This window comes from Anabrus simplex, chromosome 2 (assembly GCF_040414725.1).
Source record: "Anabrus simplex isolate iqAnaSimp1 chromosome 2, ASM4041472v1, whole genome shotgun sequence".
NCBI classification, from domain to species: domain Eukaryota; kingdom Metazoa; phylum Arthropoda; class Insecta; order Orthoptera; family Tettigoniidae; genus Anabrus; species Anabrus simplex.
The window spans coordinates 1,023,289,032-1,023,433,210 of record NC_090266.1 but is presented as its reverse complement, the minus strand read 5'-3'; the positions used below and the strand labels follow the sequence as shown (position 1 = coordinate 1,023,433,210).

The 144,179-nt window shown below is 39.1% G+C and overlaps 2 protein-coding genes across 4 annotated transcripts; both read left to right on the top strand.

Moving 5' to 3' along the window:
- Positions 1-33,000: 33,000 nt before the first annotated feature.
- Positions 33,001-132,113, top strand: LOC136864646 (tRNA pseudouridine synthase-like 1). Of its 3 annotated transcripts, none has more exons than XM_067141914.2 (6): positions 33,001-33,173; positions 33,298-33,423; positions 44,961-45,095; positions 66,137-66,313; positions 66,393-66,636; positions 131,865-132,113. In XM_067141914.2, exons 1-6 carry the CDS (start codon positions 33,127-33,129, stop codon positions 132,111-132,113), a joined length of 978 nt encoding a protein of 325 aa, XP_066998015.1. In that variant the 5' UTR covers positions 33,001-33,126. The 3 variants fall into 3 exon arrangements, with proteins under 3 accessions (XP_066998015.1, XP_066998017.1, XP_066998016.1); XM_067141916.2 differs by having other exon boundaries at positions 33,006-33,163; positions 44,966-45,095; XM_067141915.2 differs by having other exon boundaries at positions 33,017-33,173; positions 44,966-45,095.
- A 60-nt stretch (positions 132,114-132,173) lies between these two features.
- LOC136864647 (dual specificity protein phosphatase 19-like) lies at positions 132,174-133,909 on the top strand. The gene has a single exon (XM_067141917.2). The coding sequence runs from the start codon at positions 132,174-132,176 to the stop codon at positions 132,783-132,785; it is 612 nt and encodes a 203-aa protein (XP_066998018.2). The 3' UTR covers positions 132,786-133,909.
- The last annotated feature ends 10,270 nt before the right edge of the window (positions 133,910-144,179 follow it).

Genomic DNA, 144,179 nt, shown 5'->3' with positions numbered 1-144,179 from the left:
ATACAGCGATTTAAAATCTTAGTTCCTGCACTAAGAAGAGCATCTAGCTGTAAAATCCCGATTCTCGTGTTAGAAAGGGCAACTAGTTGTAAAACAGATTCTTAATCCCAGTTCTTTGACGTTAGGAAGGGCAACCGGTCGAAAACAATAGTGTTTGATGTAAGAGGCTAGATACTGCTAGTTTTGTGTCAGGAAGGGCAACCAGTCGTAAAACAGATTCTTGTGATTTAAAATCTCGCGTCACGAAGGGCAGCCGACCGTAAAACAACAGTGTATGATGTAAGAGGCTAGATACTGCTTTTTAAAATCCTAGAATTACATCCAGTTGTAAAACAGATTCTTGTGATTTAAAATATCGCGTCAGGAAGGGCAATCGGCTGTAAAACAAATTCTTGTGATTTAAATTCTCGCGTCAGGAAGGGCAACCGGCCGTAAAACAGATACTTGCGATTTAAAATCTCATGTTATGGAAGGGGGTACTCAGCTGTAAAACATATTTTTAATCCCGGTCCTGTTACGTTAGGAACTACATCTAGCTGTAAAACAGGAGCTGCAAACATTTACAGTGTTAAGCTTTAGTAGCATGCTATGGTTTACATTTTTGTTCTACCGCATAGAACACTATCTTTGAAGTTGTATCGGTGCAGTCATTCAAAGCGAGGTGCGGAATGCATGTGTTGGCTGAAATTGTACACGCATCTTCCGGCTGCACTAACCTTGAACGGGGACACTGCGTGCTGATAAGTCACTTGTAACTCACGGAACGTCTTCTTAGCTGTGTGCAGCATTCAGCTGGTGTAAGCTCCTAACATAAAATATTATGGTTGTACGGAGAGGTTAAAACACAGTACCAGCATATAGCCTACCCCTATCGAAAGAGCCTGCATGGTGCAGGCATATAGGCTACTCCTGTTGAAGGAGCCTGTACAAGGTTTAACACCCGCCATCAACAACCCTTACTTAATGCTGGCTTTTTTGCACGCCCTCGAAACTGCCTAAGAATGTAATATACTACCGTAGGGAGAGGGTAAAACCCAGTGCCAGCACATAGCCTACTCCTACCGAAGAAGCCTGCACACAGCTTAACGCCTCCATCCCACAGATGAATCACCCTCAACATCTTGTACTCACAATCAGTTTCGGGGAAGCATGCACAAGGTTTAACACCCCCATCAACAGCCCTTACTTAATGCTGGCTTTTCGCACACCCCGCCTCTTAGATCATACACCATAGTTTTACGACCGGTTACCTTTCCTGACTAGGATTTTAAATCCCAGTATACGCGATAAATTTGTTATAGCGGGTTTTATAACTAGATATCCCAGTGCCGGCACATAGCCTACTCCTACCGAAGAAGCCTGCACACAGCTTAACGCCTCCATCCGACAGATGAATCACCCTCAACATCTTGTACTCACAATCATTCTCGAAGGAGTCTGCACAAGGTTTAACCCCCCATCAACAGCCCTTACTTAATGCTGGCTTTTTGCACACCCCGTCTCTTAGATCATACACCATAGTTTTACGACCGGTTACCTTTCCTGACTAGGATTTTAAATCCCAGTATACGCGATAAATTTGTTATAGCGGGTTTTATAACTAGATATCCCGGTACCGGCACATAGCCTACTCCTACCGAAGAAGCCTGCACACAGCTGACCGCCTCCATCCGACAGATGAATCACCATCAACGTCTTGTACTCACAATCATTTTCGAAGGAGTCTGCACAAGGTTCAACACCCCCTATCAACAGCCCTTACGTAATGCTGGCTTTTTTGCACACCGCGCCTCTTAGATCATACACCATAGTTTTACGACCGGTTACCCTTCCTGACTAGGATTTTAAATCGCAGTATACGCGACAAATCAGTTGTAGCGGGTTTTATAACTAGATGTCCCGGTACCGGCACATAGCCTACTCCTACCGAAGAAGCCTGCACAAGGCTTATCATCCCCATCCGACAAATGAATCACCCTCAACACTCTTGTACCCGCAATCATTCTCGCTACTTCGGAAGATAGCGGGTTCGAACTCCTACTGTTGGAAGCCGTAAAAAGTAGCAAATGCTAGGCGAGGGACCTGCGCGATCGTCATAACATGATCTAGCCGCATGTTCTTCCTGACGGCATAAGTTGCCAGGATTTGAATCGCGGTATCCATCATTGTGTCTGACTTGCGTGTATGCAAGCTCACGCGTATTTTTTTTGCTGAGATATCATGCTACTTCCGTTCGCCAGCTATAGCGGAAACTCGCAGTACTGCGTCTATTTCGTCTTACAACTTGGAGGAGACAACATGTGCACATATAATTTATGATCTTTCACCCCCTATTTTTTTTAAAAAAAACATGTAAGTATGTAGTATCTCGCAACATTCCTATCCGTGTGTGTGTGTTTCGAGAAAAAAAGAGTAACGTGTATCAGTGTTCTAGTCGTGTTGCAATTACTAAGCGAGTGACCGAGCGAGTTGGCCACGCAGTGTGCTTTCTTGATTTTCGTATGAGATATATCAGTGTATTCGCAATTACTAAGCGTCTTAGCAGTGCGATGAACGAGTTAGCTACGCTGTATAGATTTTTATTTTTTATTTTCGTACTAAGCAAATCATTTGAAGTGTTGCCGAGTTAGCTATGCGATATGTGCACAGTGTGTTTTTGATTTTCATACTAGCCAAGTGATAGGCGAGATAGCTATGCGATTTGTGCACAGTGTGTGTTTTTGATTTTTACACTAGGTAAATCATTGAAGTTGTACTTTTGCTCTGAACACATCAAACAATGTTCTTACAGTGTTCGATTCTAGTCTTGCTATGTTTCAATCTAATTTTCTTAGAACAAAGGTATCCCCTAACATATTGTATCGGATCACATGTTAAGGTGAACGACATCGAGTGTAGTGTTCGATTCTAGTCTTGTTATGTTTCAATCTAATTTTCTTAGAACAAAGGTATCCCCTAACATGTTGTACAGTGTTCGGTTCTACTTGTTTAGTGATCTGAACACATCAATCAATGTTCTGATCACATGTTAAGGTTAACGACATCGAGTGCAGTGTTCAATTAAAGTCTTGTTATGTTTCAATCTAATTTTCTTAGAACATAGGTATCCCCTAACATGTTGTATCGAGTACAGTGTTCGGTTCTAGTCTTGTTATGTTTCAATCTAATTTTCTTAGAACAAAGGTATCCCCTAACATGTTGTATCGGATCACATGTTAAGGTTAACGACATCGAGTGTAGTGTTCGATTCTAGTCTTGTTATGTTTCAATCTAAATTTCTTAGAACAAAGGTATCCCCTAACATGTTGTACAGTGTTCGGTTCTACTTGTTTAGTGATCTGAACACATCAATCAATGTTCTGATTACATGTTAAGGTTAACGACATCGAGTGCAGTGTTCGATTCTAGTCTTGTTATGTTTCAATCTAATTTTCTTAGAACAAAGGTATCCCCTAACATGTTGTATCGAGTACAGTGTTCGGTTCTACTTGTTTAGCGATCTGAACACATCATTCAATGTTCTGATCACATGTTAAGGTTAACGACATCGAGTGCAGTGTTCAATTCTAGTCTTGTTATGTTTCAATCTGATCTTCTTAGAACAAAGATATCCCCTAACATGTTGTATTAAGTACAGCGTTCGATTCTACTTATGTAGTGTTTGAACACACCAAACAATGTTTCAATCACATGTTGAAGTTAACGACATCGAGTACAGTGTTCGATTCTAGTCTCGATCACTTATTTTGTGTTCTGAACACATCAATCAATGTTCTGATCACATGTTGTATCGAGTACAGCGTTTGATTCTACTCTTCTTATGTTTCGCAAGTCTAAACATGTACAATAATGTTATCGCTGCACACGCTTGCCTTCGCGATGCAGGTTTAAACTTGTTCGATATAAAGCTATGCCTTGACATAAGAGGCGGAGGTAGAGAAGGAGGAGGAGGAGGAGAATGATAAGGTCTTAACAGCCTATGTATAGTCGTCATTGTTTAAAGATGACACCTGTCAAAAGAATTTTTCAAATTATCCACCACCACATTTCAGCTAAAGAGGGTAGCAGTTTGCTCTGTTGATTAAGCACATAGAATTTCAATTTGCTCTCCACCGCATGCATAACAGCAACCGTTATCTTGCGCAGTAGCCTCTAAGCTAGCTTTCTTCATAAGAGTAGCCGCCATCTTGTGCGAGCACCCCCTATGCTGTCTCATAAGGAGCTATGTATAGCCGCCATCTTGCACAAGCATCCTTAGGGGGGCGTCTCTAGCCATCTTGTGCAAGGATCCTTAAGCCGCCTCATAAGAGCAACCACCATCTTGCGCAAGCATCCCTAGGGTGTCTCATAAGGAGCCTTGTATAACCGCCATCTTGCGCAAGCATCCCAAGGACGTCTCATAAGAAACTATGTATAGCGATCATCTTGCATAAGCACCTTTAAGGAGTCATGTATAGCCACCATCTTGTGCAATTAGCGTCGAGAGATGGCTGCTGTAGAATTTTTCTTTTTAAATTATCCGCCACCATTTTTCAACTAAAGAGTGTAGCACTGAGGTTTGCGATGTAAGATGGCGGATGACAGCTGACAAAAAGCGCGTGAGTTTGTTTACTAAACAAGAGCACGTGGAATTTTTCAATTTGCCGCCACCACATTTCAAAGGTATCTAGCTAAAGATGGCAGCACGGTGCTCTCTTGATTAAAGATGGCGGATGACAGCTAACAGAACTTTTCAAATTGCCCGCTACTACAGAGAGCAGCACCGTGTTCTGTAGATTAAAGATGGCGGATGACAGCTGACGAAATTACCCGCATGATAGCAGCACAGTGCTCTATTGATTAAAGATGGCGGACGACAGCTGTCAAAAAAGCACGTGGATTGTTTGCAAACAAGAGCACATAGAATTTGCCGCCACCACATTTCAGAGGTATCTAGCTAAAGAGTACAGCACTGAGGTTTGTGATGCAAGATGGCGGATGACAGCTGTCAAAAAGCACGTGGAATTTGCCACCGGCACAAGGAGGGCAGCACGGTGCTCTCTGGCGGTTGACAGCTGTCAGAAAAGCACATGGGTTTGTTTCCAAACAAGAGCGCGTAGAATTTACCACCCCCACATAGAGGGCAGCACGGTGCTCTCTGGATTAAAGATGGCGGATGATAGCTGTCAAAAACAAAGCGCATAGGTTTGTTTCCAAACAAGAGCATAAAGAATTTTTTCAAATTGCCGCCACTACATTTCAAAGGTATCTAGCTAAAGAGTGCACCAATGAGGTTTGCGATGCAAGATGGCGGATGACAGCTGTGACGTACCACATTTCAAAGGTAAGTAGCTAAAGAGGGCAGCACGGTGCTCTCTGGATTAAAGATGGCGGATGACAGCTGCACGTGGCTTTGTTTCCAAACAAGAGCATAAAGAATTTCTCAAATTGCCGCCACTACATTTCAAAGGTATCTAGCTAAAGAGTGCAGCACTGAGGTTTGCGATGCAAGATGGCGGATAACAGCTGTGACGTACCACATTTCAAAGGTAAGTAGCTAAAGAGGGCAGCACTGTGCTCTGTAGTTTAAAGATGGCGGGTGACAGCTGCGCGTGGCTTTGTTTATCTCACGCTAGTGAGGTTAAGTTGATAGCACTAAGGTTTAGGCCCGCCAAGATAGCAGCACTGCTGATGACAGGTGACGAATTTACATCTACTACGATAAAGAGGGCCTCACAGTGCTTTCTGGATTAAAGATGGCGGATGACAACTGTCAAAAAAGCACGTGGCTGTCAAAAAGCACGTGGCTTTGTTTACCACGCGCTAGTTAGGTTAAGTTGGTACTACTGAGGTTTAGGCCCGTCAAGATGGCAGTACTGAGGTTAGCGATGCGTTGTTGTCTGTCAAAAAGCACGTGGCTGTCAAAAAACATGTGGCTTTGTTTACCTCGCGCTAGTTAGGTTGAGTTGGTACTACTGAGGTTTAGGCCCGTCAAGATGGCAGTACTGAGGTTAGCGATGCGTTGTTGTCGATGACAGCTGTCAAAAAGCACGTGGCTTTGTTTACAAATTCAAATTTCCCGCGGGTGGTGGAGGAGACCTCTGGGAGGCCTCTGGCTGTGGTGGTGGTGGAGGAGGCATCTGGGAGGCCTCTGGCTGTGGTGGTGGTGGAGGTGGCCTCTGGGAGCCTGCGGTGCGGTGGCCGCAGAATCCCTGTATTATACTACTCATTCAACTTCTGGCAAGTTTAGATCTCCCCCAATTATTACCACATCATTATTATTGCTTTTATGAGTATAATCTATTAGTTTCTCAAATATTTCCATGTCTCTTTCCTCTCTTCCAGGCCTGTATTGTGCCCTTTTAAGGCACCCCATGCGATATTCTTCTTACTCGTTTGATGCGCTGACTGCTCCTGAAAAGAATGACATCAAAATAATACCTACCGCTCGCGTAGACTCTTCTCTCCTCAGGGATGGTTACGTCCTTCAGCTCTCCTCAGGGTTGACAGGCCACACAACATCGGGGTTGAGGAAATGGAAGACGGGGGTCAGATAACTAGTAAATGACGGTACCCATAGACTGAATTAAGTGTAAATTATAAAATAGTTTATAAACAAAAATTGTCAAAATGATTTTTTTTGCTAGGGGCTTTACGTCGCACCGACACATATAGGTCTTATGGCGACGATGGGATAGGAAAGGCCTAGGAGTTGGAAGGAAGCGGCCGTGGCCTTAATTACGGTACAGCCCCAGCATTCGCCTGGTGTGAAAATGGGAAACCACGGAAAACCATCTTCAGGGCTGATGATAGTGGGATTCGAAACTACTATCTCCCGGATGCAAGCTCACAGCCGCGCGCCTCTACGCGACGGCCAACTCGCCCGGTCAAAATGAAATTTAAACGGATTGAAATCAAATAAAAGGAATAGAATTATTGAAAATAAAACAATTAAAAATGTTCATTACAACAATTAATCATCCGCCTTAATGATTTCCACTGAAGGTCGATAAAATTTAATAATGATGATCACCATCGAACCAAAGTCTCTCATGTACATGACATGACCACCACAGACTGCTGGTCTAACAAATATACAGCCTCATTTGAATAACGCCTCTTAAAACACACTTGAATCGTTCTTTCAGTCAACTGAATTTGTATAAATTGTTAAATGATCAACTAATTAATCACACTGACCTTTTAATTTATGGGCTTCCTAAGTTTGTTAAATCCAAGTTCATATCAAATTGGCAACCACATTACTATCAAGTAATACTGGTGTACAGTAACCATGTGTAAATAAAGGCAGTTCCATGAACACGGCATCCCTTACCGTTTTATATAACTTTGCCACACATTTAATATTTCGTGGCTGAATCAAGAAAATTATCATACCAAACACTGAGTACTAACAATCACTTATTTAGTTGATTTATATCTTATTAGCTGTGATAGTCTGGACGCTTAAATAAATAAAATAAATTAGGCTAAGTGCCAAAAATTTATGTTATTAAATGAGTTCGACCCTTTTACAAATTAGTCTTTCATCTAGTCTGCCGCTACCTGTATTTCCATTGAGAATGAATAAACTGTGATCTCAACTTTGATGGAGGCGGATTCCATCTTGTTTAATTAATTAATTTACGGCACTTACGACAGAACTTATCATTAAAGGTCGATTCATTTAACTAACTGAATTTTGTAGTGGAGTCAAAAGCTTGGTAGGTACAATTGTCTTACTGCTTGAGCATACCTACTACATTGATTGTTGACTACGAACCATCAGTGATCTATAGAGACGGGAATTTGCCTATTTGCCTATTTTATTCCTGTGTTCAGAAACGTAGGCTTTTGAGATATAAATCCGTTTTGGGGTCCTTTAAGCTAGATTTCGTTGGTTTCATTGTGCCTATAAATGCCTATTTCAGGGGTTTGTGCCTATTCTGAGTATATTTGCCTATTCGATGCCTTTTTAATCTATTTTAAAGAAGCCGATTTTCTTCCAGTAACTTATGTGCTCGACATTTCCTTCATTTCTCAAGATCTGTTTACACCACGAACAAAAATGGAAATTCTCGGAAGTCACCAGAAAAAGTTCTTGGGAAATTTGCGTCAGGAGAAACAAGGAACAATTTGACAACGTCGAACTACGTTGCACAACCCGTACCCCTTATACCTCCTTCTCGATGTGAACTGTTGTACGCGTACGCTTTAACTTCAGAACGTATTGTGATTTATTGTGAAGAAGTAGTGTGTCTGTGGAAATGCCCAAAGAAAAATCACCAGGCGAGTCGGCTGTGCGCTTAGGGGCGCGCAGCTGTGAGCTTGCATCCGCGAGATAGTGGGTTCGAGCCCCACAGCCCTGACGAGGATTTTCCGTGGTCTCCCATTTTCACACCAGGCAAATGCTGGGGGTGTACCTTAATTAATGCCACGGTCGCTTCCTTCCCACTCCTACGTCTTTCCCATCACATTGCTACTATAAGACTTATCTGTGTCGGCGTGACGCAAAGAAAATTGTAACTTTATTGCAAAGAAAATTCGTCGAAGTCCTACTGGCTGAAGCGGTGGATCACAGGTGATCCCAATTTAACTATTGATGGAAGGGTAGTCTTCTGCCAAGCTCGCTGTAAGGAGGAAAGTTCGTTTGTTCCTTTTATCCTTTTTTTGTGACTGAACTACGATCACATTGCATTGTTGCATTTATAGGCCTATTAAATTACGTATTGTGGAAAGTTGTTTTGTTGCAATGCTGTATTAGTCGTGAACTTTCAATAACTTGTATTGCTAAAATTTAAATAATCATTTAATTACTGAACGAGGAGTTAGAACGCCCCGTGGTCTCTTGTCACAGAGTGGATGAAAATAAAAAATCGGTATTTTGAACTCTGATTCATTTCCTGTGAAAACAGAGATTCACAACTGAAATGTTTTCTTTCTTTCTTTCTTTCTTTCTTTCTTTCTTTCTTTCTTTCTTTCGTAATCTATTTACACTCTAGCGTAGGTTTTTCCTTCAGGCTCAGCGAAGGATCCCACATCTACTGTCTCAAGGGCAGTGTCCTGGAGCGTGGGACTTTGGTTGGGGGATACAACTTGGGAGGAGAACTTCTATCTCGCCCAAACCTTCTGTGCTAAACAGGGGCCTTGTGAAGGCATGGGAAGATTGGAAGGGACAGGCAAAGAAGAGGGAAGAAATTGGCCGCGTTCTTAAGTTATCGTAGATAACATCCCGGGATTCCTCTGGAGGAGAAGTGGGAAACCACGGAAAACCATTTCGAATATGGCTGAGGTGGGAATCGAACTAATCTCTACTCAGTTGACCTCCCAAAGCCGAGTGGACCGCATTCCAACCCACGTGCCACTTTTCGAATTTCGCAGCAGAGCCGGGAATCGAACCCGGGCCTCCGTGGGAGGCGGCTAATCACGCTAACTACTACACCATAGACGCGGACTAGAACTGAAATTTAATTGTTTAAAAATCGTGAGTAACTTTCACCAGCGCTATGTATAGGCTCTAACGAACTCTATTACGCTTCCACTAAGCCTTCGCGAAACATAGGATGGATATCGAATGTGGTGCCGTTACGACGATGTTACAGAGGTTAGACACACAGGATAGGACAGCTTGGACGATGTCACAGAGTGTTTTACAAGGCTGCAAAGACTATCTTCACAAGATCAGGCCAGTGAAAAGACCGTTTGTCTGGATTGGTGAGGTCCGGTTAGTAACCGTTGTGCTGGCGGGGAGGGGCAAGCAAAAAGAGTCTGGGGTGGGTAAGCTCTAGCATCCCATCTAGAGTCTTGCTAAATTGTGACAAAAAGTAAGTTTATGGGCGCATGCCACGAGAGTTTCAAATCACGCGGCTTTCTAATTTTCAACGAGGGTGGTAGCCTTGTGGGCACACATATGCAGGATCTATTGCAGGCAACAGAAAATAGTCTTCATGGCAGCTGACCCGGCTGATGAAAGCAGGTGAATAGCAACATATAAAATGTTCACAAATCTGAGATTTTTAGTGCCTCCATTTTAATTCTCCTATACAAGTAAGAATACTGCTAGGGACAGCTTGATGAGTCCCTGGCAAGAATATAGTTAGGGTCTCTCCTCTACACTACTCCGGTATCGTTTCACGTCATTTTCTTTATTTTTCACCCGGTAAACCCGACAGGAAACTGCCAGATTATAACTGAACATTTTTGAGGACATATTTCCATGTAAATTACGAATTCTCTTGTTCCTACTTTAAAGTCTTGTACTTCTAGAAACATCACCTCTAATAGCCTTTTTCTTTTTTTATGAAACAAATGCATGATTATACTAAGCATTATTGCCAATTAGCGCACCTGTAGAAATTTAAGATGCTGGGGCTGTACCTTAATTAAGGTCACGGCCGCTTCCTTCCCATTCCTACGCCTTTCCCATCCTATCGTCGCCAAAAGACCTATCTGTGTCGGTGCGACGTAAAGCAAATAGCAAATAGCAAAACAAAAATTTAAGATTTAGGAACATTGTAATTTAAGTCAATTTTATTATTTTAAGATCAAGTGTACCATATAGATCAACATAGAAATACTGCCATGCATTTGACACTAGTACAGAAAGTGGTGTCATCGCAGCTTTACTACCTGTCCACTGTAAACAGCGACCAACAGCAAATCTATAGACCTGTGCACTGCAATGGTGAGAGCTAATATCCCCCTGCACAAAATGGAGCACCTTCAAACTTCAACAAGCTGCCGGGAGCAGTCACCGAGTTGGAGAATAGTGGCTTTCCCCTGGTGGTGTCATTTAGGGTTGTGGAAGAAGTCAGGAAAAGTTTTGACCGAACCTGCGGGAAGGTAGCCGCTGTCAGCAAAACGTTCCATAAGATTCCTGAAGCAGAATCCATGATGGAAAGCGACGGTAAAAGAAGTCAGGGTGCCACGAGGGGAGGTAGATGAAGCAGTTGAACTAAAACCAGATGAAGTGGCTTCATTGAAGTTTTGTTCAATCACTTCCTGTGATGTTGAGAGATTCTTCTCTCAGGACAAAACAGTCTGCCTGACAGAAGAATAAGATTGTAACTGGAAAACATTGGAAAGTTGCTTGTTGTAAATTCGTTTTATAGTAATTGAGTGTGTTATTAAATTATAAGTATTTTCATGCCTATTTTGTTGACTATTTTACACGTTAGTGCCTATTTACATGCCTATTTTGGCTAATTTAAGAACCTGTATGCCTGCCTATTTTAACTGTTTTTAGTGCCTATAATTCTCGTCTCTAGTGATCTATTAGCCTAACACATGAAATATTTATGTACAAAATAAACATGACAAATGGAGAAACGACTGCTCCAGAAGAAACAACTAAATTCAAAAAAACCTGACTACTCTACCTATTTACATCATTAAACCATCACAATATTCACGTATCATCAGACGCTATAAAAATTACGGTGACAAAATATCCACCAAGGAAAAGAAAACAGAACAAAAATCTCACAATACACGTGATCACTGCCTATCAAATTTGAAATACAACACGCAAAATCGTGATGTGGAAATAACTCCCAAATGATTCAAATAACAACTAAGTGAATTTGACGGCAACCTCTTAATATCAGGCGTAACTGGGCATGACATTACTCAACCTTTTACGGATAATAACTCTGAATATTATGTCATGAATGACCACCATGACCATCAAAACTACCCATTGTTCGTTCGCTCTGTTCATGACTTGACTCGGACTCTCATTTGTCTGTTTCCGAGCACCATGTTGTCCCTGGAAAATATTTGAAATGCACAGGCTTTCCGCCTACAACTATCACACATGTCGTCGAAATTTTAACTTTGACAGTTAAATTGTTTACCTCTCAATTCTATTTATTCATCACATTATTCTTATCGTAGCGCTTCTCAACATAGCCTCGCTCATATCAAGCGGGCGAAATAACTTCAGTAACACGCTGTGTCGTTCACATATTCGTTATTACGACACTATTATACGACATGTTCTTCAAATCTCACATTATTCATTTCACAATTATCGTCATTAGGGACATTACTATCTCTTTATCTATTGTTTTGGTCTCATTTCACTCTCACATGTCTTGAATTATCAGAGCTGACTGTCAATGGTTTCCCTGTCTTTATTTATCGACTGTAATAACAAGATTGCCTGCCAAATACACAGCTATCAAAAATATGAATCCAATGTACTCGTAAAGAAAAGCAAATTTCGGGTTAAACGTTACATCACAGAAATAAAAGGTATGACACATACCGCAAACGGTCCTCTAACACGTGATCACGCAAACATGAAATACTAAATTGGATGCGCAACAATTACAGCTAATTAAACATCAAAATAACACGGCAGCATCCATAAAATCAAATGTCATCAAATAACATTCCCAATTATTATTTTTATTATTATTATTATGTTAAAATCTGCAATTACACTAGACATGAATTATATAATAAATATTAGGATTCCCATATGTCAAAACAATAGCACGCGCTAGAAAATGACTCAAAAATATATTCTAAGAAACTCCTGAGAAAAATACGAAGATTTATCTGACTATCATATTTATTATATTATTATTTATATAACCGTGACACCATGGTATTTATATCCCGAATCGTTAGATATAACTGTCTTGGTCTCACTCCTAACTCTAACTGCAAATTATATCAAAAATCTAATTATATCATCCGGTACGTGACATTATTATTTACAAGCCTACCTAAATTGCTAACCTACATTTGATCACTGATTGTTCATAGTCCTCAATTATTTTACATTTTCAAATAATGCTCATTGCTTTACCTTTTGTGCTGGGAGGCAGGCTGGGTCATCTGCCGGCCTCTGTTACATGGATTTAGTGCGCCTTCTCCATCTTGATGAGGATATCCAACACTTTATGCACACGCACTGGATCCATTTTTATACTTGCGTTGCACACGATAAATTTTTATACAAACACACGCATTTTATACACTCATGTGAAGAAAATACAAATTTCAGCGTGTAGCACCTGACGTGTGGACGTTGAATGTCTGGAACAAGTTACCTGGCCTACTCTCCTTGTCTCTGCTGTCTGCTCGCCCCTCACAGTTTGTTTGTATAAGGGATTACTGGTCGTTCACCCTACTCTGACAATAACACTGGACCCCAGTCCTTGTACCGTTGCATTCCACTAGTAAACAAGGTCACCCTCGCGTAATTAGCTCAACTAATATTCTGCTCCCAAGGTCTCAATTTAAATGGCAGTTCTATGAGACTGTGGAAATTAAATACAACGTTCCCAGTGAAATATGGAGAAATCTTGTAAAAAATACTGTCCTCCAAAACTATAACTTCTCCACTAGATTATTAGCGTACCGGTACAAGTTACATGTAACGAAAGGGAATGTTCTACAGCTACATGTTATTAAAATTTCCAATGTTCGTCTCCGCTTTGCGCCGGTCACATGACGTTATGAGTTCTTTTATAAAAGTGTTTAAAAAATAACTATCATTGTCATTTTAACTGAAATGATTGTCTGATTATCTTCCTATACTCCGATGTTGAATAAAAGTTCTGCCTAAATGTTCATCTTCTGACTAAAGACTTTACTCACTTAACTAAAGACTTTACTCACTCGACTGCCAAAACCGTCTCTCAGCGCCATCTGAAGAGTCACCTCTGTACACTGAAATTTCAAGTGAGACTGAACACTCAGCACCCTGCTGCTGTTGGTTTTGTAAACACTCACACCCCCACCTCAAAAATAGTTCCACTGGAAGGGATGTGGCGGATTACTACGGCTCCTTGGATCGTTTACCACTTATCCGTATGTCAAATGTTCAGGAGATGTATTCTAAATATTCCAAATTTCGGTCCGAATGACGTGTTGAACTGCGCTGTCATAAATGATCGTAGGTTATTTAATAAAATGAAATGCGTCATCCGACCTATTTACTGTTGGTGTATGGCGCTTTCCCGCCATGACAGTTTGCTTCCTGGACGAAACCACTCTTGTACACAAAGTTGAAACTCAATATTTAAGAGATAAATAACCGCGCATTTGCTTGAATAATTCCTCAAATATTATTCTCTGATCAGGACACCGTATTTCACTGCTATTTCCTCACCAAATCGCGAAATACTGAATACTAATTACCGCTAGGATAAGGCGGTAAATTTTGTAATTTTCTGATTGGTTGAGATCTTCCCGCGCCTCACGGCTTGGGCACAACCACTTGGCTATTGAGGGGTGACAGGTATTATTGATTTCTCCGTTCCACACTAGGGTTGGGCACATTCCAACGTGCCGGTTCCCGTGAGAAATCCAGATAGAAAGTCTGCATTCTTCGGTGTAATAAAACTTTATTTGAGAGATCACTTAGCCAGCTACTTCCTGTACGTGGCTTAAAGCGTACTCCAGGGATATATTTCCAGCCAGTACGTCTCCTTGGGTGGCGCTTTGTAATATTACAGGCTTTTCCTTGCCTTCTGTAGTCTTCACATATGCGAATTTCAATCATTTAATTTATGCATCTATTATGCCCATTCGATTATGGGTGCAGTATGTTCCTATAATTCCCACCTCCTTCATATTATCACAAATTAATTTTATCCCTAATATTTCATCCCTTTCATCGGTAAACCATTCATGTGAACAAGAAGTTTCCTTCACCAGAATAAACACCCCCCTCCCTTTTTATCATCTCCGTCTCTACGATAGATTGTGTACCCTTCTGGAAACACTTCTCTATTACACACCCCTTCTCTCAACCACGATTCCACTCCTATCACCACATCAGTCTCATAAGATTCCATCAATGTACCGAATTTTAATTGTTTATTTACTACGCTCTGACAGTTTACCAAGAGCAATCTCAGACCCCCTTCCGCCCTAAAACTTGACTGTTGCAATTGGGTAACTTGAAATTCTTTACTTTTCTGAGTGTCGTTTTCTAGTTGGCTGAGCCAGCTTGAAGTACAGCTGGTTCTTTCTACTAGTTTTCCTGGTCAGTACTATAACTCAAGGGAGTTGCCTTTTTTACAGTACATATCCTGAGATTAATAAAATCTAGAACAATATTTGCTATCTTTCGTTTACCTGAATTGTTTAGATGAAGTCCATGCTTTGTGTAACAGTGTCTCTCGAAACTGCTGCTATCAGTTACTTGTGTATTACGAAAATGTTTACAAATTTTAACCATATCTGTATTAACTTTGTCCACTTCAATGTTCACACACGAGTCTCTAATCAAATCATGCCTGTGGGGTACGTTCACTACAAAGGTGATAGTGTGAGTCAGCTTACCTAGTGTATATTTAAGTTCAGAAATGACATTCTTAGCGTCGTTGTGAGCTATGTCGTTCGTCCTGCCGATGATCACTACTGCATCACGACTTCCGAGATTTCCTGCCGCCTTCTCCGTGTTTTCCAATACCTTCTTCATTGGGGTCCCAGGATAGACGACAGCCGATGCTGCAATATCTTTATTGTTCATTTTCTTCGCAATTCCCCTCGCCTGGCTATCACCAAATATAAGAATGTTCGACACTTTCGCCGGTGCACTGTGTAGGATTTTAGGCCTAACTTTGCCGCTTCTCGTAACGGATTTTGCGCTATACGTTTGACTGCTTCCCGTACGGATACCTTGCGTATCGCTTACTTCCCTCAGGGCTGAAAATCTATTTTTGGTGTCAATTACAAAATTGTCCTTATTTAAGTGCACACTTTTCCTCCTAGAATCTGAAGCAACTTGACACCACGCGCTAGAATTCACAGAACCACCTGTGTTCTGAGTATTTACTGCTACCGGTACTTTCGATTCCAGTAAACGTACCTTCTCTTTTAAAATCTCATTCTCCGCTTTTAATGCTTGTAAATCATGTTGTAATAAAGAGAGAATTACAAGTACATTATCATTACCTCCATCCTCTAAGGAATGAGACGCCAGCGATTCGTTGTTCGTTGTAGGCCTAGGTTTGTTACTGCTATTCAAATTGCTCTCGCCACAGCTAACACAGGTCCAAGTATCTTCATTTTTAGCAAAACCAGCACTACATATACACTCAAAATGGTACGAAATTAAACACTTTTCACACTGGATACCATTCTTCACTCGCTTCTTGTTTACACCACACTTATTCCCGATTATTTCGCAAGAGAACCGGGAGCTATCTTCACTTATATCCTTCGCTGACGCCATTTTACAAGTTTTTTCTAATTTATAAATTTCTAACCAGCACAGAAACTTCCTTTTTGTTACTGATTTTTAGCAACATTTTTACCTTCACTGATATCCTTTTCAACATCCTTCAATCCAAGCATTTAGACATCCTATATTGCTCCCAGGAAGTTCAGGAAATCAAAAGAGAGATACTAAACCTCAGGAATAAGTGCGACGTAATTTGGGCTGCGACTCCGGTCTATCATGGTGTCGAAGACTCTCTACCAACTAAACGACAATGTCGGAAGAAGATCCAGTAATGTCAAGGAAATGCCTTTACCACTCTATTTTTGACAACATTATTGTACAATTAGACGAACGATTTGGGTCATTAAACCAATTACAGTTTACCTCCTTGTTGGATCCTCTGAAGTATGAAGCGTACAAAGCTACTTTTTCCTCATTCCGCTTTTGAAAATCTTAAACTGTCCTATAAAGACTTGTTTGATTTTATCCGATTGAAGAATGAACTTACCGTGCTGTATTCGTTTGATGAATTTTATGGTCAACATCCTCATCAGTTAGTGTGTTCCCTGAAAAGCAAACGATTAGATACAGGCCTGCCTGAAGTGTACAAGTTGGGTTTACTTATAGTAACTGTTCCAAGCACAACAGCGTCAGTTGAAAGATAATTTTCAGCTCTAAGGAGGATTAAGACTTATCAGAGGTCAACACAGAGTCAGGAGTGGCTTTCAGACTTGGCAGTTCTGTCCATAGAAAAGGAATTTCTGCACCAACTGAAAAGCACAGACACATTTTATGATAATGTCATCACAACATTCACAAAACGAGAGTGACGACTAGATTTCACCTTCAAGTAAACTCAAAGCAATCAAAAATTTTGTGGAGGGACTTAATGCATAGTTTTGTTAGTAGTAGAGCATACAGTAGACAATAGAAGCATTTCTCACAAAAACGTAGCAAATAAGTTACTATCATTTTTGATAGGCCTATGTGTACAATGTAATATGAATGATATTGTTGCAATAGTGTCAGAGGTGTTTCAAGTTAGCTTCTATGCTGAAGGGTGAAAAGCGTAACAGGACAGAGAGTTTTCTGATACACACATACGAGATCAAACAGTTTTTTAACTGAATAGTGACGGGTGATACATGAAAAAGACGTGATTTCTACTAATCTATGCACTTTGATGTAGGAAACTGATTAAAATAACAATTTTTAGACAGAAACGCAACATTGACACGTTTGTCTTCCTTTTTACGGATTATGCACTGTCATTTGGAATAAATAAACTATTTCTAAATATCTCAATAAGTTAATTGCAGCTTTAAAAATTATATCGATTTTTAAATCTATAGATGTGAAATCACTACCGGTAGTTATTTTGTGTTTCCTGAAAAGCCAAGGATTTGACATGATACCGTACGATCTGGTTAGAAGTCCTTCAATTTACATGAGATTACACATAGGCAAGTCTATATGGTTACAGCTTGGTTACATTCCTTTATATAATGATGTACGTTACCTTATACTTCCTACGTCCGGTAATCAGTACGTCCTACTTTGGACAGCATACTGCACCGCTCCCGCGTCCAGGTGGGGATACACGAGTTCCAGACTAGCTCTTAATAACGATTCCATCTACCTAATATTGCTGGGTTGTGAGTTCCGCGTGAGAAAGTACACCGATGGCCTATGGTAAATCCCAACCTACGTAGAAGGACGTCACCAACACGCTATCAGTCGGATACCATACTTGCATGTTGCCGAAATTTTTATCTCAAAATCCAGGTTATTACAGCTTGTCAAGAAATTCGTATATGTCATCATCAAAATCGCAATCAGAAGTAGTCATTATAGGCTTATATCTAGCACTTATTCTAAGTAGGCATTAAAAGAATTTTAATATTTCACTACTCAGCTTTTATTAACAAATCAGTCTAAGTATGATTTGAAAATCACGTAGAGTATCTTGAGAAAATATTTTATACAATGTGGCTGGTTTCATACGCAATCAGCATCTCTAAGTGCCGTAGCTATGTTGCATTGAAAGAAAATAGGTTTGGAAAACCTTTAACAAATAAATGGAAATCAGGCCTCATTCATCAATATGCTAATCCTGGCCTGTCGAAGAATTGTATCGTAATTAAGTAGTATCCATGAAAATTAAATGAAAAGGGGAAATTAAATTATATATATATCAAGTAAAATTATTCAATATAATTGTAATAATCAGATGCATCCAATTGGTTTAAGTAAAACAAAACTATACTCCCTACTATATACAATATTTCAAATTGGGGTTTCAATTGAAAATGTGAAAACGCAAAGAAGGTAGCCAATAATTAATCAATCAATTAATTAATTAAGATCTGGAATCTTTCCTTATTGAGGTGGATTGCTCCTCAAAAATTACCAAAAAAATTCAATCATTTGAACCTAAATTCACATGTAACTAGAGAAATGCATATCACTTGGCTGAAAACTTCACATCAATGTCCATGCACAGTAGGAAAATCGTGTGAGAAAATAATGTTTGTTCTTAAGGATTTTCACTAGTTGAGGTTTCAAGTTTTCATAATGTTTCATATTTCATATTAACTGACCTCCATATAAGCAAATCTAAGTCCACTTTAAGTCGTAAGTAATCTCAAATTAATTCTATCATAAGGCTTATGTGTCTAAAATCATTCAATTATTATTTTAATCCATGGTTGAAAATCAGTTAAAGTGCGTATATGGCTTAATATAGCATTACCAAGTGTATTTAACTAACCTTCCAAACGAATAATACCATAGGTGGAAAAATTGACACATTAGAAGACTCTATCTCCATCTAAAATCCATATATGGAAGACTAAGTTACCAGTGATGTGTCAAACTGCTCCCATAAAACCATAAATTAAGTTGCCGTATGTGAGAATACATGAAAACGATCGTAGATATGTCAGTGAAGGCCTAAATATTGACGTTAGTGGCCTCTCGGCTCCTCTGATGACCCTACATACTCAATTAGTTCTATACTGATGGCATCGAGATCGTATCCTAATCTATATTATATTAGGGAATAAAAAATAGCAATTGAAAACAGTACGTTTCAACATATATCTTAGCATGTGCAATTTACACATACTACCATCTCTCGAAGAATACTATGACCAACTTCCTAAATAACAATAACTATCACCATCATAATCTACTATCAACTCATATGATTATTTCATTCACCATTTATCACTTCAATTATCGCGTAGCATTCATATTAGTGCGTCTCAAAGCACTCGTTTCATCAAATACGCAACATATGTGCCATAACCTACACATATAAAACCATTATCATTACTGTCATAGTATCAAAGATCAGCACATCACAACGTTAAACTGTGCAACTATATTTTGTCGTAAACATCCCCTAAATACGATCTTTATGCTTGTTATTTTGTTAAAGCCATCACGCATGTATATTAGCTTCCACTTAATACTCTAACACTTCACTGACATCGATTTAAAAAAAAATCAATCACTTCTCCAACACCATATTGATAAACTTGCGAACGGCATTCACTGGTATTTTACACCTATGTATGGGATTTACGGTAACTTCAGATGAATACCTATTTCCTTGTAACTACACTTGTATATTAATTACGCACACACAATGCCATAATGCACATCACATATTAACCAAAAGAATAAAGGTTTCTACTTACGACACGACTCATAGGGGACTTAACTTTGCTTATTGGGTAGTGACTTCCATCTCGCTGTTGTTCGTCGGGAATGGTAGGCCTCGCACCATGGTTCGGCTTAGGTAATCGGGTCCATCTCGTCCTCTCAGCTGATTACCGCCCTCCTGGGTCATCAATCTCGTGAAGCGCCACCATAGCCGGAGTAGTCTCTGCCTCAGCTTCTTAGAACATCATAGTGGTCTTCATTGCGTCAGGGACAGAATAACACAAGGCATTAGTTGATTTATACATGTTGTAACCTGTTTCGTAGTGCTAATGAGAAAAGAATATATGTATTCTGGTCCGTCTAATTTGCTTATAACAGCTCTAAATGTCCTCTTATTTTCAACTGCCTTGCTCGCCGAACAGATGTAAATTTTATGTGCTTTTAGAATTGCACTTTATATCCCGTTTAATTCTGCTCTCTTCACGTTGTGCAGTATCGGGCAAATATAATGTTCCGAGCCCAACCGTGACGTAGTACAGAACCAACTTGACGTTTTCTTACAGCTGGTCTATAATCTCACGTATATATGTCAACCTACAGCTGACGTTAAGCGGGCTATCGCGGATTTGATCTCTTCTTCGATAATTGATTATAGAATCCGATAAGTAACTGGTTTCTTTACACGATCCTGTCCTTTCTTCACTGCAGTGCTGGATTGATATTTTGTTCTAATGGAAGTCTTTTTTCAATAATCGATTTAAATAATCCGCTCTCGTCATTCTTTCGCACCGCCTTCTAAGAGTGGTTCTTTTCGTGATTGCCGGTTGAATTTATTGTCTTTTCGGCTCGTACCGCTGCTAATTGCTTTTATATTGATACATTAATAGCTGGAACGCCATTTTTGTTCCTAATACTGCAACTATAGAACGGTGAAATGGCACATTTACTCCTCCCACGTTGATTTAAATATATGGCTTGCTATATATTTATCTCATCTATTTCTAATATCATAATGGGACTTTTCACTGTTCTTAGTCAGAAATTTGAGCGCGTTATTGTAAATTCTTACAGATCAATTGGTTCGTTCTTGTCGTAGTCCATTTCAGTTCCCATTCCTTGTTTAACTGCGATGTTTGGTAGACTCTAATCCCTTTGTTCCTTGAAGTATAACTTAATATTTGCCGCGGTGTGTATTCCTTTACTTTTACCATTCAAGTCGTGAACTTCGTATGCGTTGTTCCCAAATGATCGATGTATAACAAATGGTCCATCGAATAAATGTACGAACTTTGCAAATACTTTAGTGGATACATTCGAGATTGCTGGTTTCTTTACTAATATTAGGTCGCCTTTCTTCAATTCGGGATGGAATTTCTTGTGTTGTATCCTCCTCAGTCTCCTCTGGGATTGTTTATACATCCTCTCTCGAACTAGTTGGTTCAGCTTATCTTGGTCTAAGCTTGGTTCGGTAGGTAGCTGAATTATTTTGTCCCATGGTCTCTCAGGTCTAATATTGTAGTGAATAACTTTTGGAATTTGGTCGCTGGATTCGTGTATAGTGTTATTAATGCTTTCTTCAATTTTCTCAAGTACATCTATCCACTTCCAGTGTTGCTTGGAACAGTATATCCGGCAAAATTTAGCTATTTCTTTCATATATCTTTCGACTGGGTTGGATGCTGGATGTCTTATTGAATATAGAACATGTTTAATTCCCATCTCTTCCATAGCCTCTTTAAATTGAAGTGATGTAAACTGGGTTCCTCTGTCGGACAACAATATTTCGGGTTTTCCCATGCTAGGCAATATGTGTTTAACTAGACGTCGTATTACTTGCTTTGAATTAGCACGCTGTATCGGTTGAAGTGATACGTACTTCGAGAAAACGTCCATAACTACCACGATGAATTTATTTCCCTTTTTAGCCGTCGGAAGCTTACCAAATATATCAATAGCATATAGTTCTCTGGCTTTGTGTGGTAATATGGCCCTTGGTTCGTGCCTTATTAGACAATTACCTTGTTTAACCTTCTGGAAAATATCACAAGTCCTTATTATACTCCTTATAGTCCTTCTAATTCCTTTCCAAGTGAACTTCTCTAGGATGACATGAGTCACCTTCTCCATACCGCCATGTCCTGTGATTCTATGTACGTGCCAGATTACTTCTCTATACAATACTGAAGGTAATACGATGCGTACTTTCTCTTGATCTTTGCCTGTCTTAGCCATGAGCATACCCCGTTCAATGCTGTATACCCTTGTTATTTTCGACCTTGCTTCAGAACCACAATCTCTATTTTCTAGCTTGTCTATAATATTCTTTAACTTCTCATCCTGACGTTGCAACTGTACAATATTCCGTAGTTTTTCTAGAACATCCTCATCTTCTGGAACTAGCTCTATCTTATGGGCTTCCTCCGTGTTGTCCACGGGGTTTCGACTTAGAGCATCGGCTAGGATATTTTCCTTCCCACTACAGTATTCGATCTTTATCTGGAATTGTTGGGTGAACAACATCCACCTTGTTATCCTTTCGTTAGTCATCGCTGCTTTTAGTCCGAAAGTCAATGCTTTGTGGTCTGATCTGACCGTTATCGGATATCCATAGATGGTCTTTTTCCACTGCTGTAAAGCATAGACTATCGCTAGTAATTCTTGTTCTGTAGTAGTGTAATGAATTTCATGACTCCTCAACTTTCGACTGGTGAAGGCTAAATATATTCTCTTACGTGGTGTTCCCTCTTCCTCTTGATACAAACACGCACCTATACCGACATTCGAGGCATCTGACTGGATAATAAATTCCTTTTCGTAATTAGGATAGCCTAATTTTATACTTCTGGTCAGCAAAGTTTTCAATTCTTGGAATGCCCTTTCTGCTTTTTCATCCCACTTCCATCTGTTATTTGTCTTCAACAGATCCTGTAGAGGTGCTGCAGTTTGAGTGTAGCCTTTACAGTGGTTAGAAAAGAATTGGGCCATTCCGAGGAATTGTCGTACATGTTTAATGCGTTTCGGTCGAGGAAAGTCGCATATCGCCTGGATTTTTACTGGGTTTGGTCGTACCCCTGTGCCATCTATCATGTGACCGACGAATAATACTTCTTCCTGACAAAACTTGGACTTGGCTATGTTGATCTTGAATCCAGCTGTCCTTAGATTCTGAAATAACTTCTCCAGCTTATCACAATGATCATCGAATGTCTTGGTTGCCAGAATGAGGTCGTCTACATAACAAGTTAGAAACTCCTTCACTTCTGGTGTTAAATTCCTATCCAGGGCTCTCACCAAAACGGCACAACTGTTCTTCAAACCGAAAGGCAATCGACAGTAGACATAAGTCTGACTGTCAAACATGAATCCCGTTAGCAGTCGAGATTTTTCTTCAAGGACAATATGATGATAGGAAGACGTGAAGTCCATCGTCGAAAAATACCTCATGTCTCGGAATTTTTGTACAATATCCTTAATCTTCGGTACAGTATTGTATTCAGGAATTAGGCGGGTATTTAAGCATCGCGCGTCTAGGCAAATTCTCAGTTTCCCGTTGTTTTTCACTACTATTACTAATGGGTTCAGGTATGGACTGGATGTTTTCATGATGATTCCATCATCCTCCATGCCTTTTATAATTTCTTTGACTTCTGAGAAATATTTCTCCGGTACCCCATATAGTTTCCCTTTAAAAGGTTACCAACAACTTGTACCTGAAATTAGGAATCTGTCCTGGCTTGTTCCTGAATAGATCTGAATATTCCTGCAAGACTCCGTGAAGTTTGGATTTTTCAAGAGGTGAAATCTTGGCATCTGCAACTGCCTCTGAGATGTTTGGCATATTTTCTTCCTCCACTGTAATCATGACCTTCTCAATACTTTCTAGTATATTCTCACATGACATTGACATCTCATTTCCTTCTGTCTGCAATTTGGGATTCCTTTCTGACTGTGAGTTCTCTCCTTCTTCCTCGACTTTCACACTATTAACTACACCAACGTCCCCATTGATCTTAATTCTTTCCTGTTTTTCCTCAGTATTCTCATCGCAAATAGGAAATCTTATCTCTTGTTTCTCCATGTCAATGGTCATTCCTGTGACTGTCATAAAATCTATTCCTAGTATGATGTTATATTTGATTCGGTTCATGACTACGAATGGGTGTTCAAAATTTTTGTTTCCTATATTGATCTCCAGATATGTTTGAACGTTACACTCCACTGTCTTGTCAGGTACTATACCCCGTATCTTAATTTTTGACACTGGTATTGTTAGTAGTTTCATTCTTCTATTCATGTCTTGGAAAATCTCTTTGGATAGCACACTAATACTGGCTCCAGAATCCACGAGGCAATGTACTCTAAGTTCTCCTACCCTTGCTACAATAATAGGTAAATTATATCTTTTCTTCACATGATGCTGTGTCAGGTCCTTTACCAATTCCTCAGAATCAATCTCCCACGAATCTACTTGCGTTATAAAATAACTGTTAATTTTGAAATTTCCTGCGTTTTCAACATTCTCAATTTCGCGCTCTAATCTGAAATCGGCGTTTTTTTTTGCTTGTTGGCCTTTCGCTCTCTCTCCTACACTCGAATTCCTTTGTGTTGGGATTGAGCGTCTGTTCTTCCTGTCTCCTTTTCTTAAATCTTTGTAGTTCAAGACTTTCTGCTCCTTCCACGTCAGTATTTACGTCTTGATCTCTTATAGCCTTTTCCCATTTAATTTTATCGTTTCGAGCCTCATTCAGTTCCTGAATGTACCTCCTATTGTAACCTTCCTTTTCTTGGTTATCCCTAACATTCCTTCTTTCGTATCGGGGTCTCTCTCTGAAGTTGTTTCTTCCTCTACCTTCTCGATACTGATTTCTAAGTCGCAAATTTGGCCTCTATCTACTGTTTCCCATATATGTTCTTTGACCATAGGATCCCTTTCTGCAATGGCATTTTTCTTCCTCTTTTCTTCCATTTTCTGGGTTACCCCATTGTCTTTTTCTGTTTGAGTTCCTACGCTCTTCCAAGGTATTCCTGCTTGTGTCATCATGCGTAAGTATGTTAACAGTTTCTTCAGCGTAACTGTTCTTAACTATCCTGTGGGGATGTGGTACAGTAGTCATGTCAATCTGCCTTAGCGTTGTCTCCATCTGTACTGCGGTTAACGGGTTAGCAGTAGCTAATAATCGTTGAACGTCTAGTGGAAATTGACGTTGTATGGTCTTAATTGCTTCAAGTTCGCTGGGTGGTGAGTCTAGGTCCTGAAAACGGTGAAATTGGTACGCGAAGTAGTCACTGTACCCTGTTTGACCATTTGAAGCATATTTACGGGAATAGAGTTCTAACCGTAGGTTCTGCTGAACATCTGGATTCCAAAAGCGCTGCAAGAATGCTGTTTTAAAGTCGTTGTACTCATGAAAGGTGTACTTGAATGCTTGGAACCACAAACTAGGATTTGCGTCCAAATGTTTTTCTACTACTTTCAGTCTTTTCTCCTCGGGAATACCATGCTCTTTAAAATAGTCATCCATTTCTCGAAGGAAACGTTTTGGCGAAATACTCGTGGTGTTATTAAAATGTTTAGGCCTATCGTCGAATGTCTTTATTACATTTATTATAGTGGGACTCCTACTGCTTCCATTCTCTGTATTCATTTCCACAATACTGTGATTCGAACGCGTAACCGGTATAGATGTAGCTTCTCTCTCATTCATCTGGAATTCCACGTTCTTACGACGCTCGCCGTTGGACATCGTAACGGTTCTTACCTGTTCTTCATCTCGGATCTCTCGTATTTGAGCCTGTATCTGCCGAAGTCCTTCCTCAGATTTACTCATCCTCCGATTTAGTTCTTCTTTGTTGTGCTCAATCTCGTCTCTTATTTCCGTTATTTTATTCCCGATCTGATCCGCAGCTTGTTCATATTTCTTTTCCAAATCGGTATTTGTTGTCTGTATTTCATCGCTTAACTTCCAAATCTTCTCCTCACATTGTTTCCATTTCTCTTGGGAATCTATATGCAATCTCTCCATATTGTCTGTCAGGTTCTTTATCTCATTCTCCTTTAGAGATTGAAGATAGTTATTGTTCCCTATCATCTCTTTCTTGATGTCATTTATTTCTTCTTGTATTTTCTGGTTTTTCTCTTCCATATTTCCGCTAATTTTTGCTTTCCATTCCTCCATGTGGTTCTTGATCTTGCCCATATCTGATCCTATTTTCAAGATCTCTTCTTTCATCTCCGTCATTATTATTTTGTGTCTTTCTTCTTGCTCTCGATGACCTTTCTTCATCTCCTCCTTCATTTCCTGCTTCATCTCCTCCATCATCTGCCTCTGCTTCTCTTCCTGTTTACTAATAATTTCTTCCATCATTTGCTTCTGTTTCTCTTCCTGTTTACTAGCGATTTCTTCCATCATTTGCTTCTGTTTCTCTTCCTGTTTACTAGCGATTTCCTCCATCATTTGCTTCTGTTTCTCTTCTTGCCTCTTCTCCTTTTCTTCCTGTTCTCCCTTCTGTTTCCTCTCTTTCTCTTCCTGCTTCTTCTCATTCTCTTCCTGTTTCCTATTCATTTCCTCGATCATTTGTTTTATGGCTTGCAATATTCCCTGTTGTTCTTCTTTCTGTCTCCTCTCCTTCTCTTCTTGCCTCTTCTCCTTCTCTTCTTGCTCTTTCTGATATTTCTCTTGCTTCTCTTCCTGTTCTTTCCAATATTTCTCTTGCTTCTCTTCCTGTTCTTTCCAATATTTCTCCTGCTCATTCTGGTATTTTTCTTGCTTCTCCTCCTGTACCTTCTGGTACTCTTCAAATTGTGCTTTTAATTGGCTTAAGGTCGACATCTTTACTTTTACGTATTATTTCCGAATTCTCTACTATTTCTGATAATACTTTAATTCTGCCCTAACTTCTCTATAATTCAATATTCTCAAATATTCTTATCCTTAACTCACTCAACTGTACTTGTACTATGCTTAAATATAGGCTTAACTACTCTGACTAGGCTTTGCTTACGAGGTTGACCCAATCACACCATGAAATATGAAACATTTACCTTAATAACTAAGATTCCAAACCTTAATTCTGGCATGAATAATTAAAAAGGTTCAAATAACTTAATTTCTTACCATCTACTTCCTATATCTAAGTTATTTCATAATAAATTGTAACTAACATACTAACATCATTCCTTAAATTCACTTCCAACTATTTATATTTACAATTATAAAGTCTTCATATTCTACCTCAGCTTCCTCTAAACAAAAATTCGATTATTTCCCGTCGTTCTCGGATATTTTCTTCATCTCATCCATCCGTTTCTCCTCTCTCTTACTCCTGATTATTATTATTATTATTATTATTATTATTGGGCATCTACTCGACTTCACAGTCCATTGTCCTCCTGTGTTCTCTTCAATCCCAATATAAAAATTTATCTGGTCAAACGACAACTTCTTTTCCCAGATACAACTAAGTTTTGCACGATACTCCCATTTTCATTCAATCATCTCGTCCGTACGTTCAAAATCCTCTGTCAATCAACTCCTAAAATACCTTTCCTTCTTATCAAGGTTTCCTCAGTAATTTTTCTTTTTCTCAGACTGCCACACGTTTGCGTAATTCTACAAGACTCGACAACTCTATCTCTTGACCTTAATGCCTTTCTCTTCATTATGAATATGACGTGGCATCAAATGTACATGGTCTGATGACCAACTTCTCTCTCCCACGGTGTTTTTCTCTCAAATTTCCACGGGTATGAGCGACAAAATTACACGCCTTTGAAAACCATTCCAGTATCTTTCTCCAAATTGCCACACAATTAGGCACAAAAAATTACATGTTTTTGGCAACTCTTTGCTCCCACGGTGTTTTTCTCTACTTGCCACATAGTTGGGCACGAGACCAATGGTTCTTGACCTCGGTGTCTTCCTAAATTGCCACGCGTATGGGCGACAAAAACTACTTTTGGCGACCATTCGTGTACACCTTTTCCTCATTTCGCATGGCACCTTTCTCCTTATTTTGCTCCACTGTTGGGGGCCAAAAACTACATGCACCGCTCCCGCGTCCAGGTGGGGATACACTAGTTCCAGACTAGCTCTTAATAACGATTCCATCTACCTAATATTGCTGGGTTGTGAGTTCCGCGTGAGAAAGTACACCGATGGCCTATGGTAAATCCCAACCTACGTAGAAGGACGTCTCCAACACGCTATCAGTCGGATACCATACTTGCATGTTGCCGAAATTTTTATCTCAAAATCCAGGTTATTACAGCTTGTCAAGAAATTCGTATATGTCATCATCAAAATCGCAATCAGAAGTAGTCATTATAGGCTTATATCTAGCACTTATTCTAAGTAGGCATTAAAAGAATTTTAATATTTCACTACTCAGCTTTTATTAACAAATCAGTCTAAGTAAGATTTGAAAATCACGTAGAGTATCTTGAGAAAATATTTTATACAATGTGGCTGGTTTCATACGCAATCAGCATCTCTAAGTGCCGTAGCTATGTTGCATTGAAAGAAAATAGGTTTGGAAAACCTTTAACAAATAAATGGAAATCAGGCCTCATTCATCAATATGCTAATCCTGGCCTGTCGAAGAATTGTATCGTAATTAAGTAGTATCCATGAAAATTAAATGAAAAGGGGAAATTAAATTATATATATATCAAGTAAAATTATTCAATATAATTGTAATAATCAGATGCATCCAATTGGTTTAAGTAAAACAAAACTATACTCCCTACTATATACAATATTTCAAATTGGGGTTTCAATTGAAAATGTGAAAACGCAAAGAAGGTAGCCAATAATTAATCAATCAATTAATTAATTAAGATCTGGAATCTTTCCTTATTGAGGTGGATTGCTCCTCAAAAATTACCAAAAAAATTCAATCATTTGAACCTAAATTCACATGTAACTAGAGAAATGCATATCACTTGGCTGAAAACTTCACATCAATGTCCATGCACAGTAGGAAAATCGTGTGAGAAAATAATGTTTGTTCTTAAGGATTTTCACTAGTTGAGGTTTCAAGTTTTCATAATGTTTCATATTTCATATTAACTGACCTCCATATAAGCAAATCTAAGTCCACTTTAAGTCGTAAGTAATCTCAAATTAATTCTATCATAAGGCTTATGTGTCTAAAATCATTCAATTATTATTTTAATCCATGGTTGAAAATCAGTTAAAGTGCGTATATGGCTTAATATAGCATTACCAAGTGTATTTAACTAACCTTCCAAACGAATAATACCATAGGTGGAAAAATTGACACATTAGAAGACTCTATCTCCATCTAAAATCCATATATGGAAGACTAAGTTACCAGTGATGTGTCAAACTGCTCCCATAAAACCATAAATTAAGTTGCCGTATGTGAGAATACATGAAAACGATCGTAGATATGTCAGTGAAGGCCTAAATATTGACGTTAGTGGCCTCTCGGCTCCTCTGATGACCCTACATACTCAATTAGTTCTATACTGATGGCATCGAGATCGTATCCTAATCTATATTATATTAGGGAATAAAAAATAGCAATTGAAAACAGTACGTTTCAACATATATCTTAGCATGTGCAATTTACACATACTACCATCTCTCGAAGAATACTATGACCAACTTCCTAAATAACAATAACTATCACCATCATAATCTACTATCAACTCATATGATTATTTCATTCACCATTTATCACTTCAATTATCGCGTAGCATTCATATTAGTGCGTCTCAAAGCACTCGTTTCATCAAATACGCAACATATGTGCCATAACCTACACATATAAAACCATTATCATTACTGTCATAGTATCAAAGATCAGCACATCACAACGTTAAACTGTGCAACTATATTTTGTCGTAAACATCCCCTAAATACGATCTTTATGCTTGTTATTTTGTTAAAGCCATCACGCATGTATATTAGCTTCCACTTAATACTCTAACACTTCACTGACATCGATTTAAAAAAAAATCAATCACTTCTCCAACACCATATTGATAAACTTGCGAACGGCATTCACTGGTATTTTACACCTATGTATGGGATTTACGGTAACTTCAGATGAATACCTATTTCCTTGTAACTACACTTGTATATTAATTACGCACACACAATGCCATAATGCACATCACATATTAACCAAAAGAATAAAGGTTTCTACTTACGACACGACTCATAGGGGACTTAACTTTGCTTATTGGGTAGTGACTTCCATCTCGCTGTTGTTCGTCGGGAATGGTAGGCCTCGCACCATGGTTCGGCTTAGGTAATCGGGTCCATCTCGTCCTCTCAGCTGATTACCGCCCTCCTGGGTCATCAATCTCGTGAAGCGCCACCATAGCCGGAGTAGTCTCTGCCTCAGCTTCTTAGAACATCATAGTGGTCTTCATTGCGTCAGGGACAGAATAACACAAGGCATTAGTTGATTTATACATGTTGTAACCTGTTTCGTAGTGCTAATGAGAAAAGAATATATGTATTCTGGTCCGTCTAATTTGCTTATAACAGCTCTAAATGTCCTCTTATTTTCAACTGCCTTGCTCGCCGAACAGATGTAAATTTTATGTGCTTTTAGAATTGCACTTTATATCCCGTTTAATTCTGCTCTCTTCACGTTGTGCAGTATCGGGCAAATATAATGTTCCGAGCCCAACCGTGACGTAGTACAGAACCAACTTGACGTTTTCTTACAGCTGGTCTATAATCTCACGTATATATGTCAACCTACAGCTGACGTTAAGCGGGCTATCGCGGATTTGATCTCTTCTTCGATAATTGATTATAGAATCCGATAAGTAACTGGTTTCTTTACACGATCCTGTCCTTTCTTCACTGCAGTGCTGGATTGATATTTTGTTCTAATGGAAGTCTTTTTTCAATAATCGATTTAAATAATCCGCTCTCGTCATTCTTTCGCACCGCCTTCTAAGAGTGGTTCTTTTCGTGATTGCCGGTTGAATTTATTGTCTTTTCGGCTCGTACCGCTGCTAATTGCTTTTATATTGATACATTAATAGCTGGAACGCCATTTTTGTTCCTAATACTGCAACTATAGAACGGTGAAATGGCACAATACCCACTTTTCAAAACCACCGCACGCCACTGATGCAATGCCTCCTTTGAGCCTCCCTACTGGAGATTTTTCTGCCATGACGAATGTTGAATAATGTCTACTGGTTTTCCACGCATGCGTTAAAAATATTTCCACTAGGATTATTACATCAAATTCCTGTATCATCTCTTCTAGTGTGTTTGTCATGCTCAGAAGTCCTTCAATATTCCATAATAGTAGCTTAATCTTTGATGTAGGCAAAATGTCGTCCTTATCAGGATTTGGTTGAGAGCATTGTACCCGAGCCGTTATGGGGTCGAAAATTATACCTCCTGACCATAATCCTCCCTGGCCAGAATTCTGGGTTATTTACTTTTTCTAGGTGGTCAAAACCAATACCAATTCGAAACGCCTTCTTTATACCTTTTGTGTCTAATTGGTCACAAATAATGTCATCAGATATATTGTTATCTCGAAGGAATTTAATAATATCCTCTCTTTCCGTGTTCTGATGAAGTTTGCCTATATACAACCAGGCTGTTCTATTAGCCGCTCTTAGGTTGCTAGTTTCATCAGCCTTTCTCGAACATATGATTACCTGTCTACGGTGCCGGTTTCGCTTCACAACCTCCGTCCAAGTACCCTCTTCGGAGTTATCAGATGGCGTTTCTTTGTCCTCAATTACTCTAATGTTCTGTTCGTGGCTATTTGACTCCACTTGTGGTGGTTTCGGGGCCAATCCTTTCTTGGCAGTGATTCGAGGATGCTGAACTATAACAGAAGTACTGGTTCCTTTAGAACTGTTCTTATGTTCTTCATTTTGTCTAGGCATCGCTTTATTTATCTCCTTCGCAACCGTTTGCTTGACGCTTTCCTTAAGACTTCTTATTTCTTCCCATATTGCTTTTAATTCTTCCTTTCCATGTCTTAACATAATTAAATCATCTTTGCATATCTTGCACCTCCATAGTAATGTAGTGCTAGGCTTTCTGAGAATCGCGAAGTCACCCGCATTAACTCCGGAACACTCCTTGTGAAACCACTTACGGCAGCTTCCATCACAGCCCACAGCAGCACTGGCCTCTGTTATCTGTTTTCCACATTCTCCGCACGGAGTGTTGTCTCCTGTGCTCTCGGTATCGTCCTTCCCTGGCATTAGGAACACACCTTCAAGGACGTTGCAGCACAGAGCAATATAGTTACCACACTAAAAGAATCGTGAAGTGCTCGTTTGGCTGATATTTACTCCACTACACAAAGAAACTCGAAGATAACACTTATTCAGATAGAAACTCACTCTAGAAAATAAACTTTACCGCATCTGGATACAATGAATCAGTTTTGATATCTGGTAGGCCGTGATTTCAAATATAACCGTCACTATCGATATACTTGTTTAAATCAAATCAACAATGGCTCACGCAGTCTATAATGCAAGGATATTCGACCTAAGTCGTACACACGTGTCACGAATAAATAAAATAATGCCTTAAATTAATTTATCCCCATGTCTACAAAACTGAACACTTGAATGAGGTGTAATTCTCTTGTAGTTTCCAAATGATCACTTTATCAGATGAAACACACACACTCAGATCGATGGATGATCACAAGACACATTAAATTTATTGATATATGCCCTATGTTTTTCAGGAAATTGAGTACGTCAGTATCACATACACCAATCACAATAAATAAATAAATAAATAAATACCTCATACGGTAGATACATTTTATCTAGGCGTCTCCGAAAACCGTAAAAGAGTAGTTAGTGGGACGTAAAACAAATAACATTATTATTATTACATTTTATCTAACGAACAGCTTTGCCTGAATAAGCAATTACAAAAATATCGCTTGAATTTCTATAAAACGACCTAATAGGTTATAAATAGTGATGTCCGCGAATCACTAAGATAATACCACTGCCTTCATGCACCAATAACACAGTCATTATGAAGCTTTATAGAGTGAGTGAGACACTGGGAACGAAGTCGCTCCTGAACGACATACTCAGCCAAGTGATACCTTTACGAATGTGCAACTTCTTTCCTCACAAGCGTCATCTATGGCGGAGACATATGAATGTAAACAAAGCGTAACCATCATCCTCTTTGGTAACCCACTGCCTGTGGTAATCATAACAGACGGTGGTGAGCGAATCCTACAGCTTGGCACTGCTGCATATAATACAATCTTTGGCCGGTACTAGGCTAGGGCGCGAGAGGATGAAACGTTACTTAATGTTCATTTCATATCTCGGAGGTCAGTTTAGGTTTGTATCGAACTGTGACATGCATTTTTAAGTCACTGTTTATTAGTAGCTGGACGTAATTTTCGCCAATTTTACTTGGGTAAATTGGCACTTTATATTAGTTTGTCTTGATAATGTTTTGCAGGAGTGTGCAGAGGGAAGTGAATCGTACATGTCCACATTTGGACCCGAATTCTGTCCAGGGTGTCCTTGAGATATTTCTACAGAAATTTTCCCCTATTAATGAGCCGCGAGTTGTTCTTTGCAGCAGGTATGATTTACTGTAATATTACACCTATTTACTGTATTATTAGATTGCGTTGTTGTGACTTTCAAATTATCTATTGGTCACGAAAACTTCTGATGCTGTAATATTTTTCCTTCTTTCTTTCTTAATTTATTTATTAGCTGCAGCCTCGGGAGGCCATTTTACACTAACAGTGTGACACATTTAACTGCTAAAAATGTAGGAATGAAAAGAAATGAACAGTAACATAATCATAAAACAGTAACAAGAAACAACATTAATGACAATGGCAGGAAAGAATCAAACTTGAGGAAAGTAGGTATGGACGTAGGAAGGAGAAAAGTATAGCAAGGTCAGGTACAGAAGGGAAAACCAGGGTCAAAACTAATTGACTGCTAACGTTTTGCTTGAATATGGTATAGGGTGAAGGGAGTTACTGAGGGTAGATAGTTGGTAAAGTATGGAACACTTTTGTAATTCGAGGTGTGGGCGAAATACATCATTTAAATGGTGGTTATGTGCGAGTGGGAGGGTACGTGGATTGGAAAATAGGTCAGTAACGTGTTTCACTTAGTATAGCTGTCATCATGTAGATAACACAGATTCGAGAACTGTAGCCTAAGTGGTTTTCCAGATCAAGTACATTGAGTCTGTTAAGGATGGCTAACTTGGTCAAGTGCCGTAGAGAAGGATTACTGGCTATAACAATCCTAATGAAATTTAAAATGCTGTTCAATTTAGAAATGTGTTTTCAGTATAGGGAGAGAAGGCGAGTTTACAATAATTTATAATACCTAAATCTCTTACCTGAGAAACAGTTGGTATTACTTTACCCCTGAGCCAACATATTTCTAATGTTATAAGTGGAAATTAATGCTATCTTACTTTGAGGGCATCTCAGAGGAGAGATGTGGTCATTGTGATGTCCAGGAACTCACCATCCCACCCCTAGAAGTACACTTTATAACCTAATTAAGATTATTACATGTCATTTTCATTTCTGAAGTAGCAACTTGTATTCCTACTGGCCAATGTAAAGTGGCACGTGATTCCTTCCCGTGAAGAAAGTTAATCATAATCCGTTACCAACCGTAGCACAATAACGCACAGCAAGAATCTTGTCCAGATGCTGACACGATGCGGTCCTGGAAGGACTTGCTAAGGCCATTCCCCCTAGAACTGGAACATCCGGGAAGAACCAGCAAGTCACTTTCCAGGAGCTGATCGGGTCAGGTCCAGGCGATATCCCACAAGACATCCAGCAACAATAATCACCACCACCAGGTATCAAAGGATAGTTCCTAAGTACAGAGGTTGGCAGCACTGAGCAGTTCTGGAGAACATCCTTTCCGAGATGGTCGCGAGCGAGTAAATAGCCGACAGTCGTTACGCGTGTGTGAAAGTCTTGGCCCACGGGGTACTGTAATGATAAACAGTTTTCTTGTCTTCACAGAAATATACAATTACACTGACCTCTCGATTAACCGGGATAACCACGAATCTACTACGCTGGCGTAGGAGGGGGAGGGGTAATACTCCCAGGTGGCGGATAGGGGGGTCCTAACTGGCTTGCTGGCGGACTTGAGGGAAACAAAATACCTCTCGCGGACCAAACACACAACCTCCTGTGAGTGGGGGACGCAGACGAAGAATACACCCACTGTATCCCCAGCCTGTCGTAAGAGGCGACCAAGGGATGATTGTATTAGAACCTGAAACTACTTGTGATTAGTACCACCACGCGGGGAACACCATGGGTCGCTTTTACTTGTGTGTAGTACCACTATGTTAGGTACCAAATAGGTTTGTGGTTAGTAGCAATAGAATATGTTGCCGGCTTCTACAGTACCTGTGATTTGTACCCCTATATGAGCAGCACCATGGGATGAGCGACACCATGGTTCTGCCTTGCCCGTGCTTAGTACCCACAATGTGAGGAATGCCATGTGTTTGCGTTGGCTGTAAATTGCGCCGCAGTGTGCGAAACACCATAGGTCTGTGTTACATGTACGAATTTCATTACCTGTGAGTAGTACCATAATGTGTGGAATACCGCGAGTCTACGCTACTTTTGATTAGTACCTCAGCATGACAAATAGCATGGTTCTATTTTTCTAGTGATAAGTACCATTATGAGGGGCCAATGACCTGGATTTTGGACCAGTTTCCCCTACAAGCATCATCGATTCAGTATTGTGCTTTAGACGCAGTCCCTTGGTCAGTAATACTATTATTTAACGCTAGTTTCTGGGAATGTGGGGCATTGCGGGTTGGATCCACAGATTATTTTAACTTAATATCCATCCATTCATTCTTCGTCCTCACGTTTTCGAATCTGGCCAGTGGAGGATTCTGGATTTTTAAATTGTCATAACACTCCGTCTCATTTCGTACCATTAAGGGCCGATTTCCTAGATGTTAGGCCCCTTTAAACAAGCATCATCATCTAACTGGGATAAGTAGGATTTAGACTTCCCAGAAAAGTAAAATCGCGGTTAACCCGCAAAAAATTAAAAATAGAACAGGCGTACTGAAAATACAGTTAAAATGATGATAAATTAGACTACTGTATTGTTTTTTTATTAAATTACACAATATGTTGAAGTAAAAGTAGAACTTAGCACAATCAATAAATGGAAAAATAAACTGCACTTTTCATTGAAACTAATAAGGTAAAGAAAAATAATCAGACTATCTAACTTTACTGTTTCTGTATTGTAATTCTGTATTACTGTAATTCCTAACACTCGTGCATTTTTAGTGTTTTTTGATATCACGTTTAAGCCGCAACGCGGTTGATCCAATTACGGTAAATCGAGAGTTGAGTGTATACATAACAACATAATGAACTTAAATTACTATGTAATAGTAAAATATTACAATTTCCACCTTATTATATAATATTAATTAATCTATACGATTATAACACAATGTATTGAAAAGATGGAAATTTTAATATTTTGATGTTAGATTACTACAGTCAATACAAAACCAAAAGATGAATTTTATTTTCTCAAACCCAAGTTTTTAGATAGGCCCGATGCCTTATATTCTATGTATGCTAGAGGATTGTATAAGCTATATGTAAACAGATAACTGATATGATGGACAGCTCAATGAACAGTTGCTTACAGTGTGAATTAAGACAAATGTTGGATATTAAAAGAATTGTTTTCTTTTGCTGAAGACATCATCATTATGTGAACTGTTGCTGAAAAATATGTAACTGTACTTAAAAATACTTTGAAAAATGCAAAATATACTGAATGATTAATTTTAGAGAACTGGTCGGATGAAAACCCTTGCATTTGCTGATGGTGAGGGGCTATAAAATTCAGCTTTTTGGCATGTGTCAAACAATTGAAAATTTCTGAGAGAGCACTGGGCGAGTTGGCTGTGCAGTTAGGGGCACACAGTTGTGAGCTTGCATCCGGGAGACAGTGGGTTTGAACCCCACTGTCGGCATCCCTGAAGATGGTTTTCCGTGGTTTCCCATGCTTTCCCATTTTTGCACCAGGTAAATGCTGGGGCTGTACCTTAAGGACACGGCCGCTTCCTTACTACTCCTAGCACTTTCCTATCCAATTGGCGCCGTAAGACATCTCTGTGTCGGTGCGACGTAAAGCAGATTCTAATTCTGTTAGAGGAATAGGCACTTAAGGCTGTGTCACACTAGGCTAGTTTACTAGAAGCTAGTATTGGTGGCTTGTGCTTGTGGCTAGCACTAGCACCTATAAACCTGTCAGAGAAGCCTAGTACTGGTAGATAATTACTTCCGGCTAGTTACCCAGTTGTTGAAGAAATTATGAGAGAGCAAGGCTGCGTCTTTCATTTTTCTTCATATACAACAAATCACACAAGAGATTCCACAAACATTAATGATTTCTGAATATGTTTAAGAAGTCTGTAATTTGTTTTCCATTCCACTTTAATAACTCTTCAACAATTTTGTTTCTACAGAGAAACAAACAACCCCCTATGTGTGTGTGTCCATCCCTTAACTGGGGTGTCGATCGCCAACAAAATTACAAGCCACCACTGTTTGATGAGTAATGTGGTGGAGGCAATGATAGCCCAGGTAGATTTCAGTCAGTCTATTGGCAATCACCTGAGTGAGTGGATGCGAAATACTGCAGCTTGCCGTCAGAATTGTGTTTTTTTTTGTTTTTTTTTAAAACTGGGTTTGCCAAACCCCAGCTCACCAGGAAGGTAACATTTTTTCTGACAGAGTAGTTTGATGTATTGCATATTATAAATATCGTGATTATGTATTGACAACGTACAAAGGAATAGAAAATTAGTAATATATTTGTCCACCCAGTTATTAGTTACATATATTGACAATTTTTAAACTGCGAAGTCGTTACAAATTAAAAATTTATTAATATATCCTTGACAACAGCTTCGTATATCAGTCGTTCTGGGTTCGGGGACTGGGTGAATGATATTATCTACACAGATCCGAATGGGGGACTATTTTATCTCCAGAATATTTTGTCCGGGAGTAACCCATCATCAGTACATCATCCATTCATACAGAGAGAGCTGCATGCCCTCAGCAGTTACAGATGATAGACTAAATTTTGATGTAGTTGTTTAAGTCAAGTACGTTAGCAGGAAGAGGAGGATTTTTGGTCAGACAATTACAGAATTATCAACACAAAATAAGAAATGAATAAGAATATAGGGCAGCAGGTAAGCAACTACGACCAGCATAGGAAAGGATTATTGTTAAGATAGACAGTAGCCCAGTGTCCACCACAATAGTGCAAGTTTGTATGCCTACTAATTCAGCAGGTATTGAAGAAATTGACAGAATATATATGAAGAGAGAGAAGATTTAATACAATATATGAAAGGAGACGAGAATTTAATTGTGATGGGAGATTAGAATGCAATGGTAGGCCAAGGAAGGAGAGGTAACACCATAGGAGAATTTGGACTGGGACAAAGGGGTGAAAGTGGAAGTTGGCTGGTTGAATTCTGCACTGATCATAATTTAGTCCTTGCTAATATTTGGTTCAAGCACCACAAATGACTGTTCTATACATGGACGAGACATGGAGATAACAGGAAAGTATCAAATAGACTTCATTATGGTTAGGCAGAGATTCAGAAACAAGGTGCTGGATTGCAAAACCTTCCCAGGAGGAGATGTGGACTCTGACCACATCTTGGTAGTCTTGAAATGTCATCTGAAGTTGGAGAAGTTGAAGAAAGGAAGGAATAACAGAAGATGGGATCTATATAATTTGAAATAAATCTTGTGAGGAATATGTTGCACAGGTATAAAAATGCTGAATGAAACACAATAGATGAAGAGTGGAAATTCGTGAAGAATGAGATTAACAGTGCTGCTGGTTAGGAAGAAAGGTAAGATCAAGTAAGAATCAGTGTATAACTTGGGAGATACTAGACCTGATTGATTGATGAACAGCGGAAATACAAGAACGGAAAAAATGAAGAGGACAGAAAGAATGCAGGCAATTAAGGAATGAAATAGGTAGAAAGTGCAGGACAGCTATGGAAGAATGGCTGAAAGAGAATTGCAAGGATGTTGAATGGTGTGGGGTTGGAGGAAAGGTAGTACAGAAAAATCAATGAAACCTTTCGAGGAAGGAATACTAGGTGTATGCATATTATGACCTCAGAAGGAAAAATGATTCCAGGGAATGAAAACAAAGCAGAAAGATGGCAGGAATATATTACACAATTGCATCAAGAGAAATGAGTAGATGATAAGGTTCTGGAACAAGAAGAGGCTGTTGATGCTTATGAAATAGGATGCAATTTTGAGGTCAGAATTCATCAGAGCTTTGAGAGACTTCAATAGGAACAAGGCACTTGGAATTCATGGCATACCCTCAGAACTAATGACTCCCTTAGGAGAAACCAGCATGGCAAGGTTATTCCATTTAGTGTGTAAAATAGGATAAGTACCATCTGATTTCAGACAGAATGTTGTTATGCCTCTTCCCAAGAAAGCAGGTGCTGGCAAGTGTGAGATCTACTGCAACATTAGTTTAGTATTCTCATGCTTCCAAAATTTTGACATGTGTTGTTTACAGAAGAATGGAAAAACAAGTTGAAGCTGAGTTGGGTAGGAGAAGATCAGTTTGGCTTCAGAAGTAGGAACACGTGAAACAATCCTGACTTTACGTCTGATCTTAGAGGATCAAATTAAGAATGATGATACGTGCCATTTGGATATCTAGAAAAGGCATTGTATAATGTTGATTGAACCAAGCTATTTGAGTTTCTGAAGATGATCGGGATCAAATACTCTGTACCAAAATCAGTCTGCAATAATCAGAATCGAAGTCTACGAAGAAGCAGCAGCAATCCAGAAAAGAGTGAGGCCAAGGCTGCAGTTTTCCCCCTCTCTTTATCAGTGTTTATATAGAACGGGCAGTAAAGTAAATCAAAGAGGAATTTGGAAAAAGATTTACAATCCATAGAGAGGAAATTAAAAACTTGAGATTTGCCAGTGATATTGGTATTTTATCTGAGTCTGCAGAAGATCTGGAAAAATTGCTGAATGGTATGGACACAGTCTTGGAGAAGGAGTACAAGAAGAAAATAAATAAATCCAAAATAGAAATAATGGAGTGCAATTGAACAAAATCAGGTCATGCAGAAAATATTAGATTAGGAAATGAATTCTTAAAGGAAGTGGAGGAATATTGTTACTTGGTTAATGGAATAAGTAATGATGCCAGAAGTAAGGAGGACATAAAATGCAAAATAGCACAAGCAAGAAAGGCCTTTTTTTTTAAAGGAAAGAAATTTGCACACTGGACATTGATATAGGAAGTAGACATTTTTTTTGAAGAGTTTTACCTGGAGGATTGTGTTGTATGGAAGTGAAACATTAATGATAACTAGCTCAGAAAGGAAGAGAATAGAAGCTTTTGAAAGGTAGTGTTACAGAAGAATGCTCAAGGTCAGATGGGTAGATTGTATCACGAATGAGGAGATACTGAATCAAATTGATGAGAGGAGAATGATTTGGCTATGTGTGACCAGAAGAGGAGCTAGAATGATAGGACACATCTGAAGACACCCAGGACTTGTTCAGTTAGTTTTGAGGGAAGTGTAGGCAGTAAAAACGGCCAGGATAGACCAAGGTACAAATATAACAAACAGATGAGTATAGACGTAGGACGTAGTAGTGTTACGTAGAAATGTTACATTTTTACAGCTTTTTAAACTATTCAGTTAATCCTTATCAAAATAAATTGTTTAAACCCCCCTGTAACTAATGTAAATTAAAATGTCATTTACAGTAATTTTCATCTATGCTTTCGGAGCTATCAATGGCTTTAATGGCCGGGAGCTAAGAGTCGAGTTAAGACTTCAGAGAAGAGTGGATTTGTTGCGAGTCTTCGCTGTTAATTCAATTCACTTAGCTTTTTCTGTATTCCATCAGTGAACACTTTGTTCCACAGTTTGTTGAGCTTTTCTGTGGTAATTTGATGCACCTCGGCTTTTCTTCATTCAGTCTGTGAACATTTCGTTCTGCAGGCTACTCAGTCGAGTTGATATTTGTTGGAGAGGCAGGGATGTGTTCGGAGTTTCCCTTGTAACTTGGTGCACCTCGGCTTTTTATAGTTTCATTTGTGGACCTTTCCTTACACAAGCTACACACTTGAGTTGCGATGGGACAGGGATGGTGGGGATGGGTTTGGAGTTTGGCTGTTAATTTCATGCACCTCATTTTTTTTAAATTCCATCTATGAACATTTCATTCAAATGCTACAATACAATAATTTAAAAAAAACCAATAATTAATAGTTTTCCAGTACCGTTTTGTTATCTACCGTATAATGCCGAATACCACCCTCACTTTTTTCCCCAAAATATTGGTTCTAAATCTTGGGTGCAGGTCGTATTCAAGCCGCTCATTCTCATAAATGTTTACTACATTTACGTGGAGTATTGAAATAGGTACGCGAAATGTAAGGTAATGAAATACGGTAAATCGAAGAACATGGGTAAATATGTGGTAAACATGAAAGCTGCTGCTGCTGCGGATGCTTGATCGTCATTTATTTCCCAAGTGTTACTGGCATGCTGGGTGCGCGAATAGCTGATCTAGCAGGATATTGTACTTTGTGAGAGTCGAGGCTGTTGTTTATGGAAGTCTACCTCGCTCACATTCGAGTTCCGTATCTGTCCCGTGAAAATGCTGTCTCGGTAGTAAGCGATGGATTCAAAATGGCATCTGCAGTCATTTACTGTGCATGAGAAACTTAAAGTTGTAAGCGAAGCTGAAATATACGGAAATTGCGCCGTTTGCAGACAGTATGATATTGATGAATCGTGTATTCGTGATTGGTGGAAGAAGGAAAAACTTCTAAAAAGTAACGGCGATTGCAGAGCGTTCCGTGGGCGGAGTGCAGTGTTTCCGGGAATTGAACGACTCCACAAATTTGTGATATAAAAACGTGAGTTAGGATATGGTGTTTGTAGTGAAATGTGTCAATTGAAAGCACTAGAGATCTCAAAAGAACTCAAAACACAGGGTTTTACTGCAAGCTGCAGATGGATCCGAAACTTTTATCGGAGAAGGGATTGTGCATTTGGAGATGTACGTCTATTTCATAATGACTTCCTGGGGCATATGAAGAAAAATTAACGGCCTTTCAGCTTCACATCATTCATTTGAGGAAGCAAAATTCTTATTTGTTGTCGCAAATTGGGAATGCTGACCAGACACCTGTCTATTTTGAAATGCGTTGGAAAATACAGTGGATACGAAGGGTTCTAAAAGTGTAACCATCAGAACAGGTTGTAACGAAAAGCAATGATGCATGGTAATATTGTGGGTATTAGCGGATGGAACCAAACTTCCTACATGTGTGGTTCTGAAAAGGAAAACTCTTCCAAAAGGAAACTTGCCATCCGGTGTTATTGTTAGAACACGAGTCCTGCTGGATGGACAGTGCGTTAGTTGAGGACTGGGTGAAGTGTGTTTGGCAACATCGCCCGGGAGCTTTGTTAAAAAAACTAAACATGCTTGTGTTGGACAGTTACTGAGGACATACAACTGATGCCGTAAAAGATATGACGAGGAAATGAAAACCGATCCTGCTATAATTCCTGGAGGACTCACTTCTATTCTACAGCTGTTGGATGTGTGCATGAACCGGTCTTTCAAAACTGCAATGAAACAGTTGTATACCAAATGGATGTCTGATGGTGATCACGCTTTAACACCAACCGGACGAGTGAAGAGGCCTGAAGTGGGACTAATATGCATCTGGATCAAGACCGCATGGGCATGCATTTCCAACAATCTAGTGTCCAAAAGCTTTAAGAAATGTGGAATTTCAAATTCAGTGGATGGTAGTGAGGACAACTATTTGTGGAAAGATGCCAGCGACGAAAGTTCCTATGTTTGTTGTTATAGAACAACCACCCAGACACGTAATATGAAAAAAAAGAAAGTTCCTGTGGTGAAACTTTCGATGACGAAGGTGAATTGTGAATGGTCTGAGTATTGGACTGATTTTATTTATGATTTTTGTGATGATTTTATTAATTGTAAGCTGTTTGAATTTATATTTGTGGTATATTTGAAGAAAATTAAATAGGTGTGTAAGTTATTTTATTTTTTATTTTTTTCCGTATTTTGAAGTCACAAATTTAGGGTGCGGGTCTTATTCAGTGGTGGGTGGTATTTTGAATTATACGGTATATAAAATCTGTTACAAGGCGTGTGACCTCTGGAGAGGGCTGGTGCAGGTCCTTCGAGTTGATGCCCTATAGGCGACCTTTGCGTCCGTGAGGATGGAGCCCTAACTAAAATGAATTCTAATCATGAAAATGGCACAAACACCCTGCCCCAAGGCAGAGGAATTAACCAAGGAAAGTTAAAATATCTGACATGTCTGGTAATCGAACCTGGGACCCCTTGGACCAAAGGCTAGCATGCTAATCATTTAGCCATGGACTGTAAAATCTGTGATCTGTGAACATGCCAAGACGGAAAGCAAATATAGGTTGTAGTACATTGCATTGGAGAAAAGTGCGTTCATCACGTTCAACGAAACAGACCAACAAAGAGATTCTCAATTGCTACAGGACAGAGAAAGGATGACTTCACAGAGACAATGGGAGTAATCCTTACCGGGCAATTTGGCCATGCGGTTAAGGGCGCGCAGCTGTGAGCTTGCATCCGGGAGATAGTGGGTTCGAGCCCCACTGTCAGCAGCCCCGAAGATGGCTTTTTGGTTTCCCATTTTCACACCAGTCAAATGCTGGAGCTGTACCTAATTAAGCCCACAGCTGCTTCCTTCCCACTCCTAGGCCTATCCTATTATTGCTATAAAACATATCTGTGCCAGTGCGACGTAAGGCAACTTGAAAAAAAAAAAAAGAAACCAATGCAGTGACAGTGCACTAGGGGAGGTAAATATCTCCACTTGCTGTAATTCCCTGCCTTCCTTCTCAAAGACACTGGCTGGTAGGTTGGAGGTGTTGCACTCCAACTAATGAGCTCACTGCCACACTAGGTTGAATTGCTGGTTATTATAAGATTGAGAAGCCTGAACACTATCAATTTCTTTTTAAATGTATATTTACTGAGTGAGTGGCTCCGCGGTGTGGATGACTTAGCTGTTGGCTTGCATTCGTGAGATAATGTGTTCAAACCCTGCCTCTCAGCAGCCCTGAAGATGGTTTCCTGTGATTTTCTATTTTCACACCAGGCAAATGCTGGGGCTGTACCTTAATGAAGACCACAGCCTCTTCCTTCGCAGTTGCCATAAGGCCCGTCTGTGCTGGTGTGATGTAAAAGAGGTGGTTAAAAATAATTCAATATTCTCAATTGGTGAAATCAAATTATGGTTCTAGGAACATAATTTTTGATACGTGAGGAATGGAGCCAGCTACCCATAGAGCTCTTGATCCACTTCGTAGAGAGCATGTCATGTTGTTGCGAGATGTGTGTGTGGCTGTTAGTTGTAACAGCACCTCGTAATACTAACCTCGATTTTATCTTGAAGTGATATTGAAATTTTATTATATTTATATTATCTTTGCAATAAAGAAGCAATTGTTACTTTCATGTATTCTACCATATTGTATACCATATAATATTCTGATTAATTTTTAATATATCCTATGCCACTCTGCCTCATTAATAAAATATTTTCTTGCATTTTAAATTATGTTACCGAGCTCGATAGCTGCAGTCGCTTAAGTGCGGCCAGTATCCACTATTCGGGAGATAGTAGGTTCGAACCCCACTATCGGCAGCCCTGAAGATGGTTTTCCGTGGTTTCCCATTTTCACACCAGGCGAATGCTGGGGCTGTACCTTAATTAAGGCCACGGCCGCTTCCTTCCAACTCCTAGCCCTTCCCTGTCCCATCGTCGCCATAAGACCTATCTGTGTCAGTGCGACTTAAAGCAACTAGCAAAAAAAAAAAATTAAAAAAAAAATTATGTTTAACTTTTGGTCACTAGTGAATGTAGGCCTATCTGTTTTATCAGAATTTATTTTCTGTTTTATATTTTGCGTGGTATGCTTTGATATATGGGTTTACTCCTTTTCAGGACAGACCAAGGAGTACATGCACTTAAATCTGCTGTGCATGTAGATTTAGAGGCACCCAATGGCAAAGATTATGATCCTAAGCTAATGATATACATGCTGAATCGATGTTTTGATAAGCATAAAATTGAGCTCAGGTAAGTACTTATAACTGTATTATACTAATTCTTAAGTTGCAAGGACAACAGCCTTGATTAATGAAAGAGCCTCATAATACAGGACAATCAGATTTGCTTTACTCCAGAGTGAAGTGTTTTCACTATGGGTGAGCTCACGCTCGTTTGCCAGGTGCAGGTCGAGATCAGTAGCAGGAAGCTAAACCCCACAACAGTAACACACATGCATACCTGCTAACTTTCCCGATTTAGGCAGGAGACTCCCGATTTTCGACAGTTTTTCCCGCCTCCCGATTATTCTATTATTTCTCCCGATTTTAGCTTATTTTTTGGTGAACTTCAAACATTTGTTTTCAAATCCCGCCATTTCAGTGTTTTTACGCCAGCGGCTAGAAGTCCTTCGCTCATTGGCCACTTTCAAACGAAATATCGGCATTTATTAATGCAAGAAATATGCGCGAATGTGAGATGTTTATTGAAACCTGTATATCGCGATGCGTAAAGCGATTGTCATTCTCTCGTTCTCGCGTGCTATGTTCGTCTTTGTTCACACACAGTCTAATAGGGTGTTTGTACATTGCTCTGAATTTAAAAAGAATGATATTTTTGTACCGGTCTTGACCACAGCAACAAGAAGTGCACATTTTAATTTTCCGTCATGTATGTATGAATGTATGTACGCGCATCACGAGAAAACGCTTGATGAGAATTTAATGGAAATCGGTATATTAAGTCGGGGAATAAGTCGCTACAATCTAGTCCGTAAATAATTGTATTCACGCTGAGTGAAATGGTAGTTTAGGGGAAGGCCTAAAATTTAATTCTCAAATATTTGTTATTGGCCCTATCGATAAATACTACATAATTAAAGTTAAATATTATTAAATTTCCTATCATTTTTGTCTTATATATTTTTACCGTACTGGCTATAACAGAGATATTCATGAATTTGGATTTTTGTTGCTAAGTCCATATCAGCGCCGAGGTACTAGAAAATGGGTGAACAGAATTTAATGAAAATCGGTATGTAAAGTCGGAGAATAAGGAACTGCTGTCTATGCTATAAATAATTTTAATCACTCTGTTCGGAATGGTAGTTTCGGGGAAGGTGCCAAAAATTTAATTTTTAATTAACGGTACCTATCTTATTGGTCTTATTGAAAAGTACTACATAACAAAAGTTATAGAGAGTACATTTTCTGATTGTTTGTCTTATTCAGTTTTACCTACTGACTATAATAATATCAGTGATGGTGATTAAATTGTGAAGATGATTGTAAGAATGAGAAAAAAGCCTTGAAGGTACGATAGCTTGAATAATAACACAAGAGGGAGTCATGAAAGAAAGGAGGACTCACTTTACATTAGATGCTCTAATATCACAGAGTTGGAAGAAAACTAAATGTGAAGGCCTGCAATACAAAAAGCTCATGATCAACAATAACATTACATTGACCCTTGTTTGTTGTGATGAGCTTTGTGTATGCCATTTATCTGCTGCATATCTAGTGTAACAGCCTGCCTGGATATTGGGGGGAAGTAGCTAGGGAGTTAGATCTCTCTCTTCTTTAGCATGCCGTTCCTCTAGTGCATAAATTTTCTGATACTACCGGTACGTAACACAGTGGATCATCATAGTATTCCAGCTACCGTATTTGTTCCCTACTCTGAGGCAGTGATTGGAATGAGCATTATGCACTCTTAAATGAAATAACCATGAACCTACTATGCTGGCGTAGCAGGGGGAGAGGTGATACTCCCACGTGGAGGAAAAGAGGGTTCCTAACCGGCTTGCCGGCGTACATGAGCGAAATAAAATAGCTCTCGCGGACCACACACACATCCCCACACCCATGGTATCCCCTGCCTGTCGTAAGAGGCGACTAAATGTGGCAACCAAGGGATGTTCGTATTAGAACCATGAGACTACTTGTAATTAGTACCACCACGCAGGGAACACCATGGGTCGCTTTTACTTGTGCGTAGTACCACTATGTAGGTACAAAATAGTTTTGCGATTAGTAGCGACAGTGTGTGAATCAGGGTGAGTTTTACAGTACCAGTGATTAGTACCACTCTACGAGCGACACTATGGGTCTGGCTTGCCTCCTATGATTAGTACACACGATGTTGGGAACACCACGGGATAGAACGAGTCCCTGTGAATAGTACACCTATGTGAGGAACAACATAGGTTTGTGTTGCCTGTAAATGGTACCGCAATGTGAGAAACACCCTAAGTCTGTGTTACATGTGTGCATTACATTACCTGTGAGTAGTACCATAATGTGTGGAATACCACGAGTCTACACTACTTTTGATTAGTACCACAACATGACAAATACCATGGTTCTATTTTCCTAACGATAAGTACCATTATGAGGGGCCAATGACTTGAATTTTGGACCCCTTTAGACTACAACCATTATCGATTCAGGATTGTGCTCTAGAAGCAGTCCCTTGGTCAGTAATACTATTGCTTATCGCTAGTTTGTGGGAATGTGGGGCATTGCGGGTCGGATCCATTGATTGTTTTAAATTTATATCCATCCATTCAGTCTTCATCATCATGTTTTGAATTCTGTTCAGTGGATAATTTTGGACGTATAAATTGTCATTTGTCATTACATTTTGTCTTATTTCGTACCATTAGGGGTCAACGACCTAGATGTTAGGCCCCTTTAAACAACAAGCATCATCTTAAATGGAATAATGACACAGGAGTGTTTACGACTGTCTGCGGCCTTGTCATTCTAGCTCTGGAACTTTGAACTGTTAGATCGACACCGTAGTACTTTTCTTTAAAAGTGAGAATATGTGCTGTTTTTCATTCTATCGATTATTTCAAATGACAGCATTACTTTTAATCGTGACATTCGTACTGACGTCATAATGATCTATGTGGACTTCAGTTGGAAAACTATAAGGACAGTCTTTCTGAGAATTCCGTAGCAAAGCACGGGTAAAACAGCTAGTTATTTGTTACAAATAGCATTGCGCTTCGCATAATCACATGGGCGCTTGATGCATTTGATGCTATTTTCGGAAGGCTTATCAGAGACCGATCATCTCATTCACATACTTCCGGTGAGGCAATAGAGATGTGTAATTTTTAGCCTTCTAGCCTCGTATAGCAACAGTCGGGCTTTGAGACAATAAGTGTTATACATATATCATAGTACTGTATTGTGAAAGACATGTAGAATAAGCAGTTTTGACCAATTGTATCTCCCGATTTCTCCTGATTTTTTCCTGATTTTTGTTTTTGTAAAGTTGGCAGGTATGCATATGGTTTTAAGAATTATGAAGGATGGTGTTGAAACTGTTCACTTTCTTTCTCCACACATTTTTGGCACCTCATTGGAAAAAATTTTATCACTCGCTTTAGTTCACGTTGAAAAATTCTGCCATTTTCCTGATGAATATTATATTTCAGTACTTGTGTGGTATGCAGGTTCATTTTCTGCATTACCTATTTTTTAATGTACACCTCAGTTAATAATTGCAAGCGGATAATCCAGGGAACCAAGGGGACCACAAATCCCTATTAGTAACTCTGGTCTGTGGAAACACTTTGTGAATTTCCCTCATGGAATTATTTGCAGTCTAAGCAGTAACAGTGTTGACAAAATGCAAGATCATGCTCCCTGTTTATCTAAAAAAGGTGCGTTAGTATAACATTCGCGTAGGTAACAGAATCAACTGTATTCAAAAAAATAAAAAAATGATCCTATGATTCTTTCACCACTGATGGTTCACCATACACAGATGTTTGTATCATGAAAGGCACTTCATGTATAAATATGGATTTAAAAACACACTCCAGTAATGATTGTTGTGTCTACACACAACCATGGAGAATATATTGTTTTTTCCAACTTTTTAGTACAGTCAAATTTCAATTTTATAAGCTAAAAACTGAAAATCTTTGTCATGATTGAAAACTAGAACCGTACATGTTTTGGTTCGTTTGAACATTCAACAACTACAAAATTAAAAGTGATATAATATACGCAATCATCATTTATCAACAAGATGTTCTTTTGAAAAAATCTTGATTCATATTCAAAGATTGATGTAGTATACAGACTCTCCCAATTTAAGCAGGAGACTCACGATTTTTCATCGTTCTTCCTGATCTCCCAATCGCCGGGACCGATCTCCCGATTTTCAGAGCAGTTTAAGTAATTTTCGTATTATTTTAAACTCCTGCGCGTTTCCTCGTTCTAGCGATATATGGCTGAGTATGGCTGATCAATAGTAGTTCTAATAATGACAACCAGATGGCAGTTTGGAGCACGGTGGCCAGGCATATGCTCCTCTTGTGTCTATTATACAGTCAAATACTCAAATAGCTTAATAATAGGAAGTGGAAGTTGTAAGCGAGTAACCTAACCTCAGAAGTAGCACGCCATAGACGTCTACCTGGGGCAGGACCTGCATAAGTGCTCGTGTTATGTCATGTAGTAGTGCTGTCTTAATATTTGTTTTGGCCAAAATGTCAAAAAAAGAAATATGATGCAGTGTTTAAAAGCACTTATAAGGAAGAGTTTCCGTGTTTCAGTGAATCCAGGAAGGGACCAACGTTCACATCCTGTACTATATGTAGGTATGATTTTTCAGTTGCGCATGGCGGGAAGTGCGATATATTCAAACATATGCAAACGAAAAAACATAAAGGAGAGTATCCATTGTGTAGAAAGGAACCAGAAACTGAACTTTTCATGTAAAAACCAAGATGTAAATACTGTGACGAATGCCGAGGCTTTATTTAAGTCATTTATCGTAGAAAACCTGCCTGTAAATTGTGCCGACCACGCGGGACCTTTGTTTTGCAAAATGTTTCCTGATTCGGAGATCACTAAACGATATGGGTGTGCTAGAATGAAAACTGTGGCTATCATTACAGAAATGTGCATGGAAGAATGGGCGAAAATTGTATCACATTTGCAGGTGAATGCACTTTCTGTTGCTATTGATGGTAGCAATAAAAGCGACTTGAAAATATATCCCGTTGTAACATTTTTTAGGTCTATACTCAATGAAATTCAGAGTTGTCTACTCTCTGTGCCTAATTTAGAAGTGGATGCTAATGGAGCTAATATTGCCAATCTTTTGGTCTCGACTTTTCAGGAATTCTGCATTCCATTAAAAAACTGCCTATCTCTTGGTGCTGGTAATGCTCCAGTAATGGTAGGATTAAAGAATGGTCTGGCAGGATGGTTGAAGCGGGAAAATAACATAATCATCATAGACTGCTCTTGTCACCTAATTAATCTTGCTGCAGAGAAGGGTGCGGCTTGCTTGCCCGTAAATGTAGATGAAAGTATAATTGATATATTTTATTAACTGGAAATGAGTGCAAATAGGAAAGAAAAGTTCAGAGAATTTCAGACTTTACACAACACAGACATCAGGAAAATTCTGAAGCATGTGTCTACTCAATGGTTATCACTAAGGTGTTTAGATAGGGTTTTGGTTACTTTATTCAGGAGCGAAATTGTGAATAAGGATACTCAGATAGGAACTTTGAAGACTTACAAAATTGCTAAGCACAGTCTAAGTGCAGATATGTCTTGTTTGTCTGAAAAGGTGATGCATTGTCATAACATTTCACCACACTCAGTTAAAAGGAAAACCCAGTCATTAGTTTCACTCCAAAAAGGAAATTAAACTACTGATGACACTAAGAGCCATACTTTGTCATATGAAGAACGACTGTTCATGTTCGTTTCATCAAATTTACATAAATGTTTTTCTCTTTTATCTTTGAGAATCCATATGTAGCTCTTCAGTCAAGTATGCTGCACATCCACTTATTGAGGTCAGTTTTGGAGGAACTGTTGAAGAATGTGATGGCAAGGTTTGTGAAACCACACGTTATTAAAAGCTTCTCCTCTCTCCTTGATGTAGATTATCATATTCCAGCAAATTAAAAGGATGATTGTGATCTGATGATAGGGAACTCTGCATTTGTTTTGATGAACACTTTGAAGTCTGAGGAAAAGTGCATATTCTTTAAGTCTGTTAGAAAGTGTTTCTCTTCATCATGTGACTACATGGTACACAAATTTCCGTTCAAAGACGAAGTTCTAATTAATGCAGAAGTTGCAAATATTTCTGCTACAAGTAAGGCATCATTTTCTAGCTTTAGATTTTTCATTAACAAGTTTCTGAACATTCTGACTAGTGAACTGGAACATTTAGATAAAGAAACTGATATTCTGCACTCACACTTCTGTAACTTTCATCTCGAAGAAACAGACCTGGTAAGAGGAAGAACTGATGTTCAATGGGCATTGGTAGGTCAGATGAAATCAACTGATGCTGCACTTAAATATAACAGACTCTCTAAGGTGATGCTTGCTATTTTATCAATTCCACATAGCAATGCAGAATGTTAAAGGATTTTTAGCAGAGTCACAAAGACAAAAACACAGTTCAGATCATTGCTGTCTGAACAAACTTTGGAGAAACTTTTAACCTTAAAATCAGTTCAGCAAGGCAAGTGCTTTGAGCAAAAGATTTAGTTCCGAGTTTCTGAAGAGGGCTAAGTCAGCAACGGGTGTGTTGAACAACAGTTAGTCATAATGTAATCAGCATGTTGAAGGAAGAGAAGTCACATGTCTCTAAAGTTCAGGTATGTCCAGTATTTAGTATTCATATATAAATAATGGGAAATATATATATGTAAGCCAAATAGAGTTGTTAATGTATTGAATTATAATGATTTCGTACATGTTCTGCCATCAGTGATGTGCCGTAATACATCGCAATTCGCTGCTGAATTTCTCCTGATTTTTTATTTGAAAGTTGGCATGTCTGAGTATGCATTCATAACTGAAAGCGCCGGTGGTTGCAGAGTGGGCTTCGGCCTAGAAGTGGCCATGGCTGATCTGTGGTCCAACAGCTCTGCACTCCGACTGGCCAACCAAACAGAGGAGCGGTGACCAGAGCTCTCTCACAAAATCACTATACATCCTGCACAAGCTTTGTTGCAGTTCCTGGGAGGCCTCGGCCGACTTCTTACGATTAACTGGTATCAGTTTTGTCTACTCAGCAGCGGAATACTGTGACCCAGTATGGCTGGAAAGCTGAAAGCTAAGCTGAATGATACCATGCTCTGCATGACTGGTACTGTAAAGTCAAAGCTTCGCCACTGGTTACCCGTACTTACGAGGGAACGGTACGAAGTTGGACGGCAAATTTCGATATGATTTTTACATATTCGTGAAGGTCGTTTTAAGCTGAAACAGGTAGTGGAAGTATAATTTTTTGCTGGTCCTTTTTAAGGGGGCATTTGGGATCTCAAAGTTGGTGCTGCGCGCCCTGAATTGTACAGTATGCCGGCACACATCAGCGCTCACAGCCAGCGGCTGTCTTCCCTCGCCTTCCCTCTCCACTCTTCCGGTTCTCCTCTGTTGCCAAACACATACAGCTGCCGACAGTTGTGTATATGGGACGGCGAGTCCTATTCTATTCTATTCTATTCTATTCTATTCTATTCTATTCTATACGGTCAAGTTCTCCACGACTGATGGCTACTCCACATACAGGCGATCACGTTGGATTCTCACTTTATGGCCGCTTACAACATTATTGCAGCTCTTAATAATGCCTATGGGCCGATGACCTTCGATGTTAGGCCCCTTAAAACAACAAGCATCATCACAATAATGCCTACGGTGTTAATATTCAGGAACCAGGTGAGTTAGCCGTGCGGTTAGGAGCATGCAGCTGTGAACTCGCATCCGGGAGATAGTGGGTTCGAACCCCATTGTTGGCAGCCCTGAAGATGTTTTTCTGTGGTTTCCCATTTTTACACCAGGCAAATGCTGGGGCTGTACCTTAATTAGGGCCACGGCCGCTTCCTTCCCATTCCCATTCCTAGCCCTTTTCTCTCCCATTGTCGCCATAAGACCTATGTGTCGGTGCGATGTAAAGCAACTAGCAAAAAAAAAAATATATATATATTCAGGAAGCTACAGAGCTTTCTGATAAAGAGCAAACTATGTATGTACAAATAAAGGCAACCTTTGATGCAATTTTGGAGGGAAAATGTGAAATTTTTTCAGGAGGAAGAAGCAGTTTTTATTGATTCAGAAGACTAAGATGGCATTAAGGAGGGAACAACATCACCGCAAAAACGCGAACATGGAGATGAGTTTAACAAAGATAACAAGTCTTGTGATGGCCGAAGAAGGCCCTGTAAGTCAGTGGAAGATTATGATCCCCAGAAGTATAAGAAGACCCGGAGACAAGTTTATGGAATCGTCAACCACGTTGAACACAATGGAGAAATGAGGAAATGTGCAGTGGTTCAAGAAGAGTTCACCAAGGCAACGATGCGTTTTTTGTCACAAAATCGGACATTGAGCGTTGGATTGGTGAGGGTAGAGAGTTGTATTACCCCAAACACACTCTCCAGAGCAACTCCTGCCAGATAAACCTTAAAAGGCATTCAAAAATTCGGTTCCGGGAAGTAACCAAACTAGTCAGTAAAACGCTCAAAACGGACGAAGAAGTACAATATGATGTGGCTAAAAAGTGTGCAACATTCATTAATGAATTGCACGAAGAGAAAGAGATCCCGGATGCCAATATCTGGAATTCGGACCAGTCCCGATTCGAGTACGAAATGGCAACACAGAGAAGTTATGATTTTCGTGGTGTGAAAGACGTTCTTGCTACACTTGTTTGCCGAAATAGTTTTACGCACTCCCACACAGTGCAATATCGCATTTCCAAACCGGAGAAATGGGACATTTGTTCTTGGTCATTTTCCAAGAAATTAATGGAAAGTTTGGTCCTGGGGTACAAGTACCATAGCCTACATGGATGCCTTTAAATATGTCGTCATTGATTGTTCATCTTCCAGGAAAATGGGGAAAGGGAGATAGTGGGTTCAAACCCCACTGTCGGCAGCCCTGAAGATGGTTTTCCTTGGTTTCCCATTTTCACACCAGGCAATGCTGGGGCTGTACCTTAATTAAGACCACGGCCACTTCCTTCTAATTCTTAGGCCCTTCCTATCACATCGTCGCCATAAGACATATCTGTGTCGGTGCGACGTGAAGCAAATAGCAAAAAGAAAGTTTTCCATCCGCAATTACAGGAAGATGGAAGAAATCTTCTCATAGATTCATTCAGTGGCTAGGGCAAAATGCACAACTTGAATCTCTGACGAACAAACGTACACAAATTGACTACATACCAAAAGGAACTATGTATCTTTGCCAGCCGTGTGATCTTGGACTCTTCCGACTACTAAAATGTTTAGTCCGTCGAATGGAAAACATTTGCCGAATAAGGAATATACACAGCCAGTCAAAATTAAAACCCCAAAACAGACTTTTCACTAGAACTAGTCAAATACTAGCGCATAACCAATTACAGGCTGATTGTTTTGTACCAGTCCTGAAATATGCTTGGAAAGCGAGTGGTTATTCCATTATTGACAATATACCACAATTTCGTACTGTCTTGCGAACTAATTTTCATTATTTGACTGATAAAAATTGTGCTGGAAATTATTGTACCAATTTTTCGTTGATAAGATGTGCATATTGTTTTCTTGTGTTTTGCTATTCACATTTTGTGTAGATTTTCACTATCATGCCATGAACAATGAAACAATGCCAGACTGTGTTAGAATAAAGTCATTTCTTGAACACTTTGAATGTCATGATGATGCAGATAATATTTGATTATGTATTATTTGTATGTTAAGTTGTGATTTGTAAACTACTTTTATTGTTTATTTATTCTATATTGAATTCATCTTTGTAAACAAAATGTCCCACCTAATGTCAGTCTTCACCTGCCATCCCGTGTACACAACTGTAGGTAGCCGTATGTGGTGGGGGACAGAGGAGAACCGAAAGAGTGGAGAGGGAAGGCGAGGCAAGGCAGCCGCTGGCAGCGAGCGCTGACGTGTTCCGGCATGTACTGTACAACTCAGGTTGCGCATCGCCAACTTAGAGCTCCCAAATGCCTCCTTAAAAAGGACCGGCAAAAAATTAGACTTCCACTACCTGTTTCAGCTTAAAAAGACCTTCACGAATATGTAAAAATCGTATTGAAATTCGCCGTCCGACTTCGTAATGTTCCCTCGTTAGTCATATGCCACCACCCCACCTGAGGATAAAGAAGCTCTGCTGAGAGAAGCAAAGATGATCTGGTCATCTCCCTCATTACCAGGTCACCAGGAATTTTGTTACCCATCACCACGATGACTTCAATCTAGGGAACCAGAAAGTGTACTGGCCGGCTGACTCTTGAGAGATAATTTTAATCTAAACCAGAGATGGCGGGATGAGTGATCAATTTCAACATCTGGCTAATGCTCATAAGCTAAATCAAACTCGGAAAATGAAGGGATTCGACCTCCCAAGAAAACTATGGTGTACTGGGCGGGTTGGCCGTGCGATAGATAGGAAGGTCTTAAAAGTAGGATTATTATGCAGTACCACATGGCTGATAAAACAGGCATGAGGGAGTTTTAAAAAAGTAACTATGATCGGTGGAAAACAGTAAATAAAAATGTAAACAGACCCTGGGATGGATTTGAAGCAATTGTTGGGAAATGTGAAAACAGGTTGTACCTTTAAAGGTGGTAAGGAATGGTTAAGATCTACTATATGATATCAGAGAAGTAAAGAGACTAAGGATGAGGTGCAGACTGGAAAGAAATAGAATTAGAAATGGCTGTGGAAGTAAGGAGAAATTGAAGGAACTTACTAGGAAATTGAATCTAGCAAAGAAATCAGCTAAGGTAACATGATGGCAAGCATTATTGGCAGTCGTACAAATTTTAGTGGAAAGGCAGAAAGGAGTTCTAAGAAGGTAATTCCAGGAATCATTAATGAAGAAGGGGAGTGTGTATGCAAGGATCTTCAGAATGCAGAAGTATTCAGTCAGCAGTATGTAAAGATTGTTGGTTACAGGGATAATATCCAGTTAGAGGAGGTGATTAATACTCGAGAAGTATTCAAATTTACCTATGATAACGACATTTACATTAAGATACAAAAGTTTTAAACTAGAAAAGCAGCTGGAATTGATAAGATTTTGGGGGATATACTAAAGGCAATGGGTTGGGGTATAGTACCATATCTGAAGTAGTTATTTGATTATTGTTTGCATGAAGGAGCTATACCAGAAGAATGGAGAGTTGCTATAGTAGCCCCTGTGTATAAAGGAAAGGGTGATAGACATAAAGCAGGCCAGTCAGTTGCAAAGCATAGGGAAAGCATTATCTATACTAATATTATAAAGAGGAAGAATTTGTATATTTGATTGTAACAGACAGACTCAAAAACTACTGAACAGATTTTAAAAATTACTTCACCTATAGAAAGCTACATTTGAGCGGGGGGGATATAAAAATAATACGCTAATATAGGCAAAATCGAATTTGTCGTAGAAGGATGAGACAAACCTCATTTTAAGCCCCTTGACACAAAGAACAAAACTCGATAAACCCTATGGGCCCAAAAATCGTGTTTTAAGGCCCTAAAACCAACTGTTATGGAGATATTGGTACCACACTACCCCTGCTCTAGGAATTGGATAAAGAAATGAACTGCCGTAACCATGGCAACGTCAGCTCCAAGATTCTAGAGCAGCGAGATTATCTACAATATATCACAAAAACATAACATGATAGACATGAAAACTAGTATCTAGAATCTCCTTTAAAAATAAAAGCACACATTTTTGTTTTCGTAAAATCCACTTAGGGTTGCGGCGGGGGGGGGGGGGGGGGGTGCAAAGAAGTGAGGTAAGATTTGAATTATTTATATGAGGATACATATATCTCAGAAACTGAAGATGTTACAGACATTAAAATTGGTACTTGGAATCTCCTTTAAAAATAAAGAAATGCATAATTTTTGTTTTCGGAAAATCATCTTAAGCTAGAGATCGAAAATAAGTGAAGGGGTTGAATTCTCTTTATGAGGATACTTATCTCAAAAACTAAAATGTTACAGACGTGAAAATTGGTATTTGTAATGTCCTTTAGAAATAAAGAAACCCTTTCGACTTACAAGAGGAATGTTTCTCACATGTAGAGTTCCATGTCGCATGTTCCAGATTTAGCTCTGCCAGTAGACTACAACCATCACAGGGGTGTTAGTGGCAGTTTCTACCTTCTAATGTCCTGATTGGCTTACAAACATATACCTTCAAAATGTTACCATTACGATTATTATCCAACAGGCCGAAGAGCTATCGTGTAGAGCTCTACCCTCACACCATCTTGTCTTAGCCGTCTCAGTAGATTACATTTTCAAGTGTGTTCTCAACGCAAGATTTCACTCTCCGATTTATGTAAACACAACGGTAGGCTACTAAAAGTATCTAAGAGTTCAAATCTATAAGCTTAAAAGTTAAAACCAGATATTGAGTGCTCCAGTCAGCAAAAGCTAAAAACATAAGGTCATCGTATGAAATAATCTTCAAGTTTGGTCCTTATTGATGAACAATTACAATAGGATGAAAAAGAATGTCCACCTAATTAATACAAATTTTATTTATGATAATACAAACATCACAGTGTGGTACTAGTTTCGACATGATCTAAGTCATCTTCAGCCACATATAATTAAAATTGACAAATATATTTAACTTATTGTGTCCTTGAAACTATTATAGCCGGGCTAAGTTACTCAGACGTTTGAGGTGCTGGCCTTCTGACTCCAACTTGGCAGGTTTGATCCTGGCTCAGTCCGGTGGTACGGTATTTGAAGGTGCTCAGATACGTCCGCCTCATGTTGGTAGATTTGCTGGCACGCAAAAGAACTCCTGTGGGACTAAATTCTGGCACCTCAGCATCTCCGAGAACTGTAGAAATGTAGTCAGTGGAACGTAAAACAAATAACATTATTATTATTATTATTATTATTATTATTATTATTATTATTATTATTATTATGAAACAATTATAAAACTTGTTCTTAAAATTGATTGGTACATTTATATTTAACCATTATAATAATACTATGGGGAACGTGAGTTAAATTCTATTCTTAAGTAATAAAATTACGTCCAAGTGGTATCGCATGATATATATTCAAATTTTTGACGAATGTTGTGATTCATCTCATCAGATTTTGTTTTAATTAAATCTTTATAAATGTTACTTTTATTTTTTACAATCCAGTCTTGTTCAGCAACTGAGACACCTGGAAGAGAGTTGAAAAAAAAAGATGTAATAAGACTTGTGAGCTAATGATACGAAGAAGTAGTTAAAGTTATTGCATAAGGAACATGAATTAACGTTCAATATTTCTGTATTAAAAATGTGACCATGTGACATTTCATAAAATATTGAAGTTGTTATGAGAATAGTTCATCTTATTATTGAACATTTTGGGGGGATCTTGAGAAATATATTACATTAAAGTTGTTAGTGTTCACAATTCGGCCTTGGTAAGTGAGTATGTGTCTGTAAGAAAGAAAAGGAAAAAAAAACAACAACATTGAGACTTGTGAACAGATGTTTTGAATGGTAAGAAAGTTAAAAATATGTAATTGTTTATGAGACTCGCCTCATGTAGAACACCAACACCCGCTGGACACTCTTCCAGGGACACAGTACGTTGCTGACATAACAAGATTTTGAGGAAGCTTTTTCATAACAATAATATAGCAATCAGTTTCAGAGGATTCCTTAATAAACAAAATCCAAGAGACCCATTTTCACCAAATTAAATCAAACGACAATACTCGCCTCCAAAAAGAAGAGCACCTGAAGAGAACAGTTTATTACTTATAACAGAACTTCGATGTTAAAAAATTCTGTTTCAAAAACTTCTTTTTAAAAATGAACAACTAGGAAAAACACACATCACAGATGAACAAAAGTGCTGTATACTAAAACATTTTTAACATCCGTTCAAGTTAATAGAAATAGTTTTAAGTTACGAAGGTAATCCCAAAAATAAGGTCTCTTCTTTTTTTAAAATACATAAAACCTGTTCATTTTTTACAATGGTTTATATCATTTTACAGCTTGAACGTTTAGCTATTTTTCTACATAATCACCATTTCGGTCAATGGATTTTTGTAGACGCTGTGACAGTTTTTGAATGCCCGTGTCATACCAGCTCGCCGCCATGCTGTTCAGGAAGTTGTGAGCGGCGCTTCGGGAAACCTCAGGAACCAAAGTGCAGAGATCATCCAGGGTGATCCGCTGATCTTCACACATGATTTACTCAACCTTCACGACTGTCTCGACGGAAATTGATAGTCCCCCGCTCCTTTGTTTGTTCGTCGTGAATTTCAGTATGACCTGCTACAAACTCTCTACACCACTTACGAACAATTTTTACTTCCATGCACGAATCACCATACACTTCCATCACTTGGCGATGGATTTCAATCGGTTCAGTACCTTTTGCGTTCAAAAACCAAATAAATGTGCGCACTTTGCACTTGGTGGTAACATCCAACGAGAGCTCCATTCTCAGCGGCTGCCAAGCCAAGACTGAGTGCCTCAGTGCAGCATGCGCATTTTTATATGTGAGCATGGGAAATACTCTTCACAATATTATGACCAACAGCCACACGAACAGAGTTCTATATTAAAAAAAAAAAAAAAAATAGACCTTATTTTTGGGATTACCCTCGTAGGTTAGAACATAAGTAGATCCATCTTTCCTTCCCATTTCACCACCCCACTCAACCCTCCTCACATATTCTAATTATTTTTTATCCTTTAAAAATTAATATTGTTTTAAGCATAACAAGGTACTTTTTAAGATGTTTTTTGAGAAGAAGAAAATTCTTTGTAATTTCACCTATGCAATGTAATGTAGCTGAAGATGTACCTAAGGAATGAAACGCACTACAAATAATTAATTTGCTTGAAGCAAATATATAGTATCAAACAGGTGGAAATTTACTTTTATTCATTTAAAGCACAGGAATGTCCACACTTCACAGTTCAGGTCCATGCTTAGAACATGTATTAAGTGTTCATCTGTCGCTCCAACTGTTCTCGAGTTGTGAGTGTTACTTCGGGGTATAATTCTCATAATGCCTCCATGTCTACATGGTAGGGGAAAGGGTATTTATGTACGGTAATTATGTGAAACCAGAGTCTTGTGGGGATGTCGTTAGACGATTTGTAACACAATTTCCATGTATACGCCCTCCACATAGAGAGACCATGCAGAAACTCGTAACCAAATTGAGAAGAAACTATTAAGAACACTTTATAATCTCCTACTTTTCCTCATTATCCTTTCCCGAATATTATTAGCTCCTAACTCAGAGACGCATTCTCTTTCCTGACACAGCCAGTTCCATTTTCTTTCATCCATAAGCCCCATAATATTGATAGCTCCCCAGTTTGTCAAGTTTGTTTCCAAGCAGTCCCTCGGCTGTCAAGTGGAAGTGGGACTCCGTTACTCCCATAGGTCCGAGGCTTGCTTAAAATGTTCTGAGCATACTTGTGAGAATTCTGTGAAGCAGGATGCTAGCAACTTACACATAGTCCCAGTGAGGATCTCTTCTGTAATGGGTTGGGGACCACCAGTTGATTGTACAGTCCTAGCCTCCTAAGCACATGGAGGGCCATGACTCAGAATGTGTCTGAGATGCTCACTCCCATTCCATAGCAACTGGTATCCCGATTCTCAGGACCACTTTCTTGGCTACTCAGCGGCCCAGGGTTCACAAACTAGGATGCGACTACAGTAACCCACACCACGAACCATTCTAAATTTTATTTATTCATAAATTAGTTTCGACAGACTGAAGAACCTACAGTAACTGTGCGTCTCTTTACCATGTAAGAACACATGGATAGAGTACACATAAAAGAAAGACATGGATCCACATTTATTGCCTGCAGCCTCTGTTAGTGGAGGATAAAGTAATAATGGTGGTAGTCATTGTTGAAAAGTAGGTGCTGTGTGATGAAAGGGGGTGGGGAGACAGACAAGAAAATGGAAAAAGGTGCTGTTATCTAATCTTAAGGCCAGGTACTTCCCTAGACCTGAGCACCAGTTGTTCAACTTCAGAATCTCTAGGGATAAGGTGGTGGTACGTTATGGGTACATTTTTGAGGACATACACTGTGAAACATTCAATTGATGGCACCAGGTCGAACCTGAATGACTCTGGGATTTTTGGAAGCAGATTATGGGTGTAGGGCGAGGATGTGAGAAGATTGAATGCTTGTTTTAAAATGTGACTGATTCTGTTTAGACCAAGATGTTGTGTGGTTATGAAGAGTATGGGCTTGGGTTGTTAGGGGAGTCTGGGGACAGAGTTCATGGCACAGGAGATCTGGCTGTCAAGCTATTTGGTGCGGTAACCCCTAGCAGTAAAGGCCTTCCTAAGGTTATTGTATGAGGCACGCGATTTGGAGCTTGAACAAATCTGTTTGCCCCAGATGCCAAAGCTGAATGTTAGAGATCATTTCGTGAGATATGGGTGAAAATTCTTGTAATGGAGATTTAATGCCATATATGAATTTTATTGAACAACAAATTCAAATTATCCTTAAGTGGCCAGTAACTGTATGGTTTCCGCTACTTTATCACCAGGTACCTATTGTGCTTTGCCATCTACTTATCCCACCAAAACCTATTATGTTGATGTTGGAGAGTCTGATACTAATTCAGCTCGAGGCATTATCTATATATTTATACTATTAGATGGTTTCTTGAAGTTCCTAATTCTTCGTCCACTATGGAAATTAAGTGCTAATATTAATGTTAACTTCTTCAAGACCAAATCTTTCCTCTAATCAGACTCCTGAAAGGCTTGGTCTCTGACAATGCTACGATTTTTACCTCTAAGAATTTTTGTGATTTATGCTTTTCCCTTAGGCATTAAAAAAAAAAAAAACTTCACTACTCCGTACCATCTTCAAAGTAACCTTGTTGAGCCTCAATCCTTCCAAAACCCAATCCATCCAAATCCGACCCCCCAAAAGACGCTTTTCCATCGTTTGCAATCCTGCCAACCTACGACTCGCCATCCATAAGACCCCCATCCATCCTCAGCCATCCCTCAAATACCTTGGCACTACAATAGACCAGCACTTCACATTCTGTCCCCCACTTCCTAAACCTTAAGTCCAAGTCCTCTAAAAGATCGCGATATCATCACAGTTCAAAAGTTGTATTATCGATCTTCCATTCTGAGACCAGGAAAAGATACTGGGACACAGAGTTACCATTATTTGCCCTAGCCTTTAATTCCACTGTTCGTTCTGCAACTGGGCATACCCCTGCTGAAAATCTTTCAGGTCGATCATTGCAAACCTTCTGTCTCCTACCTGCGATTTGCCCTCTTTACTTTCTAATCCTCCTGACTGTAATAACAAATAAACTTGGAAAGCGGCCTTGCAACAGTTATATCAAGCTCAGCAAACGTACAAATTTACATATTATAAGAAATGCATAGTCAAATAAAGCTAAAATTTTCTGACCATGGGTCGCATCTAGAGGAAATTATTTCCAGGAAGGGTTGCAGGGTTTTGTTGATGCTCTTGACAGACGGGAGTGGGGCGAGGATGGGGGTGTCGTCGGCGAATTGGAGGAGTTGGATAGATAGTGGCGGTTGGGGATGTCAGCGACGAAGAGGAGAAGTATTAGTGGTGATAGAGGAGAACCTTGGGGCACTCCTACTGACTTGGGAAAAGGTTGGGATAGTTGGGCCATTCGGTGATATACAGATAATGTGGTTGGTGAGATAGGCAACAAAGAACCAGATGTAGGCGTCTGGGAGGGTAAAGATGTCGAGCTTGAAAATCAGGGTACGTATGAAAGGCCTGGTTAAAACAAAAATGTTCACAAGGGAGAGATTGGCTAAGTTGAAGTTGTTGGTGATTGATTGGATGAGGCGGTGAAGCTGGTGGGAGGTGAAGAGACATGGACATGGGGATGAGGGGAGTAAGTTAAGGGAATTCAGGTAAGTTTATAATTAACGGATGAGGATTTTATCAAGGATTTTGGCAAGAATTGTGATGAGGCAGAAGGGGTGGTATGAGTTTAGTTCGGAGGGGGTCTTTCCTGGATTTAAGGGAGAGGAGCATTGTGGATCACTTCCAGGATGTGAGATAGCAACCTGAGGTAAGAATAAATGTATACAGGGATGCTCGGAGCGTATGGAGTCTCTCAAAGTCTCTCGTAGTGCATTGGCACTGCCAGTGGCTCCAAGTAGCCTACGCAGTGGCCTCCACAGTATGCACTAGCCATGCGTCTTGGTAGGTGTGCTAGGTACCAACTGATTAGCCCAACCTAGCACACGGGGGCGAAACGCTGGCAACCAGGAATGAGTTAGGTGGAAAATTTATAATGTCCAATAACAGACCATTTATATTGGTATTATTAATAAGTATGATGAAATTTACAATACTTATATACGTTTTATTAAAGTAACCTAATGGATTCATTTTCTTCCATCATTGATGGTTAACTGAACTGTGAAATAACCAAAATTAATCCTACCAGCATCCAAGGAGACAGTGTTCAATGAAATCAAGTTTGTTACATGATTACAGTGACATAGTAAACCTAAATCTATGACTATAGGCAAGGGGGGTTCGTAATTAGTTCAACTAAGAAACAATATTATCAATCTTTTAGAGAGGTACATTCTGCTGAATTTCCTTGTTTTATACAATCACAGAAAGGCGAAACATTCGCATTCTGCTCCATGTGCTCGTGTGATATTAACGTTTCTCACGGAGGTAAAACAGAATTAGTAAATCACATTAAATCTGCTAAACACGTCTCCAATACAAAATTTAAGGATGGCAGTCAGAAAATGAATTTGTTTTTTACCTCTTCTGGAGCCGACATTTATATAGTAAGAGCCGAAGGCTTGTTCATTTGACTTTTAATTGAACATAATATCCCGTTAGCTGCTGCCGATCGTGCTTGTGCTCTGTTTAGGAAAATGTTTTTAGGTTCAGCAATTGCAAAAAAAGATATGGTTGTGGTCGTACGAAAACCACACACAGTTTGAAAGAAATGGCTACGGATTCAAGAACTCGTTGGTTACATGCAGTGTGAACCATATTCTTTAGCTACGGATGGGAGCAATGATAGTAATGCTAAGCTTTACCCTATTGTTGTCACCTTTTTTGTGGCAAAGCAGGAAAAGATAGCTTAGTATTCTCTGTCCCAGCCTTGGTGGGTGATTCAGCGGGATGTAATATTGGTAATTTGGTAACTTCACAGTTAGTGTTGCAAATACTAATTCAGAATTGTGTAGCGTTCTGTTCCGACAATGCTCCAGTCATGATTGGAAAGAAGAATGGAGTTGCTGCTGTTTTAAGGGAAGCACTGTCATCTGTCTTCGTACTGGGTTGCTCATGCCGTTTATTTAACTTGGCTGCTGAGAAAGTTGCAAGCAGTTTGCCTGTTAAAGTTGATGAACTATTAGTCGACATCTTTTATTATTTAGAAAAGAGTTGTAAGATGAAGGAATGCCTTGAGAAATTCCAAGAGCTTCACAACAAAGAAACAAAGAAGATACTGATATATATTTGCCCAAGATGGCTATCGTTAGGAAGGTGTCTGCAGAGGCTGTTAGAGTAATGGGATCTACTACTTGGTTTCCTTAAAGATGAGGTGCTTTTTAATGCTCAGTGTGCATTAGCTTAACATCATTTAAGATCCCAAAAGCCAAACCTGGTGGTTCCAAAGACCATGAAAAGAGGAAAGCTACTCAGTCGTCAGAATTGGTCGCTCCCAAAAGATTTGCATATCTCTCAAAATCTGACATTCCTATGCTAAACAATATGAACATTATTCAAAATCGTGAAGATTTTTTATGGTTCTGTCATCTGGCTTAAATAAGGCATACTGTGCCTTCCTGTATGTTGTCATTCCTTTATTTGAGAATCTCAATTCTACACTTCAGAGTGCTTCACCTCACATTCATAAACTACTAGAACTAATGACGAACCTGTTAAAGCAGCTGGTTTCCAGATTTGTTAAACCAAAAGTGATCAAACGTTCTCTTTTATTAAAAGTTCCATACCATTCTATTGAGAGTAATTAGCTAGTCATTGGTGTTGAGACAATGAACTTGGTGAAGAAAGTTAATGCTAGAGATAAATCAACATTCTTTTCATCTGCCAGGGTTTACTTTTGCACAGCATGTGATTATATTATTAACAAGTTCCCTCTCAATGATGAAGTACTGAAACATGCAAAGGTTGCAGATCATTCAAAAATTGAAGATGCCCAGTTTTCTTCTGTACAATTATTTATAGAAAGATTTCCATCATTGCTGCCGAGAAAGGACAGCGAGTCGGTTGTGGATGCAATGAATGTGCTTCAGAAATTATTTGTAGCTCTTCATATTGATGACTGTGCTACTGTTAAGAGTGAGAATGTGACAGATGACACCAAATGGGCTCACTTGGTGAACATTTGTGGAGGGTTCCTAAATGATAGGATATCCAGGCTAATGCTTTCAGTTCTGACTCTACCGCACAGCAATGCTGGGGCTGTACCTTAATTAAGTCCACAACCGCTTCCTTCCCACTCCTAGGCCTCTCATATCCCACCGTCGCTATAAGACCTATCTGTGTCGGTGTGACTTAAAACACATTGTAAAAAAAAAAACTTTTTGTGTTTGATGCTGAGGTACCAGAAAATTTTGTCCCCCAAGGAGTTTTTACGTGTCAGTTAATCTACCAATGCAAGGCTGTCATATTTAAACTCCTTCAAAAGCCACCAGACTGAGTCAAGATTGAACCCACGACCTTGGGCTCAAGAAATCCATGCTCTACCATCTGAGCAACTGGGGAAATGAATTAATATTGAAAACTGACAACATTACTGTATCAAATCAGGTCTAACTTAATCACGCATTGCATCCAAGCTTCACTATATGTTTAGGATTCATTGGTAATGCTAGCTGAAGTATTATGATGGATTTAACTAGTATCAACTCAACTCTTGTTCTTTCTGTCTCATAAGAACATTACTGTTTGTTTGAAAGCCTTGGATATGAGAAATTCCGTCTATATAACGACCTTGTATCTGTTTTCAAAACAAATTAAATCTTTTTTGTTGGTATTTCAGGGTTCAGTCTTGTAAGATTGTACCAGAGACATTTCATGCAAGACACAGTGCCAAGTTACGCAGTTACTTGTACCGACTGGCTGTGAGACGATCTGATGCTCCTCTATTGGAAGGCAGAGGCAATAAATATTTGGCAAGAATTCCTTATGCAGAATGGAAGCGATGTCATTTTATTCAGTGAGTTTCTCTTCTTATTATGTTTTTCCTCTGTGTGTTGAAATAGTTTTGAACACTCTTTTAATTCTCTTCCTTTTAGGAAAACCGAGTTTGATGTTGAAAAACTCAGATCAGCTGCATCTCTATTTCCTGGTGTGAGAGATTTCCGAACCTTCATGGGCAGGAGTGGAGGAAATCCGTTTAATGTTTGCACTGTTCGAGACATGCACTCCCTGAACATTGCCCCTGGACAGCCACTTCTTGCTACTTGTTATTCTCCTTGTAATGATGACTACTGCTTTTGGGATATCACGTGTAGTGCTAAATCATTTTTATACAGACAGGTGAGAATTTATTAATTTTCTGACATATGGATAATGGTTAGGGTTGCTGTATATTATGTAACTTTGCCTAAAATTATTTCTAGGTCTCTGTGCACATGTACACTGCCTTGACTTTTGTAACAAACCATTCTTCTTTCAGACTTATCTCATTGTTGGCCATCTTGAGAGTGATTGACCCAGATTTTAAGCATATATATGTAAATTTCCTTCTTTCTATTCAACATTAATTTAGTTTTTGTTTCTTTCCACTTTGAGATTCTTACATTAGGTAGTTGTTTTGCAATGGTTGGGCACAAATAATCAGCCTGTCTTATCTCACTTGATTTGCAACCAATCCTCTCCTAAAGTAATGTAATAAAGTGAGTAATAAAGGTGTCTCTACTTCTATAAATGCTGGAAATGCCGTTCACCAGCATCCAAACACTTCTAAGGATGTCTTAACAGTTTCATATACCTGGTGGTCCACCAGCCCCTTGTGATCCAGTTTTATGTATCCCTTCACATTTACTACAGTTCTGAAAGAAATCAGTCCCTCCTTAACTGGGTAATATAACGAGATGTGTGTTTACGGGCTAGAAGACTGCGGGAATCATGAGCGCCGCTATTAATTCATTATGAGTATCTCGAATGAACCCGTAAAATGAGTACAGATACGCAGAACACGTACTTTAAAACAGGAGGTGGATACTCAGACCAGGAGCATGGTACTATATAGGCTGGGCAGTGGGCGCCGTAGGTCAAGTGTCGCAGTAGCTCACATGGCAAGCAGATATGTGATAGTGGACAGTGCTCGTGGTAGGAGGTTCAAATCCCACATAAGAAATTCTTTTAACAGCCAGTTGCCTGGGACGCGGTAAGGTTGCATACTTGATAGCGTCCAAGGACTGATTTATTTGACCCTGTAAAGGACCGTATGTATCGTGCATTGGGTATGGTTCTGGGTTGGATGAGGAGTAGATGGTCTGTGGCCAGTTAGCTATGTCGTATTTGTTCCAAGCTTCATAGACTGCAGGTAGGGTAAAGTATGCCCCATTGGAACGATAACATGCGATGGCAGTTAAGTATGCAGCTGCATGAACTCCTTCGAAGCAGTTCACAACACACAGTTTATTCACTGCTTCGAAATGTATTCCAGCAATGAGTATGTGGATATGTTACTTAGCTATGGAGAAGCTAGAAAGGATGGATACCAGGCACAAACGCCTGTACCAAGAAAGCTATCTGGATAGACGACAACCAACGGGCATGACATTTGGGAGTGTGGAAAGATTCCTGCGGGATACTGCATCTTTGGGAAGGACAGGCCTGTTCAAGATCATCCCGTGACGTCTGCTAACAATGAAGAGGTCGTGTTTGACTCTATCTGGTGTAACCCTTAAACTGGCACACAGGCCATTGCACAGGAGACGAACACAAGCCAAGCGTCTGTTATGCAAATGTTGCATAGCCACCCGTTTCACCCGTACCATCTGCACTTACACCAGGAGCTCCATGGTCATGATATTGATGCCCAGGTGGCGTTCTGTCAATGGATCCTACAGCATGTGGACACTGTTCCTGCTTTTCTAGCGACTCTCTTATTTATGGACGAAGCACAATTCCACAACAATGGAACTGTTAATTGCCGTAATATGCATTACTGGAGTGTGGATAATCCCCATTGGGTGTGACAGACAGCTTTTCAGGCACAGTGGGGTGTGAATGTATGGTGTGGAATCATGGGTGATTACCTCATCGGTTCCCATTTCTTTGAGGGCCACCTAACCAGCCAACTCTATCTGCGGTTTCTCCAAGATGTCGAACACAGTTTTTGGAACATGTGCCATTCCTTGACCGCTGCAGGATGTGGTTTCAACATGACTGAGCTCCACCGCACACAGTGGTGGTCATCCGGAACCATCTGCAACATATCCTGATAAATGGATAGGAAGGGGAGGACCTGTTCCCTGGCTTGCCAGATCGCCTGATCTTATGTCCCTGGATTTTTTTCTGTGGGGCCATGTAAAACAACTGGTATATGCACAGGAGCTGGCCAGTCCTTGTCACCTTAGAGAGCTCATCACCGAGGCATGCCGATACGTTTCACCAGAGATGTTGCAATGGGCCAGACGGTCCTTACAACATCGCGTGCAGCTCTATATCGACCACGAAAGTCGTCAGTTCAAGCAGGTGCTACGTTGAATGACGTGGATAACTGAAATCCTGTCACATGTTTCCAAGCCTCTATCAACCCAGCTCTATACCAACGGCCCTATTCTGGGCCAAATAAACAAATCAGTTTGTGAAAAATACCAGTATTAAGTATACACATCCTACCGCGCGCTAGCCATGTGAGCTACTGCGACATTTGACCTACGGCACTCACTTCCCAGCCTATACTGGCCACATCCTCGTCCAACCCAGCACCATACCCAATGCAACGATACATACGGTCTTTTGCAGGGTCAAATAAACAAATCAATCCTTGAAAGCTATCAAGTATGCAACCTTACCACATCCCGGGCAACTGGCTGTTATAAAAATTCTTATGTGGGATTGAACCTCCTATCTCGAGCACTGTCCACTATCGCATATCTCCCCGCCCGCTTGCCATGTGAGCTACTGCGACACTTGACCTACGGCGCCCACTGCCCAGCCTATACAGTACCGTGCTCCCAGTCTGTGCATCCACCTCCTGTTTTAAAGTACATGTTCTGCGTATCTGTACTCGTTTCACGGGTTCATTTGAGGTTCCCATAATGAATTAATAGTGGCACCCACTATTCCTGCTGTCTTCTAGCCCGTAAACACACATCTCGTTATATTACCCCGGTTTTGGGGCAGGGACCGATGTCTTTCAGATTAGAATAATAACAGTAAGTTACATCAGATTTGTAGTAAATGTGAAATGATGCATAAAACTGGATCGCAAGGGATTGGTGGACCACCCGGTATACACACCTGCCAACCCTTCTGATTTTCCTGGAAACATTTGGATTTACTTTTACTTCTTCCTATTTTTGACCAATATGACCTCCAGTACAATCAATACTCTTCCCCTAGGGTAAATTTTTATGTACTTCTGTAATTTATGCCCTAATTTTCAAGCGTATTTATTTGATGCTTTATTTGGTGAATGTATCGTCTGTTGCCTTCATGTATCGTGTTTCCCGCTCACTACAGCAGTGTGTGTGCTTTACAGCTGGGAATTCAAGACGGCAATCGTCCTACAAGCGAGAGAGGCTAGCTCTGTTAATCGGGACAAAAGAATGAGTTTGTTATTGTGTGATTCACTCGCTGTTAACATTTCTGTGCGTAGTTTCGTTGGAGTTTTAGGCCATGTGTTTTTTCTTGCCATTCTATGCTTTTCCTCCTGTTGAAGTCATATGTTAATAATGTATGAGGCGTATTTATCTTGCATTGTCTTGTTCTGGTCACGTAAGACTTTTCTTCAGAAAGATGTTCTCAGATTTAGACATTGCAAAGAAGTACGCGTATGCTAGTACAAAACATCTGCCATAATTAATTAACTGGCCTGTGATGCAGATAGTAAGAGGATTCAAACTTTAAAGACAGCCTTTTGTGGTCTCAACTGATGGAAGCAATGATATAGATAGTAAGATCTATCCTGTCATCGTTTTTCACCAAGAATTGAAAAAGATTGAAAATTGTTTGCTATCCATGGAAAATTTGGAAGGCAACTCAACTGGTACGGCCCTTTTCTGGACCAAATAACCAAATCAGTCTGCGAAAAATACCAGTTAGAAGTATACAACCTTCCACATCCCAGGCATATTATTATTATTATTATTATTATTATTATTATTATTATTATTATTATTATTATTATTATTATTATTATTATTATTATTTTGATTCATTTGGCTGCCATGAATGGTGCAGACTCCCTTCCTGTCAAAACTGACGAGATGCTGATTGATATATATTATTTAGACAAAAGCTCGAGGAGAAAAGATCATCTCAAAATGTATGTACAAGACTGATGTTAGAAAAATATGAAGGCATGTGTGTACACGCTGGTTATCCTTGGGGAAATGTTTGTAAAGATTGATTTCAAAGTGGGAGCCACTGCAGAGTTTCTTAAGAATAAGGTAAAATGGTCCAATGGCACAGACACATCTCTGAAGTATTTCCCAATTCTCAAGCTAAGGGCACATGAAGATACAAAAATAGAATGTTGTTCTTGTGTCAGTAGAGAATAAGGCCAAGCTTCTGTTATTTCTGGAAAAAGAAAGGCAGAGGGTAGTTCTTTATCTCCATCACTGAAGAAAATAAAGGAGCCTAGTCGCAGTGCCAACATTTCACGAGAGGAGAAACTATTTCTTTTCCTCTCTTCAAACTTGAAACATTTTGCTCGTTTCTGGCATTTATCATCCGTACATTTGAGAAAACTCAGAGTTCTTCAGTAGCAAGCACTTCACATCCATGTCCTAAGATCCGTGCTAATTGATATGTTGAAGGTCATTCTGTGTAGGTTTGTTAAGCCAGTGGTCTTAAAAAAAATTCCTCAGTTTTAGAAGTATTCTGTCACATGGGAGAGGATCAGAAAGTTGATGATAATTTAGTAATTGGCTACATAACATGTCGTCTTGTAGAAAATCTGGCACCTGAGGAGAAGGACTTTTATTTGCATATCAGGAACTATTTTATTGCAGTCCGTGACCATATTATTCATAAATTTAGTTTGAATAGTGAACTTTTTGTTAATGATCAAGTAGCACATATAAATGTTTTACTGACTTCTTCCTTCAATGCCATCAAGTATTTTGTTTGCAAGTTTTCTGTTATATTGCCAGCGAAAGATGGTGAAGATGACCAAGAAGCTATGGATGCATTACAGTGCCAGTTTTGTGCTCTCCAAGTGGAGCATTTACCATCGTCTGATTTGCAAGAAGAAAGAGTAGATTGTTCTTGGTCTGCTATAGAGGATATACGAGGTGGAAATGGGTGTTTCAAATAAGCTCACCGGACAAAAAATTAGTCACCCTAGTGCGCACGCACTGCTATGTGAGCATAAGGCAGTAGCAATCAGTGAGACATTGATGTTTCATGCGGACGGTGCCAGTCAGTATGGGTTGATGCAAGGATGTGACAGAGTGGCAAAAGTGGGCAATTGTGTTTGGCCGTGCTCATGGCAATACAGTGCATGAAGTTGCTGGATTTGTTGGTGTTTCACAGTGGACTGTTTAACGTTTCTACAAGCAGTGGTTTACTACACATGGCCACAAAACATGTCAGAATTGTGGTCGGAAAAAATCCTGACTGAGAGGGATTGCAGACGCATTTCACGGCTCGTGAAGCAAAATCGGTTCCAAACCCGACAGGAATTGCTGCAGTTAGTGAATGAAGTTCCGCCCTAACCTATTAGCGAGAGAACATTGCGACGGAAACTGCATGCAGTGAACATTTGGAGCCTGTCACCTTGCAGGAGGCCATTGCTCTCACAGGCACATATTGCTGCGTATCTTCAGTGGGCTAGAAATCATTGAACGTGGACAGTAGCTGACTGGTGGAATGTAAGGTGGTCACATTTTCGCCTGTATTCCAATGGCACACATTGTCAAATGCACCGAAGGCGAAATGAAGCATTTCACCCTGGATGTGTAGAAGGTCAGGTTCAAGCCAAAGGTGAGTCTGTGGTGTTTTGGGGGTGTTTTTCGTATCATAGGTTGGGCCCACTCACTAAGATGACGACTAACATGAACCAGCATGTTTATTATTTAAACATTCTGGATGACCAGGTGTTCAACAATAATAAAGGTGTTTTAATTTGTTCCACCTATTCAATACTTATATTTTCACTTATAGTGGTTACATAAATAGATTCTTAGTTACATGGGACATGTTTCGCCCTCAATTAAGGGCATCCTCAGCCTAAACACAATCATCAACAATACAACTGAATTAAAAGTGGAAGTTAAAAGTTTAGTCAGTTATTAAAATTCAGAACATAATAATGTGAAAAGTGATACAATATATAAAGATGCTAATGGAAAACTGTCTTATGATTAAACTATAATCTTGTCGGAGACTAAAACTTCTTCTATTAAAATTCTAATTAAAAACAGTTCATATAAAATATTAGTGGAAAACCAAAGTGGTAATAATATAAAGCCAACTACACGAGGGCGTGAACACAAGCATAAACTTGATTGTCATGAATACAATCTTTCCAAGGCCGCTGATGAAATTCGTCAGCAAGTGAGACAGAAGCATCTGTTGAAAAATTGTAAGTGGCCCTTAGCACTGGTAGGTAATAAAAATGGCTGAAACCTTGCCAGAAAATGTCAGTAGATGCAGAAATAATGTTTTCTGTAAGAGAAGGAAAATAAGAAATTGAACGTAAGGAGAGAATTCGGTTTACATAAAATTGAAACAGATGAGGACTTCCATGTAAATGGGTTGCCCGCCTGTTGGCTCTGAGTCTGGTGTTGTAACTGTGCTGCAGAGGCGGCAGTGAACTCAGAGGGGAAGGAATAGGGGAGTACGGAATGGAGGAGAGGATGGGTGGAGTCAGTTGTGACGAGGCTGACAAAGGGGCGGAGTAAACCGTATTGCTGGAAGTAGGCCTAATATCTGTGGGTATGGGAGGAGTATTAGAGTTTGAAGAATGAAATATATTAGGTATCCTAAATTTATTCGAACTGACTGACTTGAATAATTTTAATTTAATAATAATTTTAATTCAATAATAATTTTTAATACAAAAAGGGAGAATGCTGAACGAATTAGAAAGTTTATACATCTATTTAGATCAGACGTACAATAAGCAATAGAATCTTAATGAAACCACGGACAATAAAAGTGTTACATGAATTAATGCCGAAATTATTAAAGTCAAGTCTTCTCCAACTCGGTGATTGCTCCTGGCAGCTTGATGAAGTTTGAAGATGCTCCAGTTTATGCAGGGGGATATTAGCTCCCACAATTGCAGTGCACAGGTCTATAGAAAATTGTGGACTGGTAGAAAAGCTGCAATGACACAGTTTTCTGTACTCTTGTCAAAATGGAGAGAGACTAGTTGACCTGTGTAGAAACCATAATTTAATCTCAAAATCTACATTTTTTAAGAGGAAACCTCAAAAACTCAAAACATGGAAACATCCTGACTACACTAAAAGAGAAAAGACATCAGGCATGGCTATTACATCAGTCCCAAAAAACAGAAATATCCTATCAAAATCTAGTAAAACAGAGAAAAGAAACTACCCAAGTCTTAAGAATAAAAAAAATCATAAGGACACACTGCAGTTAATTGAAGAACAATTCAATAAAACTCAATTTAAATATCTTGGAGAAGTAATAGCACATAACGTAAATGAAAAAATCTCAATCCAAACAAGAACAAATAGATTAGCTAAAGCACAAAAATTAACATGGGATATCTACAAAAAGAAATGTCTATCAATAAATACAAAAATAAAACACTACAACACAGTTATAAAACCGAAAGCTACATATGCAGCAGAGACACTTTTTTACCTGAATAAACAATCAAAGACTGACAGACTTCAGAAAATTGAAAGGAGGATTGGAAGAACCTGCATCAACAAAAAATACCGGAAAGATGGACAGTGGCGGTTAATACCTAACAAAGTGGTGTACAAAGAGCTAGAACCCATTACAGATACTATGCGTAAGAGGAGACTGGGATTCTTTGGACATATCATGAGGATGCAGGATTTGAGACTTCTGAAACTAGTAGTACAACACAATCCCGTCTCAAAAAATACCACAACAGGATGTAAATGCATCAGAGAAGTAATAGAGGATCTGAAGGAAATAGGCCTTACAACAGAAGACATCACAAATAAGATCAAATTGAATACAAACCTCCGCTTTACCCATATAAGAAACAAACCAACAACACGCATATTTTCGACTGAGGAAGGCACGAAGAGCGGAACATCTGAAGTACTGGGAGGACCGCAAAGCCCAAACAATCCCTTCAAAGAGACCTGAACGACGGACTGACTAAAGTGATCCTATGTGGTCATAAAAAAAAGAAGAAGAATCACCACTAATAATAAATGTCAAGATTGGGTCAAACAAATGATTAATGGTTATGGGTGATAAATAATAATTGCTGTTCTTGTGAGATATTTAATGTGTGCTCTGTTAATGAATTATGAGCCTGGAATACAGCGATCCTGCAGGATTAATTTGCGGATTATTTCGGAGAAGCATGTGTCTTGAGTTACCATGCGTTCTGTGAATTTTGAACACGTGTTGAGTGATATTTGAAAGTTAGGGATAATAATAATTTATCCTAACTCACTGACCCTGTGTGCGGTGACATGTATATCTAACCCTACTGATGTGCGTGATGATCGGTGACCAGTTCTTCTGTATATAAAACTGTTGAATTTTTACTGATCGACGTTGTAATGCTCCTGCTATTATCTTTAAAGTGATTGCCATTATTCGATCACATGTCACAGATTGTCGAATGTGATAACTTACGAGATAGTCATCTGACTATTCCATCGATAGCATGTTATAATAAAAATCACGATATAAAATTTAAGTCTAGAATTCGTCTGTAAATAGTATAAATAAAATACGTGTGTCTTATGTGCGAATGTGGTATGAATGATGTAGTTAGAAATATTTTTCTGTGTTTAGTAAATTATATAGCATATTTAAGTATAATTCTACATTGTCATGATCTTTAAAATGAATAGGCCCGTACTATTCAACCCCGCACGAACAAGGTTATGTTAAATGAAATTAAGCAATGTAAGATTTATAAGGTGGTTTGTAACGTTAACTTGTAAACGTCGTAAAATTATTTTCAATCACACTTCGAATGATTGTCATGGAAAAATTGCTTCTTTAAGGTCGTAATAATACTTGTAAAATCTTAAATCGACATAATTATTTGTGACTACATTAATTAAAATATTCTCAAGAATGTGACTTATTCAAGCTTTCTCAGAAATTATTTCAATAGTATCAGCAAAATTTTTCAACGATTATGATGACATGTTAATGCTACAAATATTATTTGCAAGAATTTTCAAGACGTTAATTATAATTAACAAAATTTAATTAGGATGAAATTTTCATTTTTCTTTAGTTGTAAACGTGCTACAGCAATAGCCAGTTTTTGTTAATTTTATGGTTCGAATAAGTTAAGACGAGGTTCACTCTCTATGTTTTGATTTTCCTCAAGCCAGATGAAGGCTAATTTTGGTTTTTATTTATATTTCATTGTAATTCAGGCTTTGATGTGAAAGAACCAGAATGTCAGAATTTTGTAAAATAATCTTATGAGAAGAAATGAGAAGCGACGTCAAGATTTTTTTGTTTTTTTTGTTTGTTCAATGTTGTGTTTAAAAATGTGCTGTTAGCAATGAATGTCGAGCGTTTGTTTTAGAATATTTTATTTTCATTGTCGTCAGTCCTTGTCGCATTAGTTGCCTCTAAAAAATAAGCGACGCCAGTTAACGAACGGTCCACCTCTGGGGCTGTCGTTCACTGGCTGAGCCTGCCTGGGAAATAAGGGGCAATACAAAAGAATTACGATTTCACTCGAACTTAGTAAATATGTAGCACACTGTAGACACACCAATGTAAAGTAAAGAGTGGAAAACTCTTCCCCTGCACGTTCCAGAAAACACTTTCTTTCATGACGCGGAGAAATTTTGAATTTAAATTACTCTGTAAAAGACTTTTTTTTTTTAATGTCGAGGCAGTTTTGAATTAAAAGTCTGAATTTCTGTAATGGGATCAACATTGTTCTTTGAATTACGAATTATCCGTATTTCGAATTAAACAACTTAAATAATGTTAATGGCGGATAGTGTATAGTCACGAAATACGAGGCTCGTGGTTTGTGTGGCATTAGGAGGTGAATTTTAGCAGTTTGACAGTCGCAAGTGTGATACATTACTCTAACTTGTACAGATATTCACGTCAGAGTGTTTGTGAAGTTTTCAGTGAAACTTGAAGTGAAATATCTACAAAAACAACCATGCCCCCCAAAGTTAAAGAGGTGCCAAAAAAGTGAAGCAAGAAGTGCAGGAAGCGCTGAGCAGTAAGGAGATTCTCAACACTCTTGCCAACCTCATCCAAGATCAGGTGACGAAGACAGTTGTAGAGCAACTGAAAGAAACCATAAATTTCCATACAAGTGTGATCGAGGAAATAAAGCGTACTCTGGAAGAAAGAGACACGACCATAAGTGAATTAAAAAGGGAGCTGCAAATTAAAACAGACAGTTTAGAGCAGTACCAAAGAAGACAGTGCTTGCATGTGTTTGGCGTGGAAGAAACTGCAGGAGAAAACACGGACAATATTGTCATTGATATTGCCCGTAAAATTGGGGTGGAACTCTCAGTGGACGAAATAGACAGATCGCATAGGGTTGGGAAAAGTCAGACTGGCTGTCCAAGACCCATAATTGTGAAGTTTGTTTCGTACCGGAAAAGAAATACGATGTTTATAAACAAAAAGAAACTCAAGGGTACAAATAAAACAATTAGAGAGGACCTAACCCCAGAGAGACTGCGGCTTCTACAGGGCGCTTTAAGTAAGTTCAGTGTGTGGAACGTGTGGTCGAAGGATGGCATAATTTATGTTGAGCAGGGAACTTGTAAAATACCTGTGTCAAACTGAAAAAGATCTCGATCCTATTCGCTAACCATGAGCCGACATTCTGTAAACTAAATACCGCTGTATAGAACTTTAATCAGAATTTCAACTGTAGCTATAGCCTACATTTTTATCATTAATTTCAATTGTTAGTTTCTTAATTTTATCTACTGTAGTTTTTCCTTTTGTATCTACAGTTAAATTTTAAGTTGGCTGCAACAAGTAACCAGGAAACAAATGCCTCTACTTTCAGCCTCTCCAACCCACAGTCCCAAGCAGGTCACTACCTGTATCTCCCAGCCCCCACCCTAAGTACCGCTAATCAACTTCAAGACATTCTTTCGCCTTACCCTACCTCCTTACAAATAGCTCATGTAAACACTCAGAGCATTCTCCCACATTTCCCGGAATTCTCTGAAATATTCTCAACCTGCAACCTGCATGCCATACTATTCTCCGAGTCGTGGTTGCATCAGTCTATCCCTTCATTTCTTGTTAGTATGAATGGTTATTCATTAGTTAGGAATGACAGGAGCGGTAAGCTCGGTGGTGGTGTCGGTATGTATATACGGGATGATGTGATATTAAAATCCCCCAGTGAGTTCTCCAATAGCCCTGAATTCTTGTTCGTTGAGCTCAGAGTTCGCGGTACGAAGTGCTTGCTTGGTGTGGTGTATTGTCCACCGAAGACTGGTAACATCACAAATCTAGAGGAAGCCCTACTTGATCTAACACCCAGGTATGAGCATTTGATTTTAATGGGAGACTTTAATACAGACGTGACAAACAAATCTACCGAAACAAAACGATTGACTGAGATGTTTTCATCCATTAATTTGACAATACTACCCCTAAACCCTACACACCATGTTGCCAACTCACGTATGTTCCTCGATCTAATAATTACTAATAATACCAACCGAATCCTAACTCATGGGCAAATGCCCGTTCCCGGTCTCTCCCGACATGACATGGTTTACGCTGCATATTCCTTGAAGTGCCCTAAATTCAAGCCGAAATTAATTACATGTATAGATTTTAAACACTTAATGAAGACGCATTTTTTGAAGATGCTCTTAACACACCATGGCACAACATTCAGTTCATAAATGACATTGACAGAAAAGTAAATCATTTTAACGAACTACTTCTGACTCTGTGTGCCAGACATGCACCACTATGCACTGTTAGGGTAAAGAGACCTTCAAACCCATGGCTGTCCCAAGAAATACGCGACCAGATGAAAATAAGAGACGCAGCCTATAATTATTACGTGAAATATCCTACATCTGACGATTTCGGAAAGTTTAAAAAACTCCAAAACTGAACAACACAGTTAATTAGAAATGCTAAAATACGTCACTCTTATGATATTTTGAACACTCAAAATTCTAGTCAGATTTGGAAATCTCTTTGCGAAATGGGATTATGCAAAAACAAGACAAATGACAACTGTAATATACCACTAGCTGACCTAAACTCATACTTTAGCTCACGATCATCTCAGATTGACGAACAGACCAAAGCAGCAGTAATTAACAGAATATCCTCAAAAACAAGACATAATGGCGAGCAGTTCTACTTTTCTCATGTGACCCCCAGTGACGTTAGGGAAGTCTTCAGTGAAATAAAGTCAGGGTCCACTGGCCATGATGGAATCAACCTGTCTCTTTAAAAAAGAATCATAGACATCATACTTCCAACGGTCACGCATGTCATTAATAACTCACTCATGACTGGAGTATTTCCTTCGAATTGGAAACGTGCAATCATCCGACCTTTCCCTAAAAACAACCCCAACAGTCCCGAAGATTATCGTCCTGTAAGTATCCTTCCTATATTAGGAAAATTGTTGGAGAAAATAGTACATAAACAAATGACTGAGTATCTTATACAGTACAACTTACTTGACAAATATCAATCGGGATTCAGACAAAACCACAGTACTGCCACTACATTAGTTAAAGTGACAAATGACACGCAACTAGCGATAGATAAAGGACAAATGACTATACTTGTTCTCTTGGACTTAAGCAAAGCCTTCGATTGTGTAGATAGACACATATTACTAGCTAAACTTAAGGCGCTGAAATTTTCTTACAGCACTTTAACCTGGGTACACTCCTATCTTAGTGATCGTCAGCAGCGCGTATCAGTGGGAAACGATACATCTTCGTGGCAAACCACTAAGATGGGCGTGGCTCAGAGAGGAGTATTGTCACCACTTTTGTTCTCATTGTACATGAACTACTTATCTGAGACGCTGACCAATTGTAAATATCACCTGTATGCAGATGATATTCAGTTATATATTCATACAAAGCCTAATGACTTAAACAATTCAATCACTAAGTTAAATGAAGAACTAGCAAATGTTAATGACTGGACTAGCAGACATGGCCAGAAAGTGAACCCATCAAAATCACAGGCCATCATAATTGGCACGTATAAATCTCATGCTAAAATACAAAACGCGTCTATAACCCAGTGTTATGCTCAGTGGAATACCAGTAACATTTAGCGATCATGTAAAGAACCTTGGAGTAGTATTCGATAAATATTTAAGTTGGTTGGAACATGTCGCAAAAATTTGTCAAAGAGTATTCTACTCATTACATTCTGCAAAAAGGATGAGGGACTTCCTTCCAAGAAACACAAGAAAATTATTAGTACAGAGTGTAATATTTCCAATATTTGACTACGGAGATGTAGTTTATAATAGTATGAGCAAAACACTTTCATGTCGACTACAGCGAGCCTACAATGCTTGTGCTCGATTCGTATTAAATATCCCAATCCAAACTCATATTAGCCCTTTCCTCTCTCAGCTGTCATGGCTAAGATTGACTGAACGACGTAAATACCACGCTGTTTCCCTTCTCCACAGTATTCTGCAAACAAGCAAACCAGACTATCTTAGAACAGACTTTAAATACCTCTCCCCTTCCGATAGAGCTCCCTCAAGGTCATCCACACGTTCCCTCTTGTCAATTCCCAATCACCACAGTAACTCGTACAACAACTCATTCATACCTGCTACCATACGTTCCTGGAACTCAATCCCAGCTGAAATTAGAGGCATAGGCAATCCGAGGCCATTTAAAAGGAAATGTTTAATGTAGTACTCAAATATGTAAAAAGTAGATTTCACCAACGTAAACATTTAATAATTAGCTCTTAATTATCAATAAGGATACAAAATTATAGAGGTTAAGTAAATTAATTTTAGTGGTTTTTAGAAATATACTGTATGTAAAAATGATTTTATGTACATTAGTCTGTAAATTGTATAAAGCTGTTGTATAATATGGTTTGGCATAATAGCAGGCTTCATAGCTTGAGCCCCGCCATATAAGAAAGGCAGTAAACTAAACTAAACTAAACATCCAAAACCGTACCTCATGTTTCCGGGAACGAGAGCTTCTTAGAATTAGATGAGATTTTGAATTAACCGATTTCAAGTTATCAAGGTTCTACTGTATTTCTAATACAGTACTAACAGTATGAGTCAAAGTTGAATATCTGATGCGAGTTTACAGTTTCCTTTCCTTGACTTTTCACCTTCTCCTTGAACTGCAACATAATTCCACTTCTGTAGCCATAACAAAAAGTTTCTCAAAAATAAATAATTATCATTATCCACAGATGTCACCGGCAGCAGTAATTGACATTAAATGCATGATTTACGTTCATTATTTTCCACCGTTTAATTAACAAATAGTACCCTCAACATTGTAGTCACTATGCTGTAGCTGGCATTGTTTGAGAGCAGCCACATTTTTTCCATCAAAAACCCTGGCACATAAGTTCACATTCTCCCTTTCCAAGGAAGTCGGGAACAATACTCTTTTTATCAAGAGCAGATGCTAATTTAATTACACTGTGTTTCACTTAGTTTCAGCATTTTAAAATTGGACACACTGGCAGTGAGAGTGGCAATATAGTTTATAAAATCTGGGAGATAAAATATCTGTTCACTATCAGTCTCATTAAACCAATTACTTCCAATGATACACTTCAAAATGTGTACCGAATCAAACAGGAAAAAAATATTTTTAGTATTGTTGTAGGGATTAATGAACTTAGAAAATAAGTTTGTAAACATTGACCTATTAATGTGGTTATCTAAAATAAAACTAAAAACCTTACAGTCCAATTCAGTTATCACCTTCAAGACCTGAAAAGTATGTTCATATAACTGATCTGTTAAAAATCTTTGCAAGGAAATCAACCTAATACATCTTTATTGTTGAGGATACCATAAAAGTCTATAGTAGTAGCTACATTTAGTGAATGTTCATTGGAAGGTTGTACAGCTAAACCTTCAAGCTTGCTCACTTTGCATGTTACTTAAGGTCTAACATAAATTTCATCCAAAAGCAAATGACGTCTTTCATGTTCACTCAGTACAGATACTGCCTTCTCTGAATAATTTACATGAGATACATCTATTCCAAGGCTTCCACAGCCTATCATAAAGTAAATGTTTTCAATTATTGAGGATGTGGCATAGTTAACAATTTTGACTGTAATACATTTGTATGCAGCAGGGAAGGAGTAAAATATTATTGCAAACCAAATCAACGTTGTAGAATAGTATCTGATAGTTTTTGACATAGATAAGTTAATTTGTTCTTTATAGAAACTTAATTTGTCTCAGACATTCTGGTCATTAGTCTCATCCTTAATATAGTCTGTCAGGTTACTCAAAGTTGCTAACTTGTCCCTTTTCCGAACCCTTAACAGGAAGCCCTTTCGAAATATCAAGTTACGTAAGTGTTTGAACTGTGACCATTTACAAACTTTAGAAGATTTATGTATTTTAATATATGCAAGTTATCATGCATCACTAAATCATCTTTAACAATAGTGAAAGTCGGGTTAATTTTTCAAAGATATATTTTTTGTTGGAAACTGTTTTTCTGTCAAACTAACTGTAAATAAAAGCTGGTTATTGCTTACTTTCACATATACACATTTTTCCAATTCAGATGATGCACACTTTACTGCAAAATTCCTTGTTATTTATTGGAAGCCTAGTTGTCTAGTAGTTCCTCTCCTTTCTTGGAATGTGTTCTTCTATTTCCTTCTGCCCTTGGTTGGGATCTTTTCTTTCTTGAGGCAAATCTTTCGATAGATATGCCGGCAAGTTTTCGAAATTTGTGGATATGGTATCATTAGTTAATTTTAACTGATAACAGTTCACAGTTAGCACAGACCATCGGACCATGTCATTGAATCTTCCTGCACAATGTCCCTTTCATCAAAATGTTTGATGCATACCTTTGATGAATTAGTAACTTTATAATTATTTCTGTGGATAGTTCTAAGTCCAAGCCGTATTTTTACACTGACGGGATGTTTAGGATTATAGTTACTTTTATAACCTGGGACGCAACAAGTACATGGCATATTCAGTCACTATTGTGTAATTCGCACTCTAATTTAACGATATATCACATCACTAGATCTAGAAATGATTAACCATGTCAAGATCAGGATGAATTGATCGAAGGAACAACATGCAAACAGCTAAGATTGCTGACAGGAAATGAAAGGGCACTAAGCAAGGCGCTTGCTTGCACCATCCATACTGGTGATGTGGCATCTCAGGTGGTGGGAAAGCAGCATGGTCTGTACTAGTGTGGCCTATCGGCAGCCCTGAAAATGGTTTTCCGTGGTTTCCCATTTTCACACCAGGCAAATGCTGGGGCTGTACCTTAATTAAGGCCACGGCCGCTTCCTTCCAACTCCTAGGCCTTTCCTATCCCATCGTCGCCATAAGACCTATCTGTGTCGGTGCGACGTAAAGCCCCTAGCAAAAAAAAAAAAAAAAAAAAAAAAAAGTGTGGCCTCAGGTGTATACATAAGGGACTTTTAGCCAATTTAAATGAATGTCTTACCAGTTGTTGTGAGTGAATTATGTCACAAACACAAAAAAAAATGTAATGTGTTAGTCTGGAAACCATACACACAAATCACTTGGAAGTTGTCTGTGGAAATAAGTCATATAATCGCAATTTGTTTTGTACCTCTCTTCTGTAACATTTAATTTGCAACAAACATTTGTTACCAGTACTAAGTAAATTATATTATGAGTAACACTTGTATTTACTATTTTCATTGTCGTCAAGGTTTAACAGTAGGTAAGGTTGTCCCCAAATTTGTGCACGACATGGTTCTGCCACAATTAGTAACGCAATTTTATTTTGTAGAAATGTTAGTAGTAGTATTATTTGTGCTCCATATGTTTACACATCTACATCCAGGAGCTGCTCGATGACGGCACATGCCACATCGGTCCACATACTGACAGATCGTTCCAAGCGTTGCTTATCACCTGTTGCTACACGTCCTTGCTGAAACTTTCCTATCCACCATGATACTGTACGGAATGGGAGGGCATTATTACAAAGGGCTTCCACCCATTCACCGTGACATCCTCTCACATTTCTCCCCCGGAGAACGGCTATTTTGATGTATGCGCACTACTGAACACAGGTTACTTCCATCTCATACGAAGCTCACCACACAACTGATTTCACAACGCTCTCTGTGCTACCTTCCAGCAATCTCAGAGCCACCTGTTGTGAATTCACACTATGCCTGCATAGCTTCCACACGACAAATGTGATCCGCTCACATATCTGCAAGAAAGAAAATGGTTGTGAGGTGATATTACGGATGCGGAAATGTTCTCCCTGGACAGGATTGTTTATTGTAGATACAGGGTAGAATCAAAAGGAGGGGGAATATTCATACTAGTGTATGAAAAAGTTAAAAATAAGAAACATGAAATTTGTAATGGTACAGAATTACAACCCCACGTGAAGTCAATGTTTGTATTTACGGCAATATTTACACCAAGTTATAGGTTATATATTTATTAATGTATGATAAGTTATGTATTTGTACCGGGAGGTACACCTCTACGCTACACATTCAAAATGAGCGCCTAAAAGAACTCCTCTATCTACCAAATGTGAAACCAATAATATAACAAGTTAGAACTTTACTCAGAAGATGTCACCACAGAAATTTGATGTAATTTTGTTATTGTGAAGTTTCCTGTACTGTGTGAATTTCTACTTGCTTTGTTTGCCCTTCATCAAGAAGTTTGGACATTCTTCCATAGATGTCGCTGCTGAAAATCTATGATCATGCACCCTGGTGCGAAGTGAAAGAACCTTTGATTTGAAGTTTTGTATTAAGTTTTTTTTTACTAATTGATGTTCATTTATTTTTGGGTTGGCAATATTTATCTTCTCTTTCCACCAGTTTTGAATCCAGCCAATCCCAAATTTCTGTAATTAATTTTCAACCTATCACAGCCTTCTTCTTCGATTTGGAGTGTAACCTTTCAAACTGGCCAATAAATTGAGAGGGTGTGGCTGCTTTATTCGTCAAAGGTCTCGAACTTTCCCCGAGGGTTTATAAACTGCGGATTTTCTCGTCTCTTGGCCAATTGATCGTCATCTAACCTAGTGTGTGTGTGTCAAGCAGGAGGCGGGAGGCGCCTCTTTCATCAGGCAGCAGTACACCAACAAGGTAATGGCCACTTAACATCTTTATTTCTTGCTAGTTCTGCAGTTTAACCAGAGGGAGAGGTCCAAAACTTTAACTATGTAACCTACCTTTCTGAAAATTCAACTTCGGCCGGCTTACGTAATAACTTCATTAAATCTTTAACTGTAAATCGGGGATAGAGAGTGATGTACGCTCTCGAGCTCCCCTTCATATTGGTTTGAGGTGACTACGGCTTTGTAATTGGTTTTCTTCCTTTCCGTAATGTCTTAATTTATTCTTATACGAGTCACCTCCATAGTTTGGGAATAGCCCCTGTTTCATCGGCCTAGTGTCCTTTAGATTTTAAGAATTCATATCTAGGAGTGCAAGTACACACCTCCATTCAATTTGTGTTTCGGGCCATTTACGTAATCTGTTCTTTTCCGCTAAGGCCCAATAGGTTGGGTACTAGATACCCCTCTTTCAAAGTTTGTAAGTTGTGCCTTGGTGGCGAGTGATGGTAATTTTCTGATATTGCCTTGCATAGGCTTGGAAAATTGAGAGCACATCAGCTCTTTTCTAGTGTTATAAAAGTGCCTCTGGGAGGCTTGATATTGTGAGTTGGGAGCAAGCGCTCTATGTATTGAGGGATTTCTGCCCTTGTGTAAATTTGTGCTTTTGGTAAATTTGAGTTAGGAGCTCAAGTATTGTAAAGTGAGGGGCTTGAAGCCCAGTTTTTTTAAAACAGTGTCTAAATTTTGGATTTCTTGTCTTGTCTAGAATTCTTCAGTGTACCTGACATTTTATTGTTATGAAAATTTTGTTATCGGCACTTACATTCTGTACGAAAAATGCCAGGATGCCGATTCGATCGGCACCCTCTTATAAGTGCTGTAGTTATGCAGTATGGCGCTAGATTGCGCCACAAATCAAGCAGAAAAAAGGTAGAATGTTTGTAATTCCTTCTTATGTCATTAGATGGCACTGACATAGCTCCATTTTTGCTAGTTTACTCGTCGATTGTGAGTGTATGATCTGTGAGCGCCTGACGTCTATGATCCAATATGGCAGTCTCCTTGTTTGTTTATGTCCGCTTGTTGTGACTTGTTTTCAATAATTTTAAGTTCTAATTGACGCATTCGAGTTACTTATCGTAATATATAAAGTTTATTATTATTTCTACTGTAGTTTAGTTACTTAGCAATTTATTTAGGTCGTAGTAAAGTTGTAAATAGTTCATTTATCACAACAAGACATGTCGTCACGTAGGCCTAATTTGAGAGAAAAATTGAGGAACTTTTGGGTTGCTTTGAAGATGTAAGCAACTCTAAGCGAAAGTGATGATTATGATGTTTTTGGGGTCTTCAGATAGCGCACTAGGGAATGATGGAGCCGTGCCATTGGCTAATGGGCTTACAACATTTCGTGCAACGTCAAAGAGTTATAGTGACAGTACTAATGAAAATGTCAGTGACAGTGAATTAGATGATTCTTGGACTGAATGCATATTCCCTGAAAGTAATGTTGTCCATCCCCACCATTTTTATCAAATCCCAGGGCCAAAATATGTAGGCCTACCTCAACCTGATGCTCCACCCATAGAATATTTCAATCTGTTCTTTACACTTTCATTCCTGACACTATTAGTTGATTTTGTATGTTGTTCTGGTCTTCTGAACTGTTCTGTAGTAACAAATATCGCTACTAGACACAGTTCTCTCAAATGATTACTAATACTCTCCCAAAATTCATAAAATATCCAATCGTTGACAGGTTACACTGTTGGTGTCTTTCTCTCCACATGTTCAATGTTTTTGGAAATTAGTTTATAAATTGGAAAATAGACCTACATTAACAATATAAATTGGTATATATCATCCCAGATAAGAGTTAAGATGAAATATCTTCACTTAGTCACTTTGGATTTAGTGTAAAATGTGCTAATTAATTTCAAATTATGTTTTTCCTTTTTTTAAATAAAAAATAATATTTTTGTGCACAATATTCCACAAAATTTTGTGTTTTGAAATGCAAGTCACATGTTTATATTCCTTGGACTATGTCAAGCTCACATACCAAATTTTACCTCTATATCTTTTAAAATGAGACGTAAATAACAAATTTTATATAGTAATGAAAAATCCATTGAAACATGCTTGGCATTCTATGCATATGATGCCCTATTATGGGCCGGCATCCAAAGGGTTAAGAAAATATAACCTCCAGTTTGAGTTTTATATTTTTCTTGACATTGTAGTTAGACCCATTCACCCCGGCACCTTCTTTCACCTCTGCGTTCCACAGGTAACCCCGAAACAGTATTTATTAATGTATCATAAACATTATTTAGTTCATTGTAAGAACACTGTGTTAAATTGGTGGCTGTCTGTGGCACCAAAAGTAGGGAATCTTGGTTAGGCAAGAGAACTAAAAATAAAGATGTGTATGAAGTTGGTTTGCCCAACATGATGTATGTCTCCTAACAGTTTTCAAGGCGTCAGTACGCCAGTGTTGAGCGTCAAAATTTTGAATACAGCGTGCCACCTGGGACAGGAATGGAAGATGATTAGCTGGGACAGAGAAAACCATGTGACTTGAGTTTATTTTATGGTTGGTTCGCTGGAAGTGTTATCTTTTGGTCTTGACTATTTGAAATATTGTGATCGGCTGGTCCCATTTGAAGCATGCAGCGTTTTGTCGTATTGAATGCTGCTCGTATCTGTGTCTTCGAGAATTGTGTCTCTTCTCTGGACGTTCAGTTGGGACATCTGACAGGCTTAGGTGTCATTACATGTATATAGAAATCTACTATTATACTTAGCTGAATATACCGTGAGTATGTTCTTCTGTGGAAACAGAACATGAACTTGTCAGCAAAGTTATCGGCGATTTTGGTGAGGTATGAAAACCTACAACCTGTTTTCCAGTCATTGACCGGGTCAGGGATGGAATGAATGAAACATATATAGGCTGTTATTACAATGGGGTCGCCACTTCCAAGGTGATTTTTATTAATGACTGATAAATGCTATTAAATGATAATGGAGAGTGTTGCTGGAATGAAAGATGACAGGGAAAACCGGAGTACCCGGAGAAAAACCTGTCCCGCCTCCGCTTCGTCCAGCACAAATCTCGCATGGAGTGACCGGGATTTGAACCACGGTATCCAGCGGTGAGAGGCCGACCCGCTGCCGTCTGAGCCACGGAGGCTCGTTTGGTAAGGTATGTTGGCATTTAATCTCAATTTTGAGATGGTTATGGGGCCGAGGTTCGTGATCCGGCATTTTTGGCTAGTCAGGTTATATACAGTGGAGTTTAGCATGTGTCAAGGGACAGAGAAAGTCCTAATGTAATAAGCTAGGTCGTCATACCAGCTAATGTAATTCAGTAATTGTCTTGTAAATTCAGTGGTGATTGTAAATAATAAGAGAAAACAGTGTGTTCCTTTTGTTGTAATTTGTGTTGTCATATGTTATGGAGGTGGATGGTAGTGGTATGCTATAGGAATATCGATGTGGTTAATTTCAAGTGTATATTTCGTACGTTGTCGTTTTTGTTGTCATGTGTTGTGAAGGTGGATGGTAGCCTATTGGTATGCTACAGGAATAAAGAGGTGGTTAATTTTTAAGTATATTTATATATTTGAATTCACTGTGTGTCATTTCTAGCCAGTATATCCTCATACCCTTCAATTCATCAAGTCGTCAGGTTAGGTTAGCAAGTCAGGATATCGTCAGCCTATGACCCTACCCTGGAATATACATTAGTCTCGTGCTAAGTTTATATCATGTATCATCAAGTACACTGGCGCCAAATTTAGGGGAAAGCCAAACTCAATACTTCTTGGAGCATATATTACTAAATCAGAGCCTGAACTTAATCAGGGAATGATGGTGGGACACTTCTCTGAAGAAGTTCAGTTGGTAGTGGCACATGCAGGGAGTTGAAATTATTAAGGATATGGAACAACTTTAGAAATGATCGATTTCCTAAGTTCTGCTAGGAACAGTGAAAGTCATCTCAATATCTGCCAGAATGGTGGACATAGATAGTTCGGCCCAGGAGAGTACCATCGGTACCCTGACCAAAACAATCAAAGTGGCAACCACAGAGGTCATGAACCAGGGAGGAACAACCATGGTGATGGCAGAAGTTCTAAGTCCCGCAGATATGTGGAAAACGGCAACAAGGGTCGCCCGGGAATTGTAATCCAAATCGAGAAAATCAGCCACCAGGAAGAAATTTAAACGCGTAAGGGGCAGGCGAGATACGTATGTCAGACGATTTGTCCCTTAATGAAGATGCTGTTGTAACATGTGCTATGAAGTAAATTAATTATCAAATAGATGTTCAAGAGGATCTGATTTTTTTACAATTTGCTTTACGTCGCACCGACACCGATAGGTCTTATGGCGACGATGGAATAGGAAATGCTTAGGAGTGGGAAGGAAGTGGCCGTGGCCTTAATTAAGCTACAGCCTCAGCATTTGCCTGGTGTGAAAAATGGAAAACCACCAAAAACCATCTTCAGGGCTGCTGACAGTGAGGTTTGAACCCACTATCTCCCAGATGTAAGCTCTCAGCTGCGTGCCCCTAACCACATGGCCACCTCGTCCGGTGAAGATCTGATTAATGACCACATTGCTGACAAGTGTAATTTAAGTAACATGCCCATTAATCCCATCATTGAAGTCTTCATTGAAGGCGAGAAGGTGAAAGTTATATTGGATATGGGTAGCCAGAGGTCTTGTATTAATTCTACGAGGAGCTGAAGTGTAAAAGAATCAAATTTGAGAAGATTCCTGTGTCTAATGTATATGTGATTTCTGCTGTTGGCAATAAGTCGCAGAGAATCAGGAGCCAAGTCCTTGTTAAAATGAGTATTGGGGATGTAGAGCATGAAGGGATATGCTTGGTGATACCAGATTTAATTTATTCAGTTATCTTGGGTTCAGACTTCCTGAGTGAGAGTAAGTTTAAATCAGATTGTCTGCATGCTGAAATAAGTTTGACCGAGCTCGATAGCTGCAGTCGCTTAAGTACGGCCAGTATCCAGTAATCGGGAGATAGCGGGTTCGAACCCCACTGTCGGCAACCCTGAAGATGGTTTTCCGTGGTTTCCCCATTTTCACACCAGGCAAATGCTGGGGCTGTACCTTAATTAAGGCCATGGCCGTTTCCTTCCCATTCCTGGGCCTTTCCTATCCCATCATCACCATAAGACATATCTATGTTGGTGCTACATACAGCAAATTGCAAAAAAAAAAAAAAAAAAAAAAAAGTTTGCAGACAATTGGATCTGAAATCTATTAGGCTGACCTACTGTGTGACAGAGAATCAATTTGCATATGAGATGTGTCGTATTCAGGTGGTGAAAGAGAACAACTTGTCTTTGTCGATTATTGCGATAATGCGGAGAGAGAAGTTGGAAGTATCCCTGATGAAAAAGGTAACATTAAGAGTAAAGAAGAGAAGATTAGAAAAATTGTTGGCGGGGTGGATCTAGATAAAGATCAGAAGGGAACATTATTAGAGTTATTAGTAGAATGTAAGGAAGTGTTCTCTGAGAAACCTGGAATGACCAATTCATATGTACACTCTTTCAATGTTACGGACAGGTTGCATTTTGATACCTATTGGTATCCTATACCCATACATATGCTATGATGGAAGATTATTTAATTATGGAAATATTACTGGATGGAATTATTGAGAAGTTGGTATGTGTGTTGTTGTTGCCGGGCTGACTGGCTCAGACGGTTGAGGCGCTGGCCTTCTGACCCCAACTTGGCAGGTTTGATCCTGGCTCAGTCCGATGGTACGTGAAAGAACTCCTGCGGGACTAAATTCCTACACTTTGGCGTCTCCAAAAACCATAAAAGTAGTTAGTGGGATGTAAAGCCATTATTATTATTTTTTAATTATTATTGTTGAATCCAAAAAGAAGTCATGGGAAGATTTTGGTAATAACCTGGAAAGGCTAGGTCAAGCAGCAGGGAAACTTTTCTGGACAGTAATAAAGAATCTTAGGAAGGGAGGGAAAAAGGAAATGAACAGTGTTTTGAGTAATTCAGGTGAACTCATAACAGATCCCAGGGAATCACTGGAGGGGTGGAGGGAATATTTTGAACATCTTCTCAATGTAAAAGGAAATCATCATGGTGGTGTTGCAAACAGGTCAAGCTCATGGGGAGGAGGAAAATGATGTTGGTGAAATTATGCTTGAGGAAGTGGAAAGGATAGTAAATAAACTCCATTGCCATAAGGCAGCAGAAATAGATGAAATTAGACCTGAAATGGTGAAGTATAGTGGGAAGGCAGGGATGAAATGGCTTCATAGAGTAGTAAAATTAGCGTGGAGTGTTGGTAAGGTACCTTCAGATTGGACAAAAGCAGTAATTGCACCTATCTATAAGCAAGGGAACAGGAAGGATTGCAACAACTATCGAGGTATCTCATTGATTAGTATACCAGGCAAAGTATTCACAGGCATCTTGGAAGGGAGGGTGCGATCAGTCGTTGAGAGGAAGTTGGATGAAAACGGTGCAATAGTTTTCACACTTGTCAGCACCGGCCTTCCTGAGAATAGGTATAACAACATTCTGCCGAAAATCTAATGGCACTTCTCCTGTATCATACATATTACACACTATGTAACCTCTCCATGCTGGTCAGATGGCATGATAACAGCCAAGTTACCATGGCAACTAACATTGAAGAGGCTACAGTACTTGGAGAAGGGCAGTGTCAATTATTGATTCGTCACGAAATGAAACACAAGTATGTACCACAGCCAACTTTGTTACAGGAACACAATGGCCATATGAATGGTGTTGATATTTCTGACAAGTTGAGAGGAGCACACCGACGGAAAATTAGAAGCAAGAAATGGTACTAGCCGCACATTAGATTCTATATCAACGGTGCAGTAGCCAGTGCCTAGCTCCTGTATCGCCGGATTGAGGATATGCCTTTACTGGAATTTACAGGACACATAGTAATGGCTTTGCTCATGGGGTCAGAATATTGCAGTCCGTGAAGAGTGCGTCCTAGCAAAACATGGGCATGTGGGAAATGTACCAAGTTTGAATGCATCAAGTGCAATGTTGGACTTCATCTGAAAAAGTGCTTTGTTCAGTTCCATATGAAGTGATTACTAAGTGGTGATGGAGAGAATCACAAAAACAAACAATACAATGTTTTCTGTTGTTATTGTTGCTAATAAGTTTCTGTTGTATTACAAAACAACAGTAGGCTTCAAAATTCGTTTGAGATCATGCTAACTCATTATATGATACAGTGGGAATTAGGGACATTTTCCATGAGTATTCCTTGTCCCAGAGGGGTCTGAATTATTTAAATTCCATCTATAAGATCAGTATTCTGTTTTTAGTGTTAATTTATGTTGCAATAAATTATTTTTGTTCCTAGTAAATCATAAATATATTTGGTATAATATGTTACTCCCAACTGCCCAGAGTATGATATATCATACGTGAAAAAAATGGTCCTCAAAATTGATAAATTCAGATATTTCTTATATGTTGAAAAATGTACAAGAAAACTTTAAAAAAATATATATTTTCTCGGCATTAATGGGTTAAGCAGATAATTACAGGCCAGTCAGCTTGACATGTTGCATGTAAGCTCTGGGAAAGAACTTTTTCCCATTTCATTAGATACATTTTTGAAATTTCTAACAGGTTTTATAGAAGGCAGTTCAGGTTTAGACATTGCAGTGAGGTTCATCTTGCAGGATTCCAGCTGGTTACAGCAGGTATTTGAGATTCAGGAAATAAAATGCACTGTATCGCTATTGACCTATCCAAGGCTTTTGATAGGGAAGATCATGGCAGGCTACTGATGAAAATGAAGGGAGATGGAATAGACAAAGTAATTGAGTGGGTGGCTAAATTTGTAGAAAATAAAACTCTGAAAATTAGATTAGATCAAGCATTATCTGATCCTGTAATGATAGAGTGGTTCCACAAGGCAGTAATATAGGGCCTCTATATTTTCCTATATATATACATATAAGTAAAGATCTGGAATCGCATATAACGGTTTTTGCAAATGATGATGTTCCGTAAACAGTAAAAAATATGTTACAAGATTTTGAGCAACTGCAAAAGGACCCAGTCCATGTTATAAGATGGAAAAAATGAGTGATGATGGTAACTGGGTAAAAAGTCAAATTATAAGTTTCACCAAGAGGGAAAGTGCTCTGTTTTAATTACTGCGTTGAGGTTGAAGTACCGTATGATGTTAATACGAGGAAAGATCTTCATTGGGAGGGGCCGTATTTTTTTGTGATAGCGACACGCACAGATTTTTTTCATATCCTCTTTCTTGCCTATACATGACCTTCTAGGTACTTAAAATATCATATTTTAGCAAAATAAGCTCACAGAATATTACAAAATCTGGTTTATTGTGCGAATTGCACAAATAATCACGAACCGAGCGAGTTGGCCGTGCGGTTAGGGGCACGCAGCTGTGAGCTCGCATTCGAGAGATAGTGGGTTCGAACCCCACTGTCGGCAGCCCTGAAGATGGTTTTCTGTGGCTTCCCATTTTCACACCAGGCTGTACCTTAAGTAAGGCCACGGTCGCTTCCATCCCATTCCTAGGCCTTTCCTGTCCCATCGTTGCAGTAAGACCTATGTGTGTCAGTGCAACATAAAGCTCATAACAAAAGAATAATCACGAAATATACCCCGTTTGGTATGAAAAATGTGAAATGTTATTGAAAAAGCTCTCCAGAAATCTTTTAAATGCTCATTTGCTTGGTAGCGCTGTACATTCTCTACACAAACGCGTGCAAAGCGATGTGGACTGTGTACCGGAAGTACATGTATTCAGTTCCACGATATTTAAGACAATCAATAAAAATTGTAGTGATTTAAAGAAGGAAAGAAAATGTGATTTGAACTCGCAAGACTGGGGGGGAATTTTATATTTGTCATGTATTAATTTGGTATGATCATTTGTTTATTTATTGGTTTGTTTGTTTATATTTTCTATGTGGGAATATTTGGAATAGTTTGATTATGACACTGCTTCAAGATTGATTGGTTGTTGTGAAAAATTAATTTAAGATTAAATATTTGTGAGACATACTTAGGTACACGCGCCAGATCAGGTAGGATGCTTCCAGGAGTTTCCGGTTGCATCATATGTCATCAGTTTCAAAATTTCTCGATGCTACTTGATGTTCTTTATCAGAATTAATTGCTGGGACCTGATTGGTTATAATAAAACTATTTGTGATTGGCGGACAAAGGAAAATAATGTACGCTCATTGGTTGTTTTACGATTTCCCAATTTCCGGAGAGGAGCTCTTCGCTAGAGCCAACCTCCTCCAAGTCATCTTGTAATTTTGACCACTGAAGGGAGAGGTTGCCTTCTTGAGGTGACGGGTCTACTTGGCCCCTTCAACAGGTAAGCACTTTGCTTTTTCATCTTTCTGGTAGTTATCTTCAAATGTAGTGTTCCGTTTAATTTCTTTTTGCCAAAGCTTACCCATTTTTCCTTCATTCGCCAAATTTTCTTAATATGACAGCCTTTACAACAAGTCGCATCATGTTTGTTAAGAGACAGTTCCCTTTTCTTGTCCGACTCGTTGGCTGAACGGTCAGCGTACTGGCCTTCGGTTCAGAGGGTCCCGGGTTCGATTTCCGGCCAGGTCGGGGATTTTAACCTTCATTGGTTAATTCCAATGGCACGGGGGCTGGGTGTATGTGTTGTCTTCATCATCATTTCATCCTCATCACGACGCGCAGGTCACCTACGGGTGTCAAATAGAAAGACCTGCACCTGGTGAGCCGAACCCATTCTGGCATATCCTGGCACTAAAAGCCATACGGCATTTCATTTCATTTCCCTTTTCTTTTCGTAAATTATGTGTTCAACGCTTCTCGATATAATTGTAAACTGTAAATTTCCCCTTTGGGGCTCTCTCATAGGTCTGCGTCATCTTAGAGTATTCACATTTAGGTCGGGCACCCTTTCTCAGAAGTGTTTGTGAGGGGGCTGCCTCCTAAATGAGCTCTGCGCTAAAATTATCATTTTAAATGTTGCATTTTTCTTCCTTCCGTGTATATCCTTCCGACTATATAATGTTGCTTAAATTTTATTCTTTCTGACAGTATTAAGTCACTTAAATGTTGCGCCATGAAGCATGTACATTGTGTGAGATGTTCCTTATCACTGAATTTGAACTTGCTAGGTAATTTTTGTAATTATTGTTCGAATTGTTTCAGATTTTTAAAGCTGTAATTTTGTTGATTATTCGCACGTTTATTTCCATCTAAATTTTTAAGTAAACTGTATATTAATTTTGAATCACCATTGATTCGCTTCTTCAGCATTGCCAATACCTTTCACCACCTTGATATGGTTCCTAGCCGCTTTCCACTTCCTTCCGTAGGTTGTTTTCTTGTGAAAACGTGCGTGTGTTTTAATATCTTTAATTGCATCTAACATTTTAAGTGTGCCTTTGTCATTATTTTATTATTATCATTTACCTTTCTTTCAAATTGTGTTTGTGTGTAACAACGAGGTTACATAATGGTAGCAGGTGTTGTGATTATTATTATTATTATTATTATTATTATTATCATTATTATTATTACTTGTAGACGTATTATCCGATTACGGCTACATAATGGTATCAAGAGTCTTTGGTTGTGGAAGAAGGGAAGTTGATGGTGATTATAACCTAAGATTTAATTAAAGTATTATTTTGTAGTGCTTTTTGGTCAACATGTCTCGTGCTATCCCTGTCCCTTTCCATTTGAGGAAGGAGGAATTAGTTTACGAACTTTGTATTCGTAAATTGAATTTGACAGGAAGGGTTAAAGATGACACGAGCTTGTTAAAGCAATCGCTAAATGAACCTGTATTTGTCCCCGGTTTATCAACAGATGAAGTGTGCGCATCTTTGTCGATTTTAGAGGTAGAATTATTGAATTCAACACCATTATTTTGTCCTTTTGTTCCTCCGAACATCTAATGCTCGGTTAACACATGTGAAAGCCCAAGTGCAGAATTACGTGGACAGGTTTCACGACCTGTTAGCTCATGATTTATCTGTAAATGAGCGACTGGAGTGTGAGTTGTTGTTATCACAATTTTCTGGTATTCTCGATAAGATAGTTGGTTTGCTGGAAGGCAGTGCATTACCTAGCTCCAGTTCTGTAGTTAATGTCTGTTCCATTTGAAACTTGTAACAGTTTCTGTATCAACTGCTTCTCAAATTAGTACAGTGGTAACTTGTGATAATGTTCCCCTGCAATCTTCTCCTGCTATAGTTACAAGTGCTTTTCTTCCCGTGAGTAATGCCAGTGATGGTTCTCTTACACAAGTTGGTATGTCAATCATTCCTATGGGAACTGTAAATGCAACTGTGTCTTTATCCCAACCTTCTGTTGCAACCCAAGTTGTTTATCTTCCAATAATGCAAAGATATCCCCATGTCCAAGTGTCACCTGTATCAAATGTTTGGATGGTTTCACAAATGTGTGAAAATGTTTCGCAGATGCCAATATCTGTGCCGGTTTTGTTGCAAACTAACTGCAGTCCTAACCTCACTTTCAGTACCCCCACCTTTTCCCAAGGGCATTTGAACCAAGATTACTATACAACTGTGATGCCTTCTCTTAACCAATCCAGTCCTGTTCAAGTACCTACTGCACCTGCTGTTTCTCAATTTTTTTCTAATTTACCTCACCCATTAACTGCTATATTTAAGGGAGTATCAAAGTTCACTGCTATTTCAATTGATGAAATCATCGACTTTCTACGTTTCTTGGTTGAATTTAACAATCAGGGTATTGTATATTCTTTAAGTAGTGATCATTTCTTCCAAGTCTTATATCCACATGTATCTGGAGCTTTTTCTGAGCGTCATAAGAGCCATTTCTGAAAAGTGGACAGTTCACCAATTTCATGCGCATGTGCTGGAGTTCTTTATTCCTTCCCATGCATTGTCTTCCTTCGTGCAAAGGTATTATTTCCGTGTGCAGCATTTGAATGAAACATTTTCTGAATATATTCAGGACATTAATTCAGTGCTAGAATTTTTATGCTCAACTATTCTAAATCTCAAATGGTTACTAACGCTGTTGAGGGCCTTGCACCTAGTTATCGGTCGTATCTTGCTCTGTCACCACGACCAGCTACTTTCACTCAGTTGGAAGCTATCACTGTTTCTGCTGAAGGCATTAGATATGCCGACCAGCTACGCGTTGCGTTAGCTCCTCGTATGAGCATGTCTTCTCAGGTCACTAGTACCGTTTCTACTTTTTCCAAGCCACGTAATTCGTGTGCATGCTATAGATGTGGCTCCACGGATCATTTCCAACGGAATTGTCCTTTAGGCAATTTAAAACCTGCCGTGGGTGGTCAACTTGAAAATTTCCAGAAGAATTGTCCTAAGATTGAGCCCTTAGGCAATTCAAATCCTAATGTGGGTAGAGTTTCTTCCTCTACTAATTCTTGCAAATACTGTGGGTCAAATAGACATTTTTCTAGACAGTGTCCTCGCAATTCTTCTGGGTCTGGGCATTCTGGTAATGGCAATTCCAGATGACTAACCGCCAATTCTTGCACCAAACCTCATAGTGTAGCTTCATGTTTCGTCTGTTATCGCTGTTAGTTAGATGATGGATTACCCGATCCTGTAGTTGATAAGCCTCTGTCTGAGCCTAGTGTCAATTTCCCACAATCATGTGGTATTTCTGCTATTCCTCCGTGTAAATTACCTTACATATGCCTGCAAGTGAACAATGAACCTGTTTGTGCTTTAGTTGATTCTGCAAGTAGCCTCACCTTGATGAGCGAAAATTGGTATAACCCTGTAAAATCTGCAAGTTCCTCATCTTAAAACCTGTGTATAACCTGCCATATGGCTAATTCTAATTCCTTGAATGTGATTGGAAGTCTGAATGTCAAAATTAGAATCCGTAATTTCACATGGAAAATGCCTGTGCTAGTGGCGAAAGTTTTATCTTGTCCTTTCATCCTGGGTGCAAATTTTATTGCCAAATCTGGTATGATTTTGGACCTCCAGTACGAGTTCGTTTTAATTTTCTGTTAGGATTTTTAACTGGTGTAATCATTCTCCTATTCTTCCTTATCATGTCAATGCTGTCTCTGAGAACACAAGTGAACCCAAAGCTTTTGACTTTAATCATTTGTCTGATGACCAGGCCAACCAACTTAGGAATCTTTGTGATAAATTTCCTGATGTGTTTACAGATAAGTTGGGTGTGACCAATGTTTTGGAATATAAAATTGAAGTAACTGATAATGTACCTGTTCGTTCTCCTCCGCATCGGTTATTCACCTCCCAAGATGAAAGCCCTTAAGGCTATCATCGACCATATCCTTGCTGATGGTGTAATACGTGCCTCTAAATCTGCGTACTCTTCTTCCATATTTCTGGTCCCTAAACCACTTTAGGCCTGTAATTGATTATAGGATGTTGAATAAGAGAGTTGTGCTTCAATCTGTTCCTCTTCCTGACTTACACTCTTGTTTCTCTTGGTTTGCTAATGCCAAAATTTTTACCACTTTCAATTTGAACCAGGCGTATTATCAGACACCTCTAGCTGAGGAATCCAAGCATCTCACTGCTTTTGCCACTGACTGGAACCTTTATGAATGTGAAAGAGTACCGTTGGGCTTGCCACGGGAGCTGCGGTCCTAACTCGGCTCCTCGATAATGTTTTGTCAGACATTAAATTCAAATTTGTCTATAATTATTTGGATGATTTGGTGATTTTAGTCAAACTTTTGAAGAGCACCTTGTTCATCTCAATGAAGTCCTTGAAAGACTCCGAAAAGCAGGACTAACCCTTAAGGCTAGCAGCGTTACTTTTTTGCACAGCCCCAGATGTCCTTCCTAGGGCATATCCTGTTCGAGAAAAGTGTTTCTATTGACCAATCTCGTACTGCAGCCATTCAAAATTTTCCAACTTCTAAAGATGTTAAGGCTGTAGCTAGGTTCGTTGGCATGGTTAATTTCTTCTATAAATTCATCCCCAATTTCACTGAAAGAGCAGCCCCATTAAACGCCTTGAGGAGAAAAGATGCTAAATTTGAGTGCGATTATGCCCAAATTGAAGCCTTTTATGACTTGAAATCTGCCTTGTGTAACACCCCTGTGCTGGTGATGCCAGATTTTTCTAAGCGTTTCATTCTCCAAACCGATGCCTCATCTACAGGTATATCTGGTGTTCTCCTTCAGGAATTTGAAGATGGACGTCGTCCTATTTCTTATGCTTCTTGTAGTCTAAACCCTGCTGAACGCAACTATTCAGTATATGAGTTGGAAGCCTTACCTGTTCCTTTCTCTCTGGAAAAAATTAGAATGTATCTTGAACATCTACCTTTTTATCTTGAAACGGATAATCAGGCGTTGAGTTGGGTACTGGCCAAGCCAAGGAGAACTGGTCGTCTGGCGCATTGGGTAGTACGCGTCTCAGCTTTTCAATTTGAAGCTTGTCACATTCATGGAACTCAAAATGTTGTTGCTGACAGTCTCAGTAGAATGTTCTATCCTGGTTGTTCTGATCCTCAGTCAGAGCCTGCAGATCCCTCTCCTGAACAAGTTTCAGCCTTTGTTAATATAGTTTTGACCAATTCTCCTTTTCTTTTCAAAGGTATTTCTAAGCATCAGGAAGACGCTCCTGAATTGAAGGGTGTCATTGACAGAATTAAATCTGGTGAACATGCCAAACCATGTCATTAAAAACGGTGTTCTGTGTTGTCCTGCTCGTGGTCACAGAGACCCCAAAATTGTTGTTCGAGCTAATTTAGTTCCTGCTCTTTTCAGGACACCTTGGTGTGTTCAAAACTAGAGAGAAAATTTGCAAACACTTCATTTGGAAATCTATGGATGGTGAAATCCGCACCATGGCCAAATCTTGTAAAACCTGTAACGTTAGTAAACCTGCTTCTAATACCCGCCTTAGTCTGTTGTCATCTGAGCAATCTTCTCGACCTATGGAGAGATTATTTATAGACTACATTTGTCCCTTTCCGCGATCACGGACCGGCCATCGTTTCATACTTGTGTGTGTTGATGCGTTCTCGCGTTTTACATGGCTGTTTCCTATTTGTATGGCTAATGCTAGTACTACCATTTCTTGCTTGAAACAGATCTTTGCTTCATTTAGACCCTGTCAATTTTTGGTGAGTTATAATGCTAGAGCTTTTACATCTGTGCAGTTCCATAATTTCTGTTTTGACCTATGTATATCTCATGTGACTACCACCCCTTATTATCCCAGACCTAATTGTGCTGAAAGAGTCGATCGGAATTTAAGATCTGCTCATATTGCATACCACTCTTCTGACCACTCCAAGTGGGATTCTTCACTTAATTGGCTATCATTTGCTTTCAATACTGCCGTTCATGAAAGTCATAAGCAAACACCTGCTTCGTTGATGCTAGCGTTCACCCCTAATTCTCCACTTTCTAATCTGTGGTCCATTAATGATCTTCTGCCTGACGTCGCTAATCCAGAAATGATCCATGCTGCTTGGCACTGTGTACGTAAAAATTTGAAGGTTTATTACGCTAAAGTTCAACGTAACTATAATCACGGGTGAAGTCCGCACAATCTGTCTGTGGGTGACCAGGTCTATGTAAAGACTTGTCCTATTAGTAGTGCTGCGGACCATGTAATTAGTAAGTTATCCCCCAGATTTTGAGGTCCCTGCACGTTTTTGACATTTTTAACCCCTGTGTCATTGTTAGTCAGCGATTCTTATAGAAAGAGGATCAGTCGTGTTCATTTATCTCAAGTAAAAAAAAAAAACTAGCTATGAGATGATACTTTAGAAAAAAATTCGGGTAGTTATAAGGAATTATTAGTAAGCAAAATTCTAGTTACTGGGCTGATCAGCCATTGTCTGGGTTTTGTAGTTAATAATTTAGTTAAGTTACCTTAGTTGTAATGGGAATGGTCATTTATGATCATATTAGGTGTAATTTAGTATGTATTTTTCGGTAGAATTAAGATGTTCATAACTAGGGATTGTAGTAAAAAAAAATTGGAATCAGGGTAAACTCTGGTAGAATTTTCTTTAGTTTTTTTTACCATTTTCTAAATTTTATGTAGAAATTATCTATAGTGCTTGCCTAAAGGGGGGGGGGGTCTAAGGTAGTCCCAAATCTGTGGGGGGGATCTCCCAAATGCACCGCAACCCAGTGACCAGATGTCCAGGTGACAACTACCGTTCCTGCCTGACAACCGGACGTGCCTAGTTGAGGGGCACCGTCTACATTTTGATAACCATTGTTCCATGCCAAATATCCAGATGATGACTACATATTTTCCGGACAGTACCTAATGTGCCCATTGGCGGGACACAACATAATCATATGTTTTGGACATGTCAGTCAACAGCGCAACCTTGTGGCCAGATGTTTTGATGACGCCAGTCGTGCTAGACTGTGCTCTGTTTCTCATTGGTTCACAGTATGGAAGAAACCTGTAACAATGTGTTCGTGAACCCAGTTTGAACTGAAATAATATGTGAGGCTGGAGACATCGGCCGGGTCTTCAGTCACATAAACAGCGAAAACTAATGGTCCAACCGTGTAAATAAATGAACACTCAAAACTCAATGCAGAAGATATTCTTATTTTGTTTTCCATAATGTTTTTATTTTCAGGGGACATTTAAGTTTTTTTAAAAATTCAGTATTTGTGTTTTTGTGGACATGAAAGCGACAATTTAATTTTTTGATCTTTTTCACAGTGTGTATTTCATGTCCTTTTTTGTTTTCAGTGGACATTCAGTTGTCTAATTGTTTTTAAAACTTACACAGAAACTGGACTGCTAAATAAAGTGTAACAAGATTATGTTTTTATTGGAGCTATGCTCCAAGTTAAAGGGGGGGAGTATGTAGTGATTTAAAGAAGGAAAGAAAATGTGATTTGGACTCGCAAGACTGGGGGGAATTTTATATATGTCGTGTATTAATTTGGTATGATCGTATGTTTATTGGTTTGTTTGTTTATATATTCTGTGTGGGAATATTTGGAATTGTTTGATTATGACACTGCTTCAAGATTGTTTGGTTGTTGTGAAAAATTAATTTAAGATTAAATATTTGTGAGACATACTTAGGTACACGCGCCAGATCGGGTAGGATGCTTCCAGGAGTTTCCGGTTGCATCATATTTCATCAGTTTCAAAATTTCTCGATGCTACTTGATGTTCTTTATCAGAATTAATTGCTGGGACCTGATTGGTTATAATAAAACTATTTGTCATTGGCGGACAAAGGAAAATAAGGGACGCTCGTTGGTTGTTTACGATTTGTCAATTTCCGGAGAGGAGTTCTTCGCTAGAGCCAACCTCTTCCAAGTCGTCATGTAATTTTGACCACTGAAGGGAGAGGTTGCCTTCTTGAGGTGACGGGTCTACTTGGCCCCTCCAACAGGTAAGCACTTTGCTTTTTCATCTTTCTGGTAGTTATCTTCAAATGTAGTGTTCCGTTTAATTTCTTTTTGCCGGAGCTTACCCGTTTTTCCTTCATTCGCCAAATTTTCTTAATATGACTTAGCCTTTACAGCAAGTCGCATCATATTTGTTAAGAGACAGTTCCCATTTCTTTTCTTTTGGAAATTATGTGTTCAACGCCTCTCGATGTAATTGTAAACTATAACTTTCCCCTTTGGGGCTCTCTCATAGGTCTGCGTCATCTTAGAGTATTCACATTTAGGACAGGCACCCTTTCTCAGCAGTGTTTGTGAGGGAGCTGTCTCCTAAATGAGCTCTGCGCTAAGATTATCATTTTAAATGTTGTATTTTTCTTCCTTCTGTGTATATCCTTCTGATTATATAATGTTGCTTAAATTTTATTCTTTCTGACAGTCTTAAGTCGCTTAAATGTTGCACCATGAAGCATGTACATTGTGTGAGATGTTCTTTATCACTGAATTTGAACTTGTTAGGTAATTTTTGTAATTATTGTTTGAATTGTTTCAGATTTTTAAAGATGTAATTTTGGTGATCATTCGCGCGTTTTTTTCCATCTAAATTTTTAAGTAAACTGTATATTAATTTTGAATCACCATTGATTTCGCTTCTTCAGCGTTGACAATACCTTTCACCGCCTGGATATGGCTCCTAGCCACTTTCCACTTCCTATCTTAGCAGTCGTGCTGCTTAACCCGACCATTACTGTTTGTTTTTTTTTTTCTTGTGAAAACGTGCATGTGTTTTAATATCTTTAATTGCATCTAAAAGTTTAAGTGTGCCTTTATTATTACCTTTATTATCATCATTTACCTTTTTTAAAAATTGTGTTTGTGTGTAACAACGAGGTTACATAATGGTAGCAGGTATTATTATTATTATTATTATTATTATTATTATTATTATTATTATTATTATTATTATTACTTGTAGACGTATTATCCGATTACGGCTACGTATTATCCGATTACGGCAACAAAAATCAATATCTGTTATTGATTACAGCAAATGGCGTTGTGGTCGTAGCAAGACCGGTCGTAGATTCAGCAGTGCGAGTTTGTTACTGATGAAACTTTGTTGGCAAATGTATAAAAGTATTTAAGTATAAAAATGCCAAAAAGCAAAGTTCTTTTGAGGGGTGCGGAATACAACAGTGAGGGATTCTATGTATTTGATGCTGCAAGAAATATTCTATTATGTAAATACTGTACTCCGTCCCACATAGTAGGGAAAAAAAATAGTATTCCACCAGCTGTAAAAATCATATAACCACATTTCAGTTGAGAATTGTAGTGTAGATATGGTATATTTAGATAGTACCATATCCTGCCTGCTATCTCTCTCTCTCTCTCTCTGTTTTTTTTTAGAGCATAGTAAGATAAAATAGTACTAATAATAATCTGTCTACACATTTAGATTTGTTGATAATCTTTGAGTATTTCTTACAAATTTCAAATGCAGTTTTCATTTGTTTTTGCTTTGTAGTAACATATTGTAATTAGGATACGTTGAACATAGTTTAAAAATATTGTAGTGTACTGTAGTATACAAGCAATATCTTACTAGAAATTAGTGTGCTTTTTCTGTTATTGTAAAATGTATGTGTAGTATAGTAGATGTATCTGTAGAAACTCTCTTACTAGAATTCTGTTATTAGGATAGGCTTAACTGCAGTTTAGAATCGTGCAATTCTTGTGTATTCCTTTTGGTATTCAGTAATTAACGGCAGTTTTTGTCCTGTTAGGGTGGTGTAGTAAAAAATAGATTACGACTAAGTAGTATTGTAGTGTAGTAGTATATTAATTACCTTATTGTGGTGTGAACTTTGTGTACTATCCTAGACAATATTTCTTTCCTTTCAATTTTTTTTGCACATAATGTTTTAATTTTTCTTTTCTTTTCATTTTTCTGCAAATAATGACTAAAGAGTGCAAGTGTAGGAAATGTGGGTATGGCCAAGCATTAAGGAGTATGAGGCAGGAGTTGGAGAGTTTGAGGGAGATAATTAGGATTCTCTCAGAAGACAGGAAGGAAGGTAGGCCTCCTTCAAACAGTGTACAGGATACAGTAGGTGTAAAAGAGGGATGAGAAGGAAAGTGGGGAATTGTAGAAGACAGGTGGTCTAATGTTCTAAGGGGAAGGAGATTGCAGGCTAAGGGCTCTGTTCTGAATCAGAATTCAAGACAGGTGTCTGGGAGAAATCAGTAAGTCACTGCAGGTAGAACAACACGGGGAAGATGAGGAACAGGGAACTGTTGCTGAGAAGTGTGGAAGTAGGAGGAGGGGAAAAGGTAGGAAAGGGAAATGTAGAGTAGAGGATAAAGACAGGTGGAACAGGATCATGGGAGGGAGAAAAGCTGAAAATTACAGGCCACTAAGTTTGACATGCATTGTATGTAAGCTCTGGGAAGGCATTCTTTCTGATTATATTAGACATGTTTGTGAAATTAATAACTGGTTCGATAGAAGGCAGTTCGGTTTTAGGAAAGGTTATTCCACTGAAGCTCAACTTGCAGGATTCCAGCAAGATATAGCAGATATCATGGATTCTGGAGGTCGAATGGACTGTATCGCGATTGACCTGTCTAAAGCATTTGATAGGGTGGATCATGGGAGACTACTGGCAAAAATGAGTAAAATTTGACTAGACAACAGAGTGACTGAATGGGTGGCTATATTTCTAGGAAAGAGAACTCAGAGAATTAGAGTAGGCAAAGCTTTATCTGACCCTGTAATAATTAAGACGGGAATTCCTCAAGGCAGCAGTATTGGACCTTTGTTTTCTTATATATATTGTACTGGAAACGCCGCTACGGGAAAGAAGTTCGCAGTATGTGTGTTGAACTTCGCGCGAGGCGGAAGATAGGCAGCCCGCGAACTCGCTGACGTAGGCAATTCGAGTGAGCTCTACACGGCCAAGCGTGACCATATATGGTAATGTCCCGGCCCATGTGCAAAAGTCTATTTAGCGTTAAAATGTTATTTTGACACTGCCATCGTGGAGGCCATCGTAATAGACGCAACCTCTCAAATTCTTAGGAAAATCCAACGTGTACTTTAGGAATTATAGGGGTGGATAATACCAACGTTCTAGATGCTTCGCCACAATCTGGTATAAAAGGAGGGCGATCCGGATTACAGAGTCAGTGTATGTTACTCCACCGTCTCTGCGACACGGGCGACGGGTGGAGCGCTATGAGTGCGGGCCGAACCTATGGTCGGATGAGTCTTTGCATTTTGAGCGTTCGGTTCCAGCGGAGTTGGAACTTTGATTTTCTTCAAGTGCCATGTTAGGACTTGTGTTTCAGTGACTAACTGAAGGGACTTAGAATTTCTCTCGTGAGTGTCGTAACTTTTACAAGTACTACATTTGAACTCGTATTTTGAACTTGTATTTTTTTAAACAGACTTTGGGAACATAGAAATTTTCCGAGTGTCTGATTTGGACTTGCGTTTTGCGACAAGCTGTGGAAACATAAAACTTTTCGTGTGAATGTTACAATTTTCAAGTACCACATTGAACTTGTGTTTCATGACAAACTGTGGAAACTTAGAGTATTTCAGAGTATTACGTTCGAACTTATGTTTCATAACAGATTGTGGAAACATGAAATATTTTTCGAGTGCCGCATCTGGACTTGTGTTTAAATTTTTGTCATCGTAACAGACTGTGAAAACATAGAGTACCCATGCCATATCTGAGTTTGTGTTTTCCTCTCGTGATGTTCCAAGGGAACATATAACTTTTCAGTATCATAATTGAACTTACAATTTATGCTTCATAATCATTTTTCATGGACAGTGTTAGACTCTTTCCAAGTGCAGTTTTACTTTAATGATCACTTAATTTTGTTTATCGATGGAATAGGACATTTCCGAGTACCATTTAATTTACTTAATTTATTACAAACGTGCCAATGTGTCCTGAACTTGCATAAAGAGTGCATCTTGGGCTTAATATTGTACTCTAATCATAAACTGACGAGATCAGTGAATTAAGAACTGTGATGACAACGATTAGTGACCCAATAGAACATTCTAGTCTACCATGCCAATGTTAACAAGCTCATGTCATGAACTTGACATTATAAATTACACATTATTTTCTCAAGTATTAATTCGACTAACATTTAACACCAGGTCAGATATTCAGTTCAATCGTCTTATTTTCAAGTGACAATTTATGAACATTTACGATTCAGCGAGGTGTTTGAATCAAGATTTTAGTAACACTTGACATATTTCATTTGCAATGAGTGAACGCAATAATTTAAAGGTCAATCTATTTAACAGTGCTACAAGTAAGTTGAATGCCGTACAGGGAACTTGTGTGTGAATCAAGCTTCATCTTTCATCAACATTGTCGTGGGAGATCGAACCCCAGAACGTGTGTGCCTGGAAAATCAAGAACTCTCAAATCCTCGAACTTCGAGAAATTCCAGAACGTCGAGAACTTCACATCCAGGACGGGCGTGGTTCCTGTCCAGGCCGTGCCCAGCAACCATCCCAGAGTCCGGAGATTCCAGCCTACTACAACGCTTCATCCTAACTTGTATGAAAGGTGATATTAATTTGTCTTCACAGTATCCAGTATTCGGGAGATAGTAGGTACGAACCCCACTGTCGGCAGCCCTGAAAATGGTTTTCCGTGGTTTCCCATTTTCACACCAGGCAAATGCTGGGGCTGTACCTTAAGGCCACAGCCGCTTCCTTCCCACTCCTAGCCCTTCCCTGTCCCATCGTCGCCATAAGACCTACCTGTGTTGGTACGACATAAAGCAACTAGCAAAAAAAAATTTGTCTTCAATGAACAATAAAATCAGATTATCAAAAAATCTAATTTCATTGAACTAATACCCTCTCTGTACCAACTCTAATGTTTCCATGCCACACCCTCAGAAATAGTTTATGCTCTTCAAGCTAGTGTCAGCCCCTCAGACAGACATTTTTTCCCTGGTACAATATATATATAAATGATATGAGTAAAGAAGTGTAATCAGAGATAAGGCTTTTTGCAGATGATGTTATTCTATATAGCATAGTAAATAATTTACAAGATTGTGAGCAACTGCAGTATGACCTCGATAATGTTGTGAGATGCACAGCAGGCAATGGTGTGATGATAAATGGGGTTAAAAGTCAGGTTGCGAGTTTCACAAATAGGAAAAGCCCTCTGTTTCAATGACTGCGTTGATGGAGTGAAAGTACCTTATGGGGATTACTGAAAGTACCTGTAGGTGTTAATATAAGGAAAGATCTTCATTGGGGTAATCACATAAATGGGATTGTAATTAAAGGGTACAGATCTCTGCACATGGTTTTGAGGGTGTTTGGGGGTTCTAATAAGGATGTAAAGGAGAGGGCGTATAAGTCTCTGGTAAGAACCCAACTAGAGTATGGTTCCAGTGTATGGGACCCTCACCAGGGTTACTTGATTCAGGAACTGGAAAAAATCCAAAGAAAAGCAGCTTGATATGTTCTGGGTGATTTCCGACAAAAGAGTAGCATTACAAAAATGTTGCAAAGTTTGGGCTGGGAGGACATGAGAGAAAGAAGACGAGCTGCTCGACTAAGTGGTATGTAATACCAATAATATAGTTGGTCTGTTATAGGATATTATAAATTTTCCAGCTAACTCATTCCTGGTTGCCAGCGTTTTGCCCCAGTGTGCTTAATTGGGCTCATCAGTTGGTAAACAGCACACCCACCAAGACGCATGGCTAGTGCATACCGTGGAAGCCACTGCGTAGGCTACTTGGAGCCACCGGCAGTGCCAACGCACGTGGGTGTGCTATTTACCAACTGATGAGCCCAATTTAGCACACTGGGGCGAAACGCTGGCAAACAGGAATGAGTTAGCTGGAAAATTTATAATGTCCAATAAGGGACCAACTATGTTGGTATTATAAATTTACTCATTCAGGACAAATATTTGAGGTTCCCTATGGGAATCAACATCTATATCATAAGTGGTATGTTCCAAGCTGTCAGTGGAGAGATGGCGTGGAATGACATTAGTAGATGATTAAATTTGAGTGGTGTCTTTAAAAGTGGGAAAGATCACAATATGAAGATAAAGCTGGAATTCAAGATGACAAATTGGGGCAAATATTTATTCATAGGAAGGGGAGTTAGTGATTGGTATAACTTACCAAGGGAGATGTTCAATACATCTCCAATTTCTTTGAAATCTTTTAAGAAAAGGCTAGGAAAACAACAGATAAGGAATCTGCCACCTGGGCGACTGCCCTAAATGCAGATCAGTATTGATTGATTGTAATGTTGGTATTAAGTGGGAACGAAAGGATATGTGCGATAGATATTGCAGGGAATCAGAAACACATGAAAAGAAGAAGAATGAAGCAAATTAACATAATTTTATTTGGCAAATAACAATCGGCGATACTCTACATATCACAGAGATGTTGAAAAGTGATAGAGTGCTATTTGTAAAAGACACAACAAAAGCATTCAAGCAAGCCAACATTCCTCTTGAGAAATTGGATAATCCTGGCATGAGGGAGTGGCTGAACAAGTATATAAAAGTTAAGATAAATAATTCTGTCTATATTGTAAAATATGACCGTATTTGTAGGCCTGTTGTAAACAAATCACCGGGTTGAATAGTAATGTTGTGTATATATATATATATATATATATATATATAACATACCACTGACTGCTTTTATGGTTTTCAGAGACGCGGAGATGTCGGTATATTGTCCCACAGAAGTTCTTTTATGTGTCAGTAAATCTGCTGACACTGGGCTGACACATTTGACCACCTTCAAATAACACCGGACTGAGCCAGGATGGAACCTGCCAATGTGGGTTCAGAAAGCCAGTGCCTTAACCGTCTGAACTACTCAACATCAGCTGGTGTATTTGAAGGTGCTCAAATATGACTGCCCTGTGTCGATAGATTTACTGACACGTAAAAGAACTCCTGCGGGACAATATTTCAGCATCTCTGAAAACCGTAAAATTTGTTTGTGGGACGTAAAACCAAAATATTAGTATTCCTGTATTCATTTCTGTACTTTCTTCCTGCAGTTGCTTGTGACCTTCCACAGGCAAATGCTTGTTGCCAAAATTACAACCCACTTGTTAAAGCAGAATATGAAGAGGAAGTGAAAGAAGCTGTGAGAAATAGAGAACTGATAATTCACTGCAATGAAATTACCAATCGGAAAGGCAAAGCAGTTTTCATAATTCTGTTCCGTATACTTCTGTAAATGGCTTGCCTTGAAAGTTACACGTTGCTTCAGTGAAAATTTTACAGAATGTTAATTTGCAAGAGTGTTGTCAGTCTATTAACAATGCAATTGTGAAGTACTCTGTGGAGTACAGTGATGTTGGCATTATCTCCTGACAGTGGTCCATATATGACAAAGTGTGTGCATACTCTGAAAGGCTTAATTTTACATGACTTAGTTCACGTGCAGTGTTGGGCCCACAAACTAGATATCGTAACTAAGCTTGTGCCCAGCTACTTCACCAGTCTGTAAGTACATAAGTATGACTAAGAAAGCATTTTTTAAAAACCGGAAGCGCAAGCATAAGTATTTGAAATTCCTTAGGGAGAAATACAATCACAGTGAGAAGACAGTCAAACTTTTTCTGATGCCCGTATTAACTCGCTGGGGATCCTGGCTTGATTCAGCTGTTTATATACAAGAATATGTCTGTGATCTGGTTGAGTACTTCAGAGAGTTAGATGATATCAGTGACGCTGTAAAATATTTCAAGGATCTAAGCTGCACTGAGCAGAAGGCTATATTGTGTGAAGCTACCTGTGCTAAGGAACATTGGGCATCTGTATCTCAGTTTGTAACAGTGGAGGGTTTGATTTAGTCAGAAGGTTAGTTTTAGGAGAAGAGACAACTGTTGCCCTGAGGCAGCTCTCAGGAGAAAGAAAAGATAGAGAAGAGAGAAAAAATCAAGAATCTGGCAAGAAAATGCACAGAAAAGCTGAAAAAAAAAATGATCAAATAGGACCCAGCTAGGAAAATACCTCAAGCCACTGTGGCACTATTTTATCTTCCGAACGTGCTCAGCAGTGAAGTGAACTCGACTCTCATGGACAGTGTGCAGAGCATTCCTATTCTTGCCAGCATATCCACCAACAGTATCTTCCAGGGCTATATGACTTTGCAAAATACTGTGAAAGCACATCTGGGAGAGGAGAAGAAAGAAGACCATGTTATTGAAGTTTTAGGAGGTTTGATAAAAGACCACAGTGAATTTGCATCCAAGTGTTTGCAAGCATTATTGTTTCCGATGTGTGATGTGGACAGCGAGAGGGGCTTCTCTGCTTACACAAAGATACTTTCTGACTGTCGCACAACTCTGCATGCTGATAATGTTGAAATAGTGCTTAGTTTGTACTTTGGAGACAAGTATTTCAAAATGTAAAAAAATGTAGGCTATGTATAAATTTATATTACAGGGCAGATCACCTAACTTTATTTCGACAGAGTTCGATAGCTGCAGTCGCTTAAGTGCAGCCAGTAAAGGAGATAGTGGGTTCGAGCCCCACTCTCGGCTGCCCTGAAGATGGTTTTCCATGGTTTCCCATTTTCACACCTTAATTAAGGCCATGGCCGCTTCCTTCTAACTCCTAGGCTTTTCCTATCCCATCGTCGCCATAAGACCTGTCTGTGTCAGTGTGATGTAAAGCAAAAAAAAAAAAAACCTTTATTTTGAGGTATAATTGATTTATATATTTGTTTCCGTAACATTTTATATATTTTGTTCTAAGATTTAATAACAAGGATATATTCGAGTTCTCTCTAAAACCTCTTATCACCTCCCCTGCGAACCATGTGACCTTGCCGTGGTGGGGAGGCTTGCATGTCCCAATGAAGCAGATAGCCGAGCCGCAGGTGAAACCATATCGGATGGGTATCTGTTGAGAGACCAGACTAACAAATGGTTCAACGAAAGGGGGGTAGCAGCCTTTTGCAAGTTGCAAGGGCGACAGTCTGGATGATTGACTGATATGGCCTTGTAATAATACTCAACATGGCTTAGCTGTGTTGATGCTGCTACACGGCTGAAAGCAACGGGAAACTACAGCCGTAACTAACTCCCGAGGACATGCAGCTCACTCTGTATGAATGATGTACTGATGATGGCTTCCTCCCGGGTAAAATATTCCGGAGGTAAACAAGTCTCCCATTCGGATCTCCGGCTGGGGACTACACGCGAGGTGGCAATCATCAGGAAGATGGATACTGACATTCTGGGAGTCGGAGCGTGGAAAGTTAGAAGTTTGAATCGTTGTGGTAGATTAGAGAATCTGAAAAGGGAGATGGATAGACTAAAGTTAGATGTAGTTGGTATAAGTGAAGGCAGGAAGAACAGGATTTTTGGTCAGGCGACTACCGAATTATCAACACAAAATCAAACAGAGGAAATGCAGGAGTTGGTTTAATAATGAATAAGAAAATAGGGCAGGGGGTAAGCTACTACGACCAGCATAGTGAAAGAATTATTGTCGTCAAGATACACCTAACCAATGCCCACCACAATAGTGTAGGTCTATATGCCTACTAGCTCAGCGGATGACGAGGAAATCGAAAGAACATGTGAAGAGATAGAAGATTTAATACAGTATGTAAATGGTGACGAGAATCTAATTGTGATGGGAGACTGGAATGCAGTGGTAGGCCAAGGAAGAGAAGGTAATACAGTAGGAGAATTCGGATTGGGACAAAGGAACGAAAGAGGAAGTCAGCTGGTTGAATTCCGCACTGATCATAATTTAGTCCTTGCCAATACTTGGTTCAAACACCACAAACGATGGCTTTATACGTGGACGAGATCTGGAGACACTGGAAGGTATCAAATAGACTTCATTACGATTAGGCAGAGATTCAGAAACCAGGTGTTGGATTGCAAAACTTTCCCAGGAGCAGACGTGGACTCTGGCCACAACATGTTTGTCATAAAATGCCATCTGAAGCTGAAGAAATTGAAGAAAGGAAAGAATGCAAAACGATGGGATCTAGACAAGTTGAAAGAAAAGAGTGTGAGGGATTGTTTCAAGGAACATGTTGCAAAAGGACTAAATGAATGGCTGAAGGAAACACAATAGAGGAAGAGTGGTTAGTCATGAAAAATGAAGTCAGCAGGGCTGCTGAAGAAATGTTAGGAATGAAGAAAATATCAACTAAGAATCAGTGGATAACTCAGGAGATACAAGACCTGTTTGATGAACGACGAAAATACAAGAATGCTAGAAATGAAGAGGGCAGAAAAGAATACAGGCGATTAAAAAATGAAGTGGATAGGAAGTGCAAGGTAGCTAAGGAAGACTGGCTGAAGGGGAAGTGCAAGGATGTCGAAGTTTGTATGGTCCTAGGAAAGGTAGATGCTGCATACAGGAAAATCAAAGAAACCTTTGGAGAAAGGAAATCTAGGTGTATGAATATTAAGAGCTCAGATGGAAAGCCACTTCTAGGGAAAGAAGACAGAGCAGAAAGATGGCAGGAACAAATCCAGCAGTTGTATCAAGGTGAAGATGTAGATAATTTGGTTCTGAAACAAGAAGAGGCTGTTGATGCTGATGAAATGGGAGACCCAATTTTGAGGTCAGAGTCTAACAGAGCTGTGAGCGACCTAAATAGGAACAAGGCACCTGGAATTGATAACATTCCCTCTGAATTACTGACTGCCTTAGGAGAAACCAGCATGGCAAGGTTATTCCATTTAGTGTGTAAGATGTATGAGACAGGAGAAGTCCCATCCGATTTTCGGCAGAATGTTGTTATACCTATTCCCAAGAAAGCCGATGCTGACAGGTGTGAAGACTATCGCACCATTAGTTTAGTATCTGATGCCTGCAAAATTTTAAAACGTATTGTTTACAGAAGAATGGAAAAATAAGTTGAAGCTGAGTTGGGAGAAGATAAATTTGGCTTCAGAAGAAATGTAGGAACAAGGAAGCAAATCCTGACTTAACGTCCGATCATAGAGGATCGAATCAAGAAGGACAAGCCCACGTACATGGCATTCGTAGATCTAGAAAAGGCATTTGATAATGTTGATTGGACCAAGCTATTTAAGATTCTGAAGGTGATTGGGATCATATACCGAGAACGAATTATCTACAATCTGTATAAAAATCAGTCTGCAGTGATAAGAATCGAGGGCTTTGAAAAAGAAGCAGCAATCCAGAAAGGAGTGAGGCAAGGCTGCAGTTTGTCCCCCCTCCTTTCCAATGTTTACATAGAACAGGCAGTAAAGGAAATCAAAGAGGAATTTGGAAAGGGAATCACAGTCCAAGGAGAGGAAGTCAAAACCTTGAGATTTGCCGATGATATTGTTACTTTATCTGAGACTGCAGAAGATCTCGAAGCTCCTGAATGGTATGGACGAAGTCTTGGGTAAGGACTACAAGATGAAAATAAATAAGTCCAATAGGTACAATTGTTGTTTCCATTCCCTTCTCGTTTCTTGTTCTTGGCCTTGAGATACATGGGGCTGAATGCCAGGCTGTAGGGTTGGGTGTAAAGGCTAGTGCATTCCTTGTGCTTGAGATATGTTATGAAATACTTTCTTCTAATTACCAGAGTTCTGTGTTGTGTTCCTGCACATATCTTTAAAACATAAGACTCACAAGTATAAATCCTTTCCTTACCTTGCTTAGTCAACGAAAACTGCTGGTCATTTTGCTTGGTCATGAAAGCTATTTAGCAGATTTAACCACATGTAAAAATTGTGTATACCAGGTGAGTTGGCCATGCGGTTAGGGGCGCACAGCTGTGAGCTTGCATCCGGAAGATAGTGGGTTCGAACTCCACTGTCAGCAGCCCTGAAGATGGTTTTCTGTGGTTTCCCATTTTCACACCAGGCAAATGCTGGGGCTGTACCTTAATTAAGGTCACGGGTGCTTCCTTCCCATTCCTAGGCTTTTCCTATCCCATCGTCGCCACAAGACCTATCTGTGTCGGTGCGACGTAAAACAAATGTCAGTTGTGGACTTTTATTAGCCTGACAATAAAGAATACATGCATAAATTAAAATAATAATTTAAAATGATCCAAAAATTCTTCAAAATGCTACATATTGACCTTGAAAGTTGAAATATTGACTGATTATCCCAAATTGACAAGAATAAAAGCAAAATAAAAACATGTTATTATTGTTTGTTATATTGCAGAATGAATTTCTGTACTAATGAGCAACGTCCTACTGCAAGGGGGGAAAAAGAAGACATTTCAACAACATCCGCCTTCTAGTTATGAGTATATTTAGGGATTGTAATAAGGATGTAAATGTTGAGGCATGTAAATCACTAGTTGCTTTATCAGACTTGTTTAACAGTATTTACTGCTGTCTAGTGTAGTTTCATTGCATGGGGACCCTCGCCAAGAGTACTAGATTCGAGAACTGGGAAAAATCCACATGAAAGCAATATGATTTTATATGGATGATTTCCAACAAAGGAGTAGTGTTACGAAAATGTTGCAAACTTTCGGCTGGGATGACTTGGAAGTAAGTAAGGAGACAAGATGCTAGACTATGTGGTATGTTTCAAGCTGTGAGTGGACAAAGGGGTTGGAATGACATAAGTAGATGTATAACAGGGTGGCCACCTGTATGGAAAACCGGAGAAACCGGGAAATGTCAGGGAATTCGAAAAATGACTGGAAAACCGGGAAATGTCAGGGAATTCCAAAAAAAATCTGGAAATTCGTTCTGCCATATAAAATTGACATACCGTATTTATCCCTTAATAGAAGCACATTTTTCAGTTTTGATAACATTAATCTAGGGCATGTCTTTTATGCCAGGAATAAATTGTAAAGAAAACTGAACAAACATTTAAAAAATCAAGTGTGAGTTGTGTTGTAAACAGGATAAGGTTTACCAGAACACAATTTGTTTATTTGCTTCACATAGAAATTTACAAGAATAAACATAAAAGTGTCTTGAAGCAAAGTAGATAATTAAGCTTGAGAGAGTTTCTGTTTTGTACACTATATACACTTGGAAGGTATTTACACTAGCTTCTATCTTGAAAAGATAGTTTGTAGGAATGTTCAGTTCATGATAGTCGAAAACTATCAGTTTCACTTGCATAGATTAGTGAAGAGAGTTCCTTCTAACTTGTAGTGTTTTGAGTTTATGAGCTTGCACTGAAGGAAAGGTAAGTACACAATTAGTGAATCTAATGTGTGTGTGTCGGAGCCTGAGGGAGATTGTGGATGTGTAGAGTACAGCATCGGGGCTCGACTTGGATGAAGGAACGGGAACTTGGAACAGTGACCTGAGGTAAAACCTCATACTACCAGAATTCCGTCCACCTGGTCGAGACACATTTTTAAGAGGAGTAGCCTCCATGTTCAACGTATAGTGTATTCTGGAGCAGGACACTGGGGAGAATCCTGGAGAGTGGCAGACAGGGAGCTCCTTTTATACAGCACTCGACGCTACAAGCACGCGCACTGAAGGCTGCGCGTCGAGTCTCGAAATATCCACGCTTGCGTGCGTGTGGCTGGCTGGCGCTGAGCGGAGAAAGCGGAGGACATACAACACCCTCCCCTCCTAAATATGCCGATACGGCGTGAAGCGGCGGCGGTGCTGGCGGCGGCTGCGATGCTGGGCAGGAGCTTCTGACGTCACTGTTGTATTGTCCGGAGCTGTGACTGAGCGGAGTGGCGCTGCATCGTCCTGAAAGGAACCCATGGTTATTAAATGGTCTAAAGCTCGTTCAGCAATAGATTTATCTGGCTTAACAAAAGAATCAATAGCCGGATATGGACGGTAGCGCAGGTGTATCTGGTCCTGGTGGCGGCAAATGTTTTTCTCAGCAGTCTGAATCTCGTAGAGACGATGGCCCAAAGATCTGCGGATGACACCAGGTAACCAGAGCGGGTTTGACTTGAATGTCCTGACGTAGACTCTGTCGTTGACTGTGAACTTCGTTGATGATGTCTTAGGCTGGGCCGGAAGAGGCTGCAACAGAGAAAGTAAAGTTCTGTGAGGTCGTCCATGAAGCTTTTGTGCAGGAGTGACATTATCAGCACCAGGCAGAGTTCTGTAGTTGCTTAAGAGATGTAGCAATGCTTGGTCTTTAGTTAAGCCTGAAGAGACAGATTTTTCATACTTTTCTTAAATGTTTGTACAAAGCGTTCAGCTTCACCATTAGATTGAGGGTGAAAAGGCGGTGCTAAGATATGGCGAATTCCATTATATGTACAGAAGTTCTTAAAAGCAGTAGCTGTGAATTGCGGTCCATTGTCAGAAATTAGTACTTGAGGTAATCCTTCAGTTCTAAATATTTTCTGAAGAGCACGAATGGTAGCTTCTGTAGTAGTCGAATGCATATCCACTACATAGGGAAAGTTCGATAGAGAGTCGATGACGATGAGCCACATGGAATTGAGGAAAGGACCTGCGAAATCGATGTGAACTCGTTCCCATGGAGAAGTAGCAGGAGGCCATGAAGCTAGATCAGAAGACGGGGCGTTCTGATTAATTTGACATTGTTCACAATGACGGATGAGCTGTTCGATGGCTGCATCAATACCAGGCCAGTAGCAGTGTTGACGTGCCAGTTGCTTAGTGCGGGATATGCCCCAATGACTTTGGTGTAACAAGTCGAGAACTTGTTTCCGTAGACTAAGTGGGATAACCACTCAGAAAGTGGTGCCGGTTTCCAGGAGTATAACTCCGGCACGAGTCGTAAGACGATGCTGAATACGATGATAAGGCGCAAGGTGGGCAGGAAGTTTGTTCTGAAGAGGCCAACCGTTGCGGATGTAAGTATGTACTGTAGCAAGTGTACTGTCCTTATCCGTAGCTTTAGCAATGCAGGTAGCGTCAGTAGGAAAGCTGGATACGGTGTCTTCGAGTTCTATGTCTAACTGAAGACATTCGGATTCTTGAGAATCGAAGGCGGTATCAGGACCTACTGGTAAGCGAGAGAGGGCATTAGCATTACCATGCTGGGATGTGGCACGATAGGATATCTGATAGGAATAATCAGAAAGGAACATGGACCATCGTTGAAGCTTTCTGAGGGAATGCTCAGGGATCTTATTACCAGGATGGAATAAGTGTACTAGAGGCTTGTGATCAGTAATGATCAGGAAATGGTTGCCATAGAGATATTCATTGAAACGGCGAATGCCAAAGATGATGGCTAAAGCTTCTTTTTCTATCTGGGAGTACCGACGTTGATGCTCATTAAGTGTCTTCGAAGCGAAGGCGATGGGGCGTTCTTGTCCATGATGATCCTTCTGGGAGAGAACGGCACCGACGCCGTAATCTGATGCGTCAGTAGCTAGCGTGATGAGCTTGCCAGGCTGAAAATGAGTGAGTTTAACAGCTTGAACAAGGGCTTTGTTGATCATGTGCCAGGCCTGTTGGCATTGCGGAGACCACTGAAATTTAACACCTTTTTTGCGTAGGGCGTTTAATGGAGCTGCAACTGAAGCGAAGCGGGGAATGAACTTGTTATAGTAGTTCGCTTTGCCTAGGAAGGATTGGAGCTGCTTGATGTTCTGTGGTACAGGCATGTTTACAATCGCCGAGACATTCCGTTCACTCGGTTGAATGCCGTTTTTATCCAGTGCATTTAGCGAGATTCGCTCGTAGGCCATTGTCTTTCAACTTCGTGAGAAGGAGGCGCACATTATGGAGATGTTCTTGGTGATCTTTGCCTGTCACAATAATATCATCAAGGTAGTTAGCACAACCGGGAATGGAGGCGGTGAGTTGAGCTAGATAGCGCTGAAAAATAGCAGCTGAGGAAGAGACGCCGAACGGGAGACGCTGGAGCTGGAGCAGTCCGATAGGAGTGTTGAGAGTGAGAAATTGCTTGGATTCTTCGTCTAAAAGTAGCTGTAGATAGGCTTCTTTAAGATCCACTCTAGAGAAGAATTGTCCACCAGCTAGACGACAGAATAAGTCCTCTGGACGGGGAATTGGGAAGACACCTGTGTCGATTTGTGAGTTGATCGTAGATCGGAAATTACCACAAAGTCGTACATTGCCATCAGGTTTCTTGATTACAACTAGGGGAGTGGCCCATTGACTGGAATTGACTGGTACCACTATTCCGTCTTCTACCCATCTTTCTAACTCCTTAGTGACCTGGTCTTGAAGTGCTAGGGGTACTGGACGTGCTTTGAAAAAGCGCGGCTTAGCGTCGGATTTCAGCTGTATGTGAGCTGTATAGTTTCTGGCGGTTCCGAGCGTAGAGTCGAAGACTTCAGGAAATTGCTCGAGGAGAGCTGTAATATCAGAAGTAGGTTGCAAAGTAGAGACTACGTTGATATTGTCATGAATTTGGAAGCCGAATAAATTAAAGAGATCCATGCCCATAATGTTCAATGCGGTGTAGTTGTTGACTAAGAGTAGTGGAATGACCTTCTGAATTCCTTTATAACTGGCTGGAAGCGTGATTTGGCCTTTAATGTCATTCTTCCGTTTGTTAAATGTAACAAGCTGGATGTCAGCTGGAGAGCATGAAGGTGAACCTAAGTCGTGATATTTAGCCAGGTTAATGATAGAGACAGGTGATTCAGTGTCTAACTGAAAATCGATAGAGCGATCAGAGAATGATAGAGGAACGATGATCTTGTGAGAATTCTTGGTAGGAAGAATAAGATTTATCTGATCAACTTCCATGTCCTGGTGGGGCTGTATATGTTTCGGGCGCGCTGCAGGAGTCTTAGCAGGGCGGAGCGAACTCTGACATACAGTCTTGATGTGTCCTACTTTATTACATCTTTCACAAGTGACTTTGAAAAAACGATATGCACGACGTTCATGATGTTTGAAACATCCTCTGCAGGAAGGCAGGAGTTGCGACTTGCTCTTAGCAGTGGGCTTCCTTGTAGAAGAACGAGAGGGAACCGGGCGAGAACGCTTGGCAGAGAGCGACTTGGCTGCGCGGTTCAAGGTAGCAGATGACTGGCGGGCTGGAGTAGAGACTTGAGCGACTTCGTGTTTAGAAGCTATTTCTGCGGCAGTTTTAGTAGTAAGTTCGTATACCATAGCAATACGCTGGACGTCTTCTAAAGAAGGGTTACTCTTCTTGACAGCGTCAAAACGAATTTGTCCTCAGGAGTATGCAGAATGACCATATCCCGAATGAGGGAATCGGTATAGGGCGTACCACAACCGTCCTTGGCACATATGAACTGGCAGGGTTTAGCTAGACCTCTTAATTCTGCTATCCACTCAGCATGAGTCTGATGTGGTTGCTTTCTGCTCTGAAAAAATTTGTAGCGAGCGGCCACTATGTGTGGGGCTTTAGCATAGTATTCAGTGATACGGGCCAAGAGCTGTGCGAACGGCACTTCAGAGAGTTGTTCCTCTGGACTTAATTTTTGTAGTAATTCGCACGTAGCATTGCCAACCGAACTGAGAAATAGAGCACGTTGGCGCTTGTCATCCGTGATGGAATGGCATATAAAATGTTGCTGTAGGCGGGCTAAATAGACTGACCATTCTTCCTTAGCCGGATCAAAAGCAGAGAACGGAGGAATTGCTGAGGGTTGTGTAGAAACAGAAAGAGCTTGAACAGCTGTGAGCAATGCTGCTTGTTGCTGCTGCAGGAATTGCTGTTGCTGCTGTTGGAGAGCCTGAAATACGGCCGCGAGTTGCTCGGCTGTAGCCATGTTGAGAGGCGTGAGAGAACAGAATTTGTGTAGCAGCTTGTACTGAGCTGGCTTGAGGCGAGACCTTCACCGGAACAGCTGGGAGTGTGTGAGAGAGCACACAAGCTGAAACGTGCCAGACAGGTGCTGTGAGAGAGAGAGAGCCTTGGAATGTAGGCTGACTGTCCGTAGTTCGAAGGAGGCTAATAGTTGCACTGGAGAAAAGGCTAACTGCTGGTAGAGTCCGTACAGGTTCCAATGTGTAATGGTGATAGTTACGGAGTATAGTGTCACTTGCCAATGAGTTGACGATACACTGTAAGAGTTTGTTTCTTTGTCGCGAATGAGTTGACGACAGAATATAAGCAGTTTTGCACCTCGTTGCGAATGAGTGGGCGACACACTGACCACTGTTGTACTTCGTCGCCAATGTGTTAGTGACAGATTGCGCACAGTTTTGTATCTTGTCGCGTATGAGTTGGTGGCAGATAGCACGTTTTTTTTTTTTTTTTTTACCTCGTCGCCAATGAGTTGTGTTGTAAACAGGATAAAGTTTACCAGAACACAACTTGTTTATTTGCTTCACATAGAAATTTACAAGAATAAACATAAAAGTGTCTTGAAGCAAAGTAGATAATTAAGCTTGAGAGAGTTTCTGTTTTGTACACTATATACACTTGGAAGGTATTTACACTAGCTTCTATCTTGAAAAGATAGTTTGTAGGAATGTTCAGTTCGTGATAGTCGAAAACTATCAGTTTCACTTGCATAGATTAGTGAAGAGAGTTCCTTCTAACTTGCAGTGTTTTGAGTTTATGAGCTTGCACTGAAGGAAAGCTAAGTACACAATTAGTGAATCTAATGTGTGTGGTTCATGAGGAGCCAGAATGGATTTAGAAAGAAATTTTCTTGTGAGGCACAACTGGTGGGATTTCAGCAGGACATATCAGATCAGTTGGATTCAGGAGGTCAGTTAGATTGCATAGCCATAGATCTTTCCAAAGCCTTTGATAGAGTGGAACATGGAATATTATTAAAGAAATTGGAGGGAATAGTATTGGACGTAAGGGTTACACGTTGGATAAAACATTTCTAAATTCAAGGGTTCAGAAAGTCAAAGTAGGAAATAATGTATCTCAGGAAGAGAAAGTTTGGAAGGGAATTGCACAGGGTAGTATAATCGGTCCGTTACTTTTCTTCATATACGCAAATGATTTAGGGAACAATATAACATCAAAATTAAGATTGTATGCAGATGACATAATTGTTTATAGGGAAATAAACAACACTGAGGATTGTTCAGAATTACAAAGGGACCTTGAAAGTATCGAACAATGGGTTGAAGAAAATAATATGAAGGTTAATGGAGGCAAATCAACTGTTACAACATTTACAAACAGGAGCTTTAAAACTGAATTTGAATATACTTTGGATGAGGTAGTTATCCCAAAAGATGGCAAGTGCAAATACTTAGGTGTGAGATTTGAAAGTAATTTGCACTGGAAGGGTCATATTGATGACATTGTTGGGAAAGCATACAGATCATTACATGTCATAATGAGGCTACTTAAAGGATGCAACGAAGAATTTAAAGAAAAAAGTTTCTTGAGTATGGTTCGTCCATTATTGGAATATGCAAACAGTGTTTGGGATCCTCACCAAGAATACCTAATAAAAGAAATAGATAGTGTGCAGAGGAAAGCAGCAAGATTTGTAACAGGGGATTTCAGGAGAAAGAGTAGTGTATCAGAAATGTTAAAGGAACTTGGGTGGGAAACTTTAAGTAAGAGAAGGGAGAAAACTACACTTATAGGATTATATAGAGCCTATACAGAAGAAGAAGCATGGGGAGATATCCGTGAGAGGCTTCAGTTGGAAAATAATTATATCGGCAGGACTGACCACAAATATAAAATTAGAAGGAATTTTAGCAGAAGCGATTGGGGTAAATTTTCATTCATTGGGAAGGGTGTGAAGGAGTGGAACAGTTTACCAGGGGTAGTGTTTGATCCTTTTCCAAAATCTGTACAGATATTCAAGAAGAGAATAAACAGCAACAGAGAAAATAAATGAAGTGTTAGAGGGCATTCGACCAGTGCAGGTTATTGTAAATAAAAAAAAATGTGTGTGAATAAATTAATTCCATCCCCTGGTCTAAGGAGTTTGGACAGCCAAAGTAGGGGACTGCCTGTAGGGGTGAAGTACAGTGGGAACTTCGAGGGCCCTGGGACCGCTACGGTAGCTGTGAAGGCCCTTCAGGAACTCTGAAAAGTGGTGGCAAAAGGGGCTCTGGTTAAGACGCAGCAGGTTGTTATGCTACTTAGGATCCAGAACGGGTAAAAAAAAAAGTAAATAAATAAATGCAATGTAAATATTAATGTTATACCAGTTGTATAGTATTATTTGAAGTAATTCCACATACTGTATATCAGTTGACTATATTTGTAAGTAGTACAGGAGATATTATAAGTAGAATTTTGTAAACAATATAAATTTATTAAGGATGAGCTGTGTGTTTAATAGAAAACATTGTTAGCGTAAATTGTATAATATTGTATTATAGGAAAAATTTTCTTCTCTTGTTAATTTAATATTTAGTGCTTGACAATAATGTATTTTAGTGTACCATTTGCCACCAAGGTAGACACCTCATTTGCAAATAAAGAGATTTTGATTTGATTTGATGTCGGAGCCTGAGGGAGATTGTGGATGTGTAGAGTACAGCATCGGGGCTCGACTTGGATAAAGGAACGGGAACTTGGAACAGTGACCTGAGGTGAAACCTCATACTACCAGAATTCCGTCCACCTGGTCGAGACACATTTTTAAGAGGAGTAGCCTCTGTGTTCGATGTATAGTGTATTCTGGAGCAGGACACTGGGGAGAATCCTGGAGAGTGGCAGACAGGGAGCTCCTTTTATACAGCACTCGACGCTACAGGCACGCGCACTGAAGGCTGCGCATCGAGTCTCGAAATATCCACGCTTGCGTGCGTGCGGCTGGCTGGCGCTGAGCGGAGAGATCGGAGGACATACAACAATCTCGAACGTGAAGTAACCAATAGCATTAGTAGCTATATGGATAGGCTATAGCAAGCAGTAGCGACTATGATAGATCGATTGATCGATCGAATTTTCAATGTTATGATCTGCTTACTATTGAATATGCTGTGTTGTTGGGGAATGGCGAGCATGTTGAATTAGGCCTATATTGCGTTCTCAGTTTTTCTAATCGCTTAAATACATGGGTTCCACAACAAAATATGCATATAGACAAAATTACACAACCCAACGGATGACTGTTTGTTTAGTGTGAAATGACGTGTGCCATAGTCACTACCTCGTAAAGTGTAAAAACAAGACAACAAACACTGACTGAATGCAGGAAAGTGCGAAATTCACTTAAACTTAATACTCATTGAGTGTTCATTATTATTATTATTATTATTATTATTATTATTATTATTATTATTATTATTATTATTATGATGATGAAATGCGCTGATGTAGGTAACACCGTGGGCCGCGCCATGTTGAGTTTCTAACCTAACTTTCGTGAGAGGGGTTCGGTAGTTTTCAGGCATGACTAGTAGCTTGTAATATCACGTGTAATTTTGTGAATAGAGAACAAGATTTAAAATAAAGTGACATCACACTGTAAGATGAAGGTTGTTTGTTGGTTAGGAGATTTTGAGTTTGTGAAGTATATTTGTATGTATTCGTTCTTGATCCAGTCAATCCCAAACCACCATTCATATCGATTTATATCGGTTGAGCGCAATCTTGAAACCTGTCTGCCAACTGTATTGCCTACATCACCACGTGGTTAAGTTACCCAACTCGGCGTGTGTGGTATCAAATACAGTAGAGACAATACACGACACTCACGGATTTTGCCTTGCTAAAATGGGAGACAATTCGACGGTGGCGCTCCTAGTGACTTGACCTGAACAAATCGCGCTAAATTCAAATATCAATGGAAATGTATATACGGAAATGGATAAATAAATTACGTCTAGAAAGACAGTGGTATTGAGATATAACTTCGAGGTTGCTAAAGCAATTCTGGATAAATGAATGAAGAATTATTTAAAAGGTTATTATTCAAAGACTGAAATTAGACATATAAACAAGGTGTGAAATGGACTGCTGTGAAATGGCTTGATCTTTCATTTATGCATTACTTTTTTAGCTTTAGCATACCTGCCTGAAATCTTACGGTTGGATTTGTCTTTTTTCCTCATTTAAAAACAATGTATCATTAAGACATTTGTCAATAAAAATATCGGCACATTCCTTACACATATGATGCAATGAATTAACATTTAATAGCTGGACAATTTTCCTCTTAACATGAAGCCTACTAACAGAAAGAAAATCTATAAAATCCCGGCTTTAATCTGAGAAGAGGGATAAAAGAAAGAAAAGTTTGAAAATGTTGTCGATAGTGATGCTTTGAGGAATATTTACGTACAGTTAGAGTAAAAATGTAACATACCCTTGGCTGTATAGTCGAGGATTTTTAAAGTCGCTGGCCTGGAAATGATCTGAACAGATCTTATAATTCTTATACAAGCGTAACGTCCCTTCCTTCTTGTACACTTTATCCAAATCGCTTCTGTGACATTTCAAAACCCACAGATCACACCTACAACACATCGGTATTGAAGGTTAACTGCTGCACTATACAATAAAATATGCGTATTATATTTTAAGCCCGTTAAAACATGGGTCGAGCAGGTCAGAAGATTATGAAGTACTATAAAAATCTGTCACTGGAAGAATATATATGCAAACACAATATTACTTACATGTTCTTGTCACGAGGGAACCTGAAGTACGAGCACGCATTTTTCTCTACTTCGTAATTACTGCAGCCAAACACAGCACATACCTTTCCCCTCATGTTGAGAGGAGATATCAAGGAATGACACACGCTACTATTTAATTATGTCAACTCACTGAAAACGCATAAATAACACCAAAACCTTCACACAAAAATACACGTGCTCTTATGACAGAATCAGTACCGTTCAGGTCTATCCGCTAGAGTGAGCTCCAATAGCTGTCCCTCGATATCTCGCTCAGTGTCGTGTATTGTCTCTACTGTATTTGGTGGTATATAGGTTTAATAGTGTTCAGTGTAGTTGTAATTTTATTTACATCCGTGTGTTGGTTACCATATAGTTCATCTGTGTACCATACCCCTGTATAGTTCGTGCAAGACAAGCGGCAAGAATGTGACTCGGCAAAAATTGACACCGTGGTATCGATCAGTCATTACCCGCGAATAATTTATTTCTTTTACACTTTATAATAATGTACCTATTCTTGTTTTAGTGTATGATATTGTTAGGAAGTTTTGTGAATTTGTTTTCACTTGTGATTTGCGTGTGATTTTCATAGTAGGGTATTACATTTTACGAGTGCATCAACTGTTATCGAAGTAATAGAGTGCTGGCAGCATAGGTAAGGCAGTGCTCACTTGTTTTGCGAACTGTCAGTTTACAAGAAAGTCGTGCGGAGTATAGGACTATTTAATTTTTTTTTTTTTACAATATACTTACTTTTTTCAGCTAACAATGTCTTCATCAAAGCCAAGGAAAACTTCGTTTAATGAAAGGTGGCTGCTTGATGATACTTTCAGAACGTGGTTGAAACCCATGCCTCAGGACAAATTTTCAGCATATTGCATAATATGTAAAACATCATTTTCTCTTAGCAACATAGGGAGGCAGGCATTAAAAAGTCACATGGTAGGAAAGAAGCATGCCAGTAGTGTCAACTTCAGCCAGTTCTCATCATCCCTTTCAAGTTATTTTAAAAAAGAACATTCGAATAGTGAAGTAAAAAATGACTTAAACTCAGTAGATAATACCCTGGCCGCAAACACAAATTGTCCTCTGCCTGCCACAGCTACCACAACGAACTCTATCACATATGACTCCACTGCTGCTGTTTCTGCTTCTTCTTCTTCTTCTTCTTCTTCTTCTTCTTCTTCTTCTGCTTCTTCTTCTTCTTCTTCTTCTTCTTCTTCTTCTTCCATTAAAGAAGATTCACCAGAGACGAGATGTCTACAGAATTATCTTTCAAGAGAGCAAGTAACCAAAGCTGAGATTATATGGTGCATGCATACGGTCATGCAACACCATTCTTTACGTTCCAGTGAAGCTAGTGTACGTTTGTTCACAGTAATGTTTCCAGACTCTGAAATAGCTTCGAAAGTTCAACTGCACAGAACAAAAATTGCATATACAATCACTCATGGTTTGGCCCCCTATTTTCATAAGCAAGTTCTTGAGATGTGTCATAAGTGCACACATTTCACCGTTGGTTGTGACGAGTCACTGAATAAAGTTTATCAGATGGGCCAGATGGATCTTGTAGTTCGTGGTTTCAATCATGATACCAATGAAGTATGCACTTCTTATTTTGATTCCGTGTTTCTTGGTCACTCTACCTCCTCAGATTTGTTAAATGGTTTTGTGCGAGCACTGCAGGGACTCAATCTAAAAAAAACTCTTACAAATTTCAATGGATGGTCCAAATGTTAATAAAAAGTTCCTTCAGGATATTGATAATTTATTAAGTGATGATCCAGATGCTCCTATTTTGGTGAACATTGGATCTTGTGGCTTGCACACTGTGCACAATTCATATAAAATAGCAGTAAAAGAAACCCAGTAGAATATTACCGAGTTTCTTCGTGCTCTTCACTTATTGTTTTGCTACGTTCCTGCAAGACGTGCTGATTATACACATTATTCAGGTTCAAACGTATTTCCTTTGAAATATTGTGCTGTAAGATGGCTTGAAAATTCGAAAGTCATTGAACGTGCTATAGATATTCTACCTAATGTTGACAAATATGTGGAAGTAACAAACACAGACAAGAAAATCCCAAACTGTAACAGCTTCAAAATAGTATCAACTTCAGTTAAGGATAAGCTACTTAAGGCCAAGTTGTCATTTTTATTATCTCTTGTTGGAGATTTGGAACCATTCTTAAAACAGTTTCAGACAGATCTTCCATTTGCACCACTCCTGTATGAATCTCTCATTGCAACAACGAAAAATGTCATGACAAGGTTTGTTAAGTCTGAGTCACTGCAGTCTTCAGGAAATGTCCTCAAAATTAATTTAGACAGTAAGAAAATCTTCTGGCTGCATCTAAAATTGACATAGGTTATGCTGCTAGAGCAGCACTTCGTGGCACTCCTGGATTAAATGATAGAGATATATTAGTGTTTCGCACAGATTGTCTAAGAGGAATGGTAGCTTTGTGCAAGAAGATACTGGAACGGTCACCACTGGCATATAAACTGACTAAAGGAATTTCTCTTTTTGATCCAAGTGTAGCCAAGAAACCTCTAAGCAGCAAACGGCTAAGGGTAGCTTTAAATGTCTTTGTTGAAAACAAATGGATCTCGGGTAATGAAGCTGATCATATACAAAGGGAGTTCACTTCTGTGTGTGAGAATGATACTTTCAAAGAAGTAATTAATTCTTTGTCTTCTAAAAACGAGAGATTAGATCACTTTTGGCTCCGTACTGTCTTGCCAACAGTAAATTTGAACACAGAAAAGTTAGCTTCATTTCTCAAAATGATACTAATATTGTTTCATGGAAATACTTCACTTGAACGTGGTTTTTCTCTGAATAAAGAAATTATTGTAGAGAACATGCTACAAGAATTCCTTGTAGCACAAAGAAGAGTATATGATGCTATCTCAAACCTTGGTGGAATTGAAAAGGTCTCCATTAATAAGAACATGCTCCATGCTACAAGGAATGCTCATGCCTTGTATATTCAAAATCTAAAAGAGAAACGTGAAGCATTGGAAGCAGAAGATTCTTTGCAAAAAAATAAGAGAAAGGCCACTTTGTTGCTGAAAGAATTAGAAGAAAAGAAGCGGAGGGTGATGACAGAAGCTCGACAGTTGTTGCTCGCTATAGATGAAGAAATTTCTTCACTGAAGCAGTAATGGTAATAACTTTTTAAAATCTTAAAGTGAATTAAATTGGACTAAATTAAACTTGCAAGTTTTGAAATTTAATATGTACATTAATTACTCATTTATTTTTTGCATGTTAAGGTTTCAAAATGTATTTTAATATTACGGCCATACCTGGAAACCTATTATAATTTAATTTTTTTGTCATTGTGTGTCAGGGAAAAAATTGTTTTTATGTCTGGAAAACAGGGAAATGTCAGGGAATTTCAAAATCTGGATTTGGTGGACACCCTGTATAAGCTTGAATGGATCCTTCGAAAGATCATAATATGAAGATCAAGTTGGAATTCAAGAGGACAAATTGGGTCAAATATTCATTTATAGGAAGAGAGACTTGGAATTGGTATAATTTACCAAGAGAAATGTTTATTAAATGTCCATCTTCTTTGAGATTATTTATGAAAATATTAGACAAACAATTGATATGTTATCTGCCCCCTAGGTGACAGCCTTAAATACAGATCATAAGTGATTGACTAATTAATAAAAATGAAAAACCTGTTAAAATAGTGTTGTAACTTCAATCACATTTGTGTTTATGGTAAGTAGTTAATTGAACAAGTCTGCAGAGAGAAGATGGAAGCAACCAAAGTGAATTAATTATCTGTCGCCTGCAAACATTTTCCAAATGTTCAGTTTAGTCACTATAGGACAGTATCGTTGAAAATTATCATGTCTGCAGGTATAATACATATCGGAAGCTAATGAAGAGGTACCACAAACTAAAGACTAAAACTGTCATTAAAGTCATGTTGTATTATGTAACAAAGGAAACTACACAGCAGTAAATGCGATTAAACAGCAAGAGAACTGGGGCAATTATAACAAAGGGCAATTGAAAGAGCCAAAAATAATAGGCTTTTGATCTTCAAAGCATTTGAAAAGAGGCTTTGGATTATAGTCTTGTAACATAACCATGCCCCAAACAAAGAATGATAATCAACAAAAAAAGAAATAATGAAAAGAGCAGAAGCATTTGTTTCTGAAGTTTATAAACTTACAGCAACTGAAAATATTATAATGGGGGTGTGTCTTGAACTGTGATCAAAGCCAGTTTAACTACAAGATATTATGCAAAAGAACATTGTTCGGACATGAAGAGAAAGATACCAGAGAGATGATACAATGGCTTAATAACACTCCACTAAACTGCACAGTAGATGTTGTAATGTCATTGGATGGCTATTTAGCAAACAAACTTTTTATATATCCTTCCAAAAACAAAATGGAAAATTTGGACCCCATACGGCAAGAAAGTGTCCATCAATGGTTTTTGTGGAAGCACATATATATGAATGGAAAGCTGTTAAAAGGACATTTTCAGAACTTTTATGCATCACATTTTATTATACAAAGTGAGGGTCTCCTGTGTAGCAAAAAGCAAGGTGGTGATAAGGCAGATAATAAAGCCAAGATGTATAGTGCAATTCACTAGGTTTTTTTTTTTTTACAGTAACCCTATGCTGTAATACAGGCCTGCATCTGATGATGAGAGCATCTGTCAGTCCTTAGTAATATTTATAACATATGCAGTTTAAATGTATGTGCGAATAGTGAGTATGTAGGAGGTTTTTTCGTCCTACAATCTGTGCACTATGTGGGCAGAATGTTGACGAGTAAAAATCATTTAACAGGGTCTATGCTGGGCCAAGCAAGAAACAGCTGGTGGTACATCTGCACTATGACAAACGAAGTTGAGCAGCATAACGGTAGCTTCCACAGTAGGCAACACTGAGTAAGACATGTTTGAGTTGCTAGAAGCAATGCAACTGATGCCTTTTCTCCAATTTTGATATACTGTATTTAACAAAGAGCAGTAGTGTATTGGACCATAATTTATTGGCGTACTGTTCTCCTTGTCATTGCCCCAGTCACTTCCCTGCGTTTTGCCAGAGAAGGGAGATTCACCCTGTATATCTGTCTGACAAGTCGCTCTTACTTTGTAATTCCTGGTCTGGATGCAAGGATGATAGAACACTTCAGGAGGTCTTTGGGAGAAAGCAAGCTCATATAAAAATCATTCCACAGAAGCTACAAAGTATGGTCAACACCTGAATGTTCATTTTCCTGATTTAAAAAAAAATTGCACAAAGACTAAATAAACATGCCACAGCCAAAAGTTCATAACCTAATATTTCTGAAAATGCTTTCTGTATCTGTGGAGATCTATAGACCAGTGCTTTGTTATGCCTCTGAAGACCGTAAAAAGTAGTTAGTGGGTCGTAAAGTAAAGCTTTGTTATGCGTGACAGAAAGCAGGCTTCCATGGTGGTAAACCTGTGTTGAGTTCAATATCAACGCTGTGACTTTCAACACTACCATTCTTCTCGAGTATGCATTTTGATTGTGTTCTGTGTTGCTTTTATTAAGTAACTATTATAAGTGGTTCTTACTTTGATCATTTTATAGCATGTATTCACATGCATTAATCTATGGACACGTCCACACCGTGACCATTCGTAATTAAGTTATGGAAGTCAACATTCCTACGAACATAATCATTTTCATGCAGATCTGCTCCTTAAGCTTCAACGTGGCACTTGTCACCTCTTCTGATCAACTGCAAAGATTTTAAGAAAAATTGCTATTGCCATTACATTCAGGGGTATGTAGAAGACATACACAAATGTTTTTGTGTTCCCCAGTGTTGTTGTTGTTGTTATTATTATTATTATTATTATTATTATTATTATTATTATTATTATTATTATTACTGTATAATAAATTTTTTTGTGGTTTTGTTGGTTCAAATCCACCGGGCGAGTTGGCCGTGTGCGTAGAGGCGCGCGGCTGTGAGCTTGCATCCGGGAGATAGTAGGTTCGAATCCCACTATCGGCAGCCCTGAAGATGGTTTTCCGTGGTTTCCCATTTTCACACCAGGCAAAGCTGGGGCTGTACCTTCATTAAGGCCACGGCCGCTTCCTTCCAACTCCTAGGCCTTTCCTATCCCATCGTCGCCATAAGACCTATCTGTGTCGGTGCGACGTAAAGCCCCTAGCAAAAAAAAAAAAAAAAAAAAAAAAAAAGGTTCAAATCCAAGGGTGACCCTTGTAAGTGAGCTTTCATGTGAGATGACTATATAATGAATTTCATACCCACTAGATGACATACAGATGTGGCCACAATGCGAGTGCTGACATGGTTGATATACAGTATCAGGTCAGTTTTTTATTATTATTATTATTATTATTATTATTATTATTATTATTATGTGAAGTACTTCACAAAAGTAACGAAACAGAGTTTTATGCATTTATTGGCTAACAGTGTAGTGACTTACATGTGAGGTAAAGAGAGAGTCTATGAAGGAAAATATTCAAGAGGAACTTGATTAAATAAGTTATGCATCAAGTTTTGGTTGCAGAGGTCTATCTAATAATTAAATGCTTTTCTTGATAACACCAAGAGAAGGAGGAAGACTATGTTTCTTTCCTGCTCTGGGGCCGATGACCTCGATGTTAGGCACCTTTAAACAACAAGCATCATCATCATTTCCTGCTCTGCATAGCTGATGGTTTGTCAAAATAATTGTTACTGAGCGAGTTGGCTGCATGGTTAGGGTCACTTAGCTGTGAGCTTGTATTCGGGAGATGGTGGATTTGAATTTTACCGTCTGAAGCCCCAAAGAATGATTTCCGTGGTTTCACATTTTTACACCAGGCAAATGCTCGGCCTGTACCTCAGTTAAGGCCATAGCCGTTTCCATCCCAATCATAGCCCGTACCCATCCTTGCATCACTGAAAACCTTCGATATGTTAGTGCAACGTTAAACCAGGCCGATGACCTAGATTTTAGGCCCCTTTAAACAACAAGCAACGTTAAACCACTAGCAAATATTTATGTTTTCGAACTATTCTTATTATTGAATGTTTCACTTTTCCTAGGTGAGTTACAATCTTCCATTTTATTTTGGCCTTTTGTATGGCTAAATGGTGCTATATTTGTATTAGGAATATCTGACATAAGTCAGCTTACAAGCCTCTCTTTGTGTTTAGGTACGCCGGATTGTTGGAGCTTTAGTCGCTGTTGCTCAAGGCTCGCTTCCCATTGAGGACATCCAATTCATGCTAGACAATCCTAATGGCAATAACTGGAACCCAAAGGCTGTCCCAGTTCCTGCATGCGGTTTGTACTTAATGAATGTTGAGTATGATCCAGCTGACATGCTATTTCCTGTAGCATCTATATCTGCAGATGATAATCTTATTTCTGTTAATAGTGTGCTGAATCCTGTTATTGCTTAAAGCTGTGATAGTATTATTCTTGAATTCAAATTACTTGTCAATTCTTTTAAATGCTTGAATATGAGTCTCCTGGAAGCAATACTTCAGAAGAAACAAAGGCTTCGCTCAAGTGAAACTCTTGTGACATTGCCAAGTGGTCAAATTTACAGAGAGACGTTGTTGGATGGTATAACTACAGTTTCTCTCGTACAGAATGTAAGTTCTCCTGGATATGTTGTGGATACAAAACCAGACTTCTCAGTGAGTCATATTTTGACTCATTTATGCATGGGTTCCCAGGACGTAGTGCAAGATCAAGCCCTACTGCTGCAGCACAAAATAACCCATGTGTTAAGTATTGGTGTTCCAGCTGTTGGTTTAGTAGCTGAATTTGAAACACTCTTCATTGAAGCTCTTGATTTGCCAGAGACTGATCTAATTCCAGTGTTGGAGAAAAGTATTGCATTTATTGATCATGCTCGAGATGTACAAGGACGTGTGTTTGTGCACTGCAATGCAGGAGTTTCAAGATCTGCCAGTGTCATAATAGGTTATTTGATAAAGGAAGGAATGTCATTTATTCATGCATATCAGTACTTGAAAGAGAGAAGGAAGGTAGTTAATCCAAATGAAGGGTTTATTTCTCAGTTAAAAAAATATGAAGCAACTCTAAAAAAACAAAATCCAATTTAATATTATCAGTTATTTAAATTAGCAAATACATTTTTAAAGATGCATGGAATGACCATATAATGGTTAATGAAGATGTAAACTACTTACATCGAATCCTCACATAAATTTATTAACACACTGCAAATAAAATAGTTTGGAATGTTATGTTCGATACTGTTAATCTCCTACTTGATGGCATCAAGTTTTAGAATCAGTATATTAAATAAGTCTTCCAGTGAGAATGTATTTTGTCTCTGGAACGAAACAAATCTAATATTCAAAAGCAATTCATGCTGACTGGAACGAGGTTTCAGTCATAAAACTGTATCCGTAAGGAAAATTGATAGTTGTGGGCTGTAGATTACACTCCCTCTATAAGTTTAAATAATAATTTTAATTCCAGTTAGCATAATCTAATTAAATAAACTGTGTAGTGAAGAGAGTTTAGAAAGTAAGTCTTCAAATGACACTTACTCGGAAATTATTTGCCAGTTGTATTTCATAGGATGATGCTTCTTTGGCTTTAGCTATATAGAGGACGGATGTCCAAACCAGGTAGGGATGGATCTCTTGTCAGAAAAGAAAATCCAGCTTATGATCTACGGTTTGAATTCTGTTCTTGAAGTGGTTTTGTGATTATCCCTGTTCCTGCCTGTATGTCTACAATTTTGAGTATGGAGTTGGCCAGGAGACACTCTATCAAAATCTAAGAACTGGCTACAGTAAGGAACATGCCCAATGGCTTTACTCCGGACAATGATTACAAGATCTTCCACCGATGCCATATGAGCAGGGTATTGATCTGGTAGTCATTGGGGGATAGTGTTTCACAACATCTGATGCAGGAAATTGGGGCATCTTGATTGGTAGCTGCTTCTAGCAGAAATTGTTCATTTGAAGTTAAAAACTCTCTACCTTTTACTGGAGATTGACTTCTCATCTTTCCAGTTGGAAGTCAACATCTCGCATGTTAAGCCGATGTGGGTTTTGAGAAACCCAAGAATGGAATAGCCAGGAATTCACATCCACTTGAACACATTTCAAGCAAAAGAATATTTCTTCAGATGGCTCACTAGAACCTTATGGAAACATTTGGACAAGTAAATGTGACCAAAAAAAAGAGGCAATAAATTTATTCCCTGATATATGATTGCTGTCTTGTACTTATTTTGTAACACTCATATTACTGTATGTTAAATTAAGCATCCCAATGAAGAAAAGTATTGGCAATCAACAAGTAGCTGCAGTCCCCAGCTAATGTAACTATAATCTACATGTAAACTATATTGAAGTGCATACAGTAAAACCTCGTTAAGACATTTCTGAAGGGGACAACAAAAATGAACGTGTTAAGCAATAAAACGTACTACTGAATATACGAATAAAACTATCCAACAGGGGTATGTAAACACTAGATAAGATTTTTTCCTACATGAAGGCATTTTGTCATGTATCCACAAGTACAATGAAAACTATTTACCATTTCTCAAAATGAGGAAAGTATTAAAAGGTGTGAAACACATGAGAGAACAAATATGCTGGGGATTATAAAATAACAAGTGCACTTAACTGTGTAAAAAGCACCAAACAACAAATATGGGAACATATGCACGGGGCCAATAAAAATACACAAGTATTATTGCAGGTCACACTCCTTCTAAACAAAGCCTTTTATTTCAGAGCAGTGGGTTATAAAACATTATTTTCTGGTCACACTGCCTTCTTCATTCCGTCAACAAGTGACTCGGCCGTTCATTTCTTTCATTTCTCCAGAGGTCTATTTTGACGCAGTATAACATAATTATAAAGGATACGCATTCTGGTGTTGTATGCAGTGGTAAGTACACAAGTGAGAAGGTTAAGTACAGAAACTGTTGGCTACTGTATGTTCACCTACCTGGATACTAGAGGCGCACATGTAACGTGTAATCTAAAATACCTGAGTGTGCTCCAATTCTTTCAGGCTATTTTTAAGGTCACTTTCTCTCAAAGCATTGATACTTTGTCAATATATGAAATTATCTTAACAGTATTATGTGGCTGAAGATGTTAATAATATACGAAACATGTACCACTTTTTACCCATGAAGTTGATTTTATGCAAAGTAGGTGTATATCGTGTTCAGACCCCACATTCAATATCATATGACCTCTTCTTGTGTTTACCGATGTTGTGGTGACAAAGGAAATACAGTGAAACCTTGTTAATGCATTCCTCATTAACATGTTTTCCTGCTTAACATGGCGTAAATTCAAAGTCCCGATTCTCATCGTATTAAATCTGTATAAAATACCTCGCTTACCACGTCACAAATTTTTGCTATTACTGCTTAGTACGATAACATTTTTCCTAGCCCTGAAAATGTTATTTGTCATCCCTTGTGAAAGAATTATGATTTATCGGGTAAGAGCTGTCGCCACAGTTGCGTAATTACGGGAAAATGCCTTAAGTTCCTGAACTTTACAGGATAAGTTGCACCTTCAGGGACTAAGCTGTTAGCCTCAGGAATGTTCAGTTTTGCTTGCCGGTTAGCAGCGAGATTGCTGAATAACACAGTGAGCCTATATGTGCTTGTATTTCACATTGCATTCAGAAGTTAGAAATTTATTTTGTGTTGAGTAGTACAGTGAAGTGTAGAGAATATTTGTTGCATGATACGGTAGCCTACATCTGGATGAGGAACATAATGTTGTGAAATTGACTAACATGGTGCATATATGTCTTGTGATAGCCTGGTTATGGATACAGAAAAAATCATGAAATTCCTTACTAAGGAAGACAAAATTAAAATCTGTCGGAAAGTGGTCTAGCGTCCACATCTGAAAGTGCACAGAGGTCACAAATATTGAACTCGCACCTTCGAGTTTTGACTCATTCACTCAGTTTGGTCGAAGTTTTATTCGGTTCAAAATGGCAGCCAAAGTCATTCCTGCCAGTCGCCCATGGTCGAGAGTAAGCTCCAATTCATTGTCAAAGAGTGTGACCCAAAATTATGTTTAATAACCCACTGCTCCGAAATAAAAGGCTTCTACTAACATTTGTTTTAGGTACTACGGTATATGATGGTGCAATGTCTGATTGTATGCGACAACTTTAAGACTGCGTCCTAAATGCAACATAAGTCATGGATGTAGGTTATTTTGAAAAGATGCCACATAGCACAGCCCGGTGTGTTGTTTATTCAAAAGAAGCAGCAGAAATACTTCTGGGATGATCTGCAATAATACTTTGATATTTTTATTGGCCCCTGTGCACATGTTTTCAAATTTGTTGTTTTTCACAACTGTCACTGCATTTGTTATTTTATTAGTCCCAGCAGAAAAGGTTTTCATATTTGTTCTCTAGTGTTTTTTCACACCTTTTAATACTTTCCTCTCATCCTTAGATATGGTAGATACAGTTTACACTGTACCTAGCCGCGGATACACGATGTAAAATGCCCTCATGTTGGATGAAATCGTATTTAGTGTTTCCATATCCCTGTTGGATAGTTTTTATTCGTATATTCAGTAGTACGTTTTTCTCGCTTAACACGTTCTTTTTGTTGTCCCTTGCAGGAACGTCTAACGAGATTTTACTGTAATTCCTTACAATGTTACAGAATATCCGCATCATAATTAGGTACTTCGGTATATGATGGTGCAATGTGTAATTGTGTCTAATTGTACGCGACAACTTTAGGACTATGTCCAAAATGCAACATAAGTCATGGATGTAGGTTATTTGAAAGAGATGCCACATAGCACAGCCTGGTGTGTTTTTTATTCATAAGAAGCAGCAGAAATACTTCTGGGATGATCTGGCACTTAAAAACACATAATATCGCTGAAGGGGAATCATTACAGAGCACACCCCTGGTCCTGCTTGCATCACAAGAAACTACCCTGTCGACAACAATTGTGAGGTATGAAGGTAGGTTATTCACAAATTATGCAGGGTTATTCAGCTAAGAGGTCCACCTCAACAAACTCTTAAACTGTTTATGATACTGACATTGTTTTTTTACTTTCGCTAATGGTTTTAACCTCTTCAGTGGCACGCCCGAAAATTTCTCGGGTGGTGCACGCTTCCCCATAACGTCACCGCCCGAGAAATTCTCGTTTAGCTGCAGTGTTCATTTCGCGATCACCCAATAATTTCTCTGGTACTGTGATCTCTTTGGAAAATGTTTTCCAGCATTCTCAACAGATGGCGGGAGGGTTTACAACTGTATTCATGAACTCTCTGGCCTAAAATATGCCTTATCTTCTCTACATATACAATCTCTGGCCAGCTGACGAGATAAACAGAAATGGCGAGCATGAAACGGAAGAGATGTTTGTCTGAAGACAAAAAAAAAAAAAACTACATCGAAGACGAATCTCTAAGTGACATTAGTATTTCTGATAGTAGTGATTATGATTCTATTGATTCTTCGGATAATGACCTTGGTGTTTCTAGTGAAAGTGAAGAAGATATTACGTCAGAAGGAGATGTTGAACATACATTCATGTGGAAAAAGTGTAAGCCTCGGGATAGTGTGCGACCTAATATAATACTATTTACGGGAAATCCTGGTGTTAGGGTTGGATTATTACCAGAGGTGAGTGCGATTGACTGTTTTGAAGTGTTTCTAACAAATGAAGTTGTAAATTTGATAGTGACCGAAACAAATTTGTATGCTAAAAAGTGCATTGAAAAACTTGTAAATAAATCTCCGCTTACAAGGGCACAGTTTTAGAAAGAAACAAACTCTTATGAAACTCGGCAGTTTATTGCATTAGTGTTGTTGATGGGAATAATACAAAAGCTGAAATAAAAATGTATTGGTCACAGGTCAGTATTCTCAAAACACCAATATTTCAGATTCCAACTTCTCACTTTGTGGACTGATACTGTGGATATGACTGATAGTCTAAGAAAAATAAGACCAGTTTTAGACATGCTTAGAGCATTGTTTAGAAGTGTTTATATGCCAGATCAAAAGGTCTGTGTTGATGAGTCTCTTATGTTGTTCAAAGGGAGGCTAGTGATTAAACAGTATATGCCCATGAAGCGGTCTCGCTTTGGAATAAAGATATTTTTCCTGTGCGAGTCAGGTACTGGTTATGCTTGGGACATTTTTGTCTACACAGGTCAGGGAGAAGAACGCCGAGGAAGAGGAGATGCAGCCCATCTGGTGAGCCATTTATCCGTGATGAAACTTGTCGACTGTCCTGAGCTAGTTGATAAAGGGTAAATTGTTTATATGGACCGGTGGTTTACTAGCCCATTGTTATGTCAAGACTTGCAGAGTAAGGGGTTCGGGATGTGTGGCACAGTAAACGCTCACCGTAAAGGTATGCCTAAGGACTTGATAAACACAAAACTTTTGAAAGGTGAGACAGCGTCATTTGTAAGTGAAAGTATCTGTGTTGTCAAGTGGAAAGACAAAAAGGATATTTACATGCTTACAAATGTAAATGATAATTCCCAGGTTGCTACAGGTAAGGTAGACAGGAATACGGGACAAGCGGTGATGAAACCTAGCTCTGTCATAGATTACAACAAAAGTATGATGGGCATTCGTAAGTTGGACCAACAAATAAAGCCATACGAATGTTTGCAGAAAAGTATTAGGTGGTATAGGAAGCTTTTCTTTCACTTGCTAGATATTATGATGCTCAATGCATTTATTCTGTTCCAGAAGAATAATGACTAAAATATTGCTTATATTCAGACACAAAGTGATCACTTCAGTGCTGGAAAAGTATTCAGCAGAGAGAGTGACCTCGCGAGGTGAAGAGCCTTCAAAAACTGAGCCCCCAAGTCGCCTAGTAGAAAGGCACTTTCCGACACACATTCCCCCAACTGGAAGAGGAAATACCCAACTAGTGTGTGTAGAATTTGTCCTGGTAGGAAAGAAACAAGGTGGGAATGTAAGAGTTGTGGCAATATCCCTTTGCACCCCGAAGATTGCTTTTAGGCCTACCATACCAAAAGAAAGGTGTAGACAGGCCTACTAAAAAAAAAGTGTAAATTGAGTGTAAAGTAAGTTTTCATTAACCTTGAATAATATATTAATGTGTTCCATTAATAATGGTTACTCATTCCTTGCTTCCCAAAAATAAATAATTTCCTCCAAAAAAAATTCACCTTTCTGGCACAGGAGGTCTCCTAGATCCTTCCACTGAAGGGGTTAATGGTATTAACATGCAGTACTTTTCTAGGCTTTTTACAAAATTTATCGGCACACACATTTCCATATGAGAATGCTGATGGTCTACTATGAAGCTTGCGCTCGTAGTTACTGGGATGTCTCACAGATCACAGCAATGGAGAATCTGTCTCGAGAACATTGCCCATCACTACCCTGTCGAAAGAATTGGAGCAAACTCAGGCATTTTAGATTACACATTTCACTTGTGCGTAATGGCGGTTGCATATACAGCAAGGTGCATCTTGTCCCATCTCACGTTTGTATAATGCACGCCTCCGGTATCCGGGTAGGTGTACATCCTATCTACAGTTATTCAAAAATTATGCAGGGTTTCAGCAAAGATGTCCACCTCAAATAAGTTGTGAATAGTTTTAAAGATACTGACATTCTGTTTCCACTTTCATTAACGTTATTAAAGGTTTTGTAGTTGATCATGCAATACTTGTCCACGCTTTTGACAAATTTATTGGCACACACGTTTCCATATGAGAACGTTATTTCATGCAATAACTGCTGATATACTATCAAGCTTACACACTTAGCTACTTGAAGGCTGCACAGATCGCAGCATAGCAGAATCAGTCTCGAATCTCAAGCGAGAGCTCCATCATTACATCTCAGTTCCCAATGTTTGTTTTACTGAAAAGATTGAATGCATGTTATTGTAAAATATGTAATACTTGCTGATGTACCCGTGCATCGCTACGGGATTGTCAGAAAGACTGACTGTGGTTTTCCCAAATGAAGTCAACATAGGTAATTACAAAAACGTCAGTAGGAATGTAGTGATTAAAAGCAATGTTTTATAAAATACTAGATCAAATGAAAAAAACGCACATTTTCTCACTTTTAACAGACAGTACTATTGTGCCGATCTAACAGTCCAAAGTTCCAGAGTGGAATGACCAGGCCACAGACAGCCGTGAACACTCCTCTGCCATTATTCCATTAAATATGCACACTGCTCATTCCAATAAGTTCCTCAGAGTGGGGATTGAATAGCTTGAGTGCTATGATGAAACAGTGTGTTATGTACCAGAAGTGTCAGAAAATTTATGAACCATAAGAATGCCACGCTAAAGAAGAAAGTTATCTAATTCCCCAGCTACTTCCTGCCAATATTCAGGCAGTCTGTTACTCTCCATGCGACCGGGCCATGTGGTTAGGGGTGCACAGCTCTGAGCTTGCGTCCGAGAGAGAAATAGATTTGAACCCCACTGTTGGCAGCCCTGAAGATGGTAATCCATGCTTTCTCATTTTCACACCAGGCAAATGCTGGGTCTGTACCTTAATTAAGGCCAAGGCTGCTTCCTTCACACTCCTAGCCCTTTCCTATCCCACCATCGCCATAAGACCTATCTCTTGTCAGTGCGATGTAAATAACTTAAAAATTATACTCGGTACGCAGTTGTAGTACTATCTATCGGAGATGAGTTGCAGCAGAAGACACAAAGCACATCACAACAAACAATGGCTAATGTAATGTTATTTTTGATAAATTTTTATGAGCTTTCTATATTGTAGGCCTTTGCATTTAGCTTTCTTTCGACTCTGTGATATCAGGGCGTCTTATAGAGTTATTTATACCGTAGACTGTAGTTTCTTATTCTCCGATTTGGCGCTGATATGGACTTTGTAACAAAAAATCCAAATTCATGAATATCTCTATGGTTATAGCCGATACGGTAACAATGTATAAGACATAAATGATCGGAAATTTAATACTATATAACTTTAGTTAAGTAGTATTTGTACCGGGCGAGTTGGCCGTGCGCGTAGAGGCGCGCGGCTGTGAGCTTGCATCCGGGAGATAGTAGGTTCAAATCCCACTATCGGCAGCCCTGAAAATGGTTTTCCGTGGTTTCCCATTTTCACACCAGGCAAATGCTGGGGCTGTACCTTAATTAAGGCCACGGCCGCTTCCTTCCAACTCCTAGGCCTTTCCTATCCCATCGTCGCCATAAGACCTGTGTCGGCTCGACGTAAAGCCCCTAGCAAAAAAAAAAAAAGTAGTATTTGTCAATACGACCACTAATAACAAATATTTGAGAATTAAATTTTAGGCCTTCCCCTAAACTACCATTTCAGTCAGTGTGAATGAAATTATTTATGGCCTAGATTATAGCGACATATTCCCCAAATTTGCATACCGGTTTTCATTAAATTCTCATCAGCCGTTTTCTCGTGATGCATGTACATTACAGAAAGACATTACAGAAATACCATCCTTTTTTAAATTCTGAGTAATGTACTGACAAAACTCTTATTTTATATGTGTAGATTATTTTTGTCATCATGCTATGTATGAGTCCTGCTTCTTTGTCACACAGTCAGCATGCTGGTCTTCTGTTCGGAAGGCCCTGGGTTTAATTCCTGGCTAGGCTGAAGATTTTAACTGTGTGAGATTCATTTGTGGTTTGGACACTGGGTGTGGGTGTTTTAGTCCATATACAGTACACTAGTAACCACCACAGAAATACACAAATACAAGCAAATACATCCCTGCACATAGGGTAGGTATCACGAAGAGCACCGGGCCATAAAACTGTGCCAAACCCATATCAAATGCCAACCCCAATCAATTGGGATTAAGGCCAATAAGTAGTTATGTATAATTACGAAGGCTGTGAACCTGTATTTTGCTTCACCACAAACACACCTGCTTGCAACTTAGCATACATCCAGCCAGCTTGCAAAGTTTCATTGCAACAGGGGGGGGGGGGTGTGTAGCCAGACGGGGTCACACTCCTGGAGTGCAATAGCATGTGAAGGGTGCAAATCTTGTCCACCGCTCCACTAGAGTAAGATTATTAACTTTGTAGCAATGCTACAAAAAAGGTTTCAATTCCATGAGTGGGAGGAAATCAATCCTCTCTCATCACGTTCTGGTGGGGCGAGGTTGAGAGCCAAGTGGAATTGCTGCAGAAGTTGTAATCCTTATCAATGCTTGTGGGGCTTTTTGAATGAAAAGTCATTTTTCTTGTTTGGATTCTGCAAAAAAAAAATTGGAGGTCCTGTGGCTATGATGATGATACCACAGGCACTTGAAACTATCAGGCTGCTGACATTATCTACCCTGCAAAGTTTGTCTTATCTTCACATATGGCTGTAAACCTTAAGTTGAATATGATTAAATCATTACCACGAGACCTATCTGTGTCAGTGTGATATAAAACAGACTGTAAAAGAAATATTAAAGTTTGATAGAGACATTTACAAAGGGGAGATTTAAATTTTAATAAAGCACTGGATACAGCTGCTACTATTATGTGCTTGTTTGTTTGTAAAGATCTTTCGCAAGAAGCAGTTCAGTTAAAAATGAACCAGTGTGCAGTTGTGGTGGTTGCAGCAGCAGTTAATTTTTTTAAGAGTTCACAGTTTTCACAGTAACATAAAAAAGGACTTTCAGAAGGACAGGTTTCACAATCAAAAATATGTCTGAAATCTTTTTCTCCAGTTCCTCAACTGACATATATTTCCTGCAAACTATAATGTGAAAGTGATATTTTAAAAAAAAGTACAAAATGAATAATGTACAGGTCCCATAGCAGCAAAATTAATTTGTATATTTTGCATGAACAACAAAATCAAAGACCAGACATAATCCAACATCAAATGAGGACAGTCAGCGCTCTAGATTTTGAAATATCACAACCAATCAGCTCTTGAGCTAGAGAGCTTGCCTTTTTACATGTTGAAGAATCAGTAGCAGGGCCATTTGAACAAGGATTGCAAAGCTTCCACTTTTTTTTTTTTTTTTACCATGATTTACAAGTACAATGTCCATCAAAATGAATATTTTCCACATCATTTGTGAGGTTACTCCATCATCTTGGCAATTCATTGCTCTTTGGTCATTGAGCAGAGATTGATGTGATTGTCATGTATGCAACAATGATTTGCACAACACAACCTGTAGTTAATTTTAGCACTCCATGGAAGACATCCCAGATTTTGTAATTGCAATGCAATATCAGTTAACTGTTCTGATGTATGCTGTTTAAACAGAAAATATTTTAATAAATACCTCTTACACCAAGTGCATGCTTATGAACTTATTTTTATTTTTATAATAACGGATTGCTTACTTCCCTTGGGCATGACAAGAATCCTCTATTTTATCACAGTTGAATACATCTTGTAGTTTGGCTCAGTATGGTATAGCTTCTAGTCAAAAGTATTTATTTTACACACTCACAAAATGTTGTGGAATATAATTATTTCATATCCTGTTACAGTATAACATTGATGGCTATAGTCTAAACAAGTTCATATAAATTCCAACATTAAAAATATTTGCTTGAGAAAACTTAGCTGAGATGACCATTTCAGAGTTAAAAATCATGAATCTCACTAGTAAATTTAAACTCTATAAGCTCAACAATTATGAGCAATAAAACTATATTCAATACAACAAAGTAAAATTATGACAGCAAACATTAATCACAGAATATTAGCAAATTAGACTACCTGTCAGAACTTTCCAGATACAATGTCAAGATAAAAGAGAATGAAGTGTGTAAACACTTATGGCTCAAATCTAAATTCTCTTAATTTTGTAGGCAGATGCTTTCCTTTTTTTTTTTGGCAGAATGACCAGTTTCCCTGGCTCTTGTTCTATGTAAACATAGTCCTGCAGTACGACTAATAAGTTACAGGTTAGTATTACTGTTGGTCTTACTGTATGTCTAGCATGTGCAGAAACTCTTGACAGGTACCAACATTTATGGTCAAGTTGATTGAAATAAGAGAAATCAGTATTTTCTAAGCAAGCACAATAAAAAAATCTCAAAAATATCATTTTAGGAATTGTAAACAATTCCAAACTACAATAAAGCAATGTAATACTTTTTAAGCAAATACAGTAAAACCTCAATGCATCATTTTTGGGGGGGAGGGGGAAAATTATGATAAATGCTGGCAAAATAATAAAATACCGGTACGGGTATTGTATTTGGAAATTTTTCGTTATGTAAATATATTACTATTATAAAAACAATAACGGCGTGTGGCTTCTGGAGCTGGGTGCAGATCTTCAGAGTTGTCGCGTGATGGACGACCTACGCGCATATGAAAATGCGGCCCCACCTACGATGAATTCTAATGTTTAATTCGGCAAATAGCCCCTGAACCGTTGGAATTAACCAAGCAAAATTAAAATTCTCGACCCGATCGAGGCCCCTTGAACCAAAGGCCAACACGTGCTAACCATTTAGTTCATACTATACATAACTTT

Excerpts from the sequence above, each read along its gene's own strand:
- LOC136864646 (XM_067141914.2), top strand. The coding sequence starts at position 33,127 with ATGAAACGTTACTTAATGTTCATTTCATATCTCGGAGGTCAGTTTAG. Across the intron at positions 33,424-44,960 it reads CGAGTTGTTCTTTGCAGCAG|GACAGACCAAGGAGTACATG; the intron begins GTATGATTTACT and ends ACTCCTTTTCAG. Across the intron at positions 66,637-131,864 it reads AATCATTTTTATACAGACAG|GTACGCCGGATTGTTGGAGC; the intron begins GTGAGAATTTAT and ends CTTTGTGTTTAG.
- LOC136864647 (XM_067141917.2), top strand. The coding sequence starts at position 132,174 with ATGAGTCTCCTGGAAGCAATACTTCAGAAGAAACAAAGGCTTCGCTCA.